Source organism: Tachypleus tridentatus, unplaced genomic scaffold (genome assembly GCF_004210375.1).
Source record: "Tachypleus tridentatus isolate NWPU-2018 unplaced genomic scaffold, ASM421037v1 Hic_cluster_2, whole genome shotgun sequence".
Classification (NCBI taxonomy): Eukaryota; Metazoa; Arthropoda; class Merostomata; order Xiphosura; family Limulidae; genus Tachypleus; species Tachypleus tridentatus.
The window spans coordinates 6,467,307-6,601,058 of NW_027467782.1; the positions used below are offsets into that span (position 1 = coordinate 6,467,307).

At 35.5% G+C, this 133,752-nt stretch overlaps 2 protein-coding genes, 2 long non-coding RNA genes and 1 pseudogene across 8 annotated transcripts; 1 reads left to right on the forward strand and 4 right to left on the reverse strand.

The window, feature by feature from the left end:
• Positions 1 to 22,253: 22,253 nt before the first annotated feature.
• Positions 22,254 to 33,022, reverse strand: LOC143242929 (anoctamin-7-like). Of its 4 annotated transcripts, XM_076486541.1 has the most exons (5): positions 31,665 to 31,912; positions 28,599 to 28,822; positions 24,111 to 24,208; positions 23,706 to 23,839; positions 22,254 to 22,740 (listed from the first exon to the last, which is right to left on the reverse strand). In XM_076486541.1, the coding sequence occupies exons 3-5, from the start codon at positions 24,119 to 24,121 to the stop codon at positions 22,571 to 22,573; spliced, it is 315 nt and encodes a 104-aa protein (XP_076342656.1). In that variant the 5' UTR covers positions 24,122 to 24,208; positions 28,599 to 28,822; positions 31,665 to 31,912; the 3' UTR covers positions 22,254 to 22,570. The 4 variants fall into 4 exon arrangements, with proteins under 4 accessions (XP_076342656.1, XP_076342655.1, XP_076342654.1 ...); XM_076486540.1 differs by lacking the exon at positions 28,599 to 28,822 and having other exon boundaries at positions 31,665 to 31,911; XM_076486539.1 differs by lacking the exons at positions 22,254 to 22,740; positions 23,706 to 23,839 and having other exon boundaries at positions 31,665 to 33,022.
• Positions 33,023 to 38,473: 5,451 nt separating this feature from the next.
• On the forward strand, positions 38,474 to 79,239 carry LOC143242762 (uncharacterized). Its single transcript, XR_013023209.1, has 3 exons — positions 38,474 to 38,886; positions 50,022 to 50,131; positions 78,801 to 79,239. It is a non-coding gene; the product is annotated as an uncharacterized LOC143242762 (long non-coding RNA).
• On the reverse strand, positions 40,414 to 44,718 carry LOC143242524 (forkhead box protein G1-like). Its single transcript, XM_076485953.1, has 2 exons — positions 43,213 to 44,718; positions 40,414 to 40,865 (listed from the first exon to the last, which is right to left on the reverse strand). The coding sequence occupies exon 1, from the start codon at positions 44,376 to 44,378 to the stop codon at positions 43,782 to 43,784; it is 597 nt and encodes a 198-aa protein (XP_076342068.1). The 5' UTR covers positions 44,379 to 44,718; the 3' UTR covers positions 40,414 to 40,865; positions 43,213 to 43,781.
• A 17,213-nt stretch (positions 79,240 to 96,452) lies between the features above and the next one.
• On the reverse strand, positions 96,453 to 98,726 carry LOC143242525 (glyoxylate reductase/hydroxypyruvate reductase pseudogene; annotated as a pseudogene). The gene has a single exon (XR_013022859.1). The product of XR_013022859.1 is annotated as a glyoxylate reductase/hydroxypyruvate reductase pseudogene (transcript).
• A 4,591-nt stretch (positions 98,727 to 103,317) lies between these two features.
• On the reverse strand, positions 103,318 to 115,596 carry LOC143242676 (uncharacterized). Its single transcript, XR_013023136.1, has 4 exons — positions 115,384 to 115,596; positions 114,125 to 114,224; positions 107,164 to 107,249; positions 103,318 to 104,130 (listed from the first exon to the last, which is right to left on the reverse strand). It is a non-coding gene; the product is annotated as an uncharacterized LOC143242676 (long non-coding RNA).
• Positions 115,597 to 133,752: the final 18,156 nt, after the last annotated feature.

Below are 133,752 nucleotides of genomic sequence, written 5' to 3' on the forward strand. Positions count from 1 at the left end.
CCATCAGTGAAACTGTGTTTCTAGTGACAACCATCAGTGAGACTGTGTTTCTAGTGACAACCATCAGTGAAACTGTGTTTCTAGTGATAACCATCAGTGAGACTGTGTTTCTAGTGATAACCATCAGTGAGACTGTGTTTCTAGTGATAACAATCAGTGAGACTGTGTTTCTAGTGACAACCATCAGTGAGACTGTGTTTCTAGTGATAACCATCAGTGAGACTGTGTTTCTAGTGATAACCATCAGTGAGACTGTGTTTCTAGTGATAACCATCAGTGAAACTGTGTTTCTAGTGATAACCATCAGTGAGACTGTGTTTCTAGTGATAACCATCAGTGAGACTGTGTTTCTAGTGACAACCATCAGTGAGACTGTGTTTCTAGTGATAACCATCAGTGAGACTGTGTTTCTAGTGATAACCATCAGTGAGACTGTGTTTCTAGTGATAACCATCAGTGAGACTGTGTTTCTAGTGACAACCATCAGTGAGACTGTGTTTCTAGTGACAACCATCAGTGAGACTGTGTTTCTAGTGACAACCATCAGTGAGACTGTGTTTCTAGTGACAACCATCAGTGAGACTGTGTTTCTAGTGACAACCATCAGTGAGACTGTGTTTCTAGTGACAACCATCAGTGAGACTGTGTTTCTAGTGACAATCATCAGTGAGACTGTGTTTCTAATGACAACCATCAGTGAGACTGTGTTTCTAGTGACAAACATCAGTGAGACTGTGTTTCTAGTGATAACCATCAGTGAGACTGTGTTTCTAGTGATAACCATCAGTGAGACTGTGTTTCTAGTGACAAACATCAGTGAGACTGTGTTTCTAGTGATAACACACAGTGATACTTTGTTTCTAGTGACAACCATCAGTGAGACTGTGTTTCTAGTGACAACCATCAGTGAAACTGTGTTTCTAGTGACAACCATCAATGAGACTGTGTTTCTAGTGACAACCATCAGTGAAACTGTGTTTCTAGTGACAACCATCAGTGAGACTGTGTTTCTAGTGACAACCATCAGTGAGACTGTGTTTCTAGTGACAACCATCAGTGAGACTGTGTTTCTAGTGATAACCATCAGTGAGACTGTTTCTAGTGATACCCATCAGTGAGACTGTGTTTCTAGTGACAACCATCAGTGAAACTGTGTTTCTAGTGACAACCATCAGTGAGACTGTGTTTCTAGTGACAACCATCAGTGAGACTGTGTTTCTAGTGATAACCATCAGTGAGACTGTGTTTCTAGTGACAAACATCAGTGAGACTGTGTTTCTAGTGACAACCATCAGTGAGACTGTGTTTCTAGTGATAAACATCAGTGAGACTGTGTTTCTAGTGACAACCATCAGTGAGACTGTGTTTCTAGTGACAACCATCAGTGAGACTGTGTTTCTAGTGAAAACCATCAGTGAGACTGTGTTTCTCGTGACAACCATCAAGTGAGACTGTGTTTCTAGTGACAACCATCAGTGAGACTGTGTTTCTAGTGACAACCATCAGTGAGACTGTGTTTCTAGTGACAAACATCAGTGAGACTGTGTTTCTAGTGACAACCATCAGTGAAACTGTGTTTCTAGTGACAACCATCAGTGAAACTGTGTTTCTAGTGACAACCATCAGTGAGACTGTGTTTCTAGTGATAACCATCAGTGAGACTGTGTTTCTAGTGATAACCATCAGTGAGACTGTGTTTCTAGTGATAACCATCAGTGAGACTGTGTTTCTAGTGACAACCATCAGTGAGACTGTGTTTCTAGTGACAACCATCAGTGAGACTGTGTTTCTAGTGACAACCATCAGTGAGACTGTGTTTCTAGTGACAACCATCAGTGAGACTGTGTTTCTAGTGACAACCATCAGTGAGACTGTGTTTCCAGTGACAACCATCAGTGAGACTGTGTTTCTAGTGACAACCATCAAGTGAGACTGTGTTTCTAGTGATAACCATCACTGAGACTGTGTTTCTAGTGATAACCATCAGTGAGACTGTGTTTCTAGTGACAACCATCAGTGAGACTGTGTTTCTAGTGACAACCATCAGTGAGACTGTGTTTCTAGTGACAACCATCAGTGAGACTGTGTTTCTAGTGATAACACACAGTGATACTGTGTTTCTAGTGACAACCATCAGTGAGACTGTGTTTCTAGTGACAACCATCAGTGAGACTGTGTTTCTAGTGATAACCATCAGTGAGACTGTGTTTCTAGTGACAACCATCAGTGAGACTGTGTTTCTAGTGACAACCATCAGTGAGACTGTGTTTCTAGTGACAACCATCAGTGAGACTGTGTTTCTAGTGACAACCATCAGTGAGACTGTGTTTCTAGTGATAACCATCAGTGAGACTGTGTTTCTAGTGACAACCATCAGTGAGACTGTGTTTCTAGTGATAACCATCAGTGAGACTGTGTTTCTAGTGATAACCATCAGTGAGACTGTGTTTCTAGTGATAACCATCAGTGAGACTGTGTTTCTAGTGACAACCATCAGTGAGACTGTGTTTCTAGTGATAACCATCAGTGAGACTGTGTTTCTAGTGACAACCATCAGTGAGACTGTGTTTCTAGTGACAACCATCAGTGAGACTGTGTTTCTAGTGACAACCATCAGTGAGACTGTGTTTCTAGTGACAACCATCAGTGAGACTGTGTTTCTAGTGACAACCATCAGTGAGACTGTGTTTCTAGTGACAACCATCAGTGAGACTGTGTTTCTAGTGACAACCATCAGTGAGACTGTGTTTCTAGTGACAACCATCAGTGAGACTGTGTTTCTAGTGACAACCATCAGTGAGACTGTGTTTCTAGTGACAACCATCAGTGAGACTGTGTTTCTAGTGACAACCATCAGTGAGACTGTGTTTCTAGTGACAACCATCAGTGAGACTGTGTTTCTAGTGACAACCATCAGTGAGACTGTGTTTCTAGTGACAACCATCAGTGAGACTGTGTTTCTAGTGATAACCATCAGTGAGACTGTGTTTCTAGTGATAACCATCAGTGAGACTGTGTTTCTAGTGATAACCATCAGTGAGACTGTGTTTCTAGTGACAACCATCAGTGAGACTGTGTTTCTAGTGACAACCATCAGTGAAACTGTGTTTCTAGTGACAACCATCAGTGAGACTGTGTTTCTAGTGACAACCATCAGTGAGACTGTGTTTCTAGTGACAACCATCAGTGAAACTGTGTTTCTAGTGACAACCATCAGTGAGACTGTGTTTCTAGTGACAACCATCAGTGAGACTGTGTTTCTAGTGACAACCATCAGTGAGACTGTGTTTCTAGTGACAACCATCAGTGAGACTGTGTTTCTAGTGACAACCATCAGTGAGACTGTGTTTCTAGTGATAACCATCAGTGAGACTGTGTTTCTAGTGACAACCATCAGTGAGACTGTGTTTCTAGTGACAACCATCAGTGAGACTGTGTTTCTAGTGACAACCATCAGTGAGACTGTGTTTCTAGTGACAACCATCAGTGAGACTGTGACAACCATCAGTGAGACTGTGTTTTCTAGTGACAACCATCAGTGAGACTGTGTTTCTAGTGACAACCATCAGTGAGACTGTGTTTCTAGTGACAACCATCAGTGAGACTGTGTTTCTAGTGACAACCATCAGTGAGACTGTGTTTCTAGTGACAACCATCAGTGAGACTGTGTTTCTAGTGACAACCATCAGTGAGACTGTGTTTCTAGTGACAACCATCAGTGAGACTGTGTTTCTAGTGACAACCATCAGTGAGACTGTGTTTCTAGTGACAACCATCAGTGAGACTGTGTTTCTAGTGACAACCATCAGTGAGACTGTGTTTCTAGTGACAACCATCAGTGAGACTGTGTTTCTAGTGACAACCATCAGTGAGACTGTGTTTCTAGTGACAACCATCAGTGAGACTGTGTTTCTAGTGACAACCATCAGTGAGACTGTGTTTCTAGTGACAACCATCAGTGAGACTGTGTTTCTAGTGATAACCATCAGTGAGACTGTGTTTCTAGTGATAACCATCAGTGAGACTGTGTTTCTAGTGACAACCATCAGTGAGACTGTGTTTCTAGTGACAACCATCAGTGAGACTGTGTTTCTAGTGATAACCATCAGTGAGACTGTGTTTCTAGTGACAACCATCAGTGAGACTGTGTTTCTAGTGACAACCATCAGTGAGACTGTGTTTCTAGTGACAACCATCAGTGAGACTGTGTTTCTAGTGACAACCATCAGTGAGACTGTGTTTCTAGTGACAACCATCAGTGAGACTGTGTTTCTAGTGACAACCATCAGTGAGACTGTGTTTCTAGTGACAACCATCAGTGAGACTGTGTTTCTAGTGACAACCATCAGTGAGACTGTGTTTCTAGTGACAACCATCAGTGAGACTGTGTTTCTAGTGACAACCATCAGTGAGACTGTGTTTCTAGTGATAACCATCAGTGAGACTGTGTTTCTAGTGACAACCATCAGTGAGACTGTGTTTCTAGTGATAACCATCAGTGAGACTGTGTTTCTAGTGATAACCATCAGTGAGACTGTGTTTCTAGTGATAACCATCAGTGAGACTGTGTTTCTAGTGATAACCATCAGTGAGACTGTGTTTCTAGTGACAACCATCAGTGAGACTGTGTTTCTAGTGACAACCATCAGTGAGACTGTGTTTCTAGTGACAACCATCAGTGAGACTGTGTTTCTAGTGACAACCATCAGTGAGACTGTGTTTCTAGTGACAACCATCAGTGAGACTGTGTTTCTAGTGACAACCATCAGTGAGACTGTGTTTCTAGTGACAACCATCAGTGAGACTGTGTTTCTAGTGACAACCATCAGTGAGACTGTGTTTCTAGTGACAACCATCAGTGAGACTGTGTTTCTAGTGACAACCATCAGTGAGACTGTGTTTCTAGTGACAACCATCAGTGAGACTGTGTTTCTAGTGACAACCATCAGTGAGACTGTGTTTCTAGTGACAACCATCAGTGAGACTGTGTTTCTAGTGATAACCATCAGTGAGACTGTGTTTCTAGTGACAACCATCAGTGAGACTGTGTTTCTAGTGACAAACATCAGTGAACCATCAGTGAGACTGTGTTTCTAGTGATAACCATCAGTGAGACTGTGTTTCTAGTGATAACCATCAGTGAGACTGTGTTTCTAGTGATAACCATCAGTGAGACTGTGTTTCTAGTGACAACCATCAGTGAGACTGTGTTTCTAGTGATAACCATCAGTGAGACTGTGTTTCTAGTGACAACCATCAGTGAGACTGTGTTTCTAGTGACAACCATCAGTGAGACTGTGTTTCTAGTGACAACCATCAGTGAGACTGTGTTTCTAGTGACAACCATCAGTGAGACTGTGTTTCTAGTGACAACCATCAGTGAGACTGTGTTTCTAGTGACAACCATCAGTGAGACTGTGTTTCTAGTGACAACCATCAGTGAGACTGTGTTTCTAGTGACAACCATCAGTGAGACTGTGTTTCTAGTGACAACCATCAGTGAGACTGTGTTTCTAGTGACAACCATCAGTGAGACTGTGTTTCTAGTGACAACCATCAGTGAGACTGTGTTTCTAGTGACAACCATCAGTGAGACTGTGTTTCTAGTGACAACCATCAGTGAGACTGTGTTTCTAGTGACAACCATCAGTGAGACTGTGTTTCTAGTGACAACCATCAGTGAGACTGTGTTTCTAGTGACAACCATCAGTGAGACTGTGTTTCTAGTGACAACCATCAGTGAGACTGTGTTTCTAGTGACAACCATCAGTGAGACTGTGTTTCTAGTGACAACCATCAGTGAGACTGTGTTTCTAGTGACAACCATCAGTGAGACTGTGTTTCTAGTGACAACCATCAGTGAGACTGTGTTTCTAGTGACAACCATCAGTGAGACTGTGTTTCTAGTGACAACCATCAGTGAGACTGTGTTTCTAGTGACAACCATCAGTGAGACTGTGTTTCTAGTGACAACCATCAGTGAGACTGTGTTTCTAGTGACAACCATCAGTGAGACTGTGTTTCTAGTGACAACCATCAGTGAGACTGTGTTTCTAGTGACAACCATCAGTGAGACTGTGTTTCTAGTGACAACCATCAGTGAGACTGTGTTTCTAGTGACAACCATCAGTGAAACTGTGTTTCTAGTGACAACCATCAGTGAGACTGTGTTTCTAGTGACAACCATCAGTGAGACTGTGTTTCTAGTGACAACCATCAGTGAGACTGTGTTTCTAGTGACAACCATCAGTGAGACTGTGTTTCTAGTGATAACCATCAGTGAGACTGTGTTTCTAGTGACAACCATCAGTGAGACTGTGTTTCTAGTGACAACCATCAGTGAGACTGTGTTTCTAGTGACAACCATCAGTGAGACTGTGTTTCTAGTGACAACCATCAGTGAGACTGTGTTTCTAGTGACAACCATCAGTGAGACTGTGTTTCTAGTGACAACCATCAGTGAGACTGTGTTTCTAGTGACAACCATCAGTGAGACTGTGTTTCTAGTGACAACCATCAGTGAGACTGTGTTTCTAGTGACAACCATCAGTGAGACTGTGTTTCTAGTGACAACCATCAGTGAGACTGTGTTTCTAGTGACAACCATCAGTGAGACTGTGTTTCTAGTGACAACCATCAGTGAGACTGTGTTTCTAGTGACAACCATCAGTGAGACTGTGTTTCTAGTGACAACCATCAGTGAGACTGTGTTTCTAGTGACAACCATCAGTGAGACTGTGTTTCTAGTGACAACCATCAGTGAGACTGTGTTTCTAGTGACAACCATCAGTGAGACTGTGTTTCTAGTGACAACCATCAGTGAGACTGTGTTTCTAGTGACAACCATCAGTGAGACTGTGTTTCTAGTGACAACCATCAGTGAGACTGTGTTTCTAGTGACAACCATCAGTGAGACTGTGTTTCTAGTGACAACCATCAGTGAGACTGTGTTTCTAGTGACAACCATCAGTGAGACTGTGTTTCTAGTGACAACCATCAGTGAGACTGTGTTTCTAGTGACAACCATCAGTGAGACTGTGTTTCTAGTGACAACCATCAGTGAGACTGTGTTTCTAGTGACAACCATCAGTGAGACTGTGTTTCTAGTGACAACCATCAGTGAGACTGTGTTTCTAGTGACAACCATCAGTGAGACTGTGTTTCTAGTGACAACCATCAGTGAGACTGTGTTTCTAGTGACAACCATCAGTGAGACTGTGTTTCTAGTGACAACCATCAGTGAGACTGTGTTTCTAGTGACAACCATCAGTGAGACTGTGTTTCTAGTGACAACCATCAGTGAGACTGTGTTTCTAGTGACAACCATCAGTGAGACTGTGTTTCTAGTGACAACCATCAGTGAGACTGTGTTTCTAGTGACAACCATCAGTGAGACTGTGTTTCTAGTGACAACCATCAGTGAGACTGTGTTTCTAGTGACAACCATCAGTGAGACTGTGTTTCTAGTGACAACCATCAGTGAGACTGTGTTTCTAGTGACAACCATCAGTGAGACTGTGTTTCTAGTGACAACCATCAGTGAGACTGTGTTTCTAGTGACAACCATCAGTGAGACTGTGTTTCTAGTGACAACCATCAGTGAGACTGTGTTTCTAGTGACAACCATCAGTGAGACTGTGTTTCTAGTGACAACCATCAGTGAGACTGTGTTTCTAGTGACAACCATCAGTGAGACTGTGTTTCTAGTGACAACCATCAGTGAGACTGTGTTTCTAGTGACAACCATCAGTGAGACTGTGTTTCTAGTGACAACCATCAGTGAGACTGTGTTTCTAGTGACAACCATCAGTGAGACTGTGTTTCTAGTGACAACCATCAGTGAGACTGTGTTTCTAGTGACAACCATCAGTGAGACTGTGTTTCTAGTGACAACCATCAGTGAGACTGTGTTTCTAGTGATAACCATCAGTGAGACTGTGTTTCTAGTGACAACCATCAGTGAGACTGTGTTTCTAGTGACAACCATCAGTGAGACTGTGTTTCTAGTGACAACCATCAGTGAAACTGTGTTTCTAGTGACAACCATCAGTGAGACTGTGTTTCTAGTGACAACCATCAGTGAGACTGTGTTTCTAGTGACAACCATCAGTGAGACTGTGTTTCTAGTGACAACCATCAGTGAGACTGTGTTTCTAGTGACAACCATCAGTGAGACTGTGTTTCTAGTGACAACCATCAGTGAGACTGTGTTTCTAGTGATAACCATCAGTGAGACTGTGTTTCTAGTGATAACCATCAGTGAGACTGTGTTTCATCAGTGACTGTGTTTCTAGTGATAACCATCAGTGAGACTGTGTTTCTAGTGACAACCATCAGTGAGACTGTGTTTCTAGTGACAACCATCAGTGAGACTGTGTTTCTAGTGACAACCATCAGTGAGACTGTGTTTCTAGTGACAACCATCAGTGAGACTGTGTTTCTAGTGACAACCATCAGTGAGACTGTGTTTCTAGTGACAACCATCAGTGAGACTGTGTTTCTAGTGACAACCATCAGTGAGACTGTGTTTCTAGTGACAACCATCAGTGAGACTGTGTTTCTAGTGACAACCATCAGTGAGACTGTGTTTCTAGTGACAACCATCAGTGAGACTGTGTTTCTAGTGATAACCATCAGTGAGACTGTGTTTCTAGTGACAACCATCAGTGAGACTGTGTTTCTAGTGATAACCATCAGTGAGACTGTGTTTCTAGTGACAACCATCAGTGAGACTGTGTTTCTAGTGACAACCATCAGTGAGACTGTGTTTCTAGTGACAACCATCAGTGAGACTGTGTTTCTAGTGACAACCATCAGTGAGACTGTGTTTCTAGTGACAACCATCAGTGAGACTGTGTTTCTAGTGACAACCATCAGTGAGACTGTGTTTCTAGTGACAACCATCAGTGAGACTGTGTTTCTAGTGACAAACATCAGTGAGACTGTGTTTCTAGTGACAACCATCAGTGAGACTGTGTTTCTAGTGACAACCATCAGTGAGACTGTGTTTCTAGTGACAAACCATCAGTGAGACTGTGTTTCTAGTGACAACCATCAGTGAAACTGTGTTTCTAGTGACAACCATCAGTGAGACTGTGTTTCTAGTGACAACCATCAGTGAAACTGTGTTTCTAGTGACAACCATCAGTGAAGACTGTGTTTCTAGTGACAACCATCAGTGAGACTGTGTTTCTAGTGACAACCATCAGTGAGACTGTGTTTCTAGTGACAACCATCAGTGAGACTGTGTTTCTAGTGACAACCATCAGTGAGACTGTGTTTCTAGTGACAACCATCAGTGAGACTGTGTTTCTAGTGATAACCATCAGTGAGACTGTGTTTCTAGTGACAACCATCAGTGAGACTGTGTTTCTAGTGATAACCATCAGTGAGACTGTGTTTCTAGTGATAACCATCAGTGAGACTGTGTTTCTAGTGACAACCATCAGTGAGACTGTGTTTCTAGTGATAACCATCAGTGAGACTGTGTTTCTAGTGATAACCATCAGTGAGACTGTGTTTCTAGTGACAACCATCAGTGAGACTGTGTTTCTAGTGACAACCATCAGTGAGACTGTGTTTCTAGTGATAACCATCAGTGAGACTGTGTTTCTAGTGACAACCATCAGTGAGACTGTGTTTCTAGTGACAACCATCAGTGAGACTGTGTTTCTAGTGACAACCATCAGTGAGACTGTGTTTCTAGTGACAACCATCAGTGAGACTGTGTTTCTAGTGACAACCATCAGTGAGACTGTGTTTCTAGTGACAACCATCAGTGAGACTGTGTTTCTAGTGACAACCATCAGTGAGACTGTGTTTCTAGTGACAACCATCAGTGAGACTGTGTTTCTAGTGACAACCATCAGTGAGACTGTGTTTCTAGTGACAACCATCAGTGAGACTGTGTTTCTAGTGACAACCATCAGTGAGACTGTGTTTCTAGTGACTGTGTTTCCATCAGTGAGACTGTGTTTCTAGTGACAACCATCAGTGAGACTGTGTTTCTAGTGATAACCATCAGTGAGACTGTGTTTCTAGTGACAACCATCAGTGAGACTGTGTTTCTAGTGACAACCATCAGTGAGACTGTGTTTCTAGTGATAACCATCAGTGAGACTGTGTTTCTAGTGATAACCATCAGTGAGACTGTGTTTCTAGTGACAACCATCAGTGAGACTGTGTTTCTAGTGATAACCATCAGTGAGACTGTGTTTCTAGTGATAACCATCAGTGAGACTGTGTTTCTAGTGATAACCATCAGTGAGACTGTGTTTCTAGTGACAACCATCAGTGAGACTGTGTTTCTAGTGATAACCATCAGTGAGACTGTGTTTCTAGTGACAACCATCAGTGAGACTGTGTTTCTAGTGACAACCATCAGTGAGACTGTGTTTCTAGTGACAACCATCAGTGAGACTGTGTTTCTAGTGACAACCATCAGTGAGACTGTGTTTCTAGTGACAACCATCAGTGAGACTGTGTTTCTAGTGACAACCATCAGTGAGACTGTGTTTCTAGTGACAACCATCAGTGAGACTGTGTTTCTAGTGACAACCATCAGTGAGACTGTGTTTCTAGTGATAACCATCAGTGAGACTGTGTTTCTAGTGACAACCATCAGTGAGACTGTGTTTCTAGTGACAACCATCAGTGAGACTGTGTTTCTAGTGACAACCATCAGTGAGACTGTGTTTCTAGTGATAACCATCAGTGAGACTGTGTTTCTAGTGACAACCATCAGTGAGACTGTGTTTCTAGTGATAACCATCAGTGAGACTGTGTTTCTAGTGACAACCATCAGTGAGACTGTGTTTCTAGTGACAACCATCAGTGAGACTGTGTTTCTAGTGACAACCATCAGTGAGACTGTGTTTCTAGTGACAACCATCAGTGAGACTGTGTTTCTAGTGACAACCATCAGTGAGACTGTGTTTCTAGTGACAACCATCAGTGAGACTGTGTTTCTAGTGACAACCATCAGTGAGACTGTGTTTCTATTGACAACCATCAGTGAGACTGTGTTTCTAGTGATAACCATCAGTGAGACTGTGTTTCTAGTGACAACCATCAGTGAGACTGTGTTTCTAGTGACAACCATCAGTGAGACTGTGTTTCTAGTGATAATCATCAGTGAGACTGTGTTTCTAGTGACAACCATCAGTGAGACTGTGTTTCTGTTGTCAACCATCAGTGAGACTGTGTTTCTAGTGACAACCATCAGTGAGACTGTGTTTCTAGTGACAACCATCAGTGAGACTGTGTTTCTAGTGACAACCATCAGTGAGACTGTGTTTCTAGTGACAACCATCAGTGAGACTGTGTTTCTAGTGACAACCATCAGTGAGACTGTGTTTCTAGTGATAACCATCAGTGAGACTGTGTTTCTAGTGACAACCATCAGTGAGACTGTGTTTCTAGTGACAACCATCAGTGAGACTGTGTTTCTAGTGATAACCATCAGTGAGACTGTGTTTCTAGTGACAACCATCAGTGAGACTGTGTTTCTAGTGATAACCATCAGTGAGACTGTGTTTCTAGTGATAACCATCAGTGAGACTGTGTTTCTAGTGATAACCATCAGTGAGACTGTGTTTCTAGTGACAACCATCAGTGAGACTGTGTTTCTAGTGACAACCATCAGTGAAACTGTGTTTCTAGTGACAACCATCAGTGAGACTGTGTTTCTAGTGACAACCATCAGTGAGACTGTGTTTCTAGTGACAACCATCAGTGAGACTGTGTTTCTAGTGACAACCATCAGTGAGACTGTGTTTCTAGTGACAACCATCAGTGAGACTGTGTTTCTAGTGACAACCATCAGTGAGACTGTGACAACCATCAGTGAGACTGTGTTTCTAGTGACAACCATCAGTGAGACTGTGTTTCTAGTGACAACCATCAGTGAGACTGTGTTTCTAGTGACAACCATCAGTGAGACTGTGTTTCTAGTGACAACCATCAGTGAGACTGTGTTTCTAGTGACAACCATCAGTGAGACTGTGTTTCTAGTGACAACCATCAGTGAGACTGTGTTTCTAGTGATAACCATCAGTGAGACTGTGTTTCTAGTGATAACCATCAGTGAGACTGTGTTTCTAGTGATAACCATCAGTGAGACTGTGTTTCTAGTGATAACCATCAGTGAGACTGTGTTTCTAGTGACAACCATCAGTGAGACTGTGTTTCTAGTGACAACCATCAGTGAAACTGTGTTTCTAGTGACAAACACCAGTGAGACTGTGTTTCTAGTGACAACCATCAGTGAAACTGTGTTTCTAGTGACAACCATCAGTGAGACTGTGTTTCTAGTGACAACCATCAGTGAGACTGTGTTTCTAGTGACAACCATCAGTGAGACTGTGTTTCTAGTGACAACCATCAGTGAGACTGTGTTTCTAGTGACAACCATCAGTGAGACTGTGTTTCTAGTGACAACCATCAGTGAGACTGTGTTTCTAGTGATAACCATCAGTGAGACTGTGTTTCTAGTGACAACCATCAGTGAGACTGTGTTTCTAGTGATAACCATCAGTGAGACTGTGTTTCTAGTGACAACCATCAGTGAGACTGTGTTTCTAGTGATAACCATCAGTGAGACTGTGTTTCTAGTGACAACCATCAGTGAGACTGTGTTTCTAGTGACAACCATCAGTGAGACTGTGTTTCTAGTGACAACCATCAGTGAGACTGTGTTTCTAGTGACAACCATCAGTGAGACTGTGTTTCTAGTGACAACCATCAGTGAGACTGTGTTTCTAGTGACAACCATCAGTGAGACTGTGTTTCTAGTGACAACCATCAGTGAGACTGTGTTTCTAGTGACAACCATCAGTGAGACTGTGTTTCTAGTGACAACCATCAGTGAGACTGTGTTTCTAGTGACAACCATCAGTGAGACTGTGTTTCTAGTGATAACCATCAGTGAGACTGTGAACCACTGACTGTTTCTAGTGACAACCATCAGTGAGACTGTGTTTCTAGTGACAACCATGAGACTGTGTTTCTAGTGACAACCATCAGTGAGACTGTGTTTCTAGTGACAACCATCAGTGAGACTGTGTTTCTAGTGACAACCATCAGTGAGACTGTGTTTCTAGTGACAACCATCAGTGAGACTGTGTTTCTAGTGACAACCATCAGTGAGACTGTGTTTCTAGTGATAACCATCAGTGAGACTGTGTTTCTAGTGACAACCATCAGTGAGACTGTGTTTCTAGTGATAACCATCAGTGAGACTGTGTTTCTAGTGATAACCATCAGTGAGACTGTGTTTCTAGTGATAACCATCAGTGAGACTGTGTTTCTAGTGACAACCATCAGTGAGACTGTGTTTCTAGTGATAACCATCAGTGAGACTGTGTTTCTAGTGACAACCATCAGTGAGACTGTGTTTCTAGTGACAACCATCAGTGAGACTGTGTTTCTAGTGACAACCATCAGTGAGACTGTGTTTCTAGTGACAACCATCAGTGAGACTGTGTTTCTAGTGACAACCATCAGTGAGACTGTGTTTCTAGTGACAACCATCAGTGAGACTGTGTTTCTAGTGATAACCATCAGTGAGACTGTGTTTCTAGTGATAACCATCAGTGAGACTGTGTTTCTAGTGATAACCATCAGTGAGACTGTGTTTCTAGTGATAACCATCAGTGAGACTGTGTTTCTAGTGATAACCATCAGTGAGACTGTGTTTCTAGTGATAACCATCAGTGAGACTGTGTTTCTAGTGATAACCATCAGTGAGACTGTGTTTCTAGTGACAACCATCAGTGAGACTGTGTTTCTAGTGATAACTGTCCATCAGTGAAACTGTGTTTCTAGTGACAACCATCAGTGAGACTGTGTTTCTAGTGACAACCATCAGTGAAACTGTGTTTCTAGTGACAACCATCAGTGAGACTGTGTTTCTAGTGACAACCATCAGTGAGACTGTGTTTCTAGTGACAACCATCAGTGAGACTGTGTTTCTAGTGACAACCATCAGTGAGACGGTGTTTCTAGTGACAACCATCAGTGAGACTGTGTTTCTAGTGACAACCATCAGTGAGACTGTGTTTCTAGTGATAACCATCAGTGAGACTGTGTTTCTAGTGACAACCATCAGTGAAACTGTGTTTCTAGTGATAACAATCAGTGAGACTGTGTTTCTAGTGATAACCATCAGTGAAACTGTGTTTCTAGTGATAACCATCAATGAGACTGTGTTTCTAGTGATAACCATCAGTGAAACTGTGTTTCTAGTGACAAACATCAGTGAGACTGTGTTTCTAGTGATAACCATCAGTGAAACTGTGTTTCTAGTGATAACCATCAGTGAGACTGTGTTTCTAGTGATAACCATCAGTGAGACTGTTTCTAGTGATAACCATCAGTGAGACTGTGTTTCTAGTGATACCCATCAGTGAAACTGTGTTTCTCGTGATAACCATCAATGAGACGGTGTTTCTAGTGACAACCATCAGTGAGACTGTGTTTCTAGTGATAACCATCAGTGAGACTGTGTTTCTAGTGACAAACACCAGTGAGACTGTGTTTCTAGTGACAACCATCAGTGAAACTGTGTTTCTAGTGACAAACACCAGTAAGACTGTGTTTCTAGTGACAACCATCAATGAAACTGTGTTTCTAGTGACAACCATCAGTGAAACTGTGTTTCTAGTGAAATCCATCAGAGACGGTGTTTCTTGTGACAACCATCAGTGAGACTGTGTTTCTAGTGACAATCATCAGTGAGACTGTGTTTCTAGTGACAACCATCAGTGAGACTGTGTTTCTAGTGGCAAACATCAGTGAGACTGTGTTTCTAGTGATAACCATCAGTGACACTGTGTTTCTAGTGATAACCATCAGTGAAACTGTGTTTCTAGTGACAAACATCAGTGAGACTGTGTTTCTAGTGATAACACACAGTGATACTTTGTTTCTAGTGACAACCATCAGTGAGACTGTGTTCTAGTGATAACACACAGTGATACTTTGTTTCTAGTGACAACCATCAGTGAGACTGTGTTTCTAGTGGCAAACATCAGTGACACTGTGTTTCTAGTGACATCCATCAGAGACGGTGTTTCTTTGACAACCATCAATGAGACTGTGTTTCTAGTGACAACCATCAGTGAGACTGTGTTTCTAATGACAACCATCAGTGAGACTGTGTTTCTAGTGGCAAACATCAGTGAGACTGTGTTTCTATTGATAACCATCACTGACACTGTGTTTCTAGTGATAACCATCAGTGAGACTGTGTTTCTGTTGACAAACATCAGTGAGACTGTGTTTCTAGTGATAACACACAGTGATACTTTGTTTCTAGTGACAACCATCAGTGAGACTGTGTTCTAGTGATAACACACAGTGATACTGTGTTTCTAGTGACAACCATCAGTGAGACTGTGTTTCTGTTGTCAACCATCAGTGAGACTGTGTTTCTAGTGATAACCATCAGTGAGACTGTGTTTCTTGTGAAAACCATCAGTGAGACTGTGTTTCTAGTGACAACCATCAGTGAGACTGTGTTTCTAGTGACAACCATCAGTGAAACTGTGTTTCTAGTGACAACCATCAGTGAGACTGTGTTTCTAGTGATAACAATCAGTGAGACAGTGTTTCTATTGATAACCATCAGTGAGACTGTGTTTCTAGTGATAACCATCAGTGAGACTGTTTCTAGTGATACCCATCAGTGAGACTGTGTTTCTAGTGATAACCATCAGTGAAACTGTGTTTCTAGTGATAACCATCAATGAGACTGTGTTTCTAGTGATAACCATCAGTGAAACTGTGTTTCTAGTGACAAACACCAGTAAGACTGTGTTTCTAGTGACAACCATCAATGAAACTGTGTTTCTAGTGACAACCATCAGTGAAACTGTGTTTCTAGTGACATCCATCAGAGACGGTGTTTCTTGTGACAACCATCAATTAGACTGTGTTTCTAGTGACAATCATCAGTGAGACTGTGTTTCTAATGACAACCATCAGTGAGACTGTGTTTCTAGTGATAATCATCAGTGAGACTGTGTTTCTAGTGACAACCATCAGTGAGACTGTGTTTCTAGTGGCAAACATCAGTGACACTGTGTTTCTAGTGACAACCATAAGTGAAACTGTGTTTCTAGTGACAACCATCAGTGAAACTGTGTTTCCAGTGACATCCATCAGAGACGGTGTTTCTTTGACAACCATCAATTAGACTGTGTTTCTAGTGACAACCATCAGTGAGACTGTGTTTCTAGTGACAACCATCAGTGAGACTGTGTTTCTAGTGATAACCATCAGTGAGACTGTGTTTCTAGTGATAACCATCAGTGAGACTGTGTTTCTAGTGGCAAACATCAGTGAGACTGTGTTTCTATTGATAACCATCACTGACACTGTGTTTCTAGTGATAACCATCAGTGAGACTGTGTTTCTAGTGACAAACACCAGTGAGACTGTGTTTCTAGTGACAACCATCAGTGAAACTGTGTTTCTAGTGACAAACCATCAGTGAGACTGTGTTTCTAGTGACAACCATCAGTGAAGACTGTGTTTCCAGTGACAACCATCAGTGAGACTGTGTTTCTAGTGACAACCATCAGTTAGACTGTGTTTCTAGTGACAACCATCAGTGAGACTGTGTTTCCAGTGACAACCATCAGTGAGACTGTGTTTCTAGTGACAACCATCAGTGAGACTGTGTTTCTATTGACAACCATCAGTGACACTGTGTTTCTAGTGATAACCATCAGTGAGACTGTGTTTCTAGTGACAACCATCAGTGAAACTGTGTTTCTAGTGATAACCATCAGTGAGACTGTGTTTCTAGTGACAACCATCAGTGAGACTGTGTTTCTAGTGACAACCATCAGTGAGACTGTGTTTCTAGTGACAACCATCAGTGAGACTGTGTTTCTAGTGATAACACACAGTGATACTTTGTTTCTAGTGACAACCATCAGTGAGACTGTTTCTAGTGACAACCATCAGTGAGACTGTGTTTCTAGTGACAACCATCAGTGAAACTGTGTTTCCAGTGACATCCATCAGAGACGGTGTTTCTTTGACAACCATCAATTAGACTGTGTTCCTAGTGACAACCATCAGTGAGACTGTGTTTCCAATGACAACCATCAGTGAGACTGTGTTTCTAGTGGCAAACATCAGTGAGACTGTGTTTCTAGTGATAACCATCAGTGAGACTGTGTTTCTGTTAACAAACATCAGTGAGACAGTGTTTCTAGTGATAACCATCAGTGAGACTGTGTTTCTAGTGATAACCATTGAGACTGTGTTTCTGTGAAAACCATCAGTGAGACTGTGTTCCTAGTGACAACCATCAGTGAGACTGTGTTTCTAGTGACAACCATCAGGGAAACTGTGTTTCTAGTGACAACCATCATTGAGACTGTGTTTCTAGCGACAACCATCAGTGGGACTGTGTTTCTAGTGATAACCATCAGAGAGACGGTGTTTATAGTGACAACCATCAGTGAAAATGTGTTTCTAGTAACAACCATCAGTGAGACTGTGTTTTTAGTGATAACAATCAGTGAGACTGTGTTTCTAGTGATACCCATCAGTGAAACTGTGTTTCTCGTGATAACCATCAATGAGACGGTGTTTCTAGCGACAACCATCAGTGGGACTGTGTTTCTAGTGATAACTATCAGAGAGACGGTGTTTATAGTGACAACCATCAGTGAGACAATGTTTCTTGTGAAAACCATCAGTGAGACTGTGTTCCTAGTGACAACCATCAGTGATACTGTGTTTCTAGTGACAACCATCAGGGAAACTGTGTTTCTAGTGACAACCATCATAGAGACTGTGTTTCTAGCGACAACCATCAGTGGGACGGTGTTTATAGTGACAACCATCAGTGAGAATGTGTTTCTAGTGACAACCATCAGTGAGACTGTGTTTCTAGTGATAACAATCAGTGAGACAGTGTTTCTATTGATAACCGTCAGTGAGACTGTGTTTCTAGTGATAACCATCAGTGAGACTGTTTCTAGTGATACCCATCAGTGAGACTGTGTTTCTAGTGATAACCATCAATGAGACGGTATTTCTAGCGACAACCATCAGTGGGACTGTGTTTCTAGTGATAACTGTCCGAGAAACGGTGTTTATAGTGATAACCATCAGTGAGACTGTGTTTCTAGTGACAACCATCAGTGAAACTGTGTTTCTAGTGACAACCATCAGTGAGACTGTGTTTCTAGTGACAACCATCAGGGAAACTGTGTTTCTAGTGACAACCATCATTGAGACTGTGTTTCTAGCGACAACCATCAGTGGGACGGTGTTTATAGTGACAACCATCAGTGAGAATGTGTTTCTAGTGACAACCATCAGTGAGACTGTGTTTCTAATGATAACAATCAGTGAGACAGTGTTTCTATTGATAACCGTCAGTGAGACTGTGTTTCTAGTGATAACCATCAGTGAGACTGTTTCTAGTGATACCCATCAGTGAGACTGTGTTTCTAGTGATACCCATCAGTGAAACTGTGTTTCTCGTGATAACCATCAATGAGACGGTGTTTCTAGCGACAACCATCAGTGGGACTGTGTTTCTAGTGATAACTGTCAGAGAAACGGTGTTTATAGTGACAACCATCAGTGAGACTGTGTTTCTAGTGATAACCATCAGTGAGACTGTGTTTCGAGTGACAAACACCAGTGAGACTGTGTTTCTAGTGACAACCATCAGTGAAACTGTGTTTCTAGTGACAAACACCAGTAAGACTGTGTTTCTAGTGACAACCATCAGTGAAACTGTGTTTCTAGTGACAACCATCAGTGAAACTGTGTTTCCAGTGACATCCATCAGAGACGGTGTTTCTTTGACAACCATCAATTAGACTGTGTTCCTAGTGACAACCATCAGTGAGACTGTGTTTCCAATGACAACCATCAGTGAGACTGTGTTTCTAGTGGCAAACATCAGTGAGACTGTGTTTCTATTGATAACCATCACTGACACTGTGTTTCTAGTGATAACCATCAGTGAGACTGTGTTTCTAGTGATAAACATCAGTGAGACTGTGTTTCTAGTGATAACCATCAGTGAGACTGTGTTTCTAGTGATAACCATCAGTGAGACTGTGTTTCTAGTGATAACCGTCGGAGAGACGGTGTTTCTAGTGACAATTATCAGAGAGACGGTGTTTCCATCACTAGTGATTGTTTTTCTAGCAACAACCATCAGTGAGACTGTATTTCTAGTGACAACCATCAGGAAACTGTGTTTCTAGTGATAACCATCAGTGAGACTGTGTTTCTAGTGACAACCATCAGTGAGACGTTCTTGTGTTTCTAGTGATAACCATCACGGATAAGTTAAGAGCAAAAAACAATAAAACATATCACCGAAACTAATCGTGAATATCAGCTTTTCATTTAAGTTACGTATTTTACCTTTAATCTGTAGAAAAGACCAACAGTTCTTGTGACTTTGTGAAGAATATAGACTGTGTTTCTAGTGACAACCATCAGTGAGACTGTGTTTCTAGTGACAACACAAGTGAGACTGTGTTTCTAGTGGCAAACATCAATGAGAAACTGTTTCTAGTAACAACCTTCAGTGAGATGAATCGTTTATTAGATTCTTAAGTAACATCTTTTGTGGTTTGCATAGTTTCATCCTGTTCGATCTGAAGAACCATCAGTGAGACTGTGTTTCCAAGAAACAATTTTCACAGATAATGAATCTTGGAAGAAGTTTGATACACAAGTTTTTCTGAGAGTTTCAATGGACAACAATGAATGAAGAAACTCAGTATCAATATTACTAAACATGAAAAGTATGACTGTTTTAAGGTACTTTAGCAACATTCCATTTCAAGAAGAAACGACAAGTAAAACTGACTTTCGACCAATAACAAATGGAAACGTCCACATGCAATCAAACGTGATGACAATTTGAACCTCTGTGGTAAAATGGAACTTTTCACAACAACTCTGAGGCGTTTGTGGCACCTAGTGCAGAAAAGCTAAACCACATTAAGCTCAAAACAATCTTGAATGTTGGGAAAGACAATCTACAATCTACAATTACAATCAAAGAAGCTTTTGGTAGACTGACTGGCGAGACAATATAAAACTCAGAAAACCACAGAGTAAAACTGTTTTGTCCAACTCCAAAATGGAAGACAAACTACAGCTAAAACAGATCACCAACAATCGGAGGGAGCACAGTGCTCAAATCTAATTAACCAGCCAGATAACGAACAACGAACCAAGGAACTAAGAAAGCAATAACATCGGGAAAAATAAAAACTATGACTCGTTCTTTGAGGTACTTAAGCAACATTCCATTTCAAATACGTCTTTAGGTACGCAGTCTATGCCTTAGCGTGTATACGTTAAGTTGTTGTCAGAGAAAATTATTGCAAAATAAAATATTTGAAGTCTTGTTATTTGTTGAAAATTTTAAACTCTACAACCCTCAAATTAATATGATTTTTATACCATTAACTATTGCATTATATTTGTTTAATTTATGTGCTTGTATGTTACGACTCCAACTCAATAAAATTGGTTTTATTGTCTGTGTCTTTGTTTTTTAGAAATACGAATATACCTACACAATGGGCTGTCTGTGCTCTGTCTACTACGGTATTTGAAACCCGCCTTTAGCTGGGTGAGCCCCAAGCATACCACAATTCAACTAGGAGGCAATTGTTTAGCTTGTTTTTCAATTTCGCGCAAAAACACACAAGGCTATCTTCGCTAGCCGTCCCAAAGTTAGCTGTCTAAAAGAAGAGGGAAGGCAGCTAGTTATCACCGCCATCTCTTGAGCTACTCTTTTACCAACGAATAATTGTATTGACTGTCACTTTATAACACCCCTAAGGATGAAAGAGCGAGCATGGATGCGACGGCGATTCAAACCCTCGAACCTCAGATTACGAGTTGAGCGCCCCCACCACCTAGCCATGCCGTGGCGGGGGCAAATATATTTGCATTGTATATTGCATTATATATTGCATTTATCACTTTCATTTTTTTAACAAGATATCATGATGACTCAAGGTTGACTGTGTTTTTGCTTTTAATCCCAGGACTCCATAGATTGAGCTGGTTTTAGCGACTCTTTATACTTTCAGTCTCTCATTATAAAATCTGCATGTCTACCTAAGTACCCCAACTTTGCAATGCCTTCGTATATCACTGGATTGAAATGTTATTTTATTTAATAGAGAAATCTATATTCTAATTAAATGTCATTTTTGTGTTAGGATGAAAATGATAATAAAATCAAAGGATTTCGTTTTTAATATTTACATATGTATTATAACTTCATGTTTATTTCAGTTCTTCATTAATGACATAGGAAAATCATGTTTTTTTAACTATATTATAACAGTAATGCTATATTATTCAAAAGATTTGGAAGCTGATTTGAATAGAATAAAGGGAAAATTAATTATTTGCTAAATCATGATTTTTCCAAGTCTTTAATTTATGAAGTTACGTTTAAATGAACAGTTGTATATTTCTGCACAATAATCTTGTTTTGTAGGTACTACATATGTAAAAATAGCCCCTTGTTAAATAAATTTGGTACGAATTCACAGAGCATATGCTTTTCTTGTTAATATTAAGTAGTTATAAACAATGCACCACAAATCCAGTGGACGCAACTGTGATAATCTGAAATTTAATTATAGCATACAGACTGTGATCTGTGCAAAACTATTGGTGCTGGATTTAGTTTTCTGAAAGACGTGTGTAGCTATTTTTCAAAATTAATTTACAGCGGGAAAAACATACGCACAAGAAATGATGAAAAGCTTTGAGAACGTTACAAAGCTACAGGAAACTTTCACAACACGTTTTGACTATTACAAAACAATCTGTGTGTAGCCTACCAAGCAGAAAATGGAAACAAGAATGCAGAGATGTCTGTGCTTCGTGTTATATTTGCTTGGTGGTTCTCTGTGCACAAGGTAAAATAAAATGCAATGCAATTATTCCATGAAACAGTAAATGAGTTCCTTAAACAGAAACTCTACAAATTTACACTTATTACTTGTACAGCCAAATCAACCATCGTTATTTACACTTATTACTTGTACAGCCAAATCAACCATCGTTATTTACACTTATTACTTGTACAGCTAAATCAACCATCGTAATTTACACTTATTACTTGTACAGCCAAATCAACCATCGTTATTTACACTTATTACTTGTACAGCCAAATCAACCATCGTTATTTACAACTTGAGGTAATATCACATAAGATCATATATAAAACTCAGTATTGTTTCTAAAACTCTTGTACCTAAACCCTAATTTGTAATAACTATAATTATAATTTGTGTCGTTTTTCTTTTTGCATATTTTAATATATTTGTGTCATAATAGAGAACAGTACATGCCAATCTTGTTGAGAAATATCATATTTTAATACATACTAACATTTAAATAACAACTAAATTCAAATTAGTGATTATTTAGAGCAATAATACATAATGTATGTAACATAAATCAGAGACTTGTCTGAAATAAAAAATATGTAACATTGCCAATTTACTTTCTTCTTAACAGACTAAAACTAAACAGCTTGCTGTATTCACCACACTGTGCACTCAATGTTCTTTACTCTTTCTGCAACAGGTCGTCGTAAGAAAGTGATAAACTTCCTAGCATCGAGCCTGATTTCTGTGATGTTGTTTAGTGAAGCAAATAATGGTGCCAGAGGAAATGCAACCACAAAAATTGTGACAAATCCAAACTGCAACACTGGAGAAGGAGAACAAATTACAGAAACGTTTATTAATTGAACTGTACATTTAATGTTTGAGGAAGTTTTTATGATTTAGGCAGTTAAATATATTAATGTAATTAGTGGACTACAATTACAATAATACATGTGGTGACTCCTTGGAAGTATCACACTTTATTACACAGAAATTCTAACCTTATGGTGTTGATTCAGGTCTAGAGGTGGTTGAATAAGAGATTTAATTTCTAGTTTGACATGAAAGTCAAGACAAACATTAACATCAAAATCAAGTAGCATATTAATAATGTTTCATTTAAAAAACAAACAAACTAAAACACAGACAAGGACCTTTAAAATTGCTGTTCCAAAAAATACTAATCATTGAGGTGGTGTAGCTGTTTTACAGGTATTTAATAAACGTTTCCTCTATATATTAAACTGTTCTGAAAAACAAGCTGAAACCCATAAAATTAAAAAAAAATTTCTTTGTTTGTTGTTAAATGCAAAGTTGTACGATGTGGAATTTGACCCATAACCACAGCGGGAATCAAATGTTTAATCTTAGCATTATAACCCTTCAGGCTGAGCAAGAAACACAATTCATATCCATTTCTACACCATCAAAAACATTCTAAATGCTGCTCCGACTAAGTTTTTCACATACATTATTATCATATCACACATTTCATCTTTACTGTTAATTATACATTAAATATCTAAAAGTATTTTAAATTACGTTGGAGGAACTTAAAATAATATATCATTCATTTCCATAGTAGTCAGTTACTCAGTTAACTACAATTAAAATAACTTGATTTTAAGGCTCTTGAATGATGTACAAACTACAAGGTCATTGTTAAAGATCTAACATTTTTCACAGACATGGAAAAAGTACCATTTTAATCTGTTCAAGTTTTTATGTAGAACATATGTATCTCTTAATGTAATTATTTTCAATCATTATTTTAAACTTAAGCCTTACCCTTTTCAAGATATTCACTAAAAAGACCCAATTCTTCTTGGTTTATTAAGTTGTAGTCACTCTCCCACTGGTTTTCATGAGCACACTGATCCTTTTTATGCACTGACCACTTCTTGTAAACCCGTAACAGCCATCTAGATAAATACAAAAATATTTTTACCTAGTTTTAAAATAATATCAGTTTTTGTTGTTGACATGAATGTATAAATAGTTTAATTTTACATACAATCTGACATACCACATGTTTGACTGAACATTAATAAACTATGAATCTCGAACATATCAAAATCACTTTTTGAAAAAAAAAGTACAACAGTTCTAATATCTCAAAATGAGCCAACTGTCATAGAAAATGTTCTTACATGAAATTATTACAATAAATGTCTATTTTAACTAAAAACTTACGGAACACCCATTTCCACCACGGCGTTAATGATCTGCTTCCCTGCCACAATTATAGATAACTGCAAAGAGAGTTCAAACAAACACCCTCCTGTTCCACACTAGAAAGAAATGTAGAAAACAGTTTCAAAATTACTGTGGCAATACCACTTTAAAAAATATCTCAGAAAGGACACAAGACTGAAAAGTACAATAAGATATAAGTTAGTGAGTGAGAGCACTAATAACTTGCCCAGGATCAAATGGTCCAAAAAAATAATGTTTCAAACCTCAAAATTTAAAGAATGTGTGTGACTAACATGAAAAACTTTGATTGATTCTTCATAGTTTAAGTTTCTCATGACAGGCTCAATCCCAGGAACTGACCTAACAATTATTCTGTGCTTGTTATAGTATTACAATGTATTCACATCATTTGGCAGGCTTTAAGCAAACATAAAAGTTTTTTGCACACCAAAGATTATATTTTTTAATGGAGTATTTTCACTAAAATGTATCTGTGAATACTTACATATGTATAGATGAATAAATAGAGAATTTCTGTTTGTTAGTCTGAATATTGATTTCCACGTTTAGCTTAAAAATACTTTTCTTAGTCTCAAAAATTTCAAACCTTTTTCTGTAATATCTAAACCTAAATCCTTGTTACTGGTGTAACCCATGAAGCAGTGAAGAATGACTGTCTGGAATGACTTTAAATTGTGATATTAAACTACTTATGTTTATACTAAATAGTTTTATGCTCATAATAGTGTGTGTATGTGTATACATTGTTAAATGTTATTGTTTCATTGCCTTTATAACCCATAACTAATTACTATTCATGACTTAATAAGTTGTAAATCATGTGACAAATATGCAGCTCTTGCTGTGCTTTTGAATTCCATTATGCACGAGCTACTCATGAACATTTTTAAAATATCACTATTATTATTAGTTTTTTGTTTGTGTGTTTTTGGTGTGTTTTATTTTAATTTTGTGCAAAGCTACACAAGGGATATCTGCACTAGCTGTCCCTAATTTAGCAGTGCAAGACTAGGGGAAGGCAGCTTGTCATCACCATCCAGTGCCTACTCTTTCACCAACAAATAGTGGGATTGACTGTACCATTATAACGACCCCACGGCTGAAAGGGCGAGCATGTTTGGTGTGACGGGTATTCAAACTCGCCACCCTCAATTTACGAGTCGAGTGCCTTAACCACCTGGCCATGCCAGGCCTATTATTATTAGTAGTAACAGTAGTACTTATTTTACTTAATCTAACCTAACTGATCTAAAGAGATTTCTATTTTAAACAATAACTTCCCATGGCAATCAAGGTTAAATTGAAAGCAAAATATGGAATTTTATTCACAGGAAACATTGCAATATGATAAATCGCTTGACAGATGAAAACCACGGCTTTCTATTGGTTTTTAAGTAATACTGAACTTAGTGACTTAAACACTGATTGGAAATTTCTTATAAAGAGGACGTCACAAGTGCGTGTGGCAAGATAGATTTGATTTCATGTCTCTGGAACCAAATAATATCAAATGCTATGAAAATTATAGTATGCCTTAGTGAAATTATATAATAATAAGTGATTTACATTAAATTTCATTTTCTACTTCTTGAGGGGTGGTAAATAAATAAGAGAAGAAAAGGCCTAGAGAGAAAATGTTACAATTCTTACACTAGAAAATTCTAGTTTTTCTATTTTAAATATTGCCTTCTGAAAGTAAAATCTTTAAACTTGTATACTATTAAAATATGGATTAAGAGCTATGTTTTCAGAGTTTATTTATTATTATGTCATGAAAAGAAAATACTTTAATCAACTTTTGAATGTAACTCACTAAAACTTTAAGACATGCACAGAAAAAATGTCTACAGAGAAAGGGTTAATATTGCTATTTTTCCCAGCCAACAGGAAGTGTACTTTGAATAAAAATAAAGATTTCATGTTTTTTTACCATGAATTTATGACTTCAGGTCCCAAATACCAGTGCAAATACAGGACTTCTTATAGTTATTTGACTAATTGCTATTATGTTATTGAGCAAAACGTTGTATAACCAGGTTTCAGATTGAGCATATACATATTGATAAAGTAGGTCATAGATCAGTGTTGTCTGTGTAAAGTAGATTACCTCAAACAGTGCTGGTTAGTAAGGTCATGTGGGAGCTTATGTACATACATTAAAATGTAGTTTGTTAGAACAAGAAAGAAGTAATTTAGGTATGTTACTTTCTAATCTAAATTACATTTGTCTGTGTATAAATGAATAATTATTACTGATCTTGGATCTTATCTAAGCCTAGATCTATACTACTGCTAGTAGCAATAAAACAATGCAGGTGTCTTAATGATACTCAGGCCTAAACACAGGTCTAAGCAATACTGAATGGTATGTGCAAATTGGAGATAGTTTTACAATGCTTTATGTTTAGTGTCATTTCTACAACACAGTGACAATGCTGGATACTTATAATTTCTTGGGATAAAATTTCAAAAACCAAAAATTCTTTTGAATATGTCTAAGTGACAACTTAAAAAAAAGAACATTGGAAAAGAAAATCACAAAAGTCCTTAATTATAGAACATATTTAGTTTTATAGATACAGTATAAAATCAAATCCTATTTGCAAATTTCAACTTAAACTAAGAACAAACAACACAATTATTAATAAAATATTCCCTTCAATGTTTCAGTTACTTTTTAACTTATTATTTAAATTCTTAACTCATAATATCCTTACGTATTTAGAAGTTAATTAAGTTAATGGCCATTTTGGCCAACTGACCACCATTTTGCATACAATCTTCACATGACTATATCAACTTTAAAGACACTTTACAACATTCATGTTTCAATATTACCAGGAGATATAAATGAAAGTCTGAAAATGGCAAGTTGTCTTAATTATTTTGGTAGTGCAAAAGTAAATACAAAGATAGGATTTTATAAATAATAAACTGCAAACAACAACATGATGTTATTTATTATGACTTAAAGAACAGAAAAGTGGAAATTACATTCCAGTTTTAGTTTCTTAAAAATTACAAGATTACTGGGAAATTAAAAGCCTCTAGAAGGTTTATTTTCTGAAGTTATCTAAAAATAAAAGTTAACATTTTACTTAAACTGAAAATTGTTTCCAATAATACTTACCATCCACCAACACTCTAGCTAGAATCTCACATTGATAAAAGTGTAGGGGGCAGTGCAGGCATGATCCACACACAAAGCATTTGTATAGAACAGGAATGTACCAAGAGAAAAGTGGTACAAAAGTGTGGAAATTACACCCTACCTCTATAACAAATATGCTCTTCACTTGGAGCTTTGTTCCTGAATCAAAGGCAGAACAGAAAATGAATAATCATCAGGTAGGCCACCCCTGACCAGTCAGCCAAGATTCTATGGCTCAGGGTTGAAATTAAGGGGTTGTAGTACCTATATCCCATGTTGCTGGCTATGGTTATCAGACCACAATGTTATATATATATATATATATATATACTTTAGATTCCAACATGTAACCACAGAATGTTGCATTTGGCACCATCAGAATAACGACACAAAAGTAAGCAACACTTAACGAGTCCAAAAGGTAACACCCGAGGCTAGGAATAATGGGATCCCATATTTCATACTCAACAAATGAGCAGAACTCATCTGGTAAGGAATTATGAACATTTGTTTTCAGTCTCTAACCAAGTGGATAAGGTGTATTCTACTTCACTAAGAAAGAGTAGGATTGACCATCACATTATAATGCCCCCATGGCTGAAAGGGTGAGCATGTTTGGCCTGATATGGAATCAAACCCACAACCCTCAAATTACAAGCCGAGTGCCTTAACCACCTGGCCATGCCAGGCCTTTTAGTAGGGGCAATAAACAAACCACACAACAGCTGTGTTGTTCCCATTAAACCAGTTCTCCCAGAATTAAGATTTTGACTCTAAAGAAATGTTTTAACAATTAAAAATAGTGACTAACGTGTTATACAAGCCAACATTATTGTAAACAAGCTTATAACATGCAAAAAATCTTAGTTTCAAATTCATCAACTCATCAAGTGTTTAAAATTCATATGAATAAAAGACAAAAATAATACTTGTAAGCAAATCTTATTAGTGTTAATGACACAAGTACATATACTTTCAGGAGTGATTACCGAAAGAAAATGAAATGATTACAAGCAATACAATATATTTCCATGTGCTTATTTGGTTGCTATTAGTTCACACAAAGAGCATCCATTAATTTCTGCTTAAATGCTATTTGTTGTAGTATTTTGTCTGTACAAGGATAACTAGTTTTGTAAATTGCTTATTATGATATATAGTTATATATTATAGTTAACATTATAGTTAACTATAATGAATCTAGCTGTCAAATAAAAGAACAATAAACTGAACTTGATGAACTAACTAGTATTATCAAAACATTTTGTTACATTCTATTGCTGTAATGTGAATATACATTTAAACTATGTTACCTTTCTTTCCCAATCTCATTCCTGGTTTGTATCCCATCTTTTGCAACATAGCAAACCCTTTATTATTTTCAGGAAGAGCATTACTAAGTCCTTGTAAACGATTTTCTTCCTCTAGCTGTCTTATAGGCTTTTGTAAATTACGTTTTTTACTTTCAATTTGTTGTTTCTCTATTTCATGTTTTCTCTTCAATGAGTGGTTTAAAACTAATCCAGGTCAAATGTCACTGATAAAAAAAATGTCAAAATTATATGAAAATATATTTTTATAGAAACTGAATACTCCAGAAGAAAGCCAAAACAGATTTATTATAGGGAAATCTTACCTTACTAATCTGTTAATTTATTTGTTATCTAGATTATCTAGATGACAGAAAGTCTGGACTTAGTGGACTTCAGGTTTTTAAGAAATATTTTAAGAGTGCCATAAAGAAAATTACCTAGGAAAGTCATAAAAAAGGGTTGGTGAAAGAGACTTTGACTGTAGTGTACAGTAATTTGGATGGGAAGAAACAAAAGGTTATTAACCCATTGTCTTACCTTCTCCTTATACCTATTTAAAATGTTTTTCCTAATCAATTTGGGTTTATACATACTTAACTTTACTGTTTTATAATCACAAATATAAATTTTGCATTATGCATTACAAGTTGTTCACTATATGCAAAAGTAATATTAATGAATTCATATTTTAAGGAATAAAGTAAGGGTACAGGATCACCGAGTCCAATCAAACTTGAACAATTATAATCAAAAGCATGATCATCCACAGTTTGTGGGGGGTCAGAGCATACTGATTCCCTCAATGCAAATGCTCCCCAAAACAACTCACATGAACCAAAAAATCCAGGAAAGTAGGAAACAAAACTAATAATCTAAAGACTAGTCTATTAGAAGAGCAGAGGCAGAAGACAGGAAACTGGGAATAAGGACATAAACTGTAACATGCCTTAATAACCAAATCCATCAAAAGGGAAGAGGCCTGACACAATATGCAACTGAGAGGTACACTCAGGAGGGAGAAAAATGCTGTTAAAATCCAAAACTTCCCAATCACTGAAAACCATGATGGGACAATCATCAGTTTATTATAATTGCTGTGTGAAATTGATCAATTTCCAACAAACCAGAGCCGTCGCTTCATGGGTCAAGCATTTTGGTTCAGACCCATTGGATGTGGTCAATAATAGTACTTGCAGCAGTTGTCATCATTAAAATCTGAACTGCAGGAGCATAACTTATGAACTCGAAAAGGATATAAAATAATTTGTAACTTTCTACAAAGAAGAATAAAATGGTAACGAACAATGTAACTAAAGCAGAAAAACCAAGAAAGTAAAAACTTATAAATTTATTAAACTTCAAGGAAAAACATTTATTCAATAACACTGCCAAGTAAGTAGTTAACAGCTGCAAAATTATTTGCATGTTAGTATGCAGATATGCAAGTTTCAAAATCAGCACCAACAGAGAGCAGTACGAGTTAGAAAAAAACACTTTGTGAGAGGAGATAAAATAGTGTACTCAAATAACATTTTTGTAATACAAAGCAATAAGGACTAGGCCTAGTTCTTGTTAGGTGTTGAAGTACACGATATTACAGAGCATACTGATAGATTTAAATATAAATAGTCGGTGATCAAGAGGTTGGATTTATATTGGCTATCAGGGGCTCCAAAGGTAGAAACATTATAATAGACAATTTTTATAGATCACATGTTCAAACAGAAAAAAAAAATCGATAAGAAATCCTGTGTTTTCACACTTCCAAGTGAAACTTTTTTCAGATAGTTCTGTGGTAAACTTATTATCATGACAGTAACAAGCGACTGAATGGAATTAACTTATGCGTGTTGCTAACAGTGGGAGTTGTCGTCTTCTGAGTCGAGTTGTCCGAATCTGTCTTCATGTTTCTTCTAATTAGACCTGGACTCGGCGGTATTTTGGTAGTTTCATGTTGGAAGAATTCCGTTGGTTGTTTGCGATATTTGGGTGCTTTGTTTGAACCAGTATAAGTGGTCGTCGATGTGGGCGTTCGGCTTTAAAGTGAAATATATGATAATAACAGCCGTCACGTAAAATACAGTCAGCACTGTACTTCGACGTTGTCACTATCTTCATGAAGTGGGTGGGATGGTTACTGTTCTTAGAAAAATTCGATGAACTGCATATACCTTGGCTTGTATTTGGGGTTCTATGCTTTGTCTAATTTCTTCTGGTTGAATTGATGGGTCGACGCCCCTGAGGAATACAGAATAAAGATTGACTGGACTTTTAGTGGGGGAACAACTTACTTTAAATTCAGTGTTTCATGGCTGGCACAGATAAATTTGGTCTGCAGCAGTGGCTGGTTGGATGAGGATTCCGCCCCGGCGTAAAATACGGGTCCTGGACGGTTCGATGGTTGCCCCAGGCTTGGCTCGGGCGATCAACGTGGCGACTTGGTACGGCATGAGGTTCGGCGGTAGGCCGTCGACAATTACCGGCGGCACTAACTGGCGAGGATGAACGTTTCGTTCTAAATAGCATGTTGGCAGAAATATTGGCACGTGCAACTAGCTCGGTGACTAGCTCAGGGACAGATCAGGGTAGGGATTTTGGTTAAATTATCATTTCGTTCATTGAACGAAAAATAACCAGGGCGGTCAGAAACTGCTGTTTCTCTTCACCCCACACAAGGCAAGAATAAATTAGTTACCTGATTACGGAGCGAGAGATATGAACAGGAGTGCATGTTAGTTATTCGTACAACGTGATAGTCACGAATGACCTAGAAGTTGATAGTGAGTTGAATTTAATTGAGGGGCATCAGGAAAAGCTGAGAAGAGATCCCGCCGGCTGGAGAGACGACGAAGAAAGATGAGGAAGGTTCAGCAGAACACCCACAAGCGTCCGAGGAATGATGTTTAAGAATGTTGATTTGGAGAGAGCCGAGAGGTGCAAACACAGTGCGCCGACATGATTAGGTCTCATGACTTATATGTATTAGCTATTAAAGACTTAAAAATTTTTTTTGAATATAGAAAAATGTGGATACTAATTTAAAATTTAGATATCAAAATAACGTACCTCTTTTCAGGGCTGGGATCTATAGATCCTATGAAACGGAACTTTTGCTGTGGGGGGAAACGGGAGTACCCCGAGAAAACCCACTTTCACGGCCAGGGCGCCGAATGTAGGCCCTGATCGTGCCCGGAAGAAGAGCTGTGGGGAAAGAAATTACATAGATTAAGAACAATAGACATACATATGATTACAAAGCAAATGATAATAAAAGAACACAAAACGCATAGGTGGTAACTGGATGAATTTTGAACAAGACTAATCGGTCGAATCGTCGGATAGTCGGTCAAGCCAGGGAATATTTTCGATGAACGGCGACTTTACCACAGAGCAACACGAATTATCCGAGTTGGATGGGACGAGTGGTTCTTCGAGCCATTGAGAACGATTAGGGAACGGACTTAACTTCGAATTAAGAAAAGCAGCCTTCCTGCTTGCTCTCGTGATGCGCCTATCGTCAGGATACTGGGTATTTTGAATAATCATGATTGTCTTAGTTTGAGAAACTGCTTCTGCTGTTGGGATATTGTCAGTCATGGTAGAAGACTCGCTAGTTTTTGTTACTTCATCGATGGTTTGTGTGCCCTGGGAAGTTTTATTAAGGAATTCCGTTTGGGTATACTTTTCAGATGATTGATTTACAGGTGGTGGGGTGGCTGTGGGCATAGAGGATGATCCGCTGGGCTGTGGTACAGATGCAGGTTGCTTCGGAATTTTGGATTGAGTTGGATGGCGTCGGGGGCGTTCGGCACTGAAGTGAAATATATGGTAGTAGCATCCGTTTCGTAGGATGGTATCGGCGATACGTTTGCTGGGTGTTACAATCTTCATGAACTTAGTAGCTTGACGGGAGGATTTTGAATAAATTCGGTGAACGGCGTATAACACTGACTGGGTTTGGGTTTCCACGGCGCATTTAATTTCGCTCGGTTGGATGGACTGATGTATTCCTTTAAGGAAGACTGTGAATAGGCTAGTAGGGCTTTTCGTGGGCGCACAACTAATATTCATAGGGGAGTTCCATGGCGAACAGAGGTAGGACAAGTCATCAGGCGTAGACGGCTGGAGAAGGATTCCCCCTCGGCGGAGAATACGCGTTCTAGACGGATCAATGGAAGCGCCAGGCTTAGCCTGCGCAATAAATGTGGCAACTTGAAGAGGCGAAAGGTGAGGCGGTAGACCGTCGACGATTATCGGCGGAACAGTTGGCGGGAACGGCACAGCATAACCTGGAAAGGACAGCGTCATTATAGCAAGAGAAATGTGGAAACACGTCTGACTAGCACGGAGTCAAAGATGGGAGTCCACTAGCTCAGGCCCTCTCTCCTATCACTTATTATGTCAACTATGCTATATATATGCTCGCAGGCATAAGGAGGGTCTTTCTTTGCGCCCCTACGTCGTAGAAAAACCATACGATTTCCGAGGGAGAATGCATAAAATAAAAGGAAAAGAAGAAAAAGAAAAGAAAAACAAGGGCAAAAAGATAAAAACAGGAAGAAATATGGATCGGATAGAAAGACAAAAAATCATAGTTAGAATATCAAGATTAAGGTTTGATTTTTGTTTCTTCTTCACCCATTTCCTTACCGTCGGGGCGCCAGCGCATGAATTTTAGTAAACAGTTGAACAATGGATCAAGCGAAATGATGCAAAGACCTCTCAATTCTGTATTATTCTTTTTTCTTATACGTTTCCTCTTAGCCATGGGAGCGTTATAATTTTTCAGTCAATCCCACTATTCGTTGATAAAAGAGTAGCCCAAGAGTTGGAGGTGGGTAGTGACGAGTAGTTGCTTTCCCCTACACTACTAAATTATGGATGGCTAACACAGATAGTCTTCAAACAGCTTTGCGCGAAATTCAAAGCAAACCTAGTAGTTAAATAATGAAAGTATATACAGCCCGGCATGAGTCGATGGTCAAAGCACTCGACCCGTAATCTGAGGGTCGCATAGATGAGCATATAGAACAATTTTATTCTGTTTTTTTTTCTAATTAATACTTATAAGATAAATATATAATCAGAATAAAATCTTCTCTATTTATAATTAATATTTATCTTGTATAAAGTCTTTGTAGTAGAAAAAGAATTTTTTTTTAAATAATTGTATTTTAATTAGATAATAAAAATATTTTTCTTAATTGTGTTATTAAAGTTTTATTTTAATCTAAACGTTTAATCTAACACCGCCATCTACATTCCGACACTCAGTTACACAACCTCTTTTCAAACATGTGGTCAGCTTCCGGTCACTTACCTCTTTCTTTGTGAACCTGACGATGACCGAAGAAGGTCGAAACGTTATTCGCTCTTCTATGTAAAATATTTTCTCAACCCAAACGAGCCGTTTTGCATATAAATTTCTAAACAAGTGGGTTTTCTCGACATCACTGATAAGGGCTCACTGTTTTTAAGTAATTATCACATAATCATATTTCTATATACATTTTCCTATGATAGTCAACAATTTGTAATATAACAGTGACCAACTACACACATATGTTGAACCTGAAATAATATTATTTAATAGAGTATCTTTCAAACAAAATAGATATTAGTTAACAACACCAAAATGCGGAAATACATTTATCAGGTTCCGTTTGTAAACACTAAACGAAATTTTCTTATCAGTGATTTAAATGTTGGTTACAGTTTTGCCGAAATTTTGAGTTCATAACTGTACGTACCACATTAAATCGCTTTTGGGTGTTTCTTGATCGGTACTTATTTCACACATAAAGTGTTTTCGATTATATATCTCGACTTTTTTTGTCAGTTATCACCAACAAATCACAATAAAAAATAAGAGAGTGATACTCGCTAGCAACACACGTTAGCTTTAAATTCGCAACGATATTATACCGAACACACCTGCCTTTACAATACTAACAAGATTCTTTAAAATGTATGATGGTAGATATTTCTTTCTCATACAGTGCTTACTACTTGCTTTCTAATACCGTCACGAAATTTATATTTTTCTTGTCATCACTACAACATCAAGAATCGTTATTTATACCAGTACCTTAAGTTGATATGACGAGAATTTAAACGCTCTTCAATTAGGATATTTTCATGAAATTTATTAAATATCTCTTGAAAAGTTTGCAAAGAAAACCGTTCACTCTTACGATTGTTTTAAAATTTCAGCTAGAAACTTCAAGTGTTGTTTGCTTAGACTAACCAATACTGATGAAACGGCAAGTCTTTTCTCTTAATAGTTTTGTTACTTAAAATTCAGCTGTCCTTATGTCAGAATGGGGAATAACTTAAAATGTTCGAGCTTACTCCTACGTCGAGTTGTAGTGAAAACGTAAGACCGATAGTTCACATTAATATTTGAGTAAGCCTTTTTCAAACATTATCTTCAAATTTGTTCGTTTTCCTAATACAACTTTGCACCTGAGACTAATATTAACACAAAGTGAAGCTCATTCATTGATTAAAAGAGAAAGTAAAAGTTTGGGTTATTTGAAAAGGAATTTAAAATATGTAAAGGTTAAATATGTTTCTCTGTCAAACACAGTTTCAGTTCTTTTCTTTTATACAGAAAGAAAGCGCAAGAAACTCTAAAAATATGGAGATGCCATAAATCAGTTGCCTGGAGATTTATTGCGTTCACAAACACTCGGGTATCGTACATTCACAGGAAATGTGTGACAGATTGTTTTAACGTACGTTCAAAAAGAGAAGTGAAATAAAGCTTATCTATGGCTCGTGTTACCAACAAACTACGCGTGCAGAAGGTTGATTTGGCCGTACTACATATCTGAGTTTCATTTTACTTACAGCACTGGACTTTCTGTTCGAATGAATATTGCAAAATTGTATAATTTATTAGATTTTGTGAATACATTTTAATATCATTGTTCGGCTTGAATTTACGCATAGAGTCAGTTACATTTATCAAAAGTGGAAAAGATGTTTAGAAAGATATGAAAGTGTACGAATGATTACATAAAACGTGTTTTAAAAGGAAGGAATAAGCATGGTGTAATTAAAGTTTCTTTGTACAACCTAACGGTGGAACGTGTCCAACATCGTGTCTTTGCCTATTTTCGTTTATTTTTCCAGTTGTGAAAACATTAAGTCAGATGAATTAAACTTATTAAACGTTCTTTTCTTGTTATATAATGATCAGAGACTCCTTGAATTCGAAATTTTAGAGGCAGTACATGTACTATAAGGTATATTTATACGACGCTTGAAGAACGAGACGTTCGTGAAGAGCCTTAACTTCTGGTCACTTCTCTTGTAATAGCGTGAAAAGGCAACAGGATTTCGTACGTTAACTTTGTAGGTGAATCAAAATACGGTGAAAAACACCCAAAGTGTTTTCAGTGTATAAACATCGTTGATTAGTTACTGTCCTTTCAAAATTAGAAATATCATAGAAACACTTTTGTACGTACCCATAAATTGTGTAACATCATGAACTCAGAAATGCGAAGGAGGCACAGAGCGGCTATTGGACGTATTCACGTGTGAGGTTGTACATAGGAAGATTTATTACAAAATGCCTTTTCCCACTTTGATTTCTCAATTTCTGATGCACTCAGTCCTACACTTTCAATTTCTTTACATATTTTGTTCTCATTGTCTTGAGCTGTCTTCGAAAGATTTATGCGTCCTTCAATCATTTGTTTTCATACACTATATGTATAACATTATTGTGGGTGTGCGTCGTAATTTTACGTTACGTGTAAATAGCAGCGTGTTTGAGTACATATTCTTCGCTTATGGCGTGTGTGCAAATTTGAAGTGTGCACGTGTGCTATGCATGGGATGAAAAGAGTGAAAAATCAATGGATGATGTATTTTTCGTTGTGGTTTGTTAACTCCCAGTGGTTGATAAATAATTTCATAAACTTTTTTACGGTAGCATTATCATGTAATTCCTCTATTTGGTGCAGTTATGACTTTAGTGAGTTTCATCGCTAGAAGCTCTTATCAAAGTGAGACAGTCAATGAGACTGAGAAATGTTTTTTCGTGAATTTTTAGTATATGCTCGCTTGATGTTTTCAATTGGCTTTCTGACTTGTTGTTTGGTTCGTGTGTCTTTATCACCTTCTGGTGTATCTCAAATCCGTTTGAAGATTTGATATTTGGTTCTTTAATGTGTATAAGAGTTTGTGTTGCAAGTTTTGTATATCCGCCCCATTCCTACACGTTTTAGTAGTGAACTAAAGATATCGTTTCAAACCAAAGGACCAACTAATACAGAAATATGTGTAACTCAATTGTACGTTAATCGTTATTAAAACAACACGATAACTAGACATATTTTGGTATTTGAGTAAAAACACAACCGAAGAAAAATGGTCAAATAACGTAATGTTGAATTTGACAGTGTTATTCTCTTTGGCACTTTTTCGTTGCATCTTGTTTAACGTGTATTTCTCTTTGGAAATTAACAGTAAATGGTCAAAGAACTCCCCTTTTCGTTTATCACCTACTTTTTCTATAAAATTATCTTCCAACGTCCGACAAGAATGGGATTCGAACCCACGCGGGCATTAATCAAAGTGTGAAAATTAAACCTTTTAACATAAATACAGTTATTTCAATACAGGAAAATAAAACATTTTCTAACAACGAGAGTAAAGTTTCGTTTGAATTTCGTGCAAAGCTACTCGAGGGCTATCTGCGGTAACTGTCCCTAATTTAGCAGTTTAAGACTAGAGGGAAGACAGCTAGTGATCACAACCCACCGCCAGCTATTGGGATACTCTTTTTTCAACGAATAGTGAGATTGACCGTCACATCATAATACGCCCACGGCTGAAAGGACGAGCATATTTGGTGTGACGAGATTAAAAATGACAATCATAAATAAATACAAATGATACAAAACTCAGTAAACTCTTTACTGAAGCAGAATAGCATAAAATAGTATTTCATAACAATTACATGAAAACGAGAAGTCACAGCCAGTTAAATAAAATCTCACAACAAATATATCAAAATATATTTGTTTTTACAAAATAGAAAACATATGAATAAATATATATGTGGAACTGGACGAAAACAAAATTGATGATGAACTAAGAAGGTCGAAACGTTATTTTCTGCTTTATTTGGGTAATAGTTTTGATATCCATACCAGCCGTTCTGAGATACAAAGTTGGGCAGATGTTAGTTTGATGTTTTATCAGTCTGTATGTTGGAACATCTTGCAAGAAATCGAACTCCTTTTTCATTGGCCCGGCCAAGCGTGTTAAGGCGTGTGACTCGTAATCTGAGGGTCGCGGGTTCGAATCCCGGTCGCACCAAATATGCTCGCCCTTTCAGCCGTGGGGGAGTTATAATGTGACGATCAATCCCACTATTCGTTGGTAAAAGAGTAGCCCAAGAGTTGGCGGTGGGTGGTGATGACTAGCTGTCTTCCCTCTAGTCTTACACTACTAAATTAGGGACGGCTAGCACAGATAGCCCTCGAGTAGCTTTGTGCGAAATTCCAAAATAAAAAAACAAACCCTTTTCATTGGCTTCTCGTCGATACCACATTTAATTTATCCATTTCGGATTCAAAATCAGAAGCGTCTTAAAATAGCATTTCAGATCTATCTTTTATCTCTCACAGATCACTGTCCAAGAGGTCTTTCATTCAGTAACATAATTTGTCATTTATGTTTGACGATGAGAGACAAAAGAAATTCTTTGTTTATTTTGTATTATAATACTTTCAAATTGCTCTTTAAACGTCGATAGTTGGTGAGGCATTAGAAACAGATAGGACTAAAATGTGTGATAAAAATCTGATAGCCTACAAAAAGGTTTTTCGACATTCCTTTTTATTATACTGCTGGTATACCACAACGTTGTTACTGCCTAAGCATTAAGCCTTCTTAGTCGGATAGCTTGTTAAACAACGTACGGGCTTTATGTTAATTTTTCCAATTTTTATTTATAAACCGAACGGACTGATAGCAGAGTGTGGAAATAATTACTGATAAGCTTGTTACAACAATACTACAATTGATTAACCAGGTATTTTAAATTCAGATACTGAATCATAATATTCTTAATAATATCCTTAGGATTTGAGTTTCAACCTGAAGCTGATGTAGTTGTCCCGTGAACAGATAATTTACTTTCAGCTCCTTAAGTTAAGGGTTAAATATTAGATCTAGTAAGATTGTTCTGAGATTATTATTTGAGGAGGATAGCTCAAACACGTCAAACACCTGCCCAGTGAGGAGAACATGCCGTATCATTTATCCGGTAAACAAAATTCTTTGTTTTGTATAAGCAAATAGGTTATGGAGGAATCCAGTTCTCAGTTTTCCCTCATGCAGTCTTTTCAAGAGATATACATAAAAGGTTTAAAGGAAATGAAATTGGAGGCTCATACTTCATCTGTCTCTTTTTCCCGCTGCAGAGAAATTGTGGAATATGTTTTTGAATGTGTAAATGTTTTAACATAGTTCTAACTTAGGCTGATTTTATTTCCCGTAAAACAATTTAAAGAATTATATTTGTTTACTTATCCTTTGAAAAATAAATATTATTTACGTTGTCTAGAGAAGAAAATGAAGACAAAAAATAATAACAATTTGTTTACATTAGATCTACTTTGCTGTTTATCAGTGCTGTGAACAGCATCAATCCCACCATTCGTTGGTAAAAGAGTAGCCCAAGAGTTGGCGGTGGGTGGTGATGACTAGCTGCTTTCCCTCTAGTCTTACACTGCTAAATTAGGGACGGCTAGCACAGATAGCCCTCGAGTAGTTTTGTGCGAAATTAAAAAAAACAAAAAACAATTAAACACGGCTAAGTGGAGAAAAGATGGCGCTATCAGATACATCTGCCCCATGATTCATGAGCATCTGTGTCCCTAAAGGGAATACCTAGTTTACTGTAAAACATTCCTACAAATACATGTTCCTCCGACTTTTCTTAAACGCTTGTAATTTAAATTATGTTGTTATAGCTATTTGTAAACATGATGAAACAAAGTTTCTACAAAGTTTCATCATGTATACTCTGCCTAAACAATCTATCAAAGAATATTCGTAAACATGCTATACAAATAATAATTAACTATTCTTTTGCTACAATGTAAAACATTAATTTCAGCTACAGCTCACATCTGTGTTAGTTAGTTTAGCTGCACCTATTTATTAAACAATGCTCTGATAACTATGTTAGTTTAGTTCCACCTATTTGTTGAACAATGCTCTGATAACTCTGTTAGTTTAGTTCTACCTATTTGTTGAACAATGTACTGACAACCTATGTTGGTTTAGCTCTACCTATTTGTTGAACAATTTACTAACGACATATGTTAGTTTATTTTCACTCATTTGTTGAAGAATTTATTGATAACCTATATTAGTTAAATTTCATCTATTTGTTAAACAATGCCCTGGTAAACCTTTGATGTTATTTTCCGTCAGGAATAATCAAACGTTTGTCAGCATTTTGCATTAATTTAAGCAGCTGCAAGTATCGATACATATTAAATGAATGTAGTTGTTCTTTCTTGCAATATTTTTAAAATGTATTTATACAAGCAAAATAACACCTCTGCAGAAAAACAAGAGATGCTCTTAACGAACAGGTAGGGACTAACTAGAGGTTTACAACTGTAGTTTATTAGCACTTTCTTTACACAAACAATTAGATAAAGCATTTAGATAGTTGAATCAAATAGAAAAAATCGTATTGTTCAATGTGTAATTCATCATAGATTCTTACTTATTAATATTAGACCACATTTCAACCGAAGCTCAGGTAAAAGGAGGGAAGTTAGCATATTTTATATTATGTTATTTTGACCCTTTTAATGTACCATAACAGGTGATAATTTTGACCGTATTGGTGCACATAATATGTACGCAGACTAAATAGATATGACTTTCTAAAGTTCTTAAAAGTTATATTAACAGGAAAAACACATACTCATAACTGAATAGTAACCTTCTTATCTTATTCAAAAGCCGTTTTGTTTGTTTGTTTTAAGAGCAAAGCCACGTTGGACTATCTGTTGTGTCCTCCGTTGTAGTTTAATGCTGTAAGTCTATAGATTTGCCCCTGATTCAACTGGGAACTATTAAAAGGCAGTCAGATATCAAGTCCATCGTAATTCATAGAAGTACATCCAACAGATAAACCAGGTAGTACTTCAAAAGTATAAACAAGTAATTGTTTATTTTGCCAGTGACTGTACTTCTTTCATGACAAGCAAAAATTGGTATTATCTTAAATAAAAAAAACAAAACATGACCTATAACAAATATAATGCAACAAACGGAAGATCAGTGCTAACATAGAAGTAAATTTGTATGTAGGTTATATAATTTAACGCATTATAATATAACATTTAAAGATATATAATTCAGTAGTTTTCCTATGAATTTTGGCGTTTGGCGAATGTCACGCTAAGTTTTTGTTTCATATAGAAAAACTTGAGCTTACTATAATGAAAAACATGTATATCGTTCAGAATTATGTTACAAAATTTCTAGTAAACTAGTTAGCTGTTTGGCTGAGTTCGTTGGGTGTTTTTTTCTCTGTCTGTGTTTCTAAACCTGTACTAAACTGTGCGTGTGTACAAACGCTATTGAAACAGAAATAAAATTATAATATTTTTTTTTTAAATCAAGCGAAACAGTAAAAATCAGGAATTCTTACTAAGCTACGCCATTATTAAAATTGATAAATTTAATTACTGGATGCTGAAAATTAACATATATGTATACATATATTCAAATACAACTTAACGTTCCTTTCTAAATCCAAAGTTAAACAGTTTTATTGCGAGTTTTAATTACTGATGTCAAAATTCACGAAATTATTGTTATATAAAAGGTAGAAGGTATTCGAACATCAAACCTAAATCATCTTCATATGCTCATAATGTATTGTTAGAATGTGAGAATGTTTCAACAACTTCTAATCTTATTTTCTATCAGAAATATGTGGGCGGGAATCAGCCGACTAAAGGCGTTGTCGTATGTATGTACTCTTATAAATTACAAATGAGTTAATTGTGTTTAATTTTTCCTTCTTCTGTCAAGCAGCTATAAATTAGATTGCTACAAATATACCAAATAAAATTATACCCTCCTGTCTTATTGCTTTGTTGATTATATTAGGCTTAAGATGTGGTTATGCTTTCTTTGGGATTAGTACACTGTTTTGTGGAATTGAAATAAATTACATGTATATAACAATATTGTATATATAACTCTAACATCGACACACATGGAAAAGTGTACCGAACTAAATAACATAATAAAAAGAAATAGAAAGTGAAATTTTTCACAGCAAGTTTTTTTGCAACGCATTTGAAGTAAAAAATAAGTCAGTTGTGCGCGATTTCAAGCATGTCTCAGTTTTCGAAATCAGTTAGTATATAAAGAATATATAATGTTATATAAAGTTATGTACATTGAAATCATTTATAAGTAATTTAGTTTAATCAACGAGGAAATGATATTATTTTTCACCTTAACGGTAGAATAACCTGATAACGGAGCATCTAATGTCTATCCATACATTGTACAACAATGTACAACAACTGCGTTAGGCACGGGTGGTATATTTCTTCTATGGTTCAACATAGGCCTGTTGTGTTAATTATCTGAAGTGCTGTCTTCTGCACTACTGTGATGAACAGAAATATTAATTTTCCAACGTTTCGTAATACTTTTATATACAGTTAAATTCCCGTGTTTTATGGCTAATATCATTATAACAAATACTTTGGATAATAAAACGAACATTAAGATGTAAACAGTTCGAATTTTGTGTTATTTCTACGTCACATTTCGTTCTAACTCAACATAAAAAAGTCTTATATGCTTTTTGAGCAGAAAGGTTTGAGTTGCATATATCAAATTATTTCGTATATGACAATACGTGTGTGTTTGTGTGTGTTTTTCTTATAGCAAAGCCATATCAGGCTATCCCTGATTTTAGCGTTGTAAATCCGTAGACTTACCGCTGTACTAACGGTATTATAGTATGTAATTCATATTAGCTGCAAATATTAAAAAATCAATTTCCTAGATTTATTTTATGATTTATGATATTTATAAACATATAATGTTTATACACTCATGAATTGTAAAGCAGCTGTTTACATTTATATAGAAATTCAAGAAAACTATAAAGAAATAAACTAAATTAAGATTTTTTCAACAGTGTTTATACCTTAATTAAGAAGGGTCCCAAACCTTGCACTAATACATACATAATAAAACAAAATATGCACCTGACTTACGCGATAGTCATCACAAAGTCAATGTGAACTGGTGGTCAAAGGCTGGATCAAACGTCGCTTAGTTCAAAATGTTAACGTAATCATATTGCAAGATTTACTTAAGAGTTCAACAGTTTGTCAACACAAGGCTAAGTACAAATAAACATACATGTATAAAATTATATTCTTATATATCACTACATGTTACTGATTAACAACAGTTTTTTGTTCTAGTTCTCCAACACTGTTGAATCGCCTCCTTAAAAATTTGAAGTCTTAATCGACGAGTTCATGTTTGTACGTTAAGTTTTTACTGGGCACCTCAGTGTGCTTCCCATTACCTCTGCCTTGATAGAATCGATATAGGCCTGTAGATAGTAGACTTCTTATGGGCATTACTGTCAGGTGTCTGCGGCAAACTGACCTTTCGTTGAGTGGGTAATAACTGCAGCCGCCGCGCGAACGTTAACTGTAAAGTCTGAAGTCCGGACCCAAAGTTACTGCTGGTAGCCTTAAAGTGAGCGGGTTGGTAATTCACGTAAGACAGAAGATTACCGCAACAGTCGAGCGCTGAGGAGTCACTGCAGCCAACTGTGCAGGGAGCGGCCATTTCAGGTCTTAATCTCAACAGTTGACGGCCCGATGAGTTGGTTTCAGATGTCCCTCGTAATCTGTTCATAGGGTTAAAATGACCAGGCTCAGGCAGAGCCATCAGGCCATGAGAAAGACGAGAATAAGCTGCTGGGCACTTGAACATTGTTCGTAAGGAAGGGTAGGGGCGAGAAGCCCGACCTAAATGCTTGTCCACTCCATGACCTTGCCCAACGGTCAGTACTCGAGGAAGCGCTGGGAAAGCCTCACTGAATGTGAGTTTGAATGCAGCCAGTTTGTTTCGAGCGGACACTGTGGATCATCGCCGTAGCTTACCCGTCGTGCTACCAATAAAAACTTCATCACTGGACGGGTCGAGCATCCAGTAATTACCCTTGCCTGAGTCGTCATATTGGCGGGGTACTTTCACGAAACATTTGTTCAAGGATAGGTTGTGCCGAATAGAGTTCTGCCATCCCTGCTTGTTCTCTTTGTAATAGGGAAACGTTTTCATGATGAACTCATAGATGCCGTTAAGAGTCAGTCGCTTTTCAGGACTTTGACGGATCGCCATCATGATGAGTGCATTATAGCTGAACTGTGGCTTTTCGTACTTTGGTTTGTTCTCTGCCTTCTCTCCCTTACTCTTGTCCTTACCTTCGTAACTTCTTGTTCGTTTCTGTAAATTATCTTTCTCAGACGGCTGGTCGCTACCATCTTTATCTGCAACTAGCTGATCAAATGAATTTTGATTGTGTATGCAATCGCTGGGAGAATTCTTACCTATGGTTCGGTTACGCACAAGAGCCTCATTGTAGTCCATTTTGATGATACCACTGATAGAGAAAGACATCCGTTCCGGAGAGCACGTTATAGCCTCTGACCCCTGTAGGCGTTCTTCACTTTCATCGCGCATCGTTATTGCTTTTAGTGCAATAGTACCGAAAGGTTTACTGAATAATTGAAAATTTCTTGTTACGCTGCGCAGTATCAGTCAATGGCTTATTTTCCTTCCTTCTAACAAGCAGGTCGCTCAGGTAACTTGCTAACTTTCACCATTAATTGTAGCTTCTGTCTTCTTGCTGACAAACTGGTCACGTATCTAGTTTGCTAACTACCATAAAGGATAATAACGTTCAACATTAGTTATAGTCTTTTCTTTTTATACTGACAAGCTGTTTGCTATCTTATTAACCTCCCCCAATGACGCTAACGTTCAGAATTAAATGTAGCTTTTCCCAGAGAGAAAACTTTCTATAAGATTCTACTACACTCAACACTTACGTTAACTGAGAGGCGGGAGTACATTCATTATAGCGAATCACTGTTCAACAAAGTCAACAAAACCACCCAAAGCAGCTAGGAAGTTGGTTTTCTTTCTAGGTGGACCAATCAGTGTGAAAAGAAGAAAGTGCATCGATACTTGAAGTTAAATATTAGGGCGGAGTTTAATACACTTAGAATTTAAAAAAAAAATAAAGCTTATAAGGATCCGGCAAACAAACTTAAATATGTACAACAGTCAATTACATATGTTGCTTTGAATAATATTCTTAAACCGGTCAGCACAGCAAATATTGATCTACATATCCTTCCTTTCGTAAGTTTGAGTTATAGTCTAATTTATATAGGTAACCCCAGAGAAAGAAATTCACTTCATCTCATTACTAAGTGTTCCTAAAGGTGCCCAATTATGAATAGTCTTGGAACATAAATGGAGTTAGAGAATTTCTGAATGTTCTAAGTCTGAGAAGAAATTGAATAATTGCAGGTTAAAGTAATTACCCAGGAATAACCATTAGTTTTATAATATAATATAGTTTTGTATACAGAATTTTGTGTTTTTAATCTATTTCTTTTATCACACCAACATTACTACTGTAACGAAAAGAATCGATAAATAGTTGCCTAGAAGAGCTTACTGTATTATGATATCATGTATATGTACATACATAGAAGGACAAGTTTCAAGAATTACTGGATTTTCATTGTTTAGATTCTATGTCATTTGGAACTAACATGGTGATTACTTGGCTTAGTAGGAAAAAAAACACCTCAGTTGCAGCTTGTTTGCATATTTCTAATTTTGCTCAAAGCTACACGAGAGCTATCTACTCTAGCCGTCCCTAATTTTGCAGTGGAAGACAAGAAGGAAGGCAGCTAGCCATCATCACCCACTGCCAACTCTTAGGCTACTCTTTTTACCAACAAAGAGTGGAATTGTCCGTCTCATTTTCACGCCCCCAAGGCTGAAATTGCGAACATGTTTTGTGTGACAGGGTTTCGAACCCGAGAACCTCAGATTACGAGTCGAGCATAGTTGCAGCTGATTTCAGTTTTGTTTGATTACATTTATGCAAAAACAGAAGAAAATATATAGTATTTAAACCTATTAGAAATGATGAAAACGTTTCAGTCATATTATGTATTTTAAATTATGACATGAGAGCTAGTAATCCGAATTATCGTTCCTATTAGATAGTAATATAATTTACATTGCCAAGAAGTTTCTGTACTGCGTATCTTCAACAGCAATCTTCATTATAATGGTGTGAAATTATATTTTAGTTCACTATTGCTGCTAAAATACTAAAAGGTTAATATAGTATATTTAAATGTATCTTTTAACATGTTCAAACCATTTACTTTTAAAGTTACTCACAAAAGGAATGCATACCGTTTGAAGCGTAAGAAACTAAACGAATTAAGTCAAAATTGTTTCAAACTTGAAAAACGTATGTTTTAAATGCAAGATACAATATTGTCTCGTACTTGTATATAAAACGTTGTAAAGCTACAAACAGAAGTAATAAAACGGGTAATGCAAAGTTCAAAATAGACAAATAACAGCTTTAGAAATATATACACAATTTCAAGACAATAATATAAATTGATGAAAAATTACGCTTTAAAAATGATATAATGCTAGCAAGAAAGACGTTCTGAACTTTGCATTTCATATATATATATATGTGTGTGTGTGTGTGTGTGCGTGTGTTGTGAATACTAACCCTAAAATTATTTTATATATATAATACGTAAATCCCTCAAGTACGCACTACAAATTTTGAAAGACAACAAAGACTTTCAATTACACATTTTTTAAACATGCTATAAGCTATATTTCGTTTTAAAAGAAGGAAAGTTTGCTAAGTAGCATTTTGTTAATTACCACTTGATAAAACTACATTAATTAATAAATAAATAAATAAGTTATACCTCATTAATTAAATGTTGATAAAACTATATTAATTAAACTATGACCGCCTAAATTTGATCTCGATAATGAACCCTTGATAAAATCAGTGCTAGTTAAGTTGAATCTTTAGTTTTTGTGTTGTATTTACTATTTAAAACTTATGACTAGTTAACGAGTAGTTATTGCACAAATTTAGAAAGCTTATTTGTTAAATTATGATTCATTAATGAAGTTGATCAAGCTATTTTTAATTAGCAAAACATAATCTGGCTACGACCTCTGGTGTATTTAGAAGTTAGCACTCACATAGTGTTATGGCAGGTAGTTCAGAGGACCATAGATTTGGTATCACACGGTTGTTTCTGATAATGATAAATGAATTTGAGTTTGATTTTTTAATAAGCACTGAATTTTCCCGGAACTTTACTTGTTCTTGATGTATATAAAATGCTTCATCATATCGGCTTGTTATCATCAAATTCATTCTTGTGAATGGTAATAAATTAATCTCGAGGGAAAAGGTAGGTCTCTGACTTAATTTCACTAATGCTGTATGCCAAATGAAGACATTTGTCTCTATTCTGGATTAAACAGTTTGTGTTTTATAGACTAACCAACTGCAGAAATTGTCAACTAATGGACTACAGCAAAACAATGCAGTACGAGCCATGTATATATACCTGCATTATGAAGCATTTTAATATAGTAAAATGCCTAGGATGCAGCTAGTGGTCTCCAGGGACCTAAGGCAGGAGATACTTCAGGGTTTGCGTAATTCAAGAACTGGAGGTTATCAGGGAGTGAATACACGTTGCTGTGAATGTGCAGAAATGATCTTTAGCTGAATTATCGTAAAGATTTCGAACACTGGTGTAGACATTGTGTGTTACCAAGAGGAAAACCCACATCAGGGAAAATTCTGATAAAGAGTCATTGTAGGTTCTTATCTCGAAGGAATAATTCTAGATATAGTTATTCCTCTGTCAAAAAATGAGAACATTAATCCATATATACTGACTTATCAAGTGATCAGATTTTGTTCATTAGTGTACAAATTAGCACCTAAACCAATTCAATAGTTAGTCATTTGCATAACTGCTCTTAATGTTATGTGTGTGTGGTGAAAATGCACACTTGAAAATATCATACTCAGCTATATGGTTTTGCATAATAGATAATACAATATCAAGTGTATGGCTGGTAACTTTGTGAACACCCACCAAACTGTAAGTTATCGTGAACAACAATTCATTGTTTGCTTACTGATTCTTTTTGTGTTTGCGTGAGAAGTACAGTGGTACACAATACAGTTGTACTGATGTGTTTGCGACATTATATAGAGAAACTAGATATATATATATATATATTACCTTAGGTAATATTTAGTACACATCAATTTGCCAAATGATTAGTAAAGGATATACATTTCCAAAAATATTATAAAAAAGCAGTGACAGAAGCCTGGTACCAGGATCTGTTATGGTGTGTGCTTACAGTATGCAAGAACATTAACATAGTTCTAAAGGGACTGTTCCATATCTTATCAGAAGATAGTTCATTGAGGTCGGCAAGTTGAAAAGTTTGGATCTCAGATTATGGATAGGCCTACCAAAATTATTTACAGTGGGAATCTGACTGGAAAGAAAAAGTTGATTCTGATGATGAAAGCATTGTGTCGTATGAACTTGTTTTAAATAATGACGAAGAAGAGATTACTATTGCGTATCTGGCTTTTGACGATGAGCCATTTGAGGAAATGATCATAGAAAATTAGTCTGTCTTCACCAGTAGTTATGATATGATCATAGAAAATTAGTCTGTCTTCACCAGTAATTATGATATGATCATAGAAAATTAGTCTGTCTTCACCAGTAATTATGATATGATCATAGAAAATTAGTCTGTCTTCACCAGTAATTATGATATGATCATAGAAAATTAGTCTGTCTTCACCAGTAATTATGATATGATCATAGAAAATTAGTCTGTCTTCACCAGTAATTATGATATGATCATAGAAAATTAGTCTGTCTTCACCAGTAATTATGATATGATCATTAGTCTGTCTTCACCAGTAATTATGATATGATCATAGAAAATTAGTCTGTCTTCACCAGTAATTATGATATGATCATAGAAAATTAGTCTGTCTTCACCAGTAATTATGATATGATCATAGAAAATTAGTCTGTCTTCACCAGTAATTATGATATGATCATAGAAAATTAGTCTGTCTTCACCAGTAATTATGATATGATCATAGAAAATTAGTCTGTCTTCACCAGTAATTATGATATGATCATAGAAAATTAGTCTGTCTTCACCAGTAATTATGATATGATCATAGAAAATTAGTCTGTCTTCACCAGTAATTATGATATGATCATAGAAAATTAGTCTGTCTTCACCAGTAATTATGATATGATCATAGAAAATTAGTCTGTCTTCACCAACAATTGGCTGAGACTTAAACTTTCCTCGTTGTTGTGGTTGAGATTTAGTGATTAGCATTTAGGATGGAAATGACTAAAAGGAAATATTTTTATTGTTTTCCAAGCTCCTGAGTGGTGGGTTATATCGAGAACTTCATGTAGTAATTTATTGTAGAGTTAGAACAGTTGGTTGGTTGAGGTATTAATAGCTGAAATGACATTGTGACTATTACTATTTAACATGCTGACCGATATATGCATCCATATCTCGGTTTGTGCCTTGTGGTGAGTGTCCCACATATCAGCTGAGATACAAAGCACGCTAAGCTTACTAGTTACATAGCTATTACAGTTAAGGCTGATCCTAGTGAAATATACTGTTGGTTATAGCAGTCAGTGATGACTGAGATGTTTAAAAATTAATATGTTTAAAGGACTTTGAAACACACTAGTGTTAAGTTACTTGACAAATACTGATTGACATTTGCTGGTAAAAATTTCCTGAGAAAACTGGTGACTCTGTGTTACCATATGGAATAGTGTCTGAGGTTTGGTAATTGTATACAATTCTTTCTAAAGTGTAACATGGGAATTACATCTAACATCGCATAAAAATAATATAGATAGTATAAATTAAGTGAAATGTGTGTTGTTATGCTAGATGTTTTGCCTCATTTATATCTAACATTCATCTGATTGTTTGTTTTTCTAGGAACTCTTGGTAAAAGTATTGGTGGGCAATTGCAATGATTCGTTTGATGATTGTGTTATGCTCGTGAAGATGATTTTGTTGTGGTTCCTTGTGAGCTTACTACACCGAAATTTGTGAATATCTGTATATTTTGTAGTTGACAAGATGTGATCGAAAAGGATGCTTGCAACCGGAAATAACATTTTTATTAATTTCTTTCTTTTATTACGATTTCAGATGTTATGAGAAGATTTACATGTGCTTTACTACACTGAGACAGAGTCAACTGATGGCGATATCAACTGATAAAGATGTCAGATAGCCAGAGAACAACGATGTCGTATACAGTAAGTTGCATTGGTTAATAGATGACATTGAAATAGAGATGAATTTGTGCTTTATTTAATAGATGACATTGAAATAGAGATGAATTTGTGTTTTATTTAATAGATGGCATTGAAATAGAGATGAATTTGTGCTTTATTTAATAGATGACATTGAAATAGAGATGAATTTGTGCTTTACAAAATTTGTCTCCATATTACCAGTTTACGTGTACTTAATTACAAATGTGAATTATATAACAACACAATTTTGTAAGGACATGAATTACACGTAGAAATATATAACAACACAATTTTATAAGCACATGAATTTGGCTTGAAATGATAATGCAGTATGTTTGGTGAAGATGGTTGTGATTAAACTAGTCTTTATATTGAAAGCAAAATGTGTTTTCATAATGTAGACTAGGAATAAATTCTGTTTGGTTCCAAACTGTCATATCTGTAAGCGTGTGGTTTACCACGGAAAGATATTTAGGGTTAATAGAACATATACATTATATTGAGTAAGAAACGTGATGGACCTATTGCTTTTGCTGAAATTTTGGAAAGAGTGTTTGTGTTTGTTTGTTTTTTTATAGCAAAGCCACATCGGGCTATCTGCTGAGTCCACCGAGGGGAATCGAACCCCTGATTTTAGCGTTGTAAATCCATAGACTTACCGCTGTACTATTGGGGGACGTTTTGAAAAGAATATCTTGCACTTAAGGCATTCAGAATATTCGCAAATTGTGTGATTCTTAACCTTTGAAAGAGATATAATGATTCTTTGCTCATTGAAACGAAAGAAACAGAGTACTTATTGTTTTAAATTAGTTTGATTTAGAAAATAAATATTTAATTTGCACAATCAACTTACTTCCAGATGTTATGCTTATTCCAAGATTTTTTATTTCGATATAATTTCTGAATAGATTAATCATTATTCATGAAGTTTATGCTGCTTACAATTAAATGTAGTATTATAATATTAGCAGAGACTCACGAAACATTTCTTGTCAAATTAGTATCTTTACAGTGCCAGTACTTCTTTAAATACAGAATTTCAAGAAGAATACAAAATAATTTGAATAACAAAAACCGAAACGTATAGGTTAACTTCTTTAGATATAACGCTAGTTAAGCCTGTGTTCCGCGAAGATATAATAAATCAATACTGTAACTTACGTGCGTTTTGCTGGAGTTTAGTTAAAGCTAAACTTTACAGTACTTAATGCCCATAGTTATTTATTGGTAGCCCGGATATATACGTAAGGCATTCAGTTTTATATAATCTGTTTTTATTAATTCATTATAATTATTTTTATGTTATGAATGTGTTTTCCGGTTAAGTGCGTTTTTTTTATTCAAACAGAGTTAAAGTTTGCTCTACTTAAGTTTTCTTTTATGCTCTTGTAATGTGTTTAAATTTTATTTCATAATGGCTTATTTATTGCATAATATTTCCTATTGTAGTTTTTAGTTTAATTTTATTATTATTATTTATTTTCGATTTCATTTTTAGTTTGTTTTTTTTATTCATTGGCAGTGGGAGATTTTTAGATTCCCTTTTCTAATCTTCATATAGGTTTCATGACATTTTGCGTGTCAGTTTGAGTAGCTGTTTTATCATCAGTTCATTGCCTCGTATTTACGCTCCGCACTTTGGGACTGTGGATACATTATAAGAGTAATGGTCAAACATTACTAACTAATTAGAGTAGCCTAATACTTAGCTGTGAGTGCCACTGGCTAGCTATCTTCCCTCTAGTCTATCAGTTAAAAGTAACAGGTAGTTAGTATAGGTAAACCTTGTTTACCTGTGTATAACTATCCAAGACAAATAAAAAAAACATAATTAAAATTGAGCTTTTAATTAGTTTTTGCTTTTATCTGTTGACATTTTAAAGAACAATCTGATATTTCTACCTTTTTATGAGTAATATGAAATTTATCTTTATTTCAACATATACAGGTAAGCTGTCAAAATTTATGTGTAGCTGTTCTGCACGTAGTTTATGCCATTCTTGTATATCGGATGTAGTATAGCCCTTAAAGTAACCCCAGTTCTCTAGCTTTGACTGAGATATATGTATTTGATTCCATTTCTGGATTTGCATCCTGAATTCAGGGCCTGGCATGGCCTAGCGCGTTAAGGCGTGCGCTTCGTAACCTGAGGGTCGCGGGTTCGCGTCCGAGTCGCGCCAAACATGCTCGCCCTCCCAGCCGTGGGGGCGTTATAATGTAAAGATCAATCCCACTTTTCGTTGGTAAAAGAGTAGCCCAAGAGTTGGCGGTGGGTGGTGATGACTAGCTGCCTTCCCTCTAGTCTTACACTGCTAATTTAGGGACGGCCAGCACAGATAGCCCTCGAGTAGCTTTGTGCGAAATTTCAAAACAAACAAACAAACAAGCATCCTGAATTGAAATTATTTTCGTTCTAATGAGTGATAGAGAGGAATACCTAGTTGATTTTGGGCTTATCTCTCTTAAATGTATTTGTCTGGAAAGATCACTAACACACCAAAAATAAAGTTGTGGAATAGTTACCACACTAAAATTTCACTTAATCTAACAAGAGAACAACAAGATGGCATCAGAGTGAAAATCAATAGACCGTCAGTAACCATCGCCAATCAGTTCTGTTTCTTTAGCTGTCGTTTAACAGCCACCAAAGTTACCAGCAGTGGTTGTTTTGTCAGTAAAGTGATCTTTAACTGTATATTCCCACCTAGATTGACGGCCCTCAACAGCTTCTATTACGTCAGTTCATTAATCATTTCAAGAGCTCTGGAGGTACCGTGGCAGTTTGTAAGTTTAACCCTGGCTGTATCAACGTAAATGTTGAGTTATCATTTACCCAGGTTGTTCTTTTTTTCTGATATCTTGCAATACAAACAGTATTAGTTCTAACCAGACTGAAATTTTTATATCTCTTTTTTTAAAAAAGTTACTTTTGATATCGACAGACTTCCGGATATTTTTATGACCGAAGTATTAACTGATTAGTAAATAAATACTAATTATTTCGTTCATCACATTTTATTTACATTACAGCCTCTCTTCTGCAATCGATAATAATGCTAACATTATTCAAAATATACATACAAATGTATTTGTAACGGTAAATTTTCTTAGATCTGTACTTATGTTACAACATCTTCGTGATAAAGCTTAAAACCACTGAGGTACACAGAACAAATAAGGTCTTTAAAAAGGTACTGAGTTAATGTAAACTTAATTACAGAATGTAAGCCTCAACATGAGATTGAAAGGTTTAAGTTACGAGTAACATTTAGAGTTGTACACTCATTCATCTGTCTAATCTCGTGGATCATACAGCAACAGAAAAGCCACCAGGTGTTACATTAGCAATATCTGGAAACATGGTTTACAGAGAGTATTGCACCGTTAGTCACTCTGAGACACAGGAGTGATTTCTGGACTGTTATTTGTTATATAAACGACGAGATCTGAGGTCAACGGTAGCTGAGAGGAGTTTGGAAAGTTTGCAAAATTCAGAATTTCTTTCTTTGGTTACTGTATATCTTGCTCAAGAGGATCCGTACGTAAAAGGAAAGCGGAACTGAGATAAAACAACAAGCTACAGTTTATTGAAATACAAACTTTAACGTATTGTGTTATGTAGGTTCTATAAAACAGTAATGTTCTCAGCCACTGAAACTTATGGAAAGTTATATTGAACTTATATATATACTTATAAGTAGATATATAGAACACATGCTTTTTTAAATGGACAGTTTGTGTGTATATATATATATTAGTTCATAAAACAAGCCTAATACTATAAATTACATGAATTATATATAGCGATAACATCAGCACTATACAAAAGTGGTGGAAAGTTGTATATTAACTAACACCGAGATATCCAGCGTGACATTCAACTGTTACTCCTAACAAGTTTCCACTAAACTTATCAAACGTTCATGAGTAACTGACTACAGTTATAAAACATTTAAAACAACGGATTTGTCAATAAAATATAAAGTATTCCGTCTACTATATGTAATCCGTAAAAAAGTAAATTAATAAATAAATTTCTGTCACAGAAGATAGATTAGGTGTTAGGCATTTGGTTTTTAATCCACGACGTCCCAACACCTACTACCTGTAGCTAGTTGTAAGTGTAGTAATCACCCTGAAAGAATTTTTTAACACATCAAAGTAGTAATTAAATTGTAATTAAGAGTTACCCATAATTTCTACAGACGCTAAGCCTTTATCCTTAAATGTATTGATTTACCGTCACAGCTAGCTCATTATTAATTTGCATTTTTGTTTTATATCTGGTAGACGGAATAATCTCAATACCTCTGCATGCTGTTACCACAGATATTTTCCTTTAAACATTACACCATTTATACTTTATCAATAAATAGCCTAATTTTTAATATTGTTAGGTATATATAGGTAAGTTTGTCACGCGTGAAATGTTTATAAGTTTACACAGCTCACATTGGTTATGATTAACAGCGTAAGTTTTAAATTTAATGCTAGACTTCTCGGTTTTATTTATAAGTTTGTGTGAGAGCATGCATATAAATAGATATAAATGTGTTCAAAAGTCGCATTCAAATCGTTGCAAGAACCACAGACAAATACAAATGTTAAAAGCTAGATCAACGTAAACGGGGTATCTTGAAAGATAAACTATTGACAAATGTTACAGAAGTTATTAGGTTGGATCGTGTAAAATATTGCTTATAGACAGATACTAAATGTATGTAAAACTAACAAGTAGTACTTGTGTGTTCTATAATTGAGATATACTTTGTTTTTTCATTTATGTTACTTTCATTAACGCTATTGGTTAGGGGATTTTATATATCATGTTCTATTATTTTTAATCATTATATTGTTTATAAAAAATATTTCTGGTAGTTTGCTTAATATATGGATTTTAGGGCTCCCCAGTAATCCAGTGGTATGTCTATGGACTTACAACGTTAGAACGCGGGTTTCGATACCTGTGGCGCGCAGTGCACATAGAGACCTTTTTATAACTTTGTGTTTGACTGCACACAAACGAACGAAAAAATTAATTTAGGGCTATTATAAATTTTCTAAGCTGGCAAAACCTCGAAAGGTATTACTGGGTATAGATGTAGCCAAAGTTATTTCCCTGGGAGTAAAATATTAGGTCTGGAAAGTGACAGAAGATTCAACCAAAATATTTATTACAAAATAACTTCATGACGAGAAACCCACTTGAAATAAAATGTGTTTCATGATGACTGTTACGGGTATCAACACTGTTATTTATAAGGAGAGAACAACATTTCAACCTTCTTAAGTCATCTCCATGTTAAGAGAGAAACAATGTGAATTTAACCGTTGACAAACACATGTCTCAGGAACTAGAGTATAACCGGGTATGTGATTGCAGGCAGCGTTGCAGGTTGACGTTAGGTTATTAATTAGTTGAGGTATAAAAAAGGTTTTCCTTTATACTGGTTTATAGTTTTGGTTTTAGTTGCTGTATAAGTAGGGCGTCTTTGATTTTGCGTTTGTTTATATTTGTTTCCCTACTTAATATCTGGTCATGGTCATGGTCTATGGTCATGGTGTTTATTTGATTTGCAGTGTTCAAAACGTGTGGTTTTTTTTTTTGTTGTTGTTGTTCTTTGAATCTAGTTTCTATTTCTGCTTGTTTCTCCCATATAGAAGTCGTGGCAGTTATCACATTGTATTTTATAAATTATATTGGTGTTCTTTTGTCAGTGTAGTTTTACATAGTATGGACTTTTTTTGTACTTGGTTTTGGATGAATTTGGTGTTTACTGGAATGTTGTGTTTTGTTATAAGTTTTTCCAAATGTTGGTTATTTTTCACTGATATCGGGAATGTATGGTAGGCAGCAGTATATGGTTTAATAAATTTTAATTCGCGGGATATATTTACTTTTGTTGGTTGATTTTGCTTTCTGTCTAGATGTGTGCGAATAATGTTTTCTACGGTTTGTGGAGGAAACTTATTGATGTTGATGAATTATTGTTTTATTTTGTCTAATTCATCGTTAATTTTATCTGGTGAGCATAGTTTTATGGCTGTGTTTATTTGGTTTCTTAGTATGTTGAGTTTTTGTTTTGTTTCATGTGCTGAATCCCAAGGAATGTATAGTCCAGTATGGATGAAGTTTCGGTGGATATCTGTTTTAAATTGTGTATCGGTTCTTGTAATTGTGAGGTTAATAAATGATATTTGATTGCTTTCTTCTTGTTCACATGTGAAGTTAATGTTGGGATGTATAGAGTTAATGTGATTGACAAAAATTAAGTATGTGTTCTGTAGATTTGAATCCAGCAATCGTGTCATCTACATATCTGTACCAGTATAGTGGTGGATGTAATGCTGTGTTAATTGCTTGTGTTTCAACTTGTGTCATAAAATATTGGCTTGAACTGGTGATACTGGGTTGCCCATGTTTAAGCGATTTGTTTGTATATAGTTTTGGTTGTTGAACATGAAGTTTATCTTCATCGTGGTGAATTCTATGAGGGTTACTAATTGGTTGCTGGGAATGTCTATAGATGGGCCAGGGTCTCGATTATAGAGTTCTGAGACTATCTTGCAGGCTTCATCGGTTGGGACTTCTGTAAAGAGGAATATAACATCGAAACTGGCCATTAAGGCTTTATGATCAAGTTGATTAAGATTAGACTTGAAATTAAAAAAGTCTTTGATAAATGAACTGGCTGATGTTACATATTTGAAGAATGTCCATGCTATGTATTTACCAAGATTATAATTAAACGAATCATATGTGGACAGTATGGGTCGTACTGAACAATCAGGTTTGTGAGTTTTGGGGGTGCCATTTAGTTGAAGTATACGTGAGTCGGTCTTTCGTATGTAAGAATAAATGTTTTCGAAAATTATGTTGATTTTTCATTTGCAATAGCCTAACATCCACCTGTAACGCCCATTATAATTCCGTACCCTTTTATACTCTCATCCCTAAGACGTGTGTCCGTCAACGGTCACATTCAAATTGTCTCTTTCTTAACCTGAAGAAGGTCAAAACGTTGTTCTTTCCTTATCACTAACAGTGTTAATACCCATAACAGCCGTTCTGAGATATATTACAAAAGCAGCAAACAATTCACGTCATTTTTTCCATTTATACACAATCTTTATTTGTTACAGAATAGGAAAAAGAAAACCTCTCATTTGAAAATATTATATTCATTCATTACTGCTCCATTTACATAAAACAGCTTTGCTTAAGGTAACACGTAAGATATACAGTGTTACAGAAGACAAACCTTCAGTATCCATCGAGAAGATCCCAACTTACGGATGTAATGAGTACAACTCTTGATAACAGAAACTCCCCAGAGTATGAATGAAAATTCAAGCCTCTACAGAAATCCCAACGTTTTCCTCCTTGCTTTATTCAAATCGCTCTTACACTTTTCTCTTGAATTAGAATACTTCATAATTTCTCTGACACAATTAATTATATTTTTATGTTAATACTCATATTGAAGATTCTTCCATTAACTATTATCACAGAGTTGTTGAAGATGATCATCCCGAAATACACGTAATACATTGTAAGTTTCGTTATATATAGTTTCATGGTTACTTGATATTTCCAGTATTGTATTATTATTTTGATATATAACTGTGTAAACTGTACTGTTTCATCTTTAGCACGTTAATTAATTGAAAATAGAAACCATTATGTTACATCCTAACATTTTGGGTAATTCACATTTAATTTTTTAATATACGCTAAGTTGAAATAATAATTTTTTTACATTGTAGTGTTTCACTAATTTCTATTGTTTACTGTATTACTTAGATACGTTATGGTTCTGTTTATTTTGAATTTCGCGCAAAGCTAAACGAGGACTATCTGCGCTAGCCGTCCCTAATTTAGCAGTGTAAGACTAGAGGGAAGGCAGCTAGTCATCACCATCCACCGCCAACTCTTGAACTACTCTTTTACCAACGAATAGTGAGATTGACCGTCACTTTATAACGGCTGAAAGGGCGAGCATGTTTGGCGCGACGGAGATGCGAACCCGCGACCCTCAGATTACTAGTCGCACGTCTTAACACGCTTGGCCATGCCGGGCCTCGCTGAAAGTAAGACACACTTCTGTTACGTATTAGAATTTATTTTGAAAAAGCCTGCAACTTATTTTGTTAAGTATTACAAATTGTAGTAGCCTGAAACTGAATTAAATGAGCATTCAAATTTAGAAGTTAATTGAATTTTGGAAAGTACAAAATTTACTATATTTGCCAACAAGATTGATATACAGTTTTCGTTCTCAATACAAATAGATTTTAATATACAAACTATAATACAGTTTATAATAACGGTTTTTACAAATAATACTATATATATATACAATAGTTTTACAAAAGTACAAATAATTTGAGTCTTCTATGTGGTCTAGAGCTGAATATCTTATCGAGGGTTCATGACGAGAGAATTAATTTTGAGTTGATATTGATACAGTTCTCTTAAAGGTGAATTTTCAACAAATTTAATAATTGCCTTAAAACTGTACTTTCGTTAGGTATAATTCCTGTGTGGTTGCCATATTTTTAAACACTTTAGTTTTGAGTAACAAATGAAGGAAAATATACGGGTTCTCAAACTCAAGTTCCTCTCTTACTATGACGTAATAGTAGCCAAACACGCTTTGTTGCGCGCTGAGCATTTTGTCCCTTTTAGTGCTGGTATTTTTGTAAATCTATCGAAGCTTTTTTTGAATTACATACTTTGTGAGACTATTTTTGTCTTGATATTGCTACTTTATACTTGTTTTGTGATAACATGGTTTACTGCGTTGCTCATGGTTGTAAAAACGGTTTGGCATCGAGCAATAGCTTCTTTTCGTTTCCATGCAAGGAGAAGGAACCGGCAAGGTGGTGACAGTGGGTGTGGATGGTCAATAGGAAGAACTGGCCGCCTTCAGATGATGCATTTATGGTAAATATTAAATTAACTTTTCAGACTGCTACATCTTGTTTGATTTTATAGACAGAATTATGATGTATAATTGAAATTCATTTTGTTACGAGTCATAAATACCCGGAACAATGATTGTGGAAGGGCCGAGTATTAGTTACCATAGTCGGCAAAGTATAAACAAATAAAACCCAGTCTGTGATACCAATAATTTATAAACACCAGACAGGTTTCGAGATGCTTAAAATTGCACGTAAAATAATACAGACCATATTTGTTGTCATGACTTAGGCTTACCATTCTTCCACTGGAGGTATGATCGACTCGCAACCGGCCTGGGCGTTATCAGTATCACTCACAGTTCCGCTCCTCTCGCTCGTGGAATTATCCTCATCACTAGAACTTGTCAGATCTGTGTCAAAAGTCACTGTTCTAAGTTCGTTCAGAGTTGGTTTGAATTGATATGGCGCTACTCAACACTGTTTAGAACACAAAGTCAAAACAGACTCCGCCTCTGTTTCTCTGTATGCATTGGCCATGTTTATTTACATTCAACGCGCTGGCGTTGGCGGTTTGTTTGGCAATTATTACGCCACAGTAATTTTCCTAGCGGCAAACGTCAAAACTAAAACGTTCGGATTGCCACTCGGAAAGGGCTCTTTCTGCACCAAATTCTATGTTTCATTTATTAGCACGTATTTTTTATAAAAACGTGAACCTGCAAAATTAATCAGTATGAGTAGTTCTTTTGACTGCAAATTTTTATTTTTTCTATAAAATTCACCTTTAACGGGGAGCTAGCTAGTTATTCAACCGTGCGTTCCTCACAGCATAAATTGTACAATGTTTCAGTAGAAATACCAACGTCCAAAGTTAATCTGCTGAAGTTAAACGTTTTGTAATATTCGAAATCTATAAACGTTCCTACCCAAATATCTATGGTTTCAATCACAATTATAACTTTAGACATTTATAGTATATGAACTATACTATAAATCAACGATGTGAACTGTCTGTCCGCGTGTTGCAAAACTACCTTTTATAGTCGTAAGGTAAAGTTTTCGAAATTTCAGCTAGCAACAATACTGGCGATCACTGGGATTTACTTACACACACAGTACATTGTTGATTCCTACACACAAAAAATTATATAAAATTAGTGAATGAGCGGGAATTTTGCAATACACGTTTAACAATATAAGTTACATACATCTAAATAAATATTTAAATGAAACAATCATTCATATTTAAATAAGTGTATAATAGTAAACCCATCACGGGACGTAAAATCTAAAATCGCAACCAGGTTAGACAGTGCTACCATCACCTATGACACTATCCAATGTTAAGGATAAACGCTTGGAAAATACATGTCTAAAAGGGTACCACTACTTTCATTTGTAACGACGACACAACAGTAAAATGTGTAGCATTGTGATTTGAGTGTGACGACCGCTATACGCTGTTGGGTCAGAAGTAGATAAACAAAACGATAGGTTATAAACTGTGATCAGTCCGTAGCCTCGACAAAACAACTTCATCCTTCTGAATCTTATGACCAGAGGAAAATAGAAGGTTTAATCTAGTAAAGCTTGTTATGATATTGTTCATGCCCAGCCGACTACCAACTGGGGTACAGTCAAGCATTGTATAGAAGCCAGTAACTTATATGGGATAAGAATAGCCATAATGGCACTGAAACAGAGAGGCTTAGCTGCGGTGTCAGCATGCTCATTCCGCGAACATTAACGGGAGCTGGTATTCAGAGAAACTGGATTGAAACAGAAGGTATACAATAATGGGTTTGAATGTCGACGAGAACAAGGTGAGAACTAACATTGAGCAATTGTAGGTCCAGTAAATAGGTAAGAGAATCGGTATAAATGGTACAGTCAGCGTGCTGAATGACTTACACATGATGCAAGGTTAGAGAAATGGCATACATCTCGGCACTGAACACAGACATTTTAGAGAAAATCCTGCGAGAAACAACTGAATCATAACAAATCATAACAGATCATACAGAATCACCTGATTTTGAATAATCTGTGTAAACAAAAATAGAGGAATGGTTTGAAAGATGTTTGGCAAAGAGAAGATGGTACTTCCAAACAGGAGTATTCACCTTTCTCAGATGACTCAAAGAAAGGTCACAGGTGAGGATGGTTACCAGCCATAGTGGGATAAGCGGGTCTGTGGAGACAGAAATCGCATCCAAGGAGAGACACAATTCAGCCAGATGTGCCTGGACACGAAGGCCAATATGAAGAATGGCAGACTGTCTTTCCTGAAAAAGCATATCCCACTGAGGAAGGAAGACAAAACTACAGATGGTGTTGTAAGGATTGAAGTTATACCAAGGGCTAACTGATCATAAATCTCTCCAAATGACAGATAAATAAAACAAACAGTGATAGCATAACCCAAGAAAATAGAAGATATAATGATGTATTGAGTGGCAAGGGCAAGGTGATCAGCCAGCAATGCCACCATTCCATGAACTAATCCATCATACAACCTGTTATTTAGGTGTGAAGAAACTGCCAAAAGACAACAGCTTCAGTATGTTTTAGGAACATTCCCTGTAAGAAGAGATACACTGATTGATAGATATTGACCAAATCTTTAATGCCATTCAAATTAGAAGAAAAAGCTCGAAAGTTTCACTGTACCAAAGTGGTTCTTTTTTCTTAAATGGAGGAAAACTTGGTGGAGAAGCAATTCCAGTAACTGAAGGCGTGAAAGAATAAATGTTCTGCCTCTTGAGGTCGAAGAAGATGGATTTAAGATGTTACCAGAAACAGGAACCAAAGAAAATTGACCCAAATAAACACTCGCATAATAGTGGGGACCGAGATAGGAGTAGATGCTAACCTGTGTATTCATTTTTTTTCCATAAAGGGAAAATGACTCTTCACATGACCTGAGAAAAATTGTTGGAGTTACAGAAATATCTTTCTGCACTCCCACTATAGTAGGGTAGGAGCAAGGGACAACAGTTTCCAAGCCTGAGGATAAGAAATGTTATTTTAAGTACATAAATATTGTACCCCTTTCTTTCCCACCAACATAGGTCAAGATAAAAAATAATAGAGATGGGAACCATCACAACAGATGTAGTGAGGATACAGTTGACAACAACAAATGTAGGCTTAACTATCAGAATGAGCATATATCAAAAGCAACGACAAGATGCCTTAAATGTTTAAACTGTTAACACTGAAAACATATAACAGGGTTAGGAGTATATGGCCATAACGTTCAGTGAAGATAACATGCCTTGAGTGATAGCAGAAGGTGGAAATGGTGTCATTAGCATTATAATTAGAACATTGGTGGGCAGCATAATTACATATGATATGTTGTACAGCAGAAACTCCTTGGCTGGAGAAACCAGCGAGTATTTATGACTCAGGGATATTCTTCAAATTCCTTTCTACGATAACTCTTCTTGAGGACTTCAAAGTGGCATGGGAGTAACCTCAATAGATACGTTCCCAAGAACTTTTGACTTCATGAGAAGTTCACTGTGGTGTGGTATATATGTTTCAACCAAGATGTTTCCAGAACATAATTCATTGACTGATTTGGGAGAGCCAGCAAGCCTCTTTAATTCCTCTTGGACAGAAAAGTGTACATTTGCCTTAATGATTTCTCATTCAACGGATGTAAAATTAGAAAATGAGCCACAAAAATCTACTTGAATCGTAATTGTGGAACAGCGTTCTTCAGAGATATGTGGTCGCTTACCAGTTAGTTGTTTTACGGTTTTATTTTCATTTAGGAGTGAGGGATTCATAAGAAAACGAAAAAGATTCAATGCCCACTGATACTCCCCACCATGGAGTCTTGTGAGGGAATGCACTAGGATGCATATCAATGCTAGGGCTTCGTGAGCACTATAACAAAATACTAGCATCAGACGTAATGCCCACAACACCCATGGAGGATTCCCGGTACTGGTGCTCAGTTGACTCAGCCAATCAAACATGGGGTCTCTTTCTTCAAGAATTCAAAGTCAAATTGGTGTGTTGCAGTACCCCAGTCACCTACCTTCCCTTCACGGATGTAAAACACGTGAATGGATGTTCAGGCATCAGAGGAGGTAAACAAAATTACCAAACTTTTTCTGGGAGATCCATTCACCACGTAAAGGAAGGCGCTTCGAGAGGTCACTAATGATAGAGGATAATATATTACCAACTGGTCTTCCCAGATCATGGGTGCATGAGAAGGAGATAAACTAATTCTAACTCAGTCTGTCTATACTGACAGGACTTTCATTGGCAGCAGGTGTAACATTGCTTGTCAAGATATTTTGGACTCAATGTTTTCATTTCTTGGTATCAATGTGTTTGAATATGGAATGTTTCTGTTTCCTCTTGTTATTAAGTAGAGCTATCTGTTTAATATCTCTAATCAAGGTTCCTTGTGTTACTCATCATTTTGATATTTTCCTTTTGTGACACCTGACAATAAATTTACACATTACTAAACAGCTTGTGTTCCTTTCTTCTGAAAAGGTATACCTGAAGTGAAGAGGTTATTCAATCCATGACCTCAATGCCATTGACTATCAGCAAAATATGATAAACTATAATTTTTCACTGGGTAATTGCAATATTAATCATATATGGTTGGTTTGTGATGGTAAGGTGCTCTCATAATATCATAGATGACAAAAGTTTAGTATTATCATGACTTTGTTATGTTCAATGGAATAAGCCAATCCTTGTCATCTTTTATATTGATCTCAATAGTATGAGAAATTTGTTTAGAAACAGGTCTATAAGGAGAATCTGTAAATGTTTCAGTTGTCATGTCTCTTTCATATTCTTTAACTTGAACGATTTATAACAGTATTATATGTGCATCATCAACAACACTAGGCTGCACAATATCTGAGTAAACACAGAGTCTACCAAATACATTAACAGTATGTAGAGATGCATACGATCAATCTCGTGTATGAATCGTAGCAAAATACATAATATTTGTTGGATTCATGAAGTAATTTCACTAACTGGTTTAGAATTCCAATTAAATCTTCAGTTTCCTTGTAATGACGTGGTTTAATATAAATTATTTTACTGTGATCATCAGAGATAGGAAAGAAAACTATCCATCTTCAGCCAACTACACAGGTACTATAATTCTCCTAAATCCACTTTCTTGAGGTAAATAGATTTCGGAAGATGTATATGATTTGACGACGTATTGGTGGCAAGTATCAGTAACATCACATACAACCAATCCTCGCACAGTAATTAGTAATACAATTATATATAACATTTTTATGGCAAATGATTGAAATTAACATTAGCTATTCAGCTAATTAGGGATTCAGCTATTTACTTATTTGGACATTATCCTTTACATTTCGTCTTTACCCATCCTTGTTTACATAAGATATCCTTTATAGTATAGACACTGCTTGGGGACTTGATAATACATTGTAATTTGTATTCGTAAAATGTTTCATCTAATTTTATCCAAGATAGTCTTGCAGTTTGTACATTGAGGGATTTATTTCCAGTATTTTATGAATTGTAAATAATTCACTCAGGCATACACCCTTTCTTATGTTGACGTTTTGCGCTAGTAATTTGAACTTGGTCATCCATTTGAAATTGAAATTTAGCCTTTGTGATTTATAGATTATTTTCAACATTATAGTGTAGAGTTATTAACATCCATTTTAATACTATGGTCTTATAAAATATTATAAGAACTGGCTAAATCTATAAATACTGTGATGTAGTTCTCTGTTCCATGATGGGTAAAATAATGCCACATTTTGGTTTTAAGGTTATGATTTAAATGTTTAACTACAGACGCTTTTGCTTCATTATATGTAGTAAATAAGTGAATATCTTGTCCATTGAAATAAGACTGGAACACAGGATTAATAAGTACTGCTTCAAATTTGGTTTTAAGTTTACAAGGTTTATAATCTTACGTTTAAATAGAATAGCCCATGCTTATTTAGAAAATGCATCAAAACACGTCACCAAATATTTAAATTGATTGTTATAGAGACTTAGTAGATCGATAGATCTACTAAATTAGCCTATATAATCACTCAGTTTCTTGAACATATTAATATTAAATAGTTTTGTGTGGAGTACATGTATCTTGACGCCTTTCCTTGATCTAAACTGAGCGTTTTACTTAATACTATTAATGATCTATACAAAGGCTACACACCATATAGCTAGCAAGATTTCAATTATCATAACAAATGGATTGTGGAATGTTATTCATGTAATACATTATTTACGACACCTGATTAATTTGGTTTTTACAGCAGACAAAATTAAACCTTAGATGACTGATGATATTAACAGTATTCAGTGATTTACAATCAAGAAACAAATGGTTATGCAATACAATGTTCATTTTTTTAAAATGAGCTTATTTAGACATATTTCGAACGTTCAAATATCATACATGTGGTAGCCAGCGAAATAGTCGAGACTTTTGGCTATTTACAAATACTTGGAAGACATGGGAGTTTCTAACAGAACTGGAATGAATATTCAAACTAACATTCCTATGTATTCTACAATGAAACATCATCACACTTAATTTCTTCAAAATATCTTTCGATTATAACTTATTGACATAATGATCGCAAGCTGCTGATAAAAAACGTTCACATATTATGAATGAAAATATTAGCCTCAATACAAATTCAAACGATCCATTTATTCAAATAGCTCTCTCTCTTTCTTTAAATAAACGTTGTATAATTTTGTAGCACTATTCAGTGTATTTGTACGGCAGAATTATTATCTTTAGAATTGATTTTCTTCTTTTATATCAACAGATCTTTCATAAACTTTAGGCTGATAAAGTGAGTGTACTAGTTCTATATAAATGAGAAGCATTCATTCTGTGTGTTCAGTTTGAAAAGTCTGGTAACATTACCAGTGGCTTATTCTGCGAAGTTACCAAATACTGAAGGTATTGGTGCTACAGGTAATACTCAAAATCATTCTTTCTGTATAAGTGAGTTTCTTTTCTGATGTTTCATTCTCAGACAACTCTCTCAATAATGAGTTGTTTCTGCTAATGACTTGTTGAAAATGGATAGTATTTTCATATCCCAGGATATATTCCTATCGATCCCTGTTGTAATATAATGCTGAGAAGGATTTAAAATATCTGAGATTTTTCTCTCCAATAAAAATAATTTAACCTCTCATTAGTAATAGATTTGAGAGTAAACCTTCTAATTTTACAACAGAATTTCCATCTTCACATAAGAATCCAAAGTTATTGAGACCACTACTGATCTATGATGAGACGTAAATTCCTCAAAATAATCACTTAGAGGGAGATTATTATTTTTATCTGAAATGTAACAAACACTCTTAATGTTTTAGTACAAAACAGATGAACCTAATGTTTCTAGTGGATGATATAATTTAAGATTCAAAGGGAAGTGGTGAAAGATCCCGAAAAAATATTTGTTTCATATTTCCGAGGTAAGTCTTCATGGGTGTCTCTAATAAAAAAAAAACACAGTAACTTTGGAGTCACAAAACTGGACGCTAGACTCGCAATCCAGGGGTCGCATGTTCGAATCCCCGTCAAATCAAACATATTTGCCCTTTCAACTGTGGGTCAATCCTGCTATTCATTGGAAATAGAGTAACCCAAGAGTTGGTGGTGGGTGATGATGACTAGCTGTCTCCTCTTTATTTTTCGCTGATAAATTAGGAATGAATACGATGGATAGACCTCGTGTAGCTTTGCGCGAAATTCATAACAAACAACGTCCTTCAAACCTATAAGTAGGGTTAAAGAAATATCAGAGAACAGTAACGATAAATTATAAGATAACTTGGAGTTTACAAAATAATATTGAATTTGAGGGTATTTGTGTTGATCAAATTAAAATAACTTTAAGATATAGATTATAGCTACACAAAGGTTACATAAGAAATAACAAAACGTTACAAACAAAAACGTTATTACAAACAATGATTTATATATACAAGTTATACAAACAATATTAAGTCTTCTATTTGGTCTAGAACTGAATATTTTATCGACTGTTCACAATGAGCAAATTAATTCTGAGTTGATAAACTAGCTAGCTCTCTATTCTTGGCTGGCTTCACGTCATTTACCAGCAGACTTTTCTCAGACTCTTCTCGGAAAAATATCAACGTCTGAAATTAATTCACTAAAATTAAACACTTTGTAATGTTCCAAATATATATAAATGTCCCTGGTCAAATATCTCTAGGTTTTCGATTAATAAGCTTTTATATTAGCTTCTGAAAATTATAGTGTAATAACTGTAGCAAACCAACAATACTAAATTGTCAGATAATCACGAAGTGACTTCAAACAGCAGCCACTAAAGGAATACAAACATAAAACCACAAAAAACTAATAACACTAATCAAGTTTAGACGTCAGTTAAAAAGACAATTCATGGAAACAAGAGATACAGGATTAAAAACACAAATAAATAAAATAATAAATCAAATCAGAGCAGAAGTAGAATTATTAAAACAAGAAAAATGGGACAATTTCTGTTCCCAACTAAATGGAAAAACAGATCCGAAATGATTTTGGTTGCACTTAAAACGACTCACAAATGGAGATATAGCAACAAGAAAATACCCACCACAAGAACACAACACATACAAATAAAGAAAAAACCGAAGCATTCAAACAACAACTTTAAAACACGTTTGAAACACACAACGACCCATTATAAATAACTTTATAATGAATAACAGTGAACTATTTGAACCACTCTTCCCAGTAGACTTAAATAATTGTCAAATGAACAACACAAACGAATACACAAACACAGTGCTAACAAGCACAATTCTCGCACAAGAACTCATAGAAGCAAAACAAACACTAAAAATAAATCTCCAGGAGAAGACAGCATAAAGCCATTCTTCTTAAAAAAGACACTTTGAAATTATTTGAGCATCTGACAGCAGTTTTTAATTTACCATTACACTCTGGTTATATCCCGGTTTTATGATAGCATGCAAACGTATTAATGTTCCATAAAGAAGGAAAGCCAGCCAATAACCCAAATAGCTACCGACATATCAACCTGACCAGCTGTGTAGGCAAAATTCTTAAGAGAATAATCAGTGAGAGGCTCTCCACATTCTTGGAGATACATAACATCAACACTGTATGGCATAACGGTCTCCGATTCCGAAAGCAAGAAATGGGACTACCGTGGGGAATTATTCACTGGCTATCAAACTTTCTGAAAAACAGAATATGTAGAGTTAATGTTGAATGGACCTTCTCAGAATGTTTTATTCCAGAAGCTGGCATCCATCAAGGAGGGGTGCTTAGCCCTATCCTATTCATCAGGTACGCGAGTAATATGCCTCAAAAAGATCCAAATAAGGGATCTTCTCACAGTTCGCTGACGATGTGGCAGTCTGAAAAAGTACATCAACACCAGCAATAGCAGCCACAAATATACAACCACAATTAAATAGAATAAGTGAATATTGTCAAAAATATAGAATCAAAATAAACACAACTAATACTATTCACAAAGTTAACTAAACAGAAAAAAGTACAACCACAGATCTATGTGAATGGGGCATTCCTTCAGACTACTACATCTGCAAGATGTTTAGAACTAACATTGGACTCTGAATTGATATGGATAAACCACATAAATAATATTAACACAAACATTTAGCTAAGAACAAACTATGCTGGGAGTTTAACTGGTAAATATAATGAAGCAAGGACAGGTAACATAAGAATATATAAAACATACATTAGACCCGTCATTGGCTACACTCTTGTGCAAATTAATTGAAACAAATGGTCATTTTACAATATTTTCAGCATAGCTGCCGGTGTTGGTTCGCTGGACCCGTTGATTTCCTTTAATAGTCATTTTTCACACAGACGGCGTCATTAGCTGTGTTTTGCAGTACGGTCGATCTATTTTTGGGATATATGACGAAATTTTGAGAAATATTATGTCATTCGAAATTGCGTTAGAAGGGCAAGGAGACCAGTCAAAAACAACTTCTTTCCAACTCAATGAAGAAAAACGGTATCGATGGGGTCTAAAATACAAGAACTGGACGCAAGAACAATGGAGGAAGGTGTTATTCAATGACGAGACTCATTTTTTTGTACAGGGTCAAAGAAGTCTGCATGTTTGCAGATCTCCAGGTGAAAAACTTCAAGAATCTCACATCAGTTCGTAAAACATCCCTTAAAGAAGATGTTATGGGGCTTTTCAGCTACTATGGCGTCGGAGGTTTACATATCGTAGAAGGTATGATGCGAGGACCACAGTACATCGAAGTTTTGCAGAGAAGAGTCGTTCCAAAATTGAAAAGAGATTTCCAGATGGATCTGGTATTTTTCAGTAAGATCTGGCTCCGTGCCACACATCGAAACTTGTGAAAAATTTTATGACTACAACGCGAATAAAAGTGCTGGACTGGCCTGGAAAATCTTTAGACTTAAATCCTATTGAAAATCTTTGGGCGATTTGTAAAGAAAGACTTCGGGAAAAAGACTGTTCTACGAAAAATACCTAACTGAGGCCATACTTGAGGTGTGGTACCGCGATCCAAAAATTATTAAAGGTTGCAGTCAACTCGTGGACTTGATGCCAAAACGGATTAATGATCTTCTGAAAAATAAAGGCGGCCATATCATGTATTAATTTGTGAATAATTTTTGGATTCTCAGAAATAAAAAGGAAAAAAAATTGAAAAAAATCGTAATTTTCCGTCCTGTTTGAATTAACTTGCACAAGAGTGTATGTAGCCCCTGCATGGATAAATGTATGTAAAAAACTAGTAAAGTCAAACTACAAACAATACAAAATATACTACTTATAACAGTTTATAAAGTACCCAGAACTGCATCATGTGAATTCATGCATAAATACACACACATAAAAACAATAACAGATAGACTCCCACATAGTACAATAAATTATTTTGGTAAAAAATTGAAGGAAAAACGAACTAGTAAGCGAACGAGACAGATACTGCAAACATGATGAAGAGAGTCCTAAACACCTTTCCATAGTAAATATATATTTTCAAAATAATACAAAAAAGCCACCTATAAACTAATAGACGTTAGCTAATAAACATTAAGAAGGATTTATGTGAATGTTTTATCGTTGACACCTATCTAATGATAGTGCAAATAATTATGGAACTATAAAGAGAAATGATTTATTTGCACCAAGTGTATATGTAGATAGTACATGGACATTGCCCTGAGTAAGTGCGGGTTACTCTAGCCCTCATGTACAATGTATAAGTACACTTGACAGTTGCTAAAACAAAGGAAGGAGGAACAGGTTGACGAAACCTGACCCTCCTGGATGTATAAACACTAATCCCAACTAACAATGAGAGAGAGAGAACCTCCTTGGTGACTTATTAAACATGTCAACTTCTTGTTTAATATATTGCTCATGTATCTGAATTATGGATAAGGTTGGACGACTTACAGTATTTTAAAAAGCTTTTGATAAGGTGATTTTAACAGTGAAATAATTATTAAGTTAGTATATTCTTATAAGTTTAAGTAAAGGAAAAATTAAAACTCCATCAACCACAGTTACAACTTAGGTTTATTAATCTCAAAAGAAATAATTAGTGTTTCTTCCTGTTCGTACTTTCTGATTAATTCTAGTAATTAAAATATTGTTATATCATTTAATAAAATTTCTCATCATTCTTTTAAGAAACTCTTATTATTATTATGAAATAATACGTAGTTAGATTTATATCTGTAGACTTGCTAACTTTTTGAAGTACCATAATGGAGCAAATGTACACAGTAAGGAGAAGTGTGATGTATATTCACAAAATTATATAAAAAAATATTATATACCGGCGATTGGTATGAAAAGAAATATGTTGAAAAACGTTTCTGATCATGCTAACTACAAACAACGCTCTCCAGGTCATGAGAAGAGTTTTGAAAGCTAACGTTTCTGATTATGCTAACTACAAACAACGCTCTCCAGGTCATGAGAAGAGTTTTGAAAGCTTCATTAGAGAGACGGAACTGAGATTGTTATGTTCGGACTTTCTTCCTTTGTTGACAGTTTCGTGTATGACAGTGTATGCATTAACTTCCCCACTGCTGCGACAGCGCAAGCATTAACTGTAATTCTTCGAGTTAAAGCTTAAGTGCTGCACTCGCCACTGCATTGGTACAAGATGGAAACTGAAGTAGATGAAGGCTTGGGTTCTTTAGGAGCATGGATTTTTTTAAAAACTGATATTGCTCTCAGTACAGTTTTTCATATTGCAAAATAGAGGGAAAGGTGACATCATGAAAGAGCAGTGTAAATTTTTCCTTTTGGACAAATATTTTGTTCACAAGAAGACCAAAGAGACACCAAACTAGAAGAGTTACAAATGACAGTTTAAAGGAATGTGTATCAGTGCAACATTAGGTGTAAAGTATCAAGTAGGATTATGTACCATTAATAGTAAACAGCAATGGTCATCTGGTTTTAACACCTACAAGATGTGGCTTCCATCAGTCAATGTATTGTAGTGACCTCACTTTGACTGAGAGGGTTCAATTGGGCATTCAGCAGATGAGAGCTTGCTGAATGGGTGCAATACTGAGTTCAAAGAGACCACTCGGGGATTGGACTATGCATTCATCCAAATAATAATGCTTGGCACCTTCTCAGCCAAGATAATGTGCATGCGAGTCTCAGGTCATTTTGGTTTGGAATGCTCAGATGATGTGGTGATGCCAATTTGAGTGGATGTGCACTTCTCTTCTACTGTTTTGATTTTATTGTGAGCAGTAATATATTGTTTTATTGCATCTTTAGAAAATACCCCAAAATAAAACGAATTATAAGTTTCTTTTCATCTTCTGTGAATACAAATGCTAGAATAAGTAAGAAAGTGACCCCACAATAGGAATTAACAGCATAGTGACAGTTCCTGGTCCATCCAGTATCAATGAGCTGTTGGACTGTTGGTAAAAAAAGAAAGATTTCTGTAGGAAGTATGATTAACTGAATATTAGAAATAAAAACTTAAGAGATACTAAGAGGCCACTGCTAGATACTTGTCATAGTGTACTTTATACAGTGAGCCAAAGCTGATCTCTAAGTTAAAGACTAGTGCAGAATATTTGTAGAGGAGTTGACCAAAACTAGCTGACATAATTCATAGCACTTGAAGATTTTCACACTTAGTAGGTAGAGTACTACAATGGCAAACTGTTCGATGATGTGTGAAGACTTACTTACCTTATCATTCATTGTATGATGACCGGAAGAAAGAATGGATATCTTACAGATGGTTGAGTATACATTTCTGAAAGTAGTTATTGTATTGCAGGCAGCACAGTTCGTTTATTTTTCTGTAATTTTATACAGTCTTGTTCATTCACAATGTAGGTACAATGTATAAACATAAAACATAAGATGTACAAGAACTTCAACAAGAAGATTTGATAAGTTATAAAACACAACTTACCAATAACTGAATAGAAGAACCAATACAATGTCAATCACTCAATACTCATTTGCTATTTCAATTGCCTCTTTATATTCTTGTTTCTGAATACTTTGCAACAGCTCCCTCTAGTAAACAAGCTATAATACTGAACATACAGCTTACAAAATTGAGTCTTCATAAATGCAACAGTCCTTTGAATAATCCTAATACAAAATTTAAGTACTGCGCTAAAATTTCATTCAACAAGTCTTTTGGTGTTCTTTTCTCTGGATTATGTCATGGAGATGAGATGGCCTCTCATATTTTTATTTAATGACATGTTAATATCTCTCTAGCTAAGTTGTCAGGGGAATCTTTTAGTGGCTATTTTTATTAATCCTCTGGAAGGGCTCTCAACACAAACAATGGGCTTCACAGAAGTTCAACTTTCAGTTGTCAAATTCTCCTTTGAGGTTACCTAGTTAGTTGTTACCTTCACTTACTGCTGTACACACTTGTTAGTAACAGTACAAAAACTTGATCTTACACTTAATCTTCATCCACATAAATAATCAACTGATATAACAGTGTTCACTCACATCCTTCAACTATCTTATCAGAACATGGTCTTTTTGATTCAAAGTATCTGAAACCTTTAACCCAAAAGTTCAAAGTTCCATCCCTAATCTAAGTGAAGTTCAGCTGGTACTCCAAACTTAAAAAAATTTGAATTTCCTTCCTAGTTTCTGATTCCTTCTTATAAGCAGTGCATGCTTCTCATGCTTTTGTTAAACAGTTTTATGCATCATACATCATTTGAACTTCTAAATTCAGTTTAATTGAATATAATCACAGAAAATATCAAGATATTAAAAGTAAAAATAACAGCGACAAAATTTTACACAGATTCATACTTTAAACTTCTCTCCCTAGTTCAAAAGAGGTATTATAAACATAAAGGGAGCTATTAAAGTTCTCCTTACTTAAGGGTTAAGAATAGATAAATTCAACTGTGTAAATACGAAAGTATAATATTGCAACAACAAACTTTACTTTCAACCACTATTTCATTTATTAATTTTAAGAAATACTCTATGGTTTTAGTTTCAGTGAGTGACTACCACAAAATCTTCTGATGCTTTGTCCTCTTTATATGTTAACTCATATCAATACTTTACATTTTTTACTCAAAAAATAAATATGCTGGTTAAATATCCACAAATACCAAACATTAGACAAAATGAAAGTGTAGTGATATTTTATTTAGTCTTTACAATAATTTTACTAGAAATTGTACAATTTTTCTTCAGAATGAAAAGTTGAGATGTATAATTTTAAATCATTAAGTTTTAAATCCAAGTCTATAACTGTTCAGAAAATCAAATTCATAGAAGTTATTCATAGCTGTACATAAAGCCATGTTTAAATGTTAATGTAAGGAAACTTGTTCTAATCAATACTCACCATCAATATAATAAAAAGGGAGGAAAGAGAAACTGTCAGCTATAGAGTTTCTTTTTTGTTAGTGGAAATATTAATATTCCTTTACTGTAAACGTATTTCCAGTAGGAACTTGCCTCCTTTCATAGAAGTAGCCATTGTCTTATAGTGCCGCCTTCTATATGCTATTTTTCCATGCTGTAGGCCTTCAGCCCCCACATACCCAATGATTAGTGTGGTTCAACTCTGTCTCGCATGAAGATCATAACAGGATAACCCTCCAGCAACAGGAATGCTACACACCCTCCTGAAGCATGTGATTTCTTCTAACTGATTCTATCAAGCTATCACTTTGGATACTGGAAGAAAATGGAAGCACCAGTTTTGAATGGAAGGGTGGAAAGAGTTAAGTATCTATCAGAAACACATTTTCAGTTATAACTTCTGACATAGTACCTTACCTCTTCTTACAAAATAGCTGGAATCCCACACGTAGAAGGACTAGCATGTGTGGGAAGGAAAGAAGCATTTTTGAAATCATCCAAATAACACCCGAAAAGGTAGATCCTCACAGTAAACAATTATACATTGAAAACTTCACTTCTATACCAGGTGTGGAAAGATGTGCCAAGAAATGGGAAAAATAAGAACATCTATATGAGAGAAAACTATGGGTAGGTAGTGATCCGAACACTAAATCCATATGATGACAGTAATATGGGTAAGAGTAAAAGGATATGTATCAAGGTACCATATACAGCAAGTCAACTTCATTCAATTCATTGGGAACCAAAATCCATATAAGAGTAGAACTAGGATCATACCATTTGCAAGTCACATATAATATAAAACTGACATCCATGCAGAAACAGTATCATACTGGTATCAAGTCAACTGCAATCCAAAACAAAGCCATCTGGTGCAAGTAGGAAGGGTACAACAGACTGGAGGAATATATCACACCTGCCAATCTGTGATAACAGTAAAGTGATAAAACTATTGATCCAGGAACCCACCATCCAAACAATAAGAAGAAAGATGTCATTGTATGGTGAAATATCCTACTCAAAATCAATCAAATAGGAAATATTGCAGCACATCCTTGGTATATGAATATCCTCAAGGGATAGCACAAGATGAAGAACCACAGTAACTTGCATGTTTATCCCCAACAATCACAGCATGGTAGCAGTGAATGAGTCCAACTGAGTGAGGAAACAGAGACACCTTGAATACATGTGCAGCCTGAGTAAGTGTGCTGGTAGGTGGTATTATCTTCATAGTAGTAACTTGGACTTCAGAAATCATTGTTGAAAATTAATAACCACGCATAATACACAATAAAAGAAAACTAAGAAAAAAAGGTTATCTTATATTCATGAAAAATTAGAATAATAATTCCACTTCAGAAGCAATAACTAAACAGCAGAATCAAGATGAAAAGAAAATGTAAAAAATCATTAAGTTGATTTACATGATCAACTTGGTTGACCCATGTTAATCATGAAGTATGTGGGAGCTCAAGGCAGTTAAAAATTATTTTCCATATATAGCACTGCACTATATTACAATAGCTATTTATGTGGGAAGAGGTAAAACACCGTTATCAGAAAATAAGTTACTTCCACCAATTTCCACTCAAATTTAATTTTAACATCTTTTAATTTTCTTTTGTCACTCTATTATGTCAAACACAAAGAATAATTCACAATTACAAACATCATAAATACATCAAAGATCGATATATTTTGGTCCTGTTTCTTGTGCATCAACAACTTTTAAGCAACTACAACATTTTGTAACAGTCACTGCAAATTCTTAACATGAACAATAACAGTATGTTTTATATCCCAGGTGTATGTTACCTGAAAATTGTTTAAATTCCTTATTAGTTCTAAACAGTTTATCACAAACTACAAAACTGTGTAGTATTTCTCAAGTATGTATTCCTTTATCAAAATGCATGGTAGTTTGTTGGGTGACCAAAACAAACTACTACATGGCACATTGTGCGTTATTAATGTACGATAGTTTAGCAATTTTCACCCTCTGTATTTTGACTGTGGCAATCCACACTATCAAATATTTTTGGTACATGTGCTACACTGGAGTCAAAAGTCATACAGGTGAATGATTTTTCTTGATTATTCATTACCAAATTTTCAGCACAAATTTACAAAATATTTTGAAATTATCCTAATTAAAGACCTTTTAACACAACAAGATATTAGCTTAATCAATTAACACACATAATGATGCTTGACAGGGCTTTACCTACTGCATGGGGGTAATGATAAGAAACTGTTAATCTAAATTCCATGGCATTACTATAAAACTACTACCATATATTTTTAAAAATCTGGTAATTTCTGCAAATAGTCTGGTTGACTATTGATACTTTTGAACAACATACATTCCTGGTTCACTAATTTACCTGAACATCTGAACAACATATATGCCTGGTTAACTACTTTACCTGAACATCTGAACAACATACATGCCTGGTTCACTAATTTACCTGAACATCTGAACAGCATACATACCTGGTTACCTACGTTACTGACACATCTGGAGAATGTACATGCCTGGTCTTCCAGTTTACTCATACAGCTAAACAACATAAATGCCTGGTAGACTACTGGTACATCTATAGAACACATATACACAGGGGCGTAGATTTTTTTACACCCAATGGGGGGAATGATTTTTGCAATCACTTATGGGGACTGTTCAATTTACAAATTGGTAATCTTTGATTACGTGAACCTGAAAGCTGTAAACATGCAGTCACAGAGTAATCTTGTTGCCACGATACTTGCATGTATACTTAGGCCTGCTGACTGATACTTACGAACTATCGCTTAGATCGAAAAGCTTAGAAGCAAACCCATATTAAAGATGTACATTTTGGCTACTGAAAAAGCTTACATCTAGGCCTAATTATATAAGTCGATTGGTAAGAACACGAGAACCACACGAACAAACACATAATGAACATCTGAACAGCATACATACCTGGTTCACTACTTTACCTGAACATCTGAGCAACATACATGCCTGGTTCACTAATTTACTTATACATCTATACAACATACATGCCTGGTTGACAATTTTATTGGTACATCTGTACAACATAATAACTAGTATACTACTTTTATGATACATCTGAAAAACGTACATGTCTGGTTGGCTACTTTACTGATACCTCTGAAGACCATACGTGCCATGATGGCTGTTTCACAGACACCTCTGGACAACATACATGCCTGGTTCACTAATTTACCTATACATCTGAACAACGTACATTCCTGGTTGTGTATTTTACTAATACCTCTGAACAATATGCAAGCCTGGTTCACTACTTTACTGATACCTCTGAAGACAATACGTGCCATGATGGCTGCTTCACAGTCACCTCTGGACAACATACATTCCTGGTTCACTAATTTACCTATACATCTGAACAATGTACATTCCTGGTTGACACAACTGTACAACATACATGCCTGGTTGACAACTTTACTTGTTCATCTGTACAACATACATGCCTGGTTGACTATTTTACTGATACCTCTGAACAACATACAACATTAAATAAAAATAATAATTATAAATCTGTACGAACAGTTTTACTCAGATATACTTTAGACTTTATAATTTTGTAATATTTATTGAGTGTAAGTCACAAAGATGTGAGAAACCAATCGAGACCTTCATGTTTGTTTATATGTGAAGTCTGACGAGATTCCCCAGTATACAATTTACCTGTTGTTTTTAACCCTTAATCCCACACCCTATGGACGTATTTTTAACAATACAAAATTTACCTATTATTCTGAGCTTCTAATTCCAAATCCTATTATTGTATTTGTTAAGTAATTCTCACTTCTTGAAATACTAAATACTCAAGCCTTGTTTTCGTGCAATTCTCTTAGTGGTTTACTTTTACAGACTTCTTATCTTACCCTTTTATGATGTTACAGAATTCGATCTCAACAACAGTCAATGAAGACCGACTTTGAAAGCAGCTGTAGACAATATTTGAATGTGATTGTACAGAGAACATTATTTACTACTTGTTTTATACATACTGTGAACAGTGGTGTCTGTCCATCAGTTCATCTGTCGTCTGTTTATGACGGCTTCACTTCTCAGGTTGAGTGTGAAAAGATACGGATGAAGTCAAAGTTCAACATTAACTTTTTAAACAACAGTAGAACAGGTATGAATAATGTTGATAAACAGGATATTCTACACTAACTTGTTACGAATTAATAACACTATTTATCAGAATGTAAATATAACAGTTTGTTATTTGTAAATTGTTCTTAGCAGAACACTTACTATACAAACATAGAAAACCAAAACTCATTTAACACACTTACTCTACATTATTATACAATCTTACAATTTGTCTTCAATCACTGCTACACGAGGGCTATTTGTGCTCGTCGTCCCTAATGTAGCAGAAAGACCAGATGGAAGGCAAGTAGTCATCACTACCCACCGCCAAGTCTTGGTCTACTATTTTATCAACGAATAGTGGGATTGACTGTCACATTATAATGTCCCCATGGCTAAAAGGTCAATTATGTTTGGTGTGGCGTGGAGAAGTACACCGGACTTTTGTACCATTAACATATACAAACATGGATCGTCATTACTTTCCTCGACTCAAATGATTACAAGTTGATGTATATATAAATAATTTACGTAGGTTCTCATACACTTTCTCGCTCCATTTACTACTTGTGTCTATTTATATATAAAGTATGTACATAGATATAGACTGACAGGAATTTAGATAGAGATGTTGTTGGTTTTTTGTTTTTTTAAGGTAAACACTGTCTTCCCCGTCAGCGTTGGATGAATATTGATGACAAAGCTACGTATGGACAATTCCTCAGAAACTGCGCATGTCAGGTAGATATCAGTGGTTGTCTGATTTAATAACAAGCTCAGCGATGGTAAAAACTGTTTTGAAATTTGAAGAAAAATAAACACATGAGTATCCAGAAAACTATGGGAAAATATCAGCATATTTAGTGAAGTATTTTTATGTATTTTTTACTTTATATCTATCTGTGTAAGAGTAGTAACATATAAATTCAAAAATGTTCCGGTGTTTGTCCTGTTTTGAATTATTTAGATTTTTATTGATTACTTCAATGACCACTTCTCAACATATTTCACACCCGATCATTTATGATAAAACTGTAAACAGTTTCAGGTTTGTTTTGTTTTCTTTTAACCAGTAGCTTGACCTTTTAATGTACTCCTAAACATTAGAATCCCCAGATGTTGAGAGATTTATAGAACTGTGTATTCTTAAAAAAACAACATTAACTCATTATAGTAAAAGTTATCTCAGGCTGTGACTGTTATATAAGATTAAATATTAAAATAAATAGATACAGCTTAAAGGATTCACCGGTGTTTTCAAAATCTATAAAATAAAAACCAGTCGTAACCTCAGAATCACTAGAAACAAAAGTCCACGAAACGTATTAAAGATTTTATTGGAAAGAAATGTAAACAGCTTTCCAAAGGAAAATAAATGTCAGAAGAGAATAAATAACTGTTTTTATAGGAAAGTCATCAAAGCTACTGCGCTTCTTTTCCGTTTACTCGGAATCACTTATTTTCTGCATCAGTCCTCATGACGATACTCACCTATAGAGGGAATACATGGTAACTAACGCCTGTTATAGTCCTCCAAGTAAGTATTTCAAGTCTGATTTTATATGAACGGGGAAAGCAAAAAATGTGGGTCTGGTTCTTACTGGCCATAAATCTGTTATTTTCACATCGCTTCCAAGTCCTTGACAGTGCTGGATATTAAACCTTACGGTCCGTCCAGTTACTATTATTTCTGTATCTTACACAGTTCGTAAGTTTGTGTGTGTGTTTTCTTATAGCAAAGCCACATCGGGCTATCTGCTGAGGGGAATCGAATCCCTGATTTTAGCGTTGTAAACTCTAGACTTACCGCTGTACCAGCGGGGGTGCAGTTCGTAAGTATAAGACAAGTTCTATTCTCCTGTCGCATCAGGAAGTAAAATAAAATAGCGCAATAGGGTGACAACTTGCGAAAAAAACTTTCGCGTGTGTGTGTGTTTTCTTAGAACAAAGCCACATAGAGCTATTTACTATATCAACCGAGTGGAATCGAACCTCTGTTTTAACGATGTAAGTCCGTAGAGGAACGTTCCAACTCTTTTTCATATTTTTGACAAGTTCACATCCAAGTCGATGACACGTTTCCTGAGTCTTGCTCTTTCAGTCTAGTAAGAGAATAAATTTTACAGTAAAGTATTACTCTTAGTCTTGAAATAATTTAAGAGGAGTTCCCAGTGGCACAGTAGTATGTCTGCAGGCTTATACTGTTAAAATCCGGGTTTCGATATTCGTGGTAGGCAGAGCACAGATAGCCCCTTGTGTAGCTTTGTGCTTGACAACAAATAACAACAAGTTTAAGAAGAATTGTCAGTGAGATTAGAAAATATAAACTAATTGTTTATATTGGATTTACCTAAAATATATATCCTGAATGTTATATGATGCTGCAATTGTTAATATGTAGCGCAAAATATCTTACATATTCCACATTCACTATTTAAAGCAAAACAAAAATAATACATTATTTCTACCTAAATAACTAAAATACATTGCTGAAATAACAATTATTTAATCAAAACTAAAATATATAGAAAGTTAATAACTAAAAAAAAAAATCTTCATATTTTAAATGGAACGATTTTAATGAAGACTACATGATATTTGGTGTTGGTTAAAGTTGTTTGACGTAGATGGTTTCTTTAAGTATGAATTCCAGATCAGTATCATCCCTACAAAGAATATTTATATTTTATCTTTCGTGTCCTGTTTCTTCACTATGTTAGCGTATAAACGAAAACCATGTGTCACCAAACATTTCTGTGGGTTTTCATGAATAATCTCGTATTTTATTAGTTCTTACTACTAGATGGCGTTCGGCTTTCTCAGTACATCAGGCCATGCAGTTTTCTTGGGTGAAAATATGGACAAGCCTTGAACAAAGATAAATTTGGATGTCTTTAGTCAAAAGAATTCCCTTCTGTATGATATGGGGTTAAACTTAATCTGGAACTAAAACATAATTTGTGAGTTATAAAAAGCGGTTACCTATCACCATATTGATCTGTATTTTTTATCCTATTTTTATCTTAACTGTTTTTCTTATCCAACACCAACTTGTAAGCACCTTTCACATGTTGAGTGCACACCCACATATTATATTTTAAACTTTAAGTAAAACATAATTATAAATGTATACTAACAGTTTTATTCATAAATACTTTAGACCTTATAATTGTGAATCATTCATTCAGTATATGTCAAGAATTAAAACCAATCCAGACTTTCATGTTTCTTTAAATGTGAACGAGTTTCTCCAGTAGACAACCTACCTATTGATTTTTGACTCCAAATCCCAAATCCTATGATTGTAGTTGTTAACTAATTATCATTTCTTCACATACTAAATACTCATGTCTTGTTTTTCGTACAATTTTCTTAGTGGTTTACTTACTGCAATCTTTTTATCTTACCTTTTATGATATTACAGAATTTGACCTGAACAACGACCACGGCTTGTAAGTAACTTTCAGATGTAGAGTGCACACGTTTATATTAAATATTAAACTGTAAGCAAGAAATAATTCTAAGTCTATATGAACAGTTTTACTCAGAAATACTTTGTAATTTATAATTTTGTGACATCCATTGAGTGTTAAGTCACAAAGAAAAAAGGAAATCCAATCCAGATTGGACAGAGAACGTTATCTACTACGTTTTATACAATATACTGTGAACCGTGGTGTCCGTTCATCTGTCTCCTGTTTAAGTTGAGAATGAAAAGCTACACCAACGTGTTATGAATTAATAACACTGATTCATACATCAACATGTGACGTAACGGTATGTTATTGTTGAGTGGTTCTTAACATGACTGAAATACTCAATCATTACTTCTTGTAGTTGTTGGTATAAGGAATATAGGTTCAGAAAGTTTGATTAATAACACCAAAATATACCAATCATTCAAACTAATATAGAATTTTGTCTAATGAACAATTAATTTTATGTTTAAGGACATTAAAGTCATTTGTTGAAACACTACACACAAAGAGATAAAGAGACCTTTAAAACGGATTGTTTGAAACATTCTGTTTCGTATTCTATCTGAGATGTTTACCAACTTCAGGTTCCAGTTACATACAGATAATTTGAACACATTTAATCCTAGCATTTCGTTACCATTATATAACAAATACTATGCTTCATATATTTTAATATAATTCATTCCCCATATGGTACAGCACTTATTGTACAGAGTTACAACGTTAAAATCATGGTTTAAATTATTCTCAGTTAACAGATAGCCAGATATGGCTTTACTACAGAAATAACACACACATAATATAATTTAATTTTATTTAATGTTATACTTGGAAAAATGTTTATTTCACAATATATTTTTCAACAAATTATTTACTAATATTTTTATTCAGATTTTTTGTACTCGATATAAAGTTAATAGTCGTGATTTTATTTAAATATTGATTTCAGATATTATTACATTATTATTTGTCATGTAAAATGTTGAGTTTTGTGTACATAGTTGTATTCATAGTTAATGGTTTGTTTTGATTTACAGAATTCTACCAAATATACTGCAGCATAATTATCTGAGATAACTTGAAATTACTGGTTCAAGTGTTAATGGAAACTATAAGAAGAAACGAAGGAGAAAAGATATTTCTGTTTGTCTGCCACATTAATTGGTTGAATTCAGAGTATTAGAAATGTTTGATTGGCAGACACAAACTTTATTTTGGAAGGACAATGTAATAAGATTCGCAAAATGTTTTTTCAGGCATCGTTTTGAAAAATATTTAAAACTATATACTCATAGAAGATTATACCAGATTATACACAGTCTAAAATATCTAGTTTCATACTATTTTCGATAGAATATCTTTTGTTCTCACATAACAGCTATTATTGTTCAGTGCAGCCTTCAATATGCGAAAATATTTTTGGTTCCACTAGCCTTGAAATTCTCATCTACCGCACGTTTCAACAATGGTTCATCTGCGTTGTAGCATGTAAATAAACAAGCACAACGCTTCACTGAAACATACTCTACTATCAAAGCTGGAAGCTGGCTTCCTATTTACTGTAGAACACAATCTTCAAAGTTGACAGAAAAGAAGTACCAGAAGTGTGAGGAGAGTTAAGTATCAATGGGAAATATATTTTCAGTGTAAGAAAACATCAACTTTGACACGATATCTTACCTAAAAATAACAGGAAACACATTGAGAAGCTCATATTGACTTGGTGGGGGAACCTAGATGAGCAGTCCTCGGAAAGTGTCCACAAGATGCCCTCGGAGTGTGACTTCTCTTCTTGGAAGAACACACTTGTGGGATAACGTGTAAATAACTAGGTACACTCTTTTTCCTATCTTGAAAGTACGGGTCACGACGTTGGGTGTAAAATGACATTTTTAATTGTAGATATCCTGGCTGGTCCACCTTCTTTCCCATGTTGGGGGGAGGGACATCTTAGCAGATACAGTACATATAAAGTTGTCCACTTTTTTTTCCCATGGTAGAGTGGGGAGTATCTTAGTAAACAAAATACATATAAATTAGTCCACCTTCTTTCCCATGGTAGAGTGAGGAGCAATTTAGTAAACACAATAGATATAAATTAGTCCACCTTCTTTCCCATGGTAGAGTGAGGAGCAATTTAGTAAACACAATACATATAAATTAGTCCACCTTCTTCCTCATGGTAAAGTGGGGACTATATTAGTGACACAATATATATAAATTAGTCCACCTTCTTTCCCATGGTAGAGTGGGGAGCATTTTAGTAAACACAATACATATAAATTAGTTTACCTTCTTTCTCATGGTAGAGTGGGGAGCATCTTAGGAAACACAATACATATAAATTAGTCCACCTTCTTTCCCATGGTAGAGTGGGGAGCATCTTAGTAAACACAATACATATAAATTAGTCCACTTTCATTCCCATGATAGGGTAAGGAGCATCTTAGTAAACACAATATATATAAATTAGTCCACCTTCTTTCCCATAATTGGGTGGGGAGCATTTTTCTCAACGCGATACATCTAAACGGGTCCACCTCTTTCCCTATGATAGGGTGGGAAACATCCGAACTAAAACATCATATCTAAAGTAGTCCACCCTCTTTCCCATGATTGGGTTGGGGGCATCCTAGCCAACACAATACACCTAAACTGGTCCACATCTTTTCCATACCAGATCTCCAAAGAACCAGCCTGCAGGAGATGGTAGGAATGGAGTTTCTCGGCCGACTGGTATTTTCATTGGCTGCTACAGCTCCTTCTAAAACAAGATAAACCTTTTAACACAGTTGAGATGTCTTCTCTGTTCGTTTGCCTTAGAGATTTTTCTCTTTAGACAATTGCCATCTTGACTCATAAGATTTCTCATAGTTCAGCATGTGTCTTCCAACAATCTTAGAAACACTAACTTCCTATTTTTTCGTTCTCTCTGTGGTATTTAAAAACTGTTTTGTAGATTTACTAGTTTTTAATAACAGAGATTTGCTTTGTTTCTCGAATTACATTTTGTTCTATTTATTAACGTAGAAGTCCATATCACTATTTCTCTATCCTTTGTGAGAGAAGAATGTTTACCAATAAGTGAAATTTCAACAGTGGCGAGGAGATGAAAGTTACGTGTTGATGACGTGACACCCACTTTTATATATTAGTGAACACCATTCTGTAGCCTGCAACTTTATTCACATATATTTGACACTCTTTCATCCCTTCGATGTCAATAGGAATTTCAGCAGAAGGTCAGCTTGTTTGTTTACGTTTATCTACTTCTAAGGCCATGTGAACTTCTCACTGAGTACAGTATTCCTCTCATTATGTGGGCTTAATTTCTCATGTATATTCCATTCCAGGTCTTTTTTCCCTCTTTCACAATCCCGTTTGTATAAATCTAATCCTGATGTATTATTTGTTTTTCATCAGTTACTTACATCTGCATACATACTGATTTCTTTTTACACCAACTACATTTCCAGGACTATATGTCTGGTCCTCGTAGTCTTGCTGATTTACTGATTAAGAATTATAGTTAATTTTACATGCACTATCTAGATTCACAAACTGTGGTATAAATTTTGAATTTTTTGGAAAGCTGACCCATTTATTCAGTTCAACTACCCAGTACACAATTACCCTGTTTTTTCCTGAACCGTCTTTGTTTGCCTCCTTGCACTTTACGTCTTCATTTCATGTCAGAAGTACTTCATAGAGATGCTGTTCCCTTTGGAATGATTCTTGTTCCATCCTATTTTCTGCTGTGGCTTGTTCTATACAATGTTTCTTCCTCTGATCCCACATGTCAAATAACAGATGGATTACAACCATTCTTACACATAGGATTTCTCTCCAGTTCTTTTCTCTCTAACGATCAGTTCTAAACCTGTTCAATTTCATTCACTTTGAAATCTATTCTGTTTTCTTTAGGTGTGAAGAAATTTACCAATCATCTTACAAGGTTTTACTTGATGTCCTTAAAAAGACACGAAGGTATTTAGTTATTAATCTGTGCAACGTTTTCATTTAGAAAAGTTCTCTTCATTTCGTTGGATCATTATTCCATATTCAGGTCTATATTACAAACGCCTTTCTTCCTATTCCCATTACAGAGTTCTCTAGATGCTTGCTTTTCTTCATCCACTGATGTTATAATTTATTGTTTCAAACACTACATTGTCTCCTATAATTTCAGTCAGGTGGTCAAAGCGTGTACTCTACATCTCCGTTGACTTGGTCTGTGGTTTCGTTATTACATGCAAGATAGCCTTCTGTTTTCATACTCATGGAAAGAGTCCTCCAGTGATATCTTTGATGGTAGAAACCCGTTTTAGATGAATTGACAAAATGTTCAAATCCTTACTCACCCAACCAAATACTTTATCCTTTTGACCCAACTATTTTCCCTGTTTCCGACTGTTTTGGTTCCTTCACTTTGAATCGTACCAAACCCTCACCTCTTCAGAAATGTTATGTTTACTGGTTGTAATACATCATTGAACAACAATATCATCTTAAACATATGTACCAGCATAAGCAATTGTTCCACATCAGTGTGCCCGACCTCTTTTCTGTATATTGGACATGTTTGTATTCCTTACCACTGCTTGTGAATTGTTTGATTATGATCCATTCTGATAAGTTCGTGGTGATTTTTTACATCAATTATAGAGCAGGTATCAGATCTTTAATTTCTTTTTAAAACACTCGACCGTCATGATTCGGCATCCATTCAATGGATTTGCTGTATATATTCTCATGTGTTTGAATCGATTAATTTGAAAACAGATCATTTGTATCATGATCTGCCTATCAAATAGCCGCTTCACTCACAAGTTTTCTGATGCGTATGTGTTCATTTGGGTAATTACGACTTATTTTTTCTTTAATAATGAAATTTCATGAGTGGAGCAGTGTAGAGGGAGCTATTAAACAATAACATCATTATCCATTAATAAGAATCACGTGAGTTCAGATTGAAGTTGCCTAAAAACTAGTGTCATGCAGATACTCAAGGCAGATGTTCACAGAAGATATAATATCTGTGTGAAATGGTAAGTGTCTAATGGAAACACATTTTCATGTAAGAAAATGTTAACTTTTCCAAAATCAGATGTCTTTTGAACTAACCAGTTGGAGATAATAAAATAGGGTTCCAATCTTCATCTCTACATTTGACACAATAGTTTTATGATGTGTTAAAATGTTTCCTTCTTTTTTTTACTTTAACCTTTTCATGCTGTTTATTACTTTTATTTTGTACAGTTATTAAGTAACTAGTTTCAAAATTCACTCCATTTAAACACGAATCTTAAATTTCGTGTTACTGTTCATACACTTTTCACCTGGGATATTTTTCAACACATTTCTCAATCGGTCTGAATTTTCTTTCTTTTCTTTTAGATTGATGCAGTCTTAATCTGTCTACTAGTGAAGTAATTTCTTTACTGGAGGTAATAGCTGTAATGGAAGTCCTTATACCTTTGAGTCACACTCACTTTCACATCTGTTACTGAGTATAACAGAATCAATGGAACCTGGTATCCATTACTCAATACCTATAAGATCCTTTGTAGAGTGTGTTCTTTCAATACCCAAGTGTTCTGATAGTTATCTAATTAGTGAAATACTCAACCTCTGTACACATTTACCACCCATCTCAGAAAGAACAGTCATAACTTTTTGGTCTCCAATACCACATCGTTTTGCTTAGATAGTAAATTAATTCTATTTAGTTAGACCAAGTTACTTATATATGTTTTCTTCTCAAGGTTTTATACGTCACTCAGTCCACACCTGCATCTGTCCTTTTGATAACACATTTATGGCCAGCTCAAACTTAATTTCCAGTCCTTATCCTTCTTCACAAAATACCCCCTCTTAGTACTTCCCCTTAAATATCACTCATTCATCAGACTCGGTATCAAATTATCATTCCACTATCACCACTCTTCGGTTTCAAACGTGGCTTTTGGATTAACTGTGCATGTAGCTTATTTACTTTTCATTTCTATATATCATTTTTCCTGTACTATACTACACTAGAGAATGTTATAACTGTACAATCTCCTGCTGGTTAGTTTGTGGTAAAACTGGTTTTAGAAAAGTACTGGACCAACCAAATAGTATTAGTTGGTTAAGAAACCCCTGTCATAACTTCTTCAAAAGGTTGATTCCCAGGTGGTCTGGTATAGAAAGGAGACAGACTAGTCTAAATGCACTGTGTTGGCTAGGATATCACACATTACCATGGGAAAGGTGGACCAACCATCATATTTACAATTAAGGATGTCATCCTCTTTTAACAGCCAGTTTAGTGAAACGTACTGTCAACATGGGCGAAGACTGTATCTGGTTATGAGCGTTGTCCCACATGTGTTTTCCTCTGGTTGGGATGTTGCACTCCAATAGAGATGCATTTGGACACTTTCCGAAGGGTGCTCATCACTGTTTCCTCAACCAAGTCAGTGTGAGTTTAGGTAAGATATTGACTCACACTTCTGGTACTTCTTTTCTTGGAAGCGGCTGCGACAGTAGAAGTAGTCACGTTCCTGTTGAAACCTTGGGTAGGTGGAACAAGTGTCGGCAGAAACTAAACAGTAAAGCCATCTTATGAGAAGTGGTATCTATCGGAAATATATTGACGGTGTATGAGAAATATTAAGTTTCATAAATTCTAAATCAACGTACAATAACCTTTTCTTTAAAAAATATAGACACTGCAGATGTCAAGCAAAGCTGAAAATCGACATTACCAAAACTGTATTCAAATTTTATGTGTGTATTTTAGTGTATATATAAATAACCATAAATAAACGTATTTTCTGGTTTTTCTGTTTGTAAGTTCAAAAGTAGAATTATTTGACTTTCTTTATACAAAATATTTACCATCATAACTTATCAGTATGTTTAACCTGTAAAGGCAGATCACAGATATAATGACACATTTAAATGAAATAACAGTAATATCTGATTCTATGTAGTCCAAAACATCAATTATGGTAACGATATTGTCGAAACATGTTATTGAGAAGAGATTCAAAGAGACTATATCCACATGTTCAGATTATTTATTGATACGAATAATTTAAATCATGTATATGTTTTTGCAACAAAATTTTTCAAAACTGTTGGTGTGTTGTATTAATAAAATTATAAAAACAAGAACTAAAGTCTGAATTATTTAAACAGTGAACAGACAGTTTGACATATTTTTATTGCATTGGTTCTTGACCAACATGAGGAATGCGTTTACATTTGTTAATTTCAAAACGAGTATGCACTGAAAATACAAAGTACAAACTAATTTACATTTTATCGTATCTTTTTATAGTGCTACTATTATTAGATAGGCTTGTCTAAAAGATTCTAACAAACAAGCTTTAAAATCTTCATAACATGTTCTATCCTACCTGATTCATTCAATACTAAATTATTATTTAACAGAAACTTATCAAGAAAACATTTCTATATTTACTGAAATATTAAAATTGTTCATGTATGATGATTTAATACATTTTATATTTTTTAGTAGGATGCACAGGGTTCAGAATGTTATATTAAAATAATGTTGAATAACCAAATCAACAACTTGAATATAAGGTTCCAGTGGTACAGTAACAACATTTGTAATTTAGTATGTAGTTGGATGTCACTAATACTTTGTCACGTTTGGGAATGTATGTGATGATCATGAAAAATAATAATGTACATGGATTGTGAAGATATGTTCACATGAAGGACTTTTCAAGATGGAGATAATCCTTAAACTTGAATTAAGAAACAAGGCAACATACATCAACATTTTCAACAACTTTCACTAACACTATATTATTGGTATACCTTCATTAACACTATATTAGTCCTGTATGACCAGATGAGTAGTCCCAATGTGAGAGTGACGGGTTCGAATCCCTGTCCCACCAAACATGCTTGTCCTTTCAACCAAGTGACGATCAATCTCAGTCTTCATGACTAAAAGACCAGGTGAAGAGTTGGCGGCCTTTCACTGCTAAATTAGGAACGGCTAGCGGAGATAACTCTCATGTGACTTTAAACAAAGTTCAAACTACACCAAACCAATTAACACAATATCACTGATATACTTTATTATGTAAGGGAAATATTCGACTTTTATTTTGATATAGTTTCGTTGAAGTGGGTGTTTACTGTAAGCTACTTCATTAATACCATTTTCACGATATTAACACCAATAACAGCTTCGCTTCAGTCACAGTGACACCCATGTTGATGTCTCAGAAGTCACAGTGACACTTGTAGAGGTAACTGAAAGCGGAGCTAGTTTTACTATCTGACATTTTGTGTGTAAATATGACGAGTTTCTGTAACGTTTATTGCATACAGGAAAACCTTCTGTTTACAGTTTTGACTGATGATTTACATAAGGTAAAATGTTAGTAATTTGGAATGTCTATGACGAACTCCTATTTCAACCTTGCAACAATAACCACAGACTTAGCTGCCGTTCACAGAGACACAGTTATGGACATTCCAGACACAGAATACCTAGATGTTTTCAGTTACTTAGGGTTCATTGCCTCATATTGAAGGTATAAAAAGTTTAGTTGTCTTGTAATAGGCTGGGTGTTCAGTATCAGACTCGTTCATTTTGGTAATGTAGTCGAAAGTAAAGAAGTGGTACAAAAATTGTTAAACTGGACCCAGATGTGTTCTATATAATTTCCTTTACTTACTTAGCAGTAATTCATGTGTGCTGATGGGTGGTATCTTTCTTTGCCTTAAGAGAATCAGCTTGTTTGTCAGGTTGTTCGTTTACCACATTTTTTGTGTCATACCTATATTGTTTGTTTTTGAAATTTCTCGCAAAGACTATCTGAGCTAGCCGTCCCTAATTGAGTAGTTTAAGAAACGAGGAAGGCAGCTGGTCATCATCACCCACCGCCAACTCTTGGGCTACTATTTTATCAACAAGTACTGGGATTCACTCATTTTATAACGCCACCTCGACTGAAAAGGCGAGCATGCTTGTTGTGACAGGGATTCGAGCTGTTTTCTTCAGATTACAGGTCGAGTACCGTAACCACCTGGCTATACCGGGACGTTAGACCTGGAATCTAGATCTAATTGTTTATCTACACAACGCTTGTATTGTAACGATACGCTACATGTAAATTTTAATTTACAGACTATATACTAGTAAAGTTTTAATGTGTGATTTGATCCAAATATTCACACTTCGCGTAAAACAAGCACCACCTACAGGTTGGTAAATATACTTACAGTTTCCGAGATAATATAATGTATTGATGAAATATGTGTAATTAATTTGTTAAAATGACTCAAAACTTACAAAAGTTCTATTTTCATATTGGTGAACTACTAATCCTGTAATTAAAAACATTAGGACCAACACGGTGGTGATTAACTTACCAGTAGTTCACATATGAACAAAAGTTTATATATTAAGGGTGTATTTCACATGCTACCCTATATATGTAATCATAACTTATGGTTAGGATAGAGTATTGTTTTAGTTGGGCTTGATTGGGTCTGTATCACAAAATGTCTGTTTTTGAAGCTTTTGTGATTCTGATATTAATATTCGTGATGTACTCCGATAAAACAGTGGTGCACCTTCAGATGTCATCTCTAGAATCAGTGGTTCGATTCTCTCGGTAGACGCAGGAGATAGCCCAATATTCATGATAATTTCATTCTCCGAAAGAAAACACATTAAATACGTTACGAATATGTTTGTAACTACGTCAGTCACAACCACTGTCTTACAGTTGTTTGTATGGGTTGTAGTTCAACTAGAGGGTCAGGACTTGACTGTACGTAGCACGTGCATAACAGGAATATGATGGTGTTACTCACGTGCAGCAGCCACATTATTCTACATGGAGACACCAACAAAGATAACCAAATGTCAACCCTGTATTTTTCAACCAACAGCATCACAACCAACTAGTATTATTACACGATTCAATTCTAAGTATTTAACTGAAAATAGGGTTTCTGTATTTTTATTATTTTGTTATTAGGTCCAATGTAGCGGAATAAACAAAGTCGACCAGGTGCATGAAGTCACGTGCGTAACCTTTATAACAGTCTCATACACGTTACTCTGACACCTACATATAGACTCAAGCCAGTCACAGTGACATCTATAACAGTTTCAGTAATGTTGACATTCATAACGGTCTCACACAAGCCACTGTCACCTATAAAATAGTCAAATCAGCTACACTGAGGAATATAACAGTGTTAGTCACACTGACTCCTATAATCGTTTCTCAAATGTCATTCTGACACCTAAATCGTCTCACACCAGTTATACTGACATAAATAATGTAATCAACCCTAGTTGCACTGATGCTCATCGTAGTGTCACAACAGTCACATCGGCTCTAATTTAAACACTAAACAGCAGATGGAGCTGCTGTTATAGTTTTATTAATCTCGAAGTGGTTACGAAAAAAATAATATTAAACACATGCTTATTGATTCCGAAACAATCTTTTACCAATGAATCATTTTTGAACATTTGTTTTTGTTTTGCTTTAAATCCATCAAACAAAGCAAAGTGTAACTAGAAACTTTCAAATTTTCTACCATGAATACATCATGGTTTATTAACAGGTGGTTTGTTCACTGATTTTCTTCCACAGATGTCTCCTTTAGTCGTCCCTAATTCTTGAAGCGACAGACTAAAGTGGGATTGGCTGTCACATTTTTAACGCCTTCAAAACAGGAATGGTAGAGTTCGAATACAAGAAATCCGTTTAGCTGAGCATTTTATGTCTCAAAATTTGATTGATAAATAAAGGAAGACAAACAGAGACTTAGTAAATACATTAGATATTACACTTTATTTCAATCAAATCATACAATTAGACTGATTAGTCAGAGAAACAAGTACAATATAATGTATTTCGATTAATTTATCACTGTGTTCAAATATTTAGAAACGTATTATTATTTATTAGCCAGATCTAGAACTTCTGAAAAGAAATATGGTAAACAATCATCTCAACTGGTATATAAAACAATCTGGTATATAAATCTGTCGGTTTATAACCAAATAAACATGTTTACAGTTCTTCCTCTTTGTTATAAAATTATCAAATCACTTTATCTTGTTAACAGCGATGACCAACTCAGAGTTAACTGTACGTCTTAGATTCTCGCGTCTTTATCAGTCTCTAACGAATCATATTGGGCCTGGCATGGCCTAGCGCGTTAAGGCGTGCGCTTCGCAATCCAAGGATCGCGCCAAACATGCTCGCCCTCACAGCCGTGGGGGCGTTATAATGTGACGGTCAATCCCACTATTCGTTGGTAAAAGAGTAGCCCAAGAGTTGGCGGTGGGTGGTGATGACTAGCTGCTTTCCCTCTAGTCTTACACTGCTAAATTAGGGACGGCTAGCACAGATAGCCCTCGAGTAGCTTTGTGCGAAATTCCAAAAAACAAACGAATCATATTATGGAAAAGACTTAATGTTAGTTTGTGTCATCTGTCTTTCTTTAACATGTCTAAGGCATCTAGAAGGAAGTGTATACATGTCAGTCTCATGTTAATTGTTTATTAATGTGAATGTTTTCACTCACCATATCAAGTTGTGTTTATTGAAAAATATAATCAAACATCAAGCACGCCCTATATATTCTTGTTCTCAGTTACACAACCCCCTTCGAACATATGGTCAGCTCTTGGTCAGTTACCTCTTTCTTTCTTTGTCAATCTGACGATGACCGAAGAAGGTCAAAAGTTGTTCGCTCCTATACATAAATATTTTCTCAACACAAACCAGCTGTTTTTACATATATAATTTACTTCATGTATTGTTTGGTTTCCATTGTGTTGAATGGTAAAAAATACATATACAACAATATTAGGGGCAGGTAACTATCACAGTGAATCAGTCAATAAAATACATTGTTTGTATGACGTTATTCTTACTGACTAATCATAAAAATCACAGACAGTTAAGAACCGTGATTGGTTTAGTAATTAATTTTATGTTATTGCAGGATATTTCAGCTTGTATCATTTTTATGGGAACTGATACTCTGTTACCTTAAAGTTGGAAACACGACAAAATAAACGTTTACTGGAATTAAAATATTTATAAAAATATAAGGTTTTATATAGAAAGTTTAATAGTTTATACATTTTGTTTTAAAAATGGTAGACATTTATAATAGTTTTGTAAAATGTTAACTTTTGTGAAACTAAAATAGTGTTTTCTTGGAACTTATATACAAATATATAATAAACACGTGCACACAAACACTTGTTAACATGCTGTTTGACAACCTTTATCTCCAGACATCAATGTTTATATAGTAGTGGACACAGTAACAATAGAACAAAATTTGTTCTATTAAAAAAAAAAAATATGTGTTTGGTTTAAGATTTAAGTGTAAAACTTTGTTTGCAAACGTTGTTCGCACTTCTATGTAAAATATTTTCTCAACCCAAACGAGCCGTTTTTGCATATAAACTAAATAATATTTTTCTAATTATATTTACTGATTATCATATTGCACAACATATATTTTTATTTTGGTCATTATGCCATAATTAATGCACACAATGAAAATTTTAATTTAGATTTAAAAAAATGCAGCACTGACTGCACAATTTTTATAAACTATCATTAGCTCCAGAAAAAGAAAAAAAGCAACATACATGCTTAATAACTTTATACTAGATTCTTTAGTCAAGAACTGTAACTGAGCCATAAGTAAACTAAAACCAAATATCCAGCAACCGCTAATATCAGAGCTTCACCGAGTTAAAATAATTCATGTCACTTAGTGGATAAGAGAGTATTCATTGCTTAATTAACTATTTATATAATTTTTACGTCATCATTTTACATGAATACTGACCTTTGGACACAGAAAGCTACATCATAGAAATATTCTCAACTTATCATATTCCTTTCTTGGAATTAGTCTTGCTCTATTTGGTCCTTTAACAAGGTATTTTATTTATCATAAAAATATGATCTTCTTTCACTTTAATAAAGGTTTCATTTATTTATCACACTGACCTACTATGATACAAAATAATACTCTTTGCATGATTTAGACAGAGAAAATGTGAAGAGTGAATTTAAAAAAAAATTAAACCAGGGATTTGGTTCCCAACTTATAGCCCACGCGAGTAATCAGATCATTTTACTGATGTAATCATGTTAGGTTCAGGAAAGTTCTTGTACATAAAGATATGTTTCTGTTTTACTGTGTTCAGTTTGCGACTTGAAAACTGCCACTTAAAAAGCATGTTAGTGAAGCATGGTGGGTAATGTTTTAGTTATTTGACTTTTTGGCCTCAATATTTGAAACGTATTTAAGTGCTGATTTTAAGTAAAAGTTATGCACTACGTCTTTAATTCCAAATTTATTGGCCCGGCATGGCCAAGCGCGTTAAGGCGTGCGACTCGTAATCCGAAGTTCGCATCCCCGTCGCGCAAAACAAACAAACCAAATTCATTTTGTGCATTAACGAAACTTTTGTGCTCATTCGTAGTTCTAACGGTAATTAGGAAAAATGAGAGTTAGTTCCAATGACAATAAAAGAAAACATGTAATTCACCACCTAATGTCAATAATAATAACTTAGAGAATGTGATGAAATGTGGTATTTATAAGTTTTCTATTGAGTAACTGGCAGAATAAAAGGAGGTTCACCAGGAAATGTACCATGGTACAGAGTCGAAAAAAACAACAACAACATGGAAGCATATATGAAAAATATTGCCATTCTTTTTAGGATTAACATTACTGTATCAAAGAACAACATGAATACCAATACAAAGGAATACCTTTATACATAAACAATATTAATAAATATAATCAAACATCAAGCACACCCTCTACATTCGTACACTCAATTACACAAACCCCTTCAAACATGTGGTCAGCTATCGGTCAGTTATCTCTTTCTTTCTTTGTGAACCTGAACAAATATGCTCACCCTTTCAGCTGTGTGGGCGGTCAATCCCACTATTCGTTGGTAAAAGAGTAGCCCAAGAGTTGGCGGTGGGTGGTGATGACTAGCTGCCTTCCCTCTAGTCTTACATTGCTAAATTAGGGACGGCTAGCACAGATAGCCCTCGAGTAGCTTTGTGCGAAATTCCAAAACAAACTTATCACGATGAAACAAAAAAGAAAATTTAATGAAAGGTAAAATCTGGGTGCTTCCTATAGTATATAGAAATTTCTTTGCTTGTATATAAACATAAAGCTGCACAATGGGCCATCTGTGGTCAGCCCACCACAAGTATCGAAAGTCTATTTCTAGTGTTCTTAGTCTGTAGACACCTCTCCCTCGAGATGGGGCGTGTGTAGAACTAAACACACAATACAACTTCCGGAATCAGTGAATTATTGAGTTAATAAATGTTTTAGTACAATGCAAGTCAGTGAGAATTACTGCGTTTGTTCGTTAGAAAGGTTAATTAGCCAAAGTATTTGTTATCGATGAATTAGCAATGAATTTCTGCAAATAAGCATAGATTACTTTCACCCAAATATTAAAAACGTAAGAATAAATTCATTATTGTAACTTCGCATTATCTTCATCAAATCCTGATTGAAAGTAGTTTGGTTTCTCTTCTGAGACACCATTAGATAACTGTTATTAAAACAACAAAAAAGTCTTACATTATACACAATGCCAAGTAGGATACATGTGAGCTGATCACCTCCAGTGTCAATATCAATTCGCTACGAAAAACAAGATTTTCATGTGCCACTAAGTGTATGTATATATGTGTGTGTGTGTGTGTGTGATTACATCCTATATGTTATTTGGCTAGAGACAGACAAAACAGTTTGACTTTAACTAACCATCTGAAAGCAAAAATAGCCTGGTTTATATACAACATACATCAACAAATTCAGGACTGAACTACAAGCAAAGATTAATAACCAAAGGAGAATTTATAAATAATTGAGTTTCAGTTATATATCAGTGCCTTTTGACGAAATCCTATAATCTATATTTTTATAGATAGTATTCCAAGATATTATTAACACATTGACTCTCACTCGAACCACCGGTGAGTCGTTCTCTGTTTTCTTTTTAGAAGACCACTTATTGGCTTGGACGCAACGGCTACACATACACTCTTTCTAAAAAAGTAATTGTAAAATGACTAATGGGACCCTAAAAAGTGTCGGTAAAATAAGCTTGCAAGCCAACGTGTTAACATGCAGAAAGTGAAGTTCGATATATTCTTCTGTTATTAACACGTCTCCCAGGAGCCAAGGGGTGTCTTTATAATTTGTTGAATCGCAAAAGTCACTTCAATCCAGTAACTCCTACAGAGGGTGGTTTTGGACGTATCTTTTTGATAGAATTTCGAAACAAGTTTTCACTTGCTAATTGATAAAATTCGAAGTGAAATATAACGTTCTCAAGTTTCCATACTAGTTAGTACTAAGATCTAACCGTTCAGAGTAAATTCAGTACATATCGATAAAGCCACATTCTCAGAATCATTAATTAAACAACTGACAACTTTTTATTTTTCCGCTATCATCTTTTTAATGCTTATCTTTCAGTTTAAATAGAACGATTTCACCTGTGATTCGGCAGAGAAGGTCAAAGCATGAAGATATCCAAGAAAAGAGTGAGTAGACAGGAACAATTTGAAAGTAACTACAGACATAATTTTGTGCTCGACCTGTTACACAGTGTCTATCAAGGTGGGCCTAAACCGTTCTTGTGATTTGGAGACTTCCACGCTTATTGTGCTTGGTCATTAAGTCCATGATGCTTGAATGTTTTTGGAATTTCGCGTGAAGCTACTCGAGAGCTATTTACATTGGACGTCCCTAATTTAGCAGTGTAAGAGTAGAGGAAAGTGAGCTAGTTACTAGTTAATAGCGAACTACTTACAAAACAAACAACATAATTACATTCAACTCTTATTTAGAGAGGCAGTATTTTTGCTATTAAAATAATAATACAGAAAACGTCTTACATTCTTATCCAAACTTGACGTAACTATTTGGAGTGAGTCTAGTTTTTTTTTATCCACCTTGTGTTGAACATCTTTTAACTCTGGGATCGGTGTTATCAAACCTTTCCCATCGCAATACGACAAGACGTTTCTTGCCGCGAGTTTAGCCATATTTTGTCTAACTGTTACTTCTGCAGTTCCTATGTGGGGTAGAAGGACCAAGTTTGGTAGAGTGGTGAGTCTGTGATCTTTTGGTATCGGTTCAGGAACCATGACATCCAAACCAGCAGCACGGATCTTTCCATGTTTTAAGGCATCGTATAAATCATCATGTTGGACGACTTTTCCTCTGCTCGTGTTGATAAATATAGCAGTAGATTTCATCAGGTTAAACTACTTAGCAGTAAACAGTTCTGTTGTTTTGTCTGTCAGATTGCACGTACACAGAACGAAGTCCGACTCCCTCAGAAGATCTTCAAATTCTACATAGCGGGCTCCCATACTTTCTACAGCATCAACAGGTTTGTGTATATCATTGTAGACATCTTTATTGACCTTAAATGATAAAATTCTTTCGGCAACAGCCTGACCGATTTTTCCCATGCCCACAGTGGCATTTTTAAGTCCTACACCACACATCCAATAAGGCTCCCACATATGTACCCACTCTCCATTTTTTATAGCGTTTGAAGCTTCAAACAGTCGTCTCCCAGTTATCAGCATAAGAGCAACTGTTAATTCGGCAACGCTATCAGTTGGTATCCCTGGTGTATTACTTACTAGGATGTCGCGTTTCCTGCATTCATTAATATCAATATGGTCGTACCCGACAGAATTGGTCGCGATTACTTTAAGTTGCTGTCGATTATATCTGTTGTTGAACAGTAAATAATATCCTTTCCCTGAATACCCTTAATAAGCGCCTCACGTGGTATTGTTTTGGGTTCTTTATAAAATTCAACATCACATACCTTCCTCAACATGTCGTTCACTTCCTGCGATATGTCAGGCCTAGTAACAAAAACTTTGTATTTTGTCATGGTGACTACGTTTTATCGTTAGCAGTGCTACACTATCCGTGTAATGCTCAGTGAAACTCAGTCACTCGCATTGCTCAAGATTCATTATATAACCTATGTTGTCGGTAAGCGCCATCTCTGGATAAACACGTGCAAAAGGTTTGTTTGTGATTATTTGAGTTAACCCAAAAGTGTTGAATTTATAGAGCCATAATTTTCCTTTTGTTGATAATAGTAACATAAAACTTAAGAATATGTTATTTAGCCAATAGGTCGCTGCATTTTTATTTTTCTTCATATAAGTGTTTCACATTCTAATGGTAACTGTTGAAGAATTGAAATATATATTTTCTTATTGAAAACGTAATGTTCCTTTATTATTAATTACTTCCTGCCAACGATTCACAAGCTTCTGAATGCCACTTCTATAGAATTATTAGGGTTTGGAGGAAAAGAATGCAGAGAAGGTAGTTTTGACAATTTCATGTGTTCCAAGCTCTTTTCCATCAAGATAGTTCTGCAAACTTCGGAATAGATGATAATCAGATGGGGAAAGGTCTGGAGAATAAGGAAGTTGTGGAAATCTTTCCAGTCTAGCTCTTTAATCTTTACAGATGTGATCCTTGCTGTATGAGGCCGTGCATTATCCTGGTGTTACACAACATCTTTACAACTGATCAAAGCAGGCCTCTTTTCTTTCAGTGCAAACTTTGAGCGCTCTAACTGTTGACAATAGAAGTCTTATGTAATCGTTACATTAATAGCAGCAATTCAAAGTGAATCACATAAACAATATCCAACCGAAAGATTAACAAGACTTTCCTAGGGTGGTGGTCCATTTTGGGCTGTGCTTTAGCCAGTTCACCTGCACGTAGCCATTGTCTGCGGCACTTAACATTTTTATAAAATATCAATTTTTCATCTCCAGTCACTAACCTGTCCAAAAAAGATGAGTTACATTTACGAGAGTGCAGAGAAGTGCAAATGTCCATTATTGCTCTAAGGTTGGCTTCTGTCAAATCATGGGTGACCCTTTTGCCAAGTTTTGAAACGTTTTCAAGCTGCTGTAGATGACGGTGAACTGTTGAATGGTTTGAAATTAGCTTTTGTGCCAGTTCTTTAACAGTTACAGCACAGTCTCCATCAAGTGCAGCCAGCAGCAAGTCATCGTTAAACTATATAGGATAACCTGATCGTGGCGCATCACATAAATTGCAGTCACCTGATCTGAACTTCTGAAAACACCTTCGACATTTTCTTTCATTGAGAGACTTCGCATCATAAACAACTTGAATATTTCGTGTAGTTTCGGCTACACGGTTGTCTTTTTTAAATTCATAAAGCATTATATGCCTAATGTGCTTCTCAGACACATCCATCTTCATAAGGGTTTATTTGATAAATGATCTAAAAGTGGAGTTGGGTTAGTTTCTTTAATTTGTGTGAACATTTTTATACACGTCTTACTACATATTTCAGTCATTAAAGCCTTTTGCAAAGACAAAAATGATAATACACTTTCTGTATTACATTTTTGAAAATTACTTATGGGATGACCCGATAGTTTTTCCTTCTTTTTTGTTTAATTTCGCGCAAAGCTACATGAGGGCTACCTGCGCTAGCCGTCCCTAATATAGCAGTGCAAGACTAAAGGGAAGGCAGCTTGTCATCACCACCCACCGCTAACTCTTGGGCTACTCTTTTACCAACGAATAGTGAGATTGACCGTCACATAATTTCGTCCCCGATGCTGAAAGGGCGAGCATATTTGGTGTGACGGAGATTCGAACCCACGATCCTCAGATTATGGGTCGAGCGCCTTAACCACCGAGCCAGGCCAGGGCCCTTAATTGTTCAACAATACGTCTGTGAACTAAAAACCGAATTTTGTTAACCGTTGTGCGTACAGCACAAATAGTCTATTGTAAAGCTTTCTACTTACCTACAAACAAACGCATCAAAAACATATAAATTATGATGAATTTTATATGTCAGAAATATCGCTTTATTAGAACAAAGCGTACGGTGAAATTTTCTCGTCTTCTCCAAAATGTGTAAATTGTATTAGGGTTTACATATAAAATATCTGTTTATCTACATTTTGTACTGATAAAGACCAAGATAAAATTTATTTTTATGTTTCTTTTTAAGCACAAAGCTACAGAATGGGCTGTCTGTGCCGTGCCCACCACCGGTTTTTAGCGGTGTGACCTCCAAGACTTAACGCTGGGCACAAGAAAGTCTGTGCTCTTTCTAACAAAAGTAAACAGAAAATGGTGCTTCTAAATAGTTTCTTTTATTCGATATTAGAACGGTAAAAAATGTTTGATCAAGGTTTATATTTCAAAGATTACAATAAGTATGAGTGATATTTTAGTTACACAGTCCACCTTGAGGAATCAAATTCCGGATTTTACCTTTAAAGGTTCGTATGCTTACTGCTGTGACTTACGACTTACTTTTATAAAGTTAATTACACTTCATACATCTGTGTTTACGATAGTGAAATACCATTAGGATTAATTTGTTGCAAAATGTTTTTAGATTTCCTTTATACATGACTCGTAATCTGAGGGTCGCTGATTCGAATTACCGTTGCACCAAACATGCTCGACCTCCCAGCCGTGGGGGCGTTATAATGTGACGGTCAATCCCACTATTCGTTGGTAAAAGAGTAGCCCAAGAGTTGGCGGTGGGTGGTGATGACTAGCCGCCTTCCCTCTAGTCTTACACTGCTAAATTAAGGACGGCAAGCACAGATAGCCCTTGAGTAGCTTTGTGCGAAATTCCAAAAAAAAACAAAAAACTTTCGCCATCTATTGAGATTCCAAAACAATAATATTTTTGCCAAATTAATGTTGTTTGTAAGAGAAAAGTAAATGATTGTGTTATTTACGTTCATTCAAAAATAAAAGTTTATTTAGTAATTCCTTATAAAGAAGAGTGTGAAATAACTTAATGTCTAGGTCCACACACTTAGTTATGTAAACTTTTAATATCACTAGATTTTATTTTTTCTGTAATTGGTGTTCATTGGTATGTCCTCATACCAGTTTCATAGGAATAACTCTCCAAGAATATAAGAACTGTATAATTTGTTACAGTCACTAAAGAGGTTGTATGTAAGATCCTGAGCTTGGAACCTTGTTGTTTAACTCTCTTGCTCTCAACGTATCATTATTATCTCATGCTGGTTGTCACATTGTTTTTGCGTGTTAGTACTGTAAATAGGAGTGCATTACATAAAAAAAATTATATCTTCATTACAAATGAGCATATAAACATCACATTTTCCTAGTTTGTTTGGAACATACATAGTTGGGTAATCAATCCTGTTCAAACATTTCCATTTCTTCCAGTGTTTCCCACTGAGATCCTGTTCTGAAATGGTCGATGGTCAGGGTTCAGGCAGAGATTGGGACTGTACTTGTGGTGGAATTCCTGAATGTTTCCTCGGGCCCTTTGTCGAACCATGGTGGTTCTTCCCCTTGTAGTGGAACAACGCCCCCTCGTGGTTTTAACTGTCTCTACTATCTTGGTTACTTTCAATTTGCTTTGTGTGCTTAATGTACTTTCTTCACCATTGTTTTCCGAGTCTTCTTCTGAGCTTTCGTACTCAAAGCAGTCACTCCTTGAGTCTGAATCTTGCTGAGTTATTTACAAAACTTGAGCTGCAGTGAATGACGAACACCTACACGAAGCCATCTTGGAAACTTTGTTGACAACATTCTTCCCTTTTTCTGCATCCCTGAAACAATACTAATCACGTGATCAGGTTCATGAATAAGTAAATATTCCAAGATAAACATCTAATGCTTATTAAGTGGAAGCTATGCATTTGCCCTAAAGTGCTCCTACCTGATGAATAAAAAAGACAATATAAAAATTTGACGAGTGTCGCAAATGTCACAAAGTCGTAGGATCGACTGCAGTCGGACTTTGCAGTGAAAGAGATAATGACTGAAGTTGGTTTTTCTGATTTTCTATTGTTATATGTTTGAATAAACATAATACATGACAGTCTCTCAAACATATACATTAATCGATAATCCACAGGTAACACACCGTTTAACAAACAGAAATTTACATAAACCGCCAACTAACATAATACGGTAGCCACTGTTAATCTCGCTCAGAGAAGTCACAACAAATACCTTACTGAAATCAAAGTTGTCAACTGTTAATGTAGTGGCTTCATAACAAATACCATAAAGAAGCCATAGTTACAACGGTAACACGTACAATGATGAAGAAAGATACTTAAGTTATGCAAGAATAACAAATATTGTATGAAAGCAGAATACTTCAGTTATACTATGCAAGATAATCAATTATGCATTTTAAACAAATACTAAAGCATTTTATGCTGAACAGTGTTTCAAAATTTCAGTTGGCATTGGACTTTTCATACTTGTTAACACAATGTTATTAGCAATCCCATTATGTCTTACATATACGATTTTCTTGGCTGTGGAAATTCATTACAATTACACCTCCATGTCAAACCTGTGTTATAGTTATTAGTAACAGGTATTCTGGTTCATTCATGAAGTAAGCAACAATTAAGTATAACATTAAACCAATCTTTAAGTACAGTTTTACTAAAACATTCTCTAATTGAAATTGATACTCAAGACTCTACAATTTGATCTTTAGCTATATTTAACTGTTGTGAAATGTATCTATTGTGTGATTGGTAAAAAAAAACTGAGCCAGGCTAGTACAGATATTTATGTACATTTCTGTATTTTTGAACTTTACACCATCACTGACATCATTGTTAGATATGACTGGACATGCACTGGACATCAGCAGCTGAACTTATCAGAAGAAAACAAATACGACTACACATTGTAGAAAATGTAGGTGAGGAAGTGGTAATTGTTTATGTTTATAAAATGTCTTTATGGATTTTGTATAAAGTAGCAGCTTATAAGTCACTTACTTTAAGTGTAAACCAAACCTTTACTCAAAGATAAACAATCATTAACAGTATTTTGTATTTATGGCAAAAGCTACTGAAACTATCTGCCACAATCTTTAATTTTGAGCTACTTATCAGAGAGAAGATAGCAAACCACTACTTCTCCCACCTCCTGTTCTAAAGGATTGACTACTTCTTTTGTAACACACCCAGAGCTTAAAGAACAGGAGACACCTTGTGGTATTGTAATGGATTTCATTTGATTGAAACACAGGAAGAAAGATTACTAGTAACTTGTAGTATAAGTTATTACATACTCATGTAGAAAGTAAACTAAATATACATCCTTATGCATACATGAAGTCAGACAGATGCTTCAGATATTTTGTCACTTCTGGATTGTGGTAACTAATTAAACACCCTTGAAAGAGGTACAGATAGTCCTGAAGTACATTCCTATCTTGGTATCTTCTTGTGTCTGTTAACCAGTTTGAAGGACTATTAACAGTTTCACTTTATTTATTTTCACCATGAAACTTCAGTTCTCTTCTTTAACTCTGTCAGAATTCGAAATATGTTCCAAAGTGATGCACTTGTTTCAAAGTTCCTGTAAAAATTAAATAAATTGAAAGACAAAGTAACTGAATAATTCTATATCCAGAGTCTAGCACATTACCCTAAAACAAAACAATCCCATCAAAGATAGGAATAATGAAATTACCGAGACTTTAAATAAAAAAACATAAACCATGAAGCTACGAAGCTGAACAGATAAAATGGTCCCAGAAATATCAGATTTTGTTACAAATTACTGTTACTTATGCTGAAAATATTTTCTGAGCCAATATGTTACTTGTAAACAGAAATTATGTTATGTAGCTACCAAATAATGCTTAATAACTAAACAACTACATATTATTTGAAATTTCATTCTTAATTAAGACTATAACTGACTTTATTAAAACCAGTATTTGAAAAACAGTCTTGTATTTGGGTATCACTTACTGCTGTTATTTGTTGCCATGAGATTTTAGTCTTCTTTGACCAAAAATGCATCTACGAGATTATTTGTTTTGTACTTTAATGTAGTGTTAAACTTTAATGGTATCTTATGAGGGCTTATTACACTTGTATAATTCAAATGATCAAATAAAGGTCTTAAAATGTTTTCCTTAACTTATGTAAGCAGGTACTAGTGTTACTATCAGAAAAGTTAACTGTGGCTAGTGTAAAAGAAATTGGGAGTTGTGATGGGAAAGTAACATAATTTTCCTTTCCAGGATAAATTTATAAAGGCCACAAAAAAAAAGTGGAACAAGTGCGTGAACGTGTAGAAAATTCTTATACACTACTTTCAAGAAGGTTCATAAAGAAAGGTGGAACAAGTGCGAACACTTTTAACAATAAAACACTATTTCATACAAGGAAATGAAATGTGTACCTATGTTTAAACAGTTCAAACATCTTTTGATAGGAAGAAAATACTGATGAGAGAATTATTAACAATCAGTTATGTGGATGAACCATGTATTTTGAAAATGGAAAAACCAGGATTAAACAGCACATTCTCTTTAAACAAAAAGCAACTGGAAACAGAGTTTATTAAATGTTTTGATTTTTTTTAAAATATTCAAGAGGATAGTGTACAAGGGAAAAAATTCAAAGAATTCAAGTCTACCGATATATTACGATAACCTCCCAACTACTCCTGAAGAGAATGATGCATCTAGAAAATTTTGTTTTCTCCGTGACAAGAGTAACTTCTACAAGAAAATAAAGACAAAGAACCTGCCTCCCAATGGTACAGAGGATTTACAATGCTAAAATTAGGGTTTCGATTCCTCTCGGTTGGCTCAGCAGATAGCTCGATGTGGCTTTGCTAATAGAAAACACACATACACAAAGAACCTTCCAATAGTAAGTTGAAAGAAATCTGTGTCAAGAATTTAACAGGAGGAAGAATGTAAGGGTGTACACAAAGTAATTTTATTTTATTATTGGTAAGTCATCTAATTATTAGATTCAAAGAGGTCTGGGAACTAGAAGGTTACAGAATAAGGATGTACAGTCGTTTTTCCAAAACACAGTTTTACTTATCCATAGAAAACAAAACAAAAACAACAACAATAAAAAAAACATGTAATTCACCACCTAATGTCAACAATAATAACTTAGAGAATGTGATGAAATGTGGTATTTTACCAGTTTTCTATTGAGTAACTGGCAGAATAACAGGAGGTTCACCAGGAAATGTACTGAAGAGCAAAATTCTAAATTCTCTAACCTTGACTGAAGTTGAAGCAAAGAGAGAGATTGGCTTCAAGTAAAATCTTTATCTCAAACATTCATTAAACAGTCAAAGACAATAACAAGTGTATCACTTAGGTGCCTTTACTGGAAAGCTTAAATATCAATTATATTTGTAGCAAAATATAATCATATCTCTCATCATTACTGATGGTACAGACTCAAAAACAACAACAACATGGAAGCATATATGAAAAATATTGCCATTCTTTTCAGGGTTAACATTACTGTATAAAAGTACAACATGAATACCAATACAAAGGAACACCTTTATACATAAACTATATTAATAAATATAATCAAACATCAAGCACATCCTCTACATTCCTACACTCAATTACACAACCCCCTTAAAACATGTGGTCAGCTATCGGTCAGTTACCTCTTTCTTTCTTTGTGAACCTAACAGAGACAGAAGAAGGTCAAAACGTTGTTTGCCCCTCTACATAAAAATTTTCTCAACCCATACCAGCCGTTTTTAAATATATAAAAATACATCATGTTTTACTTTAAAGGAATTTTTCCTAGAAACAACCAAGATGATTGTTGTCTTAAATTAAAGCTACACAAATAACATATTGAAAAAAGTTTTAAAAATGTATATTAAACAAGGTTGTAGGAAATGTTTCAACACCCAGACAAACAGTAAGTTTTAGCGTTATTAACTGAAGACAGGGCCCAACATGGCCGGGTGGGTTAAGGCGTTCGACTTGTAACCTGAGGGTCGCAGGTTTGAATCCCAGTTGCACCAAATATGCTCACCCTTTCAGCTATGGGGGCATTATAAAGTGATGGTCAATCCCACTATTCTTTGGTAAAAGAGTAGCCCAATAGTTGGCAGTGGGTGGTAATGACTAGCTGACTTCCCTCTAGTCTTATAATGCTAAATTAGGGACGGCTAGCACAGGTAGTCCTTGAATAGCTTAGTTCGAAATTCAAAACAGACAAACTGAAGACAGAACAGAATGACAGAAAGTTGCAGGCCTGTTACCTTAGGTATAAATATGTAAGTTTCAATACTTTATAAAAAAAAAAGACAAAAATGATCTTGTATGTCATTTTCATTATCTTAATGATTTTCACGAGTTCAGTATTTATTAACAAAAGAAGATGCGTTGTTTTATCTTAAGAATATGACACTTAGAAAATCTACAGAAATGTACTGTTACTTCATGCACTTGACTACTGTGAATGTAAATTATTAAAGCTTATTTACGTTCAGTGCAGTTTCCTTGCTGTTATGTTTTTAGATCCGTAGAAAACAAATGTGGTATGTATAAGTTAACAACAGGACAACACAAGGAGTACCAAATAACAACAAATGCTGACTTACAATATCTGCTAGAGAGGTCATCTCTTACTGTGTACTGATCTATGAGACAGGAACTTCTTTCTAACATCTGCAGCTTTGTCAATATCCTATAAACAGATCAAAATCTTATGTTATCTAGATTCTAATCTCTTAATGCAAAAGACCTGTCATTAAACGTAACAATACAGAAATACCTAAATTATAAAAACAATAAACAAAGTCCCTTTCTTGTGAACATGACATGGAGAAAAAGCTACACAAGAGAAATAAAGTAATTTATTTGACAAAAATTTGATTATAAGTCCACTAACTTCTTTATAAAGTACTTGTGTTGATATCAATTTGATGATAAATCCATTAACTTCTTTATAAAGTACTTGTGTTGATAGAAACTTGATTATAAATCCATAAACTTCTTTATAAGGTATCTGTGTTGATATAAATTTGATTATAAATCCATCAACTTCTTTATAAAGTACTTGTGTTGATAGAAACTTGATTATAAATCCATAAACTTCTTTATAAGGTATCTGTGTTGATATAAATTTGATTATAAATCCATTAACTTCTTTATAAAGTACTTATGTTGATAGAAACTTGATTATAAATCCATAAACTTCTTTATAAAGTATCTGTGTTGATATAAACTTGATTATAAATCCACTAACTTCTTTATAAAGTACTTGTGTTGATAAAACTTGATAAATCAATTAACTTCTTTATAAAGTACCTGTGTTAGTAAAATCTTGATAAATTTCTTAACTTTATCTACTATCCTGAAGTCTACAGGTAAAATGTCCAACTGAACAAAACTTTATGTTTGAGGTGAAACATTTATCAGAACAATAATTGAAAGCTAATGTTCTAATTTTCTTTGACTGAAAATGTATTTCTGACAGGTACTTCCCTCCTCTCACAAGATTATGTATTTTAATATAGTGCTGCCCTCTACACACAATGTTGTCTTTACACATGCCACATATTTTCTGCTCCCTCTTATTGAAATCAAATGATTCCAACATTTCTCTCTTTTAAATCACCATGCATCACTCATCTGCCAATAAAAGCATGACTCCCTCTATATGTCTCTACTGAACTATCACTTCAAAGCTTGGCGGAAGACATAAGCACTGAAGGAAAGTGGGTAGAGGAATGGTGGGAAGAGTTATCAGAAGGAAGTACCTATTGGAAATATATTTTCAGTCAAGAAAAGTTATAACTCCTGATACAGTACTTCCCTCCCTTCCAAAACCCATCCACGGGGTACTGACATCCATGTGGGGAATAGGATGAGGACTCGACTCCCAGTCAGTGGGTTAACTGCAATTTGACACCTCACTCCCTTGTGAGTGTATATTGCATACTGATGAATAGCATATCATCTACACCTGCAAAACACCACCACTCTACTCTGCAATGAATGGTTACAGCCGTCTTTGTATGGAATCCATTCAGGAGAGTGCCTCTATGGTAGACCACCCTGGTGGCTTGGAATTATAAAGTAATAAGGTTTTTCCATACTCCACAAGAAGAAATGGGAGTGAGAAAGTGGTAGAAAGTCCAGAGGAATGTTATCACCTGAGACAGTGCAATGGGTTACAATGAAACCCTAATTTGAAAAGTGGACCATACTGATTTATTTAATACAAGGCATTGCAGGGATGGGCAGCTTTTCCCTTCTGCTCTACCCATGCAGTTCATCCATCCATCTGTAATGGGCAAGTTTATGAAGCAATTACATTGCAAGTTTATTCACATACAAGTGATTTTATGGAACACCCCATTTCAATTGTGAGCATTGCAAAGTCATGGAAGGTAAAGCATGAGTCAACACGGTTGTATAGTGGGGATGTCAAGTTGAAGAACAGATGGTCAGGCACCACTCACCACAGAATGGGATCCATATAATGAGTAAGTAAAGCAAGGGTTCCTGAAAGAAAAAGAGGAATAAAAACTTACCTGCTCAAAGTTGCACTGAAGCCTGAAGAATGGGTGCAGGTGGAAGACAAAAACCCAACAAAGAAGAAACTGCTATATGGCGTAAGTAATGGGAGATGAATGTATTTGATGTAGTCCACATGCCTGACTGTAGGATTTCACGGCTGATGAAGATGATATGTGAGGGAAAAGTGAAGTATTAAATCTGATGTGAAAACATCGGGAACAAATTCTGGGAGGAAGCCAAGTAAGAATAAGTCAATCAAATAAAATGTCAAACCCAACTAGTGACGGTAGAAGGGGAAAGATCCCAAATAGAGGAAGATTTCTGAGTAATAAAGAGTCGGTAACAGGTACCGTGGAAGAAAGCTATTTGGGCAGTATAACATAGAAGTCTATCTGGATTGAAACAACAAAAGAGATGAGAAATATAAGGAAGAGAAACAGGCCAAATGAGAGTTACCCTCCATATCATCTGAGGTCTTTGGGAGGAAGAAAGGAGAATATATGTAGGGTGGTAAAACATATGTGAAACATCAATGATAAACAAATCTGACCCTTGACATCCACAGCCTAATGGGAGAAGGAAATACCTTTTAAGAGAATGATGGAACATGAGGAAAGTGGCTGAAACATAGGTAAATTGTGGGAATGGAGGACCACATTAATATTCCAGTCTGGAGGAATATACCATAAGGGGGGATGACAAATCTGGTGGGAACACATTAACATGGTAAGGACAGGAGAGGAAATACTCAATTATATCAGAAAAATCAAAGGTACAGAATAAGGCGGCCCAATAACCTGAGGACGATGAGATTGAAGACACATGGTTGAAAATCCACATAAGAAACTCTAACACTCTAGTCACAGTAGGTTGGTCAGTAGGGAATACTGGAGTTACATTTTCCATTTGGGTTGATACACCTCCATTGAAGAAGGATGTCTGGGATGAGCTAAACAGAATGCTACTTGATATACTCACCAAGGACTAGAGAAAAGCCAAATGTAAAGACAAAGGAGGTGAATGGCTGGATGTAGAAAGAGTGACCAAAGTTAATGAAGAAGGAAGGGATACAAAGGTTGTGATACTGGAGAGAAAAATTGCAGTTGTTGTAATTGTGGAAACTACAGCTGAGGTAGCCAATAAGGAGTGATGAGAAGTACTTGACAGAGTGGTATGGATGAGAGAGATTACCTGGTGAAATAATCAGATAAGAAGATAAACATAAAGGAATTTATGGTATCAATCCTAGTTGAAGGCATTCACAGCTAAAGCCCAAGGCTGAGATGCTGGGGACTAAAAGAGGGCTAACCTGTGATAAGTAGGTAGCATGCCCAATCTACGTGGGGAAAATGAAACCCCACCAATATCAAAGCCACCAGAAAATGAAGGGATCTAAAGATCACTACATCAGACATATTTGATTGGGGCATGAAAGGCAATTTGCTACGAGATTGAAAGCACCTGGAATGTAACACACAAGATTAATATGATCTATGCGGGTCCAATATAGTAGATCCAACATTTTAAAACAGGGGTCTCTTGACCACGTGTCCCCTTGCTGATTGATATGAGCTACCATTGTAGAATTGTCAGAAAGAATCACCAACAGACATTGTCTGGTGAGAGGAAGCAAGCACGTTTATATGTGTTTATGTGTGAGTTTTTCTTATAGCAAAGCCACAATGAGCTACCTGTTGTGTTCATTGAAGGGGATTGAATCTTTGATGTTAGCAGGGGACAAAGGGAAGTGAGTTATTTAAAGTCCAATGGAGTGCAAGAAAGCTCAAGAACTTTGATATGCAAAGACCTTTTGATCTAAAGCCTTCTACAGCCCTGAAGGAATGCATCTGTGAAAATATGTAATTCTGGATAAGGAGAAGGAAGTGGGACATTCACCAACATAAGGATCTTGTCCAACCATCAACAGAGATTGTTAATCAAGCTAGAAGTAAGGATAAAGGGAATTGACAAGGGATCCCGAGCAGGTTCTACTGATTATGAAGAGTTTAACGAAGGGGTCACCTATGTGCATGACAAAGTATGACTCGTGACATCACTGAAGACCACGTCCCCCAAACGACAGAACCTTACAAGCAGAAAGTGAGAGAGCTGAAAGAGCATGATGAACTAACAATTCCATGGAATGAAGCTGCAGAGGAAAAGGCTGGACCTGAATGATTGGTGTTGAAAAAGACACCCAAGTGGGTGTGATATTGGGTAGGCTGAAGGAAGGACATCTTTAATATGATTACATAGCCCATTTGAGCAGTCACTAGAAGAAGCTAATGGGTATGGTTAGCAAACTTCAGTTTGGAAGGAGCTAAAAGAAGCCAATAATCCATATAATGGCTCAATCACAACTCCAAAGCATGAAGATGATAAATAAAAGCTCTGACCTCTTGACAAAAAACATAAGGGGCAGAAGCAAACTTGAAGAGTAGGGAATAAAACACCATGTGATGGACGAACTGAAGATACCGACGAGACAATGGGGATATAGGGATATGGAGATAAACACTAGTGACATCAATACCTGTCATTCATAAGCCCAGAGAAAATGCCCACTGTCAGGTAAGAAACAGTAAAATGGGAGAGTTGAACAAAATAATTGAGGAAAGACGAATTGATGATAGGCTTCCAGTCCTGGTTTTCTTAAGAACAACAAAGAGTCTTGAATAAAACTAGGTGAAAGATATATAACAGATTCAATGTCCTGCTGAGATAATAGTTTCTGAACCACCTCCAACAGACACTGGCTGGTCATGGGATTCCAATATGGAGGAAAGAAAATGGGTATAGGAGACACTGGAGGAAGGAAAAAAATGGGATTATGAATCCCTCCAATAAAACTTGAAGACCTTAATGTTCCATGTTGAAAGGATGCCAGTAATGAAGAAAATTGATAAGCCAAGCTCTCACCAGATTAGAATCCACCAGGTGATGTGATGTGCATTGTCAAAGAATGCGATGAGATGAGGACCTCAAAAAGAAGGAACAAGTAAGTGTTGGGAAAAAGAGGGAGAAGAAATGGTAATAGGTGCTGTACTGGGCTTTAACTGAGATATAACAGACTGTTGTTGTGCTGCTGAAGTTCATGATTCAAAAAGACTCAGAGATTGTGTCCAATATGTATTACCATAGAAGTGGGCCATATGTAAACACCTAAGATAAGATGATGGTAAACATGTATGAGTTAAGGGTGCATCACAGTCTAGAAGGTCCCAACAACAGAGAAACCACGTATGCAGAGCCAGAGCCGAAGACGACAAATGAGCCAACATAGAATAAAGAAGGGAAAGGATATCCCCCAAAATCCCTAAGGGTTTTGATGAAAAGCTTAAGTGAGGAGATGGGTGGTAGAGAAATAATGTAAAAAAGTTGTGAATGTAGAACAAAGGAAGGAAAGTTGGGCATGTGTAAAGAAAAAAAACTGTATATAGATGGCAGCACTGGATGAGAATAGTTAATTTTGCGAGAAGAGGGAAGTATGTTATTGGAATCAGCTAGTGTTAATACCATTAATATATTATTGATTAGAACATTTAAAATGTAGGAAATGAGTGAGTCTTGTTTGAGTAGGCTATTCTGTAATATGATGGGGGGGAACAGCACAGTGGGAAAAATTAGTTTAGGCTCCTATATGAATACTCTCTTTTTAGTGACTCGTATATATTTGTTTCAATCTCACTCTCCACAAGGTACAGTATACTATGTTTGAGTTGGTGAGAATAATGGCTTGTGAAGGATGGTCAACTTGGCAAGGTGAAGATTCCTTCACGTTTTTATGTGTGCCACTCCTAACTTGAGAGTAATTCAAACACGTACATATTGTAAACCCAGATTCATATGTGCATGCCCTGTGCAAGAGCACTGCAAAGTGGCCAAGAGTGAAATAGTTTGATTCTCAAGATTTTCCTCCTCAAAATCAAAAGGTTTTCTTGGTTTGAGCAGCCTAAGGAACCATACTTTTACTAATCAACATGATTTGAATGCATTTTAGCATTTTTACATAAGTTAATAAAACAATCTGTACTGAATTGTGAAACATAATGAAACAAGTGCATACTAACGTAAAGAACAAATTTTATTACATACAAAGTACAAACAATTGACAAATATATCAGAATAAACACTATGTGATTCCATTCTTACGTCCTTTGCCAATTCATGTGTGTTTGTGCAGTTTACCTACCACTTATTTGTCCCCTGCATTTCACTTGCAGAAATGAATTATATTTGAAATAATGTTAACTACAAACAAGGTTCACCAGTATTAACTTAAATTCTGTCACCCGATCTCACATTTGGATCTGGACTTAGAAGCGTTTGCTTTTGATTACATAGTTATAATGCAAATAATTTCACTCAGAACTCACCTTCACCATGGTGATTACAGGGTATCTTTTTCAGTAAACGGATTTTACGGTACAGTAATATTCAATCCACAAAAAAACACTGTCCAGCAACACCTTTTTTTATCCACCCTCCATACAGCCCATTTAGAACATCCATTTTTTCTTCACACCACTACTAATGCTGTATGTTTATCACACCTCTATAAATTAGGTGTATATCATCTCTGTAATTCATTAACTAAATAATATTACAAATGGAAGCATAATTAAAAACTGGCTGATAGCATAGTAAGCAATACTGTTAACATTAAAAAGAATCAATTTTGATGTACTGTACCACTTAAAAAAGCAGTAAGAAAACTAGGTTTAAAACAAGTTGTTCCTATGACAACACAGTTGAATAAGAAAATGGACATCTAATTTATAAAAAAAAATATGGCATTAATGCAACATGTTTTCCTGTGTGTTGTGTATGTTTTCTAAGTATAACAAGATCATATGGGCTTTTTATAGAAATATTTCTTTGCACAATATTTTAACATTATATCTCTCTGCTTAATACATGCATACTTTACATAATAATTTCTGTTGTTTAAATGGTTTTATGCTGTATTTATCTGTGTGTGTATATATATATTTATATTATCTATGAATTCTACACACTAGCAATAAGGGTGTTTACCTCTTCTGGTTTAAACCACTGAGATAACAAAAACAATAAATGTTCTGCTGCAGGAAGTAGAGCAAAAAAAAGTTCTCCAACTGCCCCAATTTGTCGATACCTGTGGAAGAGGGAAGAAATAATAGTTTTTATACCAACGTAAACTTAACGTCAGATAACAATAAAATAGAATCACTTTTTTTCTATGATATAAAACCTTATAGGCTAATACCAGTAAAAATTGGTCCTTAACTTGTGTAAATATACATTACTTGGTGTGTTTTGATACAAAATTGTTGAAATCAACTTAATTATAAAACAACAACATTTAACCTACATAGTAAACTAATAAATACATTTCATACCATTCTAACCAACAATATCTTTTTCAGTATCATAATAATTTTGGAAACTATCCAAATAACAAGACACGAGATTCTTATTCCCCTTTATTATTATACTGGAACATGAGTTGCTTGTAACTGTTTACTATTCAACTGGAACATGAGCTGTTTCTGTAACTGTTTACTATTCAACTGGTACATGAGCTGCTTGTAACTGTTTACTATGCAACTGGTACATGAGCTGTTTGGGTAACTGTTTACTATTCAACTGGTACATGAGCTGTTTGGGTAACTGTTTACTATTCAACTGGTACATGAGCTGTTTGGGTAACTGTTTACTATTCAACTGGTACATGAGCTGCTTGTCATTACTTACTATTCATGTGGTGCATGAGCTGCTTGTCATTACTTACTATTCATGTGGTGCATGAGCTGCTTGTCATTACTTACTATTCAACTGGTACATGAAATCTCTATTTATTAAATCATAAGATGAGAAAATATGAATAGAATGTGCTCTGATGAATCACTTATTTCACACCTCTTCAACAATAATGACTGACTAGTGACAAAACAGAAAGTGTTAGGACTTTTAAAGGAACCAATCCCTACAATTGTGCACAGTGGAATACATTATAAAACTTACAATTTATTTACTTGGTAGTTTTCCAATAGCCATAACCAATACTGTAGTAATGTTCAGTATGATAAATATGGGAAGGTATTTTTATTCAAATAGTATCACATTGCTTTGTGCAAATAACAAGTGTAAGCACAGAGGAAGGTGATTGCATAATGCTAAAGGTACTGAAAAATGTTCAGTATAATTCATAAAATGTATTTGACATGTTTATTTATTATATTTTCAAGCTGGACAAGTCTTAGCTGCACTCTCTACAAATACGAAGAACTGTTTCTATTAGAAGGAGCACATACCAGCTAAGTTTAGTACCAAGACTGTGCACAGGGTCTTGTATGATTTTGTTGTACACTACTTCAGTGCAAGATGCAATATCCTTCCACTGGTATGCTTCTTTACTTTTCTGATGAGCGACCCATGGAGGTACAACTTTTCGATCATATATAGCTTGGTTAAGACCTCCCACGAGACCTAATTTACAGAAAACAAATTTTAAATTTAAGAAACTCAACTAGGCTACAACAATATTTAGTTCAGATGTAACTTTAGGCTTAGTCATACAAAACAACACTGATGTGAAATATACAATGTTTCATTTTAATAATATAAAACTGATTTCTTTTACAGCTTGCTCTATCCTCTCATACTTTATTTGGAGTATTATGTTACAGTACGAAAGGATAAAATGTTTTGTTGAAAAAATGAATTTTTGTATTGCTGTTAGGCCTTCGTATTAAGCCTTGTTTCCACTAGTTCATATTAGCATAAGTGACTGCTTGAATTGGTAAAGAAAATTGCTAAAAAAATATTTAAAAAACAGTGAATATAAACAGGATTTAAAATTATTACATGTATCAAATGAAACCTTTAGGTTTAAAATCTTCAAAAAATTGGTTTCTTTAAAACTTGAGTTATTTTATTGTATTCCAGTGACAGAAAACTGTGAAGCTGTGTATATTATTTTTCAAATTAAGGACAACAATATAGTTTTGTAAAATAGTATAGGAAAATTTTAAGACAGTGTAAGAGGACAAAAACAGAAAATAAAATGTATCACAACAAATATTTTCCACATTTCAAAGCTGTAAGTTCATATAAATATCACATACACAAAACATCCCTATTCTTTGATTACAACTCATTATTCAGGATGCTACCTGTGGAAAGAAATTCACTGAAGTTTCAAACCACTTCACAAGCCGCAATTTCTTTCATTAGACATATTTCCCATGCCACACCGGCAACACATGTTGTAACATATAGATTAGAAGGTACATGTTTAAACTATTGAACAGCCTTGTTCGGTAGTTTCTGTGTGCTGATGACATCACCTTTGGGTGACAGGGTTTCAGGGCCAGCAATTTTTGTGAACAGATACCCTCCCTCCGATATCTGGTTGTCTCCACATAAATTACCTAGCCCAACAAGTCCGTGCATCCAAAAAACAGAACAACAGTTCTTGTCTGTGGTTAATGTGTGGTTTTACAAAGAATGTGACTTTGTTGAAATATTTCAAAAGTGAAGGAAATCTGATGATGAGAGTTTAGAATTGAATAGAGAAAGTGATATTAGTAAAGACAATAGTTGTACAAAGGAACTCTGTAGTGAAGATGACAGAATTGACAAGGATAAAAAAGTCAAGGAAAAGCAGGCACCACCATAAGTGTCAATGGTTGTAGTGGGATCATTCCTGCTGCTTCGGCAGCAAGATCAATCAATCAAGGAGGTAACCCAATGTCTTCTGTGGAATGCAATGAAAAGTATGAGAGAAGCGATCTCGGAGTTACTAACCAAAATGGGAAGAAACATTCCCTTGGTTAAAGTTTGATCAAGAAACTAATGAAATGTTTTGCAAGGCATGCAAAAGCCACAAAAACGTTTGCTAAAGAGATAGTGTCTTGGTAAAAGGTACCAGTAATTTTCACCTACAATTGATCAAAGCCCACGATATAAGTAGAAGGAATACTCCGTGTGTTCAAGCTGCCAATGCTGAATATAAACCACAGGTTCAGCAGATAGATTTATGCATAAGAAATTTACATGCTTATGAGCTTGAGAAACCGGAAAAACTTTTTACTACCGCCTATTACTTAGTAGTAACAGAACAGCTGTTTTCTCTATTTGGGCTATTATGCGATTTACAGAAAATAAATGGAGACATGTACATAAATGACAAATTAGCGAAAAATTTTATCACATGTATTAATGACATGATGTAAGATCTGTGAGCAGACCTTGATAATGCTGCAGTGTTTTCCTTCATCTCAGATGTATCTAAAGACACTGAAGTAATTGAAGAAGAAACTGTATTTGTTAAGGCAGGAAATGTTGTTACAAAATTTTTGGACTTGCAAGATCTGTGAGCAGACCTTGATAATGCTGCAGTGTTTTCCTTCATCTCAGATGTGTCTAAAGAGACTGGAGTGATTGAAGAAGAAACTGTATTTGTTAAGACAGAAAATGTTGTTACAAAATTTTTGGACTTGCAAGATCTGTGAGCAGACCTTGATAATGCTGCAGTGTTTTCCTTCATCTCAGATGTGTCTAAAGAGACTGGAGTGATTGAAGAAGAAACTGTATTTGTTAAGCAGAAAATTTTACAAAATTTTCATCCACCCAGTGATACTGCCACAGGATTAAAAACAGCAATTGAAAAAGCATTTGAGACAGTTCGTCTGGAGAACTGCAAAAGAAAGGCAACCACTATAGGTACTGATGGTGTTTCCATCAATGATGGAGCAGAAAATGGACTAATTGCACTTCTTACTAGAGATGGGATGCCATGGTGAGTTGAGGTGTTGTGTGTGGCCCACTTTTATGAAAGGGAACTGTTGGATGCTGTGAAGGAATAGAAAGCTTTTATCGTACATAAAATACCTTCTATTAGGCCTTTACAAACAGTATCATTTGAGTGCCAAAGCAAGTAGGGAATTAAAAAAGTGTCGGTGATGCTCTAGAAGAAAAGAACATTAAAACTTGTGAACATCCAAGGGACAAGATGGGCTCCTCATTTCTATAGAGCGCTTGATGTTCTGATGAATAAAAACTTCACATCCATATATATATGCATTTCCACCATGCAACTGAATCAAAAGATGCCAGTGCTACAATGGTTATAGAGCTACAAAAGCATTGGGTTTGTTTTTGGATAACATAGCAGTATTTACTGGTCAGCAGATCTCACCATGGCTTATTACAGTCCCCAAATGTGGTCTTTCTTTAAATCATTTAAGAAAAGCATGTACTCCAGGACAAGAGAAATGGCGTACAGTGAACACAGAAAATGTTGAGCGGATTCTATGTGCTACAACTGAGCCACAACAAACCATGGCAGAGCCCACAGTCACCTGATTTCAAACCATCCATATAAATAGGAATAGAAGGATGAAAAGATGGTGACTGTTTCAAGTATGTGTATGAGGAATTACCAGCAATCCTAGTTGCTCGGGACATTTCCCACACTGCTTACCCCCCGTTCCTAGGGACATTTCCCCCACTGCTTATCCCCCGTTTCTAGGGACATTTTCCCCATTGCTTACCCCGTTGCTAGGGACATTTCTCCTACTGCTTACCCCCGTTGCTAGGGACATTTCCCCAACTGAATAATCCTCGTTGCTTGGGTAATTTCCCTCACTACTTACTCCCCGTTGCTCGGGAAATTTTCCCCACTGAATCTCCCGTTGCTAGGAACATTTCGCACACTGCCTAACCCCCGTTGCTATGTACATTTCGAACACTATTTACCACCCGTTCTTAGGGACATATCTCTCTCTGCTTACCCCCCGCAGCTGGAGACAATTCCCCCACTGCTTACCCCCCGTTGCTAGGGATTTATACCCCACTGCTTACGCCCCGTTGCAAGGAACATTTGCAAAATAAATTATAGATCTTTACATTTTGTACTTTTTTTATGACTCGGTGATACAGCGGTACCTCTACGGACTCACAACGTCAGAAACCAGGTTTCAACACCCGTAGTGAACAGAACACAGACATCTTATTGAACTTTGGTCTTCCTTCAAACAAATAAACTCTTTAATAAAATAATTTGAAACACAACATTTATTTATTTTTATTGTGTGAATTGAAAACTGAATTAAACCTGAGATTCTAAGTGAGTATTGTGTTTTGTGTATGAATATATTATGTAGACTCATCATTCATTACTGCGTGGATAGGTACGTGTAATAAATTTTCGTGAGATATGAATTTCTTTTGTTAATTAGAAATTACAACTTTACTTGTCAATTTGTATAGACCTGTTGTTACTTAGAAACTACTTGTCAATGTGTATAAATTAATACATTATTCACACAGTTATTTTTATTTCGAGTTCAAGTTGAACCTGAAAATGTTTTTAGAATTAACATTTTGCCTCAAGTTTTACATTTGTTAGAACCACTAAAATATTGTTAGAAATTATAAACCACCTATATAATATATACATAGTGTGTAATTTATATATAATATTTATATTTAAAAGGAAACAGCAGTTGGTAATCGTATCAATTTGACGTTTTGTTACGATTTTCTAAAAAAGAAAAAACAAAACGTGTTTGTGGTTAATATTCCAATATTGTTTTATTTTTTGTAATCATGTTTATTTCATAACTGTAACCAGTTATGAGTTATCAAAGTTTTCTACCGTGAAGCTTTACCTAAGGACACTTCCAATTTCCACATCTCCATCCTTCTACTGAACGGAGCAACGTTTTCTTCCAAAACCTGACTGGACCTGGGCGCAATACAAGTGCTGGCTGCAATGGGCTAACGGACTGTGGCAATGGTGTATGTACATGGTGGACTTCTGTTCACTACTAACTTAACATTACAACATTTAGAGGTAGGTGTCAGTTCATTACCAACTTAACATTACAACATTTAGAGGTAGATGCCAATTCATTACTAACTTAACATTAGAACATTTAGAGGTAGGCGTCAGTTCATTACTAACTTAACATTAGAACATTTAGAGGTAGATGACAGTTCATTACTAACTTAACATTACAACATTTACAGGTAGGCGTCAGTTCATTACTGACTTAACATTACAACATTTAGAGGTAGGCGTCAGTTCATTACTAACTTAACATTACAACATTTAGAGGTAGGCATCATTTCATTACTAACTTAACATTACAACATTTAGAGGTAGGTGTCAGTTCATTACTAACTTAACATTACAACATTTAGAGGTAGATGCCAATTCATTACTAACTTAACATTAGAACATTTAGAGGTAGGCGTCAGTTCACTACTAACTTAACATTAGAACATTTAGAGGTAGATGTCAGTTCATTACTAACTTAACATTACAACATTTAGAGGTAGGCGTCAGTTCATTACTGACTTAACATTACAACATTTAGAGGTAGGCGTCAGTTCATTACTAACTTAACATTAGAACATTTAGAGGTATGTTTCATGACAACATATAGTTTTGAAAACAAGAGACGCGTATTTCCAAAAAATTCTGGATGAATAAAGATATATATTCATTTGTTATCAATGTTATTCTCTTTCATCAGTTTATATTTTTCTTCAAAAACATAATACTAAAAATTATTCATTGTGATAAAGGAAATAATAAATTGAACAAAGAGTTTGTTTTGTTACCAATTTGTAAACAATTTCTACGTGATGGAAAAAAATGAATATTAATTTCGAAGTCTGCGTATCTTATGGAAAATCTATTTGTAAAAGAAAAATAACTTGTATGGAATTTAAGTTATTAGGTCAAGGTAATATTGCGAAAGATCTTAGGAACAGTATTCAAAACTCCTTATGCAATGATATTATTGGGTCACATTATCACGTGACACTAACAGATGAATTTTGATAGGTAATTAACCAATTCCCCAAGTTCTTTTATGGGATATGAAGTAAGATTAATTAGAGTAAAAGCTCTTATTCATAATCCAGCTTTTTTATTGGATACTATAACATCTAACAACCTATTTTTATTTCAACAAATGAAAGCAGCGGTTGTCAGTCTAATAAAGTTCACAATTGATGCTTTACTATATCTACAGTCAGAAACCATTATTAGATGTGATGTTATCATAATTTTAATTTCAAATCTCATTAATCGACAGGCATATACTGTTTGGGTAAAAACTAGATGACGCTATATTCCAGAAAATGTTTGATAGGAAACTTTCATTAATCAAATTAAATCATGGTTTCAGATCATTTAAGAAAGACTATACTTAAGTTTACATATTTCTACATTTTGGCAATTCCAGTTGCAACATGAAATATTTTTATTGATCTATTTTCGTCTTTTCCATTTTAATAGTTATTTGAAACAGTATGGAGGAACGAGATCACTGGCTTTACTTTACGTAACATTTCCAGGTTTTCTGCATTTTTACAGTTTTATTGTGATATAGGAAAACAATATGACACTTTATTGTCGAGTTTAATAAGATTCATCAAAACTGTTAAAAGTATAGTAGTTTGTTATATTCAGTAGCTTCTGATCTTATCAACCAATGGGGATCAGAATTTGATAATTAATTGAGTGACTAATATAGGTAATTAAGAATAAGATTTATATTTGTTATCAGACATAATGTTGACGATTTCCATAAAATTTAGGTTGTTTCTAAACAGGATATCAAACTAATAATGCTGAATAATCATAATGAAAAAGTGAATAAAACGAAAAACTGATAAACATTACAGCATACATTGGAACTTCACATGAAACATTAGTGTTAATTCTATTAATTTCTTAACCGTTGCATTTTCTGTATAGTTCCTCAGAAATTTTCAACAAATAGAAATGTTTATCATAAAGAGAACTACACCACACTAGACGTACATAATATGTACGATTTACACCTCACACGAGACATTAGTGTTTGATCTATTACATTGTAAACCGTTACATATTCCAAATAGTTCTTTAAAGATTTTGAACAAGTAGAAGTGTTTATCATAATATTATTACAACCACACTCTAAGCAAGTTTCTATATATACAGTCTTATATACGGCAAACATAGTTTGCGGAATGATATTTAAGTTAGCTATTTAATACAACATACATTATACATATTATAAATTAAATATATTACAGACATTATAATCAATAAAGTTACTGAAAGTAACCTTAAAAAAATTGAAACATATATTAGAAGAACACACCTATGCTCAGTAACATGATAGTAAAGTATATCAAACACTTGAATTGATTTGAGATCTATTTATACATTCTTCAAGAGCTGTTAATTGAAAAAATAAAGTGGGTAAAGGAACTTATTTCATGAGAACATGAGTTGTTAAGCATACATGAAGTGCCAACTGAGAAAACATTGTTACGATACAAGTACATGTCTGTAGAAAATAGCGTTCGGTAAATTTATTTATATTCAGTCGTATGTGAATTTTCACGATGGCAAAGCCACATCGAGCTATCTGCTGAGTCCACCATTGGATCAGTTGTCTTAATTGTGAAACATAGAACATTAAGTAAATAAGAAATAATTATTGGACGCACCATAGAGCTTGTTTTGTCTGCAAGACTAATTAACGTGTGTCTTAATTCACGTTTCTTATATTGTAGTACAATATCTCTGAACTTTCTGTACTGAGATAAAATGTATCTGAATATTCTTTACTGGTACAAAATTCAACTGTTTTTGAACTGCGGTGTACGGTATCTATACGTACTGTAACAGCATATAATATAACTGGACTTCAATTTCCATACTGGGATAAAATCTATCAGAGATTTAATCTATGATACAGTCTCTGAACCTTTTTTCTAAACTGTAACACAAAGCGCTATAATTCTAAGATAGTTTCTCTTCTTGAAGGGCAAGCAAAGAGCAACAATATTTAATTGAAACATTTATGACATAAAACCGTACTTGTAAAAACGTGAGGTAATTTTCTAAAACACTTGTGATGTAACAAAGCATTTGCAATTAACGTATGGTTATTTACTGAAACACTTTTGAAATAAACGTGTTTTGCTTTTATATCTGATGAAACAAAATAATGTTTATCATTGTTATTAAATACTTGCCTTGATATTTGTGAAAATTCTTCGCAATTATGATTTTCTGTATTATTTTACTACACTTCCTTGTTGGCGTATCGTTTGAATTTCAGGCATTTTGCCAATACCGCATGTAAGTGCTGGTTGTTTACTTCGGCTGTATTTTAATAATATATTCCTCAGTTCAGGTTCAAAGCAAGTTTGTTTATTTTTGAATATCGCGCAAAGCTACATGAGGACTATCTGCGCTAGCCGTCCCTAATTTTGCAGTTTAAGACTGAGAGACGGCAGGCAGTCATCACCACCCACCGCCAACTCTTGGGCGATTCTTTTACCAGCGAATAATGGGGTTGACCGAAAATTATAACGTCATCACGGCCGAAAGTGCGAGCATGTTTGGTGAGACCATACTTCAATCTGCGACCCTTAGATTACGAGTCGAACGCTTCAACCCACCTGGCCATGCCGAGCCTTCTAAGTACGTATATTATCACAAGCCAATTTGTAGAGATTTCTGCACAGCGCATTTTAACAAGTGAATGTGAATAGATTAACAACAACAAGTTATACACTATGTAGCCCTGAAGTAAAAAAAAAAAAAGAGGTCAATACGTTTCCAGTCAAAAATGTCACAACTGAACCAGAAAACCTGTTCTAAATATAGATAAACATCTCGAATAGACCTCACTGCACGTGTATTCTATACAATTTATTGAAGACAGCTAGAGTTGGATGTGTTATTATTGACGTGATTTGATATTCCAGTTGTTTAGAGAAGTATTACGAATCTCCAGTTGAAATATACATACAACGTAGTTCATTTGTTCTAATACTATTCTTTAATGTGCACTTTAAACAAAACAACATGAAAAACAAAGTGGCAAGTTTATTTTAAAATATGTATATGATATGTTTTTTCTCAGCTGCAGCACAGCGGCTTATAAAACAGCTCAAAGTTATTATTATTTTATTAATATTTTAAGTACGAACTTCTAACTCATATCTTCATCACCTCTTGATCGATTTGAGAGCTAATATCGATTGATGTTCTCGATCGTACCAAAAGTATCATAGATTAATTCCGTGTAATCCTGCCTAGAATAATTTTAATTGAAGGTAGGTTGATAGGAATCCTGAATAATAATAAAATTGAATAAAATATACCCACTCCCTACCGTTGGTATTAGTAGTGTAAGTAAATATAGGTTGAAAAAGGACACAAAAATTGTCTCGTAGATTAATTTACTCAAATTCTGCTTAACAGATTTTGAAGTGCCCTTGGTTATTTAGGTTTCTGTCTTGTTTTATCAAATAATGCTTTTGATAGCAAAAGATGTGTTTTTAGTTATGTCTTACTGGAACTATCAGAGTTAACATCTCAACTGCTTGCTTTTGAATTTCGCGCATAGCCAATCGAGGGCTATCTGCGCCTACCCGTCCCTAATTTAGCAGTGTAAGACAAGAGGGAAGGCAGCTGATCATCACCACGCTCCGCCAACTCTTTGGTTACTCTTTTACCAAAGAATAGTGGATTGACTGTGGGATTGACCGTTACATTATAACGCTCCAACGACTGAAAGGGCGAGTATGTTTGGTACGACCAGGATTTGAACCCGCGGCACTAAGTTTTTGAGTCAAACGCCGGGGACTTTTAGCGAGTGTGAGCTGAGATATAGGAGAGTTTTCTGCAAACTCTTGAGTTTATATGAATAGTGTAGGAAAAACTTATAACCCTTTCTCTGCGACAACCACCTTCACTTATCTGAACAAAGATAAATTACTATACTCTCTTGGATAAAATAATTACCCATACTGTAAGAAACAGCACCAGTTGAATGAGAAGAAAAAACAAATGGATCCAACTAGGTCGACGAAAGTGCGGGTCGCCAAGAAAAAAGCGATGCTGACCACTGGAATACAACCATGACTTTGAAAAACGAAGAAACATCCACAACGAGTGAAAAACAAACAAAGATGTCTACTTCGCTTGGTGGCCAAAAACTAGGAATAATTTAGAATTTAGAAAACAACTCCCGTTACTGGCACTTTGTAATATTACAAAAGCAAAATTAACATCTCTGGAATGTGATAAAGAAAACAATAAAAAGAATATAAGAGAAAAACGAAAATCAGAAAGAAAAATAGTTAAGTAATTCAAGTGAAAATTCTGAAGATGAAGGTGAAGAAACTTCTCATACAGAGGTGGAGATAGTTCCTTCCTACACTAACAATAATACGAATGATGTTACTAACTTAAACAAAGCCTTGGATGTTGATAACGCAAAACTAATGAAGAAGAAAAATCTAGAACAAAGCGATGAACAAACAAATGAAAACCAAGAGTATACTCTGGTTGTGTCGAAAAGAAAAGTGGAAATTCATTACAAAATGAAACTACATAACCAAAAAATACACCACTTAAAACAAAACACTCAACTTTTCATTATTATTGAAGGCGTGCCTGGCACATATAATCAACAGCAACTTGCAGCGGAAATTAGCAGATGTGAACCAAATGTTGAAACCGCTAGCGTCAAGCGTTTTACCTTAAGGCGGTGTCCTTCTCCGAGATCAAGGATTTGTTTGGTTCATTTGGCATTTCGCACAAAGCTACTCGAGGGCTATTTGTGCTAGCCGTCCCTAATTTAGCAGTGTAAGACTAGAGGGAAGGCAGCTAGTCATCACCACCCACCGCCAACTCTTGGGCGACTCTTTTACCAACAAAAAGTGGGATTGACCGTAACCTTATAACGCCCCCAACAAGTCGAGTCCAATGGCATGGACACCAAAACCATTAGAACTTGTAGAACTGCTGCAGCCCTTGTCCGTCCTTCCTGCCGTTGAGGAGTCCAGGTTGGAGTCTTGGAGTTGGGTCGTTTATTGTCAAGAACCTCACCCTCGATCTTGCCATCATGGATGACCCTACCAGAAACGCAAGCCTCCCGACGACATCGCTCTCAGTATTACTTGCACGCGCATGCCCTCTCACCACGGCAAGGTGACGATCCGACTGGAGAGTTAACAGGAGTAATAGTTTAACGTTTTTCTATTTTCTGTCTTTCAGACCCTGGTAACCCAAACTATCATGTGATTATATTTATTGGAATTTTACTTCCCACACCAAATTATAAGGCAATGTGTTAAGAAATTAATGAGATATAACGTGAAAACTTTGATTGAATTTAGCATCAGGAGATGTTATATTAAGTATTTAGCACAGATGATGATGTATCAAAGAGCTCTGCCGATTTCAGAGGGTTAATGACAAGTATCTGTTAGTCTATATTCCATGTTGTTACTATAAATAAGCTATTGACCATGTTTTGAGAAGAAACAAAGATACGTAAAGTTCTGTTTTGAATAATATGGTTGTGATCTTATTCATTTCTTATTTGATGGGATTTGTTAACGTGTATTGATAAAAAGTCTAATCAAATTAAATGTGAAAGTGATGTGCGGCGAAAAATAAGAATTAAATGTATGACTTAAAGGAATGAAATAAAATTGCAGACCAAACTGGTAGCTATACCTTTATGTCCTAAACTGAACAAACAACGTAGCCAGGCTAATTGATGAATGAATATTTTCTCTAGAATTATTTATTGTCAATGTTACAAGTGTAGCTAGAAGTTTGACCGCCAATTTTGATTTCATTCTATTACGGCTAGAAAAAAAAGGTGTATAAAAAGTAACTTTCCAGTTTTATATTTGTCATCACCCAATACGTTTTTCGTTGAATACCAGCCTCATGAATTGAGCTATGTGATGAGAGACAAATGATTCTGTGAAAACCTCTTTACATTTGAAGTGTAATACTTTAAAATTTAGGCCCGACAGTTGCATATTACTCACATACATGATAAATAATATAGGGCTAACAAACCCCTCCCTGCGGGACTCCTGCTTCGGGTGAAAAGGACCCTGAGTGGGCCCTATTCACATTTACTTTGCACTTTTGGTTGTTCAGGAAGTTGGACAGCCAGCGAATAGTTACCTGGGGTAAAGCCATTTCCTGTAACCTATGTCGTAAACCATTATGCCACACTGTGTCAAAAGCTTTCTCAATATCGAGAAAGCAAGCTACAGTGCATTCATTTTTATTAAAAGTGTCAGTAATTGATTCTGTAAGTCGAATCAGGTGGTCTGAAGTTTGACGGTACTTTCGAACTCCGTTTTGAATTTCGGGTAATTTTGAATCAGACACAAAGAAATAACCTCCACTTGAACATAATAATACTATAGCACACACAAATAAAGAAATAGCCGAAGCTTTCAAAGATCGCGCAGATAGCCCTCGAGTAGCTTTGTGCGAAATTTAAAACAAACTTAATATTACGAGAATTTTTTAAAATTATATTAATTTGGGAAACAATTAGTTTACTCATTTATTTAATTAGTTTTTAAGAAAAGTTTGTTTCCTTATTATAAGACGTTTAATTTTTCTTTGAGAAAATTTGATAAAATATAAATTATCCTGCTTTCGAAAGTTATAATGAAATATGTAATTATAGTTCGAAATAACTGTTCGTATAATGATAATATTTTCTAATTGTATCCATAGAGAAAACTTACTTCAGAAGTTTATTTATTCAAAATGACTTATCTTAACGTCAAGACCAATCGTTTTTCTGCCCAACTTGAACAGCACAAGTTTATGTTCCAAACAGTTTACCTTCCTTAAGAAAAATGGTGTATCCCTTCGAAGCTTAGTGATGTCGTTCGTAAGTAACCGTACAATGAAGTTTTCCTTCATTTTGTCGAATACTATTGTGTAACATATTATAATAACCTATATGTTTAATGATGTAATATTTTGTTAGCTGAAGGGCAAATTTAATTCTAATTTGATATCAAATTTATGTTCTAGCATATTAAAAAGGTAATTATAAATATAAGATAATGTTGAAGAGTTGAGTAAGTTGAAAGATAGTGTTTGTTTGTTTTTGAAGTTCGCGCAAAGCTACACGACGACTATCTGCGATTGCCGTCCCTAATTTAGCAGTATAAGATTAGAGGAAAGGCAGCTAGTAGTCATCACTACCAACCGTCAACTCTTGTTTTACTTTTACCAACGAATAGTGGGATTGACTGTTAAATTATAACGCCCCCAGGGCTGAAAGGGTAAGCATGTTTGGTATGACGGGAATTCGAACCCGCGACCTTCAGACTACGAGTCAAGTACCTTAACCGCCGGGCATGAAAAGATAGATATGATGATAGAAGTTTATTTCTAGTTAGAAAGTGAATGAATGGGTTAACTATTTAACTATTTAGTTAACTCTTTCTTTCCTATTTTCTAATTTACCTGTCTCAGTCTCAAGATCTAGGGTGTACTTGACAGTTCTAGGAGAACATTTCAATTCTGAAGCAATTTGCTATAGAGTCCAATCAGCACAACGTAAAGTTTTTGTACGAACACTCTGCTCTAGTGACAATTCTCTAAGCTTTTTGGGCAATGAAAATAACACTTAATATAATGTGTTAAACACTCTCTGTATGAAGGTTTATTTGTGAAGTTTTATGAAATTTATTTCTAACATACACCGGTACCATATGTTAGTTCCTTACTAACTTCTTTCCATATAGTTAACACACTGCATTGAGCACCATGACAGTTATTTCAGACCTTAAATTTAATCAGTATGTTCATTCAAGCAAAACCCTTATGATATGTCCTTGGTACAAGTTTACAGAAATTCTAAAGAATGACAAGTATTCTCATACTGATTCATCGGTTGTCAACAGTAAAGTATTACCATGTTGTTTTAGGTATAAAATATTTGAGTTTTCTTACGTGGTGACATGGAAGAATTAGCCCCACAAAATGGAAAGAATGACAAAATATTTTCTTGTCTTAACACTTTTGTGTTTGTGTTTTCTTATAGCAAAGCTACATCGGACTATCTGTTGAGTCCATCGAGGGGAATCGAACCCCTGATTTTAGCATTGTAACTCCGTAGACTTTCCACTGTAACAGCGGGAGACAACACTTTTGTTCAGTACTGTAATTGAATACTTGTTAGATATGATTTTGGTTTGTTTTGTTTTAAATTTCACGCAAAGCTACTCTCTGCACTAGCCATCCCTAATTTAGCAGTGCAAAAATAGAGGGAAGGCAGCTAGTCACCACCAACCACCGCCAACTCTTGGGCTACTCTTTTATTAACGAATAGTGTGATTGGTCGTCACATTATAACGTCCACACGACTGAAAGGGCGAGCATGTTTGGTGTGATGTGGATGCGAACCTGTAATCCTCAGATTGCTAGTGGAGCGCCTGAACTATCTGGCCATGCTGGGCCATTCTTTTTTTTTATTGCCGATTCTAAACGAGTACAAGCATGCCTTGTAATTTTGTTGGTCAGTATATTAAAGCATGACTTTTTATAAGTAAGTTCTGAATTGTAATGTTAGTTTCTGTTTTTTTTTTCCTTACTTGATTTCGTCCAAAACCCCTAGTTTTTCGTTACTTCTCTTTCTAATAAAAATCACCGTTAACACTGGTTACTTCTCTTTCATTCGTTACAACAAGCAACACAAGCTGCCGCAACCATCCTTTGGGATCGTGACATGTATAGTACAGGCAGAACTATGTTGTTGTTTTTTTATTTTTACTTGAACAGATAATATTTTTGAGTGTATAAATTTTAAAAGAGATGACGACAACAGCACGAGCTAGCAGCTGGCAGTTTTATATCCTGTCCTTGAATTTTCTACTCTTAATCCACTTTTACGCTATGATGTATTCAATTAGTTCCCTGTGTTTACGGGCGTAATTAAGGACTGAAGAACCTCTATCTTCTGAATGCTTCCAGAGTTGACACTAGTTTTGTTTGTTTTCCTTTCGCGGAAAGACAGAGCGTGTACTATAGCTTTAGGCTATCAAGCGACGCTTGTCTGCATTTTGTTATAAACAAAACAAAGTGTGATGGAAAGATCTTAGTTCGTTTATAAAGTGCTCAAGTACTTAAGATGGGTTCCCAAGCGCACATAACCCGAGCACTCGTGTTGATCACGTGGTTAGTACTAGCATGTAGTTTACTCTTTCATGCTATTTTCTTCAGTTCACTGAATAAATGTTCTTTAATAAATAACGTTGTTGAAGCTGACAAAGCGACAGTATTAGAACGCAGGGTCAGCTGTTATTTACGAAATCAGAAAAATTGTTTTAGCTTATATGTTTTAAAACGTTTTTGTTCGTTGTTTGAAGATCATGTGAATAATTCAGTCATTTTAAAATAAGATTATATATTTCAAATTAATTTTATAAAACACGAGATATTACATACTTGGAAAACATAGTACATGTATTAAAGATTTTGTTTATTGGTTGTTTTTTCAATTTCGCGCAAAGCCACACGAGGGCTATCTGTGCTGGCTGTCCTTAATTTGGCAATGTAAACTAGATAGAAGGCAGGTAGTTATCACCACCCACCGCCAATTCTTGGGCTACTCTGTTACCAACGTAGAGTGAAATTGATTGTTACATAATAATGCTCCCACGGCTGAAATGGCATGTTTGGTGTGACAGGAATTCGAACCCACGCCTCTGACACTACTAGTCGAGCGCCCTAACCACCTGGCCATGTCGGACCATTAAGAATTAACGTAAAGACTAGTCTGTCACTCGATTTACCACTTCTCATCACATTCTATAGTTTTAAGGGAATTTCACTGCTTATAATATCTAAAACGAAGCGTTATTCCAAGCAAAATTAGGCGTTTTTTGTTTGTTTTTTTTGCTTTGTTTCTCAAACAAAACATAATGTTATCTCACCCTACGGGCCCGGCATGGCCAAGCGTGTTAAGGCATGCGACTCGTAATCTGAGGGTCGCGGGTTCGCATCCCGGTCGCGCCAAATATGTTCGCCCTTTCAGCCGTGGGGACGTTATTATGTGACGGTCAATTTCACTATTCGTTGGTGAAAGAGTAGCCCAAGAGTTGGCGGTGGGTGGTGATGGCTAGCTTCCTTACCTCTAGTCTTACAATGTTAAATTAGGGACGGCTAGCACAGATAGCCCTCGAGTAGGTTTGTGCGAAATTCAAAAGCAAACAAACAAAACAAAATACTCAAAGGTGTGTATAAATGTAATGCTATTTCGGATAGCTGTGGTTATCGTGCCCAGAAATTTAACCCAAGGATTTATTAATTTTCCAGTTACAGGAAAACCATTCTTTAGAAATAACGTTCAAATACCACTAATTCGTCAGATAAGAGCAACTCGAGAGTGTGAGTATCTTTCTTCCCTCTGGTCTATCAGTTAAAAATTATGGACGACCATGCTCTGAAACTGATAAATATTGGTACCTGAAAGTCCACCACCATCACTTGTCATTCTTACACTAATGTTAATCAATATCACGATATTCAAAATGTACTGTCTAAATATATAGCACAGTTTTCTCCCACACATATGTAGATATCATGGTGTGCCGAGTTAAGGCAGTCCTCCCAGTGGCACAACAGAATGTCTGCTGACTCACACTGCTAGAAACCGGGTTTCGATGCTTGTGGTGTAGTTTTGTGCTTAACTTCAACCAGTAAGTCAGAGTTAAGGCACTATGGGCCCCGGGAAAAGAATAAATTATTATTCTCTCTTGCTTTTAAGAAAATACCATAAATTGAATGTATTAGTGAGAGAATAATTTAAAAATAGTATATATATACATATGTATGTTATCTTATTATTTATTTCTATGCTTACAACACGCAGTGGGTCTCTGACGACAAAATGACCCTGGGCAACTGCTGCTTTTGTCCATCGGGTAAAATGGCCCTTATGTTATACGTGTATAAGTGACTAGATATTAGATGTACTTCCGCAAGATTCCCGAAAGCATTTTGTTTTAAAAGTAAATGAAACCATAATTAAGAGTAACAAATATTATTATTTCTTGCTTTTGAAGTTCATATGTAATACTGTTTTGTGGCCTACAGAGTGCATAATGCTTCTCGTGATTCATGGCAGGTGCACATTTTACTGCCGTAACAATAGTACAAACTCAACATTAAACATCTATTATGGGATGTCATTTAGGTGTCTAATCACTGACTGGTGGGAGTGGTTAGAGCAGGTGACTCTTCAAGGCGATCTGTGGCCCTCTTTCGGGGAAAAATCATAATTTTGTATATTCACATATTCAAATATCAAGAACTTGCGTCTGTTGCATCATGATTTTAAAACAATGGTTACTTAGCAAACCATAATCAGAGAACATTTAATTTTTATATCTTAATCTATTAAAGTGAAAACAACCTTAACATTTGAGAAATGTAATTAATTTATTTAAATTTTAGAAACGATTTTCAAAGCTTTTCTTGGTCAGTAGAACACGTAATTCCTAAAGTATAAAAATATCGTAATTCAAGGACTCCAAAATTCGTGATTATTAGAGACGGATGGTTATCTACTGTCTTCAAGGCTACAACTAGTTCACGAGTAGCACGTGGTGTATTCTAATGAAAACAAAGTAATCATTTTTCAAATAGTGACACCTACTGGGTTGTGATGACATGCAAATGAGAACGAATGAGATAGACAAAGATATTATTTAAGCTGAAATTCTATGAAAACAAAAAACATAAGTTTATGAACTCAGATCATTATTTTACTTTTCCTTATAATCTTATTACTAGAAAGTCCCCTGAAGACACAGCGGTGTGCCTGCGGACTCACATCGCTAGAAACCGTGTTTCGATATCCGTGGTTGGCAGAGCACAGATAGTCCATTGTATAGCTTTGTGCTTAATTCTAAATAATCAACCATTAGAAAAACGAAAATTTAAAACTTACAAAAACGCTACGTTGAGCAGCCATTGTCATATAAAACTGTAGATACAAAAGTTGTACCAGAACCGTGATGACGAGAAAACCCACTTGTAAAGAAAATTATATATTTAGAAACGGATAGTATGGATAGAGAAAGCACAAGTAGAGGAGCGAACAACGTTTCGACCCTCTTCGGTCATCGTCAGGTTCACAAAGAAAGAAAGTGTTACTGACCGGTAACCAACTGATCGTGACATACTGATTGCATGTTTGACAAACACAACACCAACATTATTTATAAAATACAATGTGATAACTGTCACGATTTCTATATTGGAGAAACAAGTAGAAAAATGAGAAACTAGATTCAAAGAACACAAAAAGTCACCTTCACACGTTTTCGAACACTGCAAATCAAATAAACACAACCATAGAAAACATCCAAATACTAAATAAAGAAACAAACATGAACAAACGCAAATTTAAAGAAGCCTTACTTATACAACAACTTAAACCCAAAATAAACCAGTACAAAGGAACACCTTCATATCTATATTAATATATATATAATCAAACATCTAAGTAAGCACGCCCTCTACATTCCTACACTCAGTTTTACAACACCCTTCAAACATTTGGTCAGTTACCTCTTTCTTTCTTTTTTGAACCTGACAATGACCGAAGAAGGTCGAAACGTTGTTTGCTTCTATGTATATAAAAATATTTTCTCAACTCAAACCAACCGTTTTTTACATATATATGAATATTGATTTCATTCTGACAAATATAAAGTGCCTGTACTTTAGAAGAGAGGCGAATCTTTAGCTCAGTTTGATTTGATTCCATGTAACACGGAATATGTTAGTCAGTTGTACTTTTCAAATAGGC

Bases quoted from the DNA above. Each gene is read 5' to 3' on its own strand.
- LOC143242929 (XM_076486538.1), bottom strand. From the start codon at position 32,906: ATGACGCTGTCCTTTCCAGGTTATGCTGTGCCGTTCCCGCCAACTGTT.
- LOC143242524 (XM_076485953.1), bottom strand. From the start codon at position 44,378: ATGCGCGATGAAAGTGAAGAACGCCTACAGGGGTCAGAGGCTATAACG.